General features: G+C 44.6%; 4 protein-coding genes across 6 annotated transcripts; 1 reads left to right on the top strand and 3 right to left on the bottom strand.

Annotated features, from left to right (window-relative positions):
• Positions 1-8,253: 8,253 nt before the first annotated feature.
• Positions 8,254-23,768, bottom strand: LOC149870002 (histone RNA hairpin-binding protein-like). Its single transcript, XM_090035390.1, has 8 exons — positions 23,648-23,768; positions 23,417-23,542; positions 18,470-18,571; positions 17,340-17,399; positions 16,999-17,130; positions 12,351-12,500; positions 10,307-10,391; positions 8,254-9,472 (listed from the first exon to the last, which is right to left on the bottom strand). The coding sequence occupies exons 1-8, from the start codon at positions 23,713-23,715 to the stop codon at positions 9,356-9,358; spliced, it is 840 nt and encodes a 279-aa protein (XP_089891516.1). The 5' UTR covers positions 23,716-23,768; the 3' UTR covers positions 8,254-9,355.
• Positions 23,769-31,446: 7,678 nt separating this feature from the next.
• LOC149870003 (uncharacterized) lies at positions 31,447-50,084 on the bottom strand. Of its 2 annotated transcripts, none has more exons than XM_090035391.1 (12): positions 49,956-50,084; positions 49,433-49,549; positions 46,867-46,974; positions 45,902-46,033; positions 43,186-43,335; positions 40,072-40,206; positions 39,218-39,331; positions 37,953-38,063; positions 37,476-37,580; positions 35,124-35,270; positions 33,303-33,494; positions 31,447-31,907 (listed from the first exon to the last, which is right to left on the bottom strand). In XM_090035391.1, exons 1-10 carry the CDS (start codon positions 50,048-50,050, stop codon positions 35,129-35,131), a joined length of 1,209 nt encoding a protein of 402 aa, XP_089891517.1. In that variant the 5' UTR covers positions 50,051-50,084; the 3' UTR covers positions 31,447-31,907; positions 33,303-33,494; positions 35,124-35,128. The 2 variants fall into 2 exon arrangements, with proteins under 2 accessions (XP_089891517.1, XP_089891518.1); XM_090035392.1 differs by having other exon boundaries at positions 35,093-35,270.
• A 445-nt stretch (positions 50,085-50,529) lies between these two features.
• On the bottom strand, positions 50,530-66,443 carry TMEM129 (transmembrane protein 129, E3 ubiquitin ligase). Its single transcript, XM_090035393.1, has 4 exons — positions 66,110-66,443; positions 64,335-64,809; positions 56,354-56,513; positions 50,530-54,727 (listed from the first exon to the last, which is right to left on the bottom strand). The coding sequence occupies exons 1-4, from the start codon at positions 66,312-66,314 to the stop codon at positions 54,479-54,481; spliced, it is 1,089 nt and encodes a 362-aa protein (XP_089891519.1). The 5' UTR covers positions 66,315-66,443; the 3' UTR covers positions 50,530-54,478.
• Positions 66,444-69,458: 3,015 nt separating this feature from the next.
• On the top strand, positions 69,459-99,506 carry TACC3 (transforming acidic coiled-coil containing protein 3). 2 transcript variants are annotated; one of them, XM_090035395.1, is made up of 16 exons: positions 69,459-69,573; positions 78,949-79,111; positions 79,234-79,379; positions 83,424-84,479; positions 86,209-86,287; positions 86,843-87,032; positions 88,543-88,595; positions 89,377-89,504; positions 89,602-89,716; positions 90,795-90,950; positions 91,858-91,934; positions 92,019-92,062; positions 95,238-95,398; positions 97,045-97,151; positions 97,809-97,929; positions 99,312-99,506. In XM_090035395.1, exons 2-16 carry the CDS (start codon positions 78,950-78,952, stop codon positions 99,378-99,380), a joined length of 2,664 nt encoding a protein of 887 aa, XP_089891521.1. In that variant the 5' UTR covers positions 69,459-69,573; position 78,949; the 3' UTR covers positions 99,381-99,506. The 2 variants fall into 2 exon arrangements, with proteins under 2 accessions (XP_089891521.1, XP_089891522.1); XM_090035396.1 differs by lacking the exons at positions 69,459-69,573; positions 79,234-79,379 and having other exon boundaries at positions 78,974-79,111.
• Positions 99,507-143,480: the final 43,974 nt, after the last annotated feature.

The raw sequence follows: 143,480 nt of genomic DNA on the forward strand, positions 1-143,480 counted from the left end.
AAGTCATCCTCCTGCTTGACTTGGCCTTGGTGAGGCCGCACCTGGAGTCCAATTCTGGACTCCACACTTTAGGAAGGATGTGGATAAGCTTGAGAGAGGCCAGAGGAGAGCCACATGCATGATTAGAGGTCAAGACAGAAGGCTTTATGAGGAGAGACTGAGAGGCATGGGACTCTTCAGCCTGGAGAAGTGAAGGCTCAGGGAGGACTTGGTGGCAGCCTGTAAGTACGTAAGGGGTGTGCATCAGGAACTGGGGGAACATCTGTTCACCAGGGCACTTCTCCCAAGGGAAGATGAGGTCTAATGGTGACAAACTGCTGGAAGACCATTTCTACTGGACATAAGGAAAAATTTCTTTACCATCTGAGTCTCCAGTCTGGAATAGACTCCCCACAGAAGTGGTGTGAGCACCTACTCTGGATACCTTTAAGAAATGCTTGGATGCTTATCTTGCTGGGGTCACCTGACCCCAGCTGACTTCCTACCCCTTGGGCAGGCAGCTGGACCTTCCAGCCCTAACATCTATGAAATCTAGTCTAAATCATTTCTTCTCATGTATATTACCTTTTGAATTAATTCATTTTGGATTTCACCTTGTCAATTGATTTGCCCAATTTGATTGGGTGCCTCTGAAGTTTCTTGCAGTCTTTTCCAGCCTTAACTAACCCAAATCACTTGTTATCATCTACAAATCTTGCCACTTCATACCCCACTGTCTTTTCTGTATAATTGAAAAGCAGCAGTTCCCACACGGAAGGTCCTGGTTGCCTCCATTTAACCTATTGTTGTGGTGAAAATGGTTAATTTATTTTTGCTTGATGTCTCCTATTCCTTAGGCTCCATCTACTTTGTGGGAGCTGCTGCTGCTGAAATTGTGGTGGCAACGTTAAGGCAGCCAAGCTTCCTGGTGTGTAGATAACTCTTGGTATGTAGACATCAGAAGGAATTTTTTCTGTCAGCAAAGCAGTACCAACTTCCATGGATGACAAGCTCTGCTAGGAGAAGCCAGCAGCCACACAGGGGAGTTTGCTGGCAAAGATATGCCAGCTGTGGGATCTTTTCACACTTCTGGCTCACATAGCAATGTCAACAAGGATTTCACCACCTTCTAGTGTATGATCCTGCTTTGCCTCTTACTGTGACTATTCATTTTCTTCAGCAGCTTCTTGTGAAGAAATTTCAAAAGCTTTTAATAAACTCCAGATGACTTTGGTCAATAGAGTTCTCCCTTATTTACTCTATTATGGGCATAATTATGCCTAGTAGCTTAATGAGGTGTGCATTTTTTTTTCCCCCATCATAGAAGCCACACTAGGGGGATCCCTTCTTTCATTCCAAAATATCACTGCAGACTTGGGAAGCAGTGCATCACCATTCATTCCTCTCCAGGATTTCCTCTTCCATCAAGCCCATCTTGGTCATGTCCTTGCATACAACATCCATCCTTTGAGGTGACGGTCAGCCTCTCAGTTGGAGCAACCCTGGCTGCATTGGTAGTCTCTGGTGTCCTGTCCTCTTGTCTTTTGTAGCATTTCCACCTTCATAATCTTCTTCCTCGTCGCCAATCTTGTGCCTAGTTGACCCTAAGCTATATTGTGAAAAAAAAAAAAAAAAAAGTTCAAAGGGCCGGTACCACCAAAAATAAACACAGAACGCACAGACAAACGTAGATACATTTTAATAGCAAATTGAATAATGAAATACCAAACAGTACAGATAAGGCATATCAAGCAAATGACTAAAATTCTAAAAAGTGCACATTCATCTAAAGAAATAACAATCTTGTTCATATTTGAGAGAATTTAAAGTTGTAAAAAGCCTCTAATAGGTAACCAGCCCATTAGAGAAAAAGACTTCTAACCTAGGCTTCAAATGAAGTTATAAAAGAGCTCTAATTAATATTCATATGCTTATTATTGTCCCCTATACAAGCTATATCTCGTCTAATATTAGTCTCATTTCAACCACTAAATGTACTTTGCATGACCTTTAGCGATAACGCTAATCTAGATTTTTTTTTTCCATTCCCTCTTTCTTGAATCATCAGAAAATGGCTCATACCATGTGCTGTCCTCTGGTCTCTCATTTCCTTTGCCTCTTCTTCTCTTACCAAAACTTTGGTCAAGGGAATGCAAGTAAATACTATACCATATCACCACTGAGGTGATACTTAAGGTGTACTATAGTTTACAACCTTGATGTCCTATTCTGCTCTCCTACTAACTTTTGCCTTTGTCCCAAGACCATTCAGCTTTACATCTGCCACCTTTTGAAGAACTGTGCTCTTTCTTGCTTCCAGCAATCTGATGTGCATTTCATTCAGCGCAGCTGCTTCTAATCCATGGAGTAAGACACTTAGTATGCTGTTTTGATAAATTACTAGCTACGATGGATGGAGAATACAGCTAAGAGAATACAGCTACCATCTGAAATTGCAGTCCTTCCTCTGACAATACTCATGTTTAAAGCAGCCCTCCAGAAGGCCCTGTTTTAGCTCTTGCCACCCATAAAGTAGGTTGTAATTTAATGAAATCATTGCTGTCAGGGAAGCTTCTGTAACAACCATCTGGGGGATATCATTTTAAACAGAATTATTTTTGGGTGTGCAAATTCCATTTACTTTTTGCTTAAAGAAACAAAATGCTCTGCAAAGTAATTACAGTAAGCCTTTTGAGATATTTCAAGTAAGTAGCAGGATGGATTTTACCGTGGAAAGGAACATGCACAGTTGTCAAGAAAATCTTGGTTTTCTCAGACCCCATTTTCCTTCTTTCCCTCTTCTTTTCTATTAAGTTACTATTATCCCCCTTCTATGCAATAATGGGCTTAAGATCAAGTGAAACTGGAAATGGAAAGAAAAGGGAAAGATGACAGACTTGAAGGGATTTTTTGGGGACTCTGGGTTGCTCTTAAGGTCAGAATCAGTAAGTATAATTAGATTCCTGGCATTTACAACAAATGTAAAGCAACTCTGAGGTTTCTTTTGTGTGCGCGTGCAATTAAACATGCACTTTTACTGCCCTCTGCAGTATTGTGAAGTTACTTTGATTCCAGCAGATGAAAGCTGGCTGAAAGAGCAGATGCAGACATTATATCCTCTATTTCTGTATTACACTCATATTTCTGGAAACAACGCATTTCTCAGAAGAAACGGAACAGAACACACAAGGGGACTTTGTATTTACTAATGAGTGTTTTTCAATACCCTTCAGGAATATGTTTCCATAGAGACTTCAGCAGATAGAAAGCTCCTAAAAATACAGTTAAACCCAAATTAACCTAGGAAGAAAGCTCAAAGTTTCAGCTTAAAGCTCAAGCGACACCTTGAGCAGCAGCTATTTGGTTAACTTATTTTCCTATTGAATCTGAACATGATTCAAGTATTAGAAGTATTATGTTCAAAGAACAAAGAAGTCAGCATCAACAATGCTAGAGCCAAATATATAATGATGGGTAAAAATGACAGATACTGTTATTGAAATGTATTGAAATATAATCCAAGAGTTAGGCATCTCCACAATGTTATGACAAGTGAATGCTGGATGGATCCAATGGACATTTCCCACGCACACTGCTGGCTTCTCCAACCAATTTCTCATTTGTAGTGCCCCCCCCCAACGATGACTATATTTATTCTTTACGAACAGGTAAAGTTAGCCTGTCCCTGCTCAAAATGATAACAAGCCTCTCCATTTGGACTTTTTGGGTCAGAACCAGATGTTTTCACAGGATAAACTCAGAAGCAAAAAGTCAGAAAGCTCATGAATGTCTGGACAAAACACATGGCTACCACACAAAAAGAAAAAGGAGCCATTCTGTTAGTACAGATATCCATCAAACAGTGCTCTATCATCCAGTAAAAATATTCTGATAATACATACTAGGACTTCCCAAAAGAACTCGCATGCACCTGCTTCAATGATGATCAACTCAAAACTTGCTTCTGGGACAATCTATCAAGATCTTCTATTCACATTAGCAACATGCCAAAGTTGGTGTTCTTCATGATTCTTTATCAGGTAAATGTATGTATCCCAACACCACCAGTGCAAGGGAGGGAGCTGTTATTACCACTGTTTTACATATAAGAAACTGTGCCATATAGAGAGACTAAAGAATTTGCTCAAGGTCACACGGGAAGTCTTTGAGGGAAGAGGGACTTAAACCTAGGCAAGACTTAGGGTAACGCCATAAAAGACTGGACCATCCCTGGTTCCGAGGGCTAAATACCTCTGAAAATCAAGCTCAAAATGTCCAAGGCAAAGCACACGAGGTTAATAGGCACTTTTGAAAAGAGCCCAGATAACTAGAGCACAGATAGTCCACAGAGCAAACGTAGCGGTCACTTGAGTTACCTGAAATGGGTCTCATCGGCCTGCCCAGCGGGACAGGAGTGCACGCGGCACGTGCTCAGAAGCGTCACCACGGCCATCACGATCACAGCCACTGGCCCTTATCACTCCTCTCCTTGCTCATGTGCAATGAAGACTGTAAGAGGAGCAGCAGACAGAAACCTCCTCACTTCCATCTCAGGTTAGTCCCTGGGCGCCAACTCTCCAATCAAGGCAAGCGCCAAAGGAAAAGACTTCAATGCAGAAACTTAGAAGTGATGCAGTTTAATAATTAGCCAATCAACTTTCTAAGCCCCGAGATGACTCCTACCAGCGCCATCTTTCTGAGGACACTGCAGTGCTTTACAGCGAATTACAGCTTCCAGTCAGGTAGCTACTATTGCCATTTTACTAAATGAGAGCTGCGTTGTTTTCTGTTTTAGTTTGCAAAACTTGGACAAAGATTAAAAATGTGCTGGAGATATTTATCTCGTGTGTGCCCCTTGTACACAGAAGCACACTATTTTGGCTAGCAGTGTGCACTGGTATAACATCCAGCATTTCACCTGAGGACATAAGGGGTGGAACTGCCCAAGAGTTCCTCATTCCCTTCACCAATATGATCCCAGAGAAAAGCTCCATTGAATACAAAAGGAGCATGAGTTTCTGGCCAGCAGATCTTGAAAACCTCCATTATGGTGAAGTGTCCGGGTACTATTACTACACATTTCTTTGAGTATTTAGAACATGGATCTTAGTGGATAAGATGCAGTTATCCATTTACCAGAGGTGGCTGCTAAGAATCCAGCTTCAACAAGGATGGTAGGATAGCTCTCCCAAAATGGGTATCATATCTGGAAGAGTCTAAGAAAGGCGTCTTGGAAAAGTGTACAGCAAACTGCACATATCCACCTTCCCAATTCTGGGGGATGACAATTCCCAATTTCAGCTGAAATTTTCAGAGCTCCAGTGGAAGGATCTCTAATATAGCTGGGGACATCTAACATAGCTCTCATAACCTATTTGTACAGAGTTGGAAACCTATTTTAATAAGCTCTGCAATGATATTACTTTACCAAACAAGGTGGATCTGTGCTCTAAGGCACTAGACTAAATCCTTTTTCTTAGATGTCTGGCTGGTGGGTCTCGCTTACACTCCCAAGATAATGTCAAAAGCCCTATCTAGGGAACAGAACAGTTTGACCATAATGTCATATTGACATGGACATTGAGCTTTTGGACATGTTATCCCCTCTGTGAAGGGTAGATCTGTTCACTTGTTGCAGGTTTCTAGACATATTTCACTTAATTTCCTGCTGTTCAAAAAGAGTTGCAGAGGCAATCCAGGGAAGTCAGAGCGCACTTTTAATTAGAGCAGCTCTCAGATCCGCTCTAATTAAAAGCACCCAGTGTCACACGTGGGCACTTTAAAGCTTGTCCAACGAGCTTTAGTTGAAGTGTCCCCATTGCCATTTTGAAACGGGAAGGGGGGGGGGATGCTGACATCTACACGACAGAGGCTGCTGGACTTGATTAATCAAGTCTGCTCTGACATGTGCTAATTAGAGAGGCCCTTCAGGTGTATAAGTGCCCAGTAGACCCATGGTGTATCAGGTAAATCTCTCTCTTCATTCCATGTCCCCCAAACAAGGTGCATGTCTTTCTTACTTACTTATTCATGAAAATTTGGTAGCCCACGAGACACAGGAAGCCAGATTAGAAACATCGATTGATTTGTTAGGGTCTAAAATTTTAAGACATTATCTCCAAAGTCATAAGCAGTTCAAGATATGTTCCTGGATGTTTTTCATCCCGCTAAGGTAATGTGATAGTGTTTTTTTATGACGTCAAGCATGTGAAGTTTCACTATGCCCCGAGGGTGGATGGACTTTGAGAAGGAAATCTGAAAGACGAATTGGTCCACACAGGATTCAGCATGAGCCTCAAGAGCAAAACACAGCGCTTCATAAAACTAGGAAAGGGGAAACCAACGTGAGAGCGTTCCTTCAAGCTGAGATAATTAAAAAGATAATCCTCATCAATCAACAGCTAAAAGGCCTCAGACAGTGTCTCACCAACACTGTTAACATTATTTTGAAGGTACCAAGAAGGGGCTCCTTAAAAAACTAAATAAATAAATCAAGAAGCAGGGGGAGAAGGGTAGGCAGAGAGGAGGGACATTATTTACACCCTTCAGTAATGTATCTACTGTGGAGTAAGGAAACAATGCACTCTTGGACAGAAGAGCCACCTGAAGTTATGGCTGCTAAATAAGTCCTGATGTAACTAATGGGTGCTAAGCAGGCAAATGACACAGCACCACAAACTAACAAACTGATCCAAGCCAGAGATCCCTCCAAGACCTTCAAGACTGATACACGAGAATTGACTTAAGAGACCTTTTCAAGTTATGCAACTGAAGGTGGACACCTCTGGCACCGACACACCAGCTCAAAAGTGCTTCAGTGATTAGAGTTGTGCAAATACAGACTTTTTGGGCAAAAAAACCCCAACACACCAACAGTTCAACTAAAATAGAAATGAACACTGGCCTTTTTCCCTTCCCTAGTAACAGAAGAAAAATTTGCTTTTCGTTAACTCAGAATGTTTGCTAGACTCCAGACCTGGTTGTGTTTCATGTTCAAGTTAAGAGACAAGAAGTTTAACAAGGTCAACTTTAAATAAAACGTTATGAAAATGTTAAAATATTTAGAAATGCTGGGACTGTTTAATTTAGGAAATGTCAAAACAATGTTTTAGCAGAGTTAAAATGTTGTCATAGCTCAGGAAATATGCAAGAAGCAAGGGCTTTTGCACTGAAAAAAAAAGAGCAAAAAGGAGAGTTAAGGTATATATATGGACAATCTTAATTCACACCAAGTGCATGTCTGCAGTATGACAGACTTACTTAGGTTATTTATGCATTTTCCCCCTACAGAATTCATACATCATATAGTGAACAGGATAGAATCTCATTCAATATTCTAATTTTACTTATTATTCAGTATATGGCAATCTTGCTTATTCACTGCACCATGTTTAGATTCTTTTGTAGTTTCATCACAGGCTTATGGTGCCTATCACTATAGTATCTGGATGGCTCAGAACTGTACAACACTAAAGAAAGAAGAGCAAGGGACCATCATCATTTCGTAAATGGCAAGTGGAAGCAGAACTAAGTGTCCATTAATTTTGTGTCTTTGATTTAAAGGCACCTATAACCCGATTTTTTCAGAACACTTAAGCATTAAATATAGTAACGTTCAAAGCACAGCTCCCAGTGATCAGCTGCAACTGTATATACGCAGGCCCATGGCTTCTGGTTGGCACCCAGAAAATGAGAACACCTAATTATCACCTGCCTATTTAAGTAATTCAACTTTCTTCACATCATAAAGGAACTCTGAAAGAGGATAGGACAGAATCCAGTACTCCAGGTTAACATTTAAGTCTCAGCTCCAAGATCATCCTTTCTTTCTGCAGCCATTAGCCTCATGAACAAAATCCAGCCACACACTATCCAGCTTCTGCAGGAAGTGTGATGGGAGTCCTATGGACAACTTCCTTCAGTACAGTACATAACCCCAATTCATCCTCCCGGCCAGATCACACGGCTCCACTGAATAAGACCAGGGTCCTGTAAAGAACTAATTATGCAGTGTCTCTACTAATACATATGTACAAGCCAGCCACATTCTGATATTACAACTACATTAGAGAGTCAAGAAAAAAAAACCAGACACTCAAACTTGCAGTTTCCTAGGTTAAAAAAACGAATTGAAACAACTTAAAAAAGGAGAAGTTATTATGTAGAATCATAATGACACACCTATGGGTCACGATGATCCAGCTTTGTCAAGAACCCAGGGGATGGGGGGGGAGGGGGGCGCGCGCCACGGCAGATAACAGGAAACTGAAGCATGAAATGAGAATTACAAGTCACAGGTTAAGTTACATGTACATTTATTTTTTTAAAAACACCATCTCATACAAAAAGCAATAGAAACATTAACTGCTTTCAGCAGAAAGTCTGTACAAAAAGGTATCATTTACAACAGCTTTACATTAAAGCAGTTAAAAAAAAAAAAAAAAGTCAAGCGCTTTCCCTAGATGTTTTTTTTCCTGCAGGTGTTAAACAAATTGAATATCCATGACTATTTACAAGTACCAAATGACTACTGTTTCTTAAAACACTACTGCCACAATTCCAGGATTTTGTTGTTGTTGTTGCTTCCTTGTTTCTTTCACTACACTAAAACCCCATTTATCTTGCACTATTTCCTTTCCCCATCTTTCCAAAGAGCATTTTAAGTGAATTTCTCTCATTTGTGAAAGTCAGGCAAAATGAAAACCTTTAGAACAAAACCATTTCCACAGGTCTGTCATTGATAGGATTATCAAGTAAAAAACATTAAGGACTAGGCAATGCTGCAAACTACCTCCAGACAGAACATTTCATAAGCTCGTTAATATAGGCCACTCTAGCTGCATTAAGTTTCAGTTTATCAACACTGATTGGCAGCATGATTCCAAGGCCATGGCTTCAAGAAGCACCTCAAAGGTAGGCCTTTGTGGTCAAGACAGTGCATGCAGCAGGGCAGTGCACAAATGCTCAAATATACTTGCATATCCTGATCCTTTTTCTGAGGATAAGACGTTGCTCTGCTGACTGCCAAAATAGCACAAACTATAAACTCACCTATGGACAGGAAAAACAACTTGATAGTTCACCCAGCTACTTAAGTTTGCTGAAGGGCAGCAGTCTGGCTGGTTTCTATTATAAAAAGTCTTATAAAAACAGCTCATATACATATATTAAAAAGACAAACTGGAAGTTACACAACTTAAGTTCTATTCTTTGACAAATTTGGTCCAGAAAAATAATTAAAATAAACCACAACTTTGGAAGCAACCCTTAAACTTTGTTCAAACTTCATTATCAACCAGTAGAGAGCACCTAGTTTGTTAATACGCCACCAAATCTTTAAAAAGAACGTGTGCAGACTCCTGGGAAAGAATGCTGTTTAGCTCACAGAACTGAAATCTTTAAGTGGCTCACTCAAACATGCCTCCAGGTCAAATTCACCTTCCACTTGATAGTCAACATGTCTAACCTTAGTGGGAGTGCCAGAATAGGTATCCTAAAACACAATTAGTGAATAAACAAGGTCAGAATGCAGCTCACATTTCACCATCAGGATTCATTATTTCTGCAACTTATTTAGAATACAGTTTTATTAATATATTACATTTTAGGTGTTAATAAGCCAAAGCTAGTTTAAAACTGAAAAGGTTTAAGTAAGTGTTTACAATATCACCATCTTTACAACTGCAAAGGCACAGTCTTGAAACTTAGGGATTGGTTAGATGCTCGGGTACAACATTACAGCACTACATGCATGCACTGCATCAGAGGAAGAAGCCTGGAAGCAGGACTAGGACAGTGCAACACACTTTCCTGTACTGCGGTTTATTGCTCACAGGGGGACAAAGTACTTGTGTTGTCATTCAGACTTTAGTGAGGAGTTCAGCTTTTGAAAGTTAGACCAATCATGCCTCACTAATTGATATGGTCTAGCCAAAATGAATTGTTCGACAGCAACCTCTCCTTTCTTGCATACTTTGGAGTGAAATATTTAATGTTAACATTTGAAGAATGCAATTAACAGCTACTCTTTATTATTTTCTGGAGCTCAGAAAATCATTGCTATATCAGTGATACTTTAATGCTTCCAAAATGTTTTCCTCTTCATCTCCCCCCTCCTTTTATTTATTTACTTTTTTGGTAGTAATTAACAGGCTAAAACTAAAATAAAAATCACAGACTCCAGAGAACAATTAAAAACTGTCTGTTCACACCCCTGGATAGATAGTCTGCTGGACAACTGACACTTAGGAAATGCTAGTTTTGATCAGTGCAGGTTTAAAAATGTGTAGTAATTTCAATTAATAGTTCAAAAGAAAATTATACTTACATCATTGCCCTGAGAACTTGCTTGAGACTCAGCAGAATTACTCGCTGTGGATTCTGTTTCCATCTCACCAAGATCAACAGGAGTCCTATAAAAAAAGGAAAGTTATAATATTATATTCTAAACACAAGTTTTAACTGTACCCGCTCTTTAAAGATCGCCAGCAGACTATTTGAGGGCTGTCAACAACCACCAGAGGAAATTTAGAGCAACACAGGAAGAGCAGATAGTGTTGCCCAAATTCTTTATCTGTCTCCCAGAAAGTTGCAGCAAAAAGAAAGTCCAATTCCTAAGCTGCCGGAAATTGGGGAATAAAAATAAAGCTCTCTCGCCTGTCTTTTTACAGCACTCCTAGTAACAGCATTTGTTTTCAATCTTTAGACATGACCCCTTCACCACCCCGTTTACTAAGGTAAAGTAGGCAACTAGGCTTCTCACAACAGCTTCCAAATCAAATGCTTTGATTTTTCTTAAAAGCAGTTTTGAACAGGCAATTCAGAAACTAAGCATTTACTGTGTTCAAATCAATAGTTTTGGATTTAAAAATTACTATACAGTTAAACCTTAACTACCTTCTGGTAAGGAAAGCAAGCTAGCCAGGCCACATTCTCTCTCTATGAGTGCCTTCAAAGTTGGCTCATAGACTGGGTAACCTCAAGCAGCAGCAGCAGCCCACTTCTACAAAGACAACCTTCTCTTCTCTAACTGCTGCTTGTGCTGCATACTTTCAGCATTTTAAAATGTACCACACCATTTCGTAAGATTTTCAAGTGCTCAGCTGTGAACAGCCAGAAATGGTAAAATTTAGGTTGCTCTTATAACCTTTGCTGCCCTTTCCTCCGTGTGTGTGCGCGTGTGTGCGCGCGCGCATTATTTGTCTTATTACACAGTAACTAAGCACATCTACACGTATATTACTAAACTTTAGTTAATACGCATTAAATCTAGCACCTCCACAGTGAGGTATTAAGAAAATGCGCATTAGCCTGTCTTCATGTGCAATAACTAAACAGCACAGTTTTTAAGTGATGCTTAATGTGCATTAGCCTATTTTAATGTGTATTAACTAAATAGCACTTTTATTAGTGATGCTTTAATATGCAAAATAGGCTAATGTGCATTAAAGCACATGTGTAGATACACCCATTGTGTTCCAAAGGATACTGCCTTATTCACTGCACAAGCTGCACCAGACTTCAAGAATTTAAATCAGTACTGTGTAGAAAAATTTGAACAAGGCAGGGAACTACAGGATGAAGTAGTAAAGACAAATGTCATACAGGGAAATTTAGTCTAATCCTTCCATTTACAGATTTTCCTATATGACGCTGAATTACATAAACCCACATTGAGGATTACTGTACTTTTGGAAAACAAAAATTGCAGTCTGAATGTACAAAATTCATTCTTAAACTATAGCTTAAGTTTCACACAATGAAATAATCATTTTAACTAAAATATCACAATATCAGCTTTTGAGTTAGGATCTCCTTCTGGCATTCTTTACAAACATTCTTAATATAAGCTGACATGAGCAGAAACTTCACAAACCTGTTTTAGGATTGCGATAGAGCACAATACCAGTATGTTTGAGGCAGACAAACAACAAATGTAAAGAAACAAAAATTTGCCTTGCGCCCTCCAGTTCTTCCATACCTTCATTAGCCTTTGTTACTGTTCTATGCCGTTGGGTTAAGGCTTCAGTTTTCTCGTTCTACATTCCTCAGTTTAAATAATTTGGATGAAATAAATGCGTAAGACTAAGTTTTATAGACAAGTCATATTGTAGTCAAACATTTTAAAGAAACTACAAACAAAAAACAAAACAGTCTCAGGCTCTGGAATGGGCTCTCCAGTGAGATGGTACTCTCTTACCTTGGGGGTCTTCAAGAGGAGGCTGGACAGATATTTGGATAGGGTGATATGAGCCCGGCACCCGTTCCTGCCTGGGGCAGGGCATCGGACTGGATGAAGTTTAGGTCTCTTCCGACCCTAAGCCCCAAGATACTATGAAACAGAAAAAACCTCTCCCATAATTGATACTTACATTGCTTGCAAGTCACATCCTTCTTCAGCAGGAGGGTCCCAAGAATGCAAAGCAACTTTCCACAGTCTAATCTGTTGGTCCCAGGATCTACGGCTGTATTTCTTAAATTTGTTTGGAGTCCTGGGATGGACCCCTGGTATTCGATGACACCTATTTATTTAGAAAATTGTCATGAGAACTTGAAAAAACGATGTTAAACCCATCTTTAAAACAATTCAGTTTGTCTAGCAGTGGAAGCCAATTAAGTCTCAGACTCAATGCCTTGGGTTGGTCTTTACTGGTTTAGCACACAATACAATTTGTTGTTTTCTCTGTCACAAGCATATGAAGTGCTATTCTCAACTGCTGTACAGCTTGGTAGTGCTGCTCTTAAACATGAACATGGAGAAAAGGATTATTTTAGTTTTTCCTTCCTCAATCCTGGGAGAAATCCAAATGATCAAATACTTCAGTGCAATATTAGGTTTTCAAGTTGGCAGCAAAATTTAAGACCCAAGAGAGAATTTTAATTCCACTATGGCTGGGTACAGCCATTCAGGGGGGCTAGACCAGTTAAAAATGGCCACCTGATGCAAGGTAAGTAGGAAGTGGCAGGGGGAAAGGGAGGGCTAGTGGGAAGGGGAAGTCAGCATCTGCAAGGAAGGAAGCTAACTTACAATTAACCTCCCCAAACATCTGTATGCACCCTATATAAAAACAGTACCTCCCTTAAAATGATACATATACAAAATCCATATATAAAAGTTAAGTTCCTACAGGTTTTTTTTTTAATGGAATAAACATTTAAATGTGTATTTTGCATTTAAGTTGAAAGCTAACTGCTATTTGATCCTAAGAGTCATCTAGATCCTTGTAGTGGCACTCAATATTAGTGCCACTAGGTATGCAAACATCTACACAATATCCAAGACAAACCCAGAAATTTCAAATATAAAAACATTCTAATCTTTTAGGGTCCAACTTGCAACAAAGAAATGCTCTATTACCATTTTGTTTCCATTTCTCTGGCGCCTCTTCCTCCCCGAATACAACACACTCCCCTGCCCCCCCACCCCCGAAAACCCCAAACAACTGCTGGGAATAGCACAAGAACAGTCTACTTTCATGTTTACTGGCAAGGGGCAGAAGAATTAGCACTCAACTCACAAGAAGCAGAACATTTGGATATTTGGCTCTGCTCCCTTACTGCTGTTGATTAAGTTATTACAAGGAAATATTTTTTCCTTTGCTCTGCTTTTTAAAAAACAAGGTTCATACTGTATTCTCAAAGTGTGTATGCAAGAAAATATGGTATTTGTCTGTAGTCAAACACACAAGAGATAAGAGCTGGCATATTCCAAGTGACCTTGACCACGACCTGTACTTCCAAGATAGGGCCTTGTTTTGATGAGACGGGCTACATTTCTCTCCAAGAGGTAAGAATCTGTTCTCTTACAGGTTGGCTGATCTCCTATGCAAGGCTTTAAATTAGATTTGTCGGGGGATGGGGATGTTGATGACAGGGTGAGGCCAGGAATGACAAACCATGAGCCAGGTGCTGGAACAGTCCAGGTAAGTACCAAGGGCCCTGATAAGCATCAAGATGGGGAAGTACTAAGGGTACCTAGTGGGGAGCTTAGATGTCTCTACCCTAATGCTAGGAGCAGGAGAAACAAGCAAGAAGAACTTGCACTCCTGCTTGCAAACAAAGAATTTGACCTGGTTGGGCTAACGAACTCGGTGGGACCCAACCCATGACTGGGCAGTGGGCATTGAGGCTGTACAGACAGGATAGAGTGGAGAAAAAAAGGGGCGGGGGTCATTGCTCTCTATGTTGAGGAGCAATATACATATTCTGTAGTTAAGCTGGGCCTAGAAGGGCCAACTGAGGTACTATGGGTCTAATTACAGGGGAGTTGGGAAAAGGGACTTGCTAGTGGGGGTCTATAACAGACCCCCACAACAGGGAGATGAGTCAGACCTAGAATTCTTGAGAAGGCTCTGAGAGGCAGTGTGCTCAAAGGACTTGGTTGTCATGGGTGACCTAAACTTCCCAGACGCCTGCTGGGAGAAACAGGCAGCCAGGTCTGCCCGTTCACGCATGTTTCTAACCTGCTTACAGTACCTTCACCCAACACAGGAGGTAAACGTCTCCAGTATCCCTTACCAGATTTGGTGCAGGGGAAGACTTAGGGGGGGATCTGCAGGTACAAGGTAACCTAGGGAATCATGACCACCTATTGATAGAGTTCACTGTCTGGCAAAAGGTGGAAAAGATAACTAGTAGGGTTGAAGTGCTAGACTTCAGGAAGGCCAACTTCAACAAGCTCAGGAGATTAGTTAGGGAAGGACCAACGGGCAAAAGCATCAGAGAGATGGGAGTCCAGGAAGGGTGGGCATTTCTCAAGGGACTGATCTCACAGAAACAGAAATGGAGCATCCCAGTACACAAAGTGGGGCCAAAGAGGAAAGAAACCCTCTTGGTTGAGCAGGAAAATCCAGGAGAGCCTGGAGGGGAAAAGAGAGGCCTATAGGTTGTGGAAGCAGCGGGCAGCCACAAAGGAGGAGTATACCTGCTTGGCTCGAGCTTACAGGGAAACAGTGAGGAGGCCCAAAGCAAAAAACAGAGTTTAGGCCAGCAGCAAAAGTTAAGGATAACAAAAAGTCATTCTTTAAATATATAGGAAACAAAATGAAAGTGCAGGGTAACATAGGGTCCCTTCAAGATGGACATGGGCATCTGGTAACAGATAGGATGGCCAAAGTGGAGCTCCTAAGTGATTTCTTTGCATCCATGTTCCTGGACATGGATACAAGCATGCATCCCAATGGGACTTTAGGTAAGCGCAAGATAGATACCAACTGCTCATGCTGACCTAGTAAAGGAGCACTTGGAGGGGTTGGATGTATTTAAGTCAACAGGCCTTGATGATCTTCATCCTAGGGTACTTAGGGAATTAGCTGAAATCATAGTGGAACCACTGGCACAACTGTTTGAGCCCCTGTGGCACTCAGGGCAGGTCCTGGAGGACTGGAAAAGGGCCAATGTGGTCCCTATTTTCAAAAAAGGGAAGAAGGAGGAACCAGGTCACTATAGGCCAGTTAGCCTCACCTCTATCCTTGGCAAGACCTTTGAGAAAATTGTTAAGGATAACATTTTTGGGGGAATCAGCGGGTAAAATAATGCTAAGGGCCAACCAGGATGGGTTCATAGCAGGCAGATCCTGCCTAACTAACCTGGGTTCTTTTTATGACCAGGTCACAAAGTGCTTGGATGAAGAAACAAAGGTAGATGTTATTTACTTAACTTTAAAAAGGCTTTTGACATAGGGTTGGACTCAATTCTTATAAATAAACTGAACAGTTGCATTGTAGGTTATTACAATCTTGTGAGTGGAAAATTGGCTTATGGGACACACCCAGAGAGTGGTGGTAGATGGACTGGTTTCTACCTGGAGAAATGTGGGCAGCAGAGTCCCCCACAAGGCTCTGTCCTGGGACCGGTACTGTTCAAAATCTTCATCAGTGACTTGGATGAGGGAGTAGAAAGCACCCTGTCCAAGTTTGCAGACGAGGTATAGGGTGAGGTAAACAAACTAGAGGGCAGGGAGCGAATCCAGGAAGATTTGGACAGGCTGGGGAAGTGGGCGGAACAGAATAGGATGCAATTTAACAAATATAAGTGCCATGTGTTGCACCTGAGGAGGAAGAATCATCAACACTCCTACAGCCTGAGAGGTACCACTCTAAGTAGCACAACTGCAGAAAGGGATTTTGGAGTTGTAGTCGATTCCAAAATGAACGCGAGTTGCCAAATGTGATTAAGCAATAAGTAAAGCTAGCTGTACTCTTTCTTGCATAAGTAGGTGCATCACAAAGAGGTCTAAGAAGGTGATACTTCACTTCTATGCAGCATTGGTCAGGCTGCAGCTGAAGTACTGCGTCCAGTTTTGGGCACTGCACTTCAAGAGGAATCTAGATATAACCTGGAAAAGGTTCAAAGGAGGGCCTACAGAAAAAAACCCTACAAGGACCGATTGAAGGACCTGAATCTCTTCAGCCTCTGCAAGAGAAGCCTGAGAGATGATCTTGTGGACATCTCAACTCGGGGGGGGGGGCGAGGAGAGGAGACACAACAGACAGGACAACAGGAAATAGGGGGATACGATGTTTACCAGGGCACCCATGAGGGTAACTAGAAACAAACAATGGTCACAAACTAAAGGAGAGCAAATTTAGATTGGACATCAGGAAAAAAACTTCTTTACAGGGAAGGTTGCCAAAATATGGAATACACTTTGAAGGGAGGTAGTGCTATCCCCTTCCTTAGAGGTATTTAAGAGGAGATTGGACAAACACCTGGATGGGATCATCTGACCCCAGCACTCTTTCCTGCCCAGGGCAGGGGGTCAGACTCAATGATCTAGTAGGTCCCTTCTACCCCTAAAACCTATGAAATCTATGGAAGTGGTATCTTGAGTCTAATGAGGTTGAGAACCACTGCCCTGGATTCTGGTTTCTTCTGGAAAAGTGAGTGACAACATACCATTTATATAGCTTTCAGTGAACCTAATCTGTCTGAAATCTGGCCTAAATGCAAATATAAGAGAAAGCCAGATGCTCACAAATTTTCACATAAGATTCCTCATTCCTCAAATAAAAAAGTTACCTTGGAACTTCCTTAATATATCTGTCATATGCTATTGTGTTCTTCCCATAATTTATCTGTTTTTGCCTTCTCGTTAGAACCACTTCATCCGTCTCAAGTTCAACTGCTACAGTAGACTCCTTTGAATCAGAACTAAAAAAAAGTGAATACAAAAATATGTTACAGTAGAAGTTATGTAAAACAATGTTTTTATAACAAACACTCAAGTTATAATATTCCAGTAAGTTTATGAAAACACGCTACATCAAGTGAGTGTTAAGGAATACCTAACATGCAAAGAATTCAAGCAAGCAATTACTGTAGAATATTTTTTAGGTTTCTAGAGATCAAATGATGCTTACCTTCCAGAAGAGGACCTCCTTTCTCTTGAAAATTCATTTATCAAAAGCTTTCTTCTATATCTAGAAAAGATTTTATACAATGCAACTTAATTAAGGTTACTTTCAAGTAGTTTCCAATGGAGTAGATTTCTCCAACATTCATGTTATTAATCTTTAGAGATTTTGTGATGTTTAACTCAAATGTATTAAACTTTTCTTGGCACTGAGGGGGGGAAAAAAAAAAAAAAAAAAAAAAAAAAACCTACAAGGAGATTTACCTTTCCCCCAAACTGGAGATTTATCTTTCCACCATTTTCACTCCAAAACCCTTAAAGCAATTACCTAGAAGACAAGCAAGTAAGGGATGGACTCTCTCTCAGGAAAAGAGAATTCGGAATTTGTTAAACAAATAATTGAAAACCTGCAGCCTACAGAGGCACTGGATTTGGCCTGTAGAGCTGGGGGGCGTTTCTGGCATTCTGGTAAAGGATGGGGAGAGGAAGGGGAAGTGATTCAGACAGAAGTGGCAGCGAGGATGAGAGCTTCACCAATGTGGCAGGGTCCAAGCGCTGGCCTGCCTCAGATCTGAACTGGGTTACTACAGCTCATCACTAACAAGAATTGCTGACCAATGTGCTACAGCATCAGAAACTCAGCAATATTAGTCACTATTTTATAGGAAGAGATTACATCACTTTTTACAATTCTGCTTAGACTAAACTGGCATGAGAACACAAAATCAGAGTTAGAGTCCCGTTATCACAGGTAAATGGCATTTCTTTGATTTTGCTGCTAAAATGCTGAAGTGCAAGAAAGTATCTATAAACGTCATACCTATTTTTACAAAGCAGGGGTTCCCAAACTGTGGTACACATACCCCTAGGGGTACTCAAGACATCTCTGGGGGGTTACATGGGAGAAACTGTGTAATGGCAGATATAATTTTCATTATAACAACTAGCATTTAAGGGGCTAAAATAGAAAATGTGTTAATAGGGGTACGCAGGCAGCTGGTAAATCTGGAAGGGGGTACACAGTAAGAAAAAGCCTGGGAACCTCTGCTATAGAGTATTATTATAATTTAATTCCCATACCACAAACCTGATTTTTTTCTTAGTAAGCCAACCAATAAACCCACTCACTCCCTTTACCTTGCAATTTCTTTATTAACATTGGTCTTCATTTCATCTTCAGCTGCAGCTCCCCAGTCTGAACACCTTGATAAAGGCCCAGGGCCCTCCGGTGTTGTAAAGCTAAAACAAACCAGCACACAGCCTGCATGAAAACTAGATCTTATAACAATTCTTCTGCCTGTAACCTTATTAAACATTTAAATAGTTAGTCATATTCATTGCAATCTCAAGAAGAGTTTTAAATTCTATTTTTTCAAGCAAACACCACAGAGGCAGTCAATCCCTTATGCAGTCCACTGAAATGTAAGACAGAGCTTAGGATACACCCAACTCCATGGTTTACTCTAGAAGGCTAGCAAGAACATTAAAGGTGCAGGTCTGCTTTTCACAACAGAACGATAGCGACAGATTGCAACATCTATTTTGCTTTGACTTTTGCTTACACTTATTAACTTTGTACTCTCAATGGCAACAGAGTTGCAGAGATGAAAATTTGCCTTGTAGATTAGTGGTCTTCATATTTTTTCCATTTGTGGACCCCTTTAGAGATTTTGAATGGAAGTGCAGATGCCTTTAGATTGTAAGTGGGGGTATTCACACACTTTTGATTGACCATAGTCATCTATTGTGGATCCCTTAGACAGAGTCTGCGAAAGCTCAGAGGTCTGCGGACTAGGTTGAAAACTACTGTTGTAGACAGTCCACACAATTTAACTTTCTACTGCTAAATTGAAATTACAACACCATATACTAACTAGGGATGTAAATATTTTTAAGTTAACCATTTAATTAAACCATATTTAATAATATCTGTTTTCCATTTAAACAAAACCATGACTTCACAACAGTTAAATATCTACTCCACCTATATCTGTTATGTATTGCAGTACCTACAAGAAAGGATAGGCCTAAGCGCATATACTCTTTCAATCTATTGCAACCTTCATCCCACTGAAAACTGATACATTCCTTTCAGCTTTACAAAGCATTTAAAGCATTAAGCCATTCCGTACACAAGAGCATGGGGCCTGGAAAACAAGCAGGAAGAACTGGAAGTCCTTGCACAGTCAAGGAACTATGACGTGATTGGAATAACAGAGACATGGTGGGAGCTCACATGGCTGGAGCACTGTCATGCATGGATATGAACTGTTCAGGAAAGACAGGCAGGGCAGAAGAGGAAGAAGAGCTGCACATTATGCATGATTGCTGAGAGCTCCAGTATGAAGCTGGGAGACAGGCCTGCTGAAAGTCTCTCTGGGCTAAGGTTAGAAGGGCGAGCAACAAGGGTGATGTTGTGGTGGCTGTGTGCTATAAGCCACCAGACCAGGAGGATGAGGTAGATGAGCCTTTCTTCAGACAATCAGAAGCAGTTTCCAGATCACAGGCTCGGATTCTCATGGGCGATTTTCATATCACCCTGATATCTGTTGGGAGGGCAATACAGCACTGGTTAGGCAATCCGAGAAGTTTTTGGAGAGTGCTGGAGATGAACCTTAGTGCAAGTGTTGGAGAGACCAACTAGGAGCCGTTCTAGTTTTGATCTACTGCTCACAAACAGGGAAGAATTGGTGGTGGTGGTGGGGGGGGGGGCGGTGTAGAAGCAGAGGGCAAGATAATTGACTTCTGGATCCTGACAAAAGGAAGGAAGGAGAGAAGCAATGTGGACCCTCGACTTCAGTTCCCTGAAGGAGTCAGATTTGGCTTTTCTGATGGGCAGGATCTCCTGGGAGACCAGTCTGGGAGAAAAGGAGTCCAAGAGACTCCTAGTTGTATTTTAAAAGAAACCTTACTGAGGGTACAGGAACAAACCCTGATGTGCAGGAAGAATAGTAAACATACAAGTGACCAGCTTGGCTGTGCAAAGAACTCTTTGGTGAGCTTAACCAAAGAAAGGAGGTTTACAAGTGGACACTTGGACAAACAACTTGAGAGGAGTATAAAAATGCTGCTCAGGCATGCAGGGATGAAGTCAGGAAGGCCAAAGCACAACTGGAGTTGCAGCTAACAAGGGATGTGAAGGGGAACAAGAAGGGTTTCTACAAGTATATTGGTAGCAAGAGGAAAGTCAGGGACAGTGTGAGCCTCCTACTGAATGGGGGAGGCAACCTAGTGACAAGTGAGGAGGAAAAGGCTGAAGTGCTCAATGCATTTCTTACCTCTGTCTTCACAGGCAAGGTCAGCTCCCAGACTACTGCACCAGGCATTGCAGCTTGGTGAGCAGCCCTCAGTGGTAAAACATGTTAGGGACTACTTAGAAAACCTGGATGTGTACAGCTCCATGGGGCCAAATGCAATGCATCTGAAGGTGTTGAGATAGTTGGCTTGTGTGATTGCTGGCCATTATCTTTGAAACCTCATGGCAAGTGGGGGAAGTCCTGGGTGATTGGAAAAAGGCAAATATAGTATTCATCTTTAAGAATGGGAAAGAAGAGGATCCAGGGAATTACATACCAGTCAACCTCAGCTCAGTCCCTAGAAAAATCATGGAGCAGGTCCTTAAAGAATCTACTTGGAGATGATTAGGAACAGTAAGCATGGAGTCAGCAAGGGCAAGGCATGCCTGACCAACCTGATCACTTTCTATGATGAAATAAGTGGCTCTATGGGTATGGGAAGAGCAACAGACATAATATATACCTTGACTTTAGCACAGCTCGTGATACAGCTTCCCACAACATTCTCGCAAGTAAGCTAAGGGAGTATAGGCTGGATGAATGGACTGTAAGGTGGATAGAAAACTGGCTAGAACTTTGGGCTTAGAAGGTAGCAATCAATGGCTCAACGTCTAGTTGGCAGCTGATATCAAGTGGAGTGGGTCAGTCCTGAGGCTGGTTTTGTTCAACATTTTCATTAACAATCTAGAAGAGGTGATAGATTGCACCTTCAGCCAGTTTGGAGATGACAGCATGCCGGGGGGAAGGAGGCACAGCAGTAGATACACTGGAGGTTAGGGCCAGGATTCAAAGTGACCTAGACAAATTGGAGGATTAAGCCAAAAGAAATCTCATGAGGTTCAACAAGGACAAATGCAAAGTCCTGTACTTAGGACAGAACGATCCCATGCACCGGTACAGGCTGGGGGCTGACTGGTTGGGCAGCAGCTCTGCAGAAAAGGACCTGGGGGTTACAGTGGACAAGCAGCTGAATATGAGCCAGCAGTGTGCCCTTGGTGCCAAGAAGGCTTATGGCATACTGGGCTGAATTGGTAGGAGAACTGCCAGCAGGTCAAGGGAAGTGATTATTCTGCTTATTCTGCACTGGTGAGGCCACATCTGGAGTACTGTATAGTTTTGGGCCCCCTACTACAAATAGGATGTGGAGAAGTTGGAAAGAGTCCAGCAGAGGGCAATGAAAATGGTTCGGGGGCTGGGATGCACGACTTATGATGAAACGCTAAGGGAACTGGGTTTATTTAGTGTTAGGAAAAGAAGACAGAGGGGATTTAATAGCAGCCTTAAACTCCCTGAAGGGTGTTTCCAAAAAGTATGGATCTAGACCCACTCCCAGTAGTGGCAGATGACAGGACAACAAGCAATGGCCTCAAGGTGCAACAAGGGAAGTTTAGGTTAGCTATTAAGAAAAGCTCTTTCACTAGGAGGGTTGTGAAACACTGGAACAAGTTACCTAGAGGTAGTCTTTGGAAGCTTTTAAGGCCCAGCACAACAAAGCCTTGGCTGGGATAATCTAGTTGGAGATGGTCCTACTTTGAGCAGGGGGTTGGACTAGATGACCTCCTGAGGTCCCTTCCAACTCTTTCTATGATTTATGATTATCTCAAGGATTATGGTGACCATCCGTTTTGTTTTTCCTAGGATGATCCCTGATTTTGGAGGCCAGTGTTGAGTGTGAAGCACAGATTAAAATGAGCATCTTAGGCACAGGGTGCAGTCCAGCAAGGGAGGGAAGTGGTGTGGTGGCCCTGCCTGCCTTTTACAGCATGCTGTTTCACCCCTCCCTACCAGCAGCACATCCCGTGCTGACTTGAACTTTATATAGATTTATAGGTTATAAGGCTGGAAAGGACCTTGGAAAAAATCATCGGGTGCAGCCCCCTGCACCAAGCAGGAAAAACAACTGGGGGTCAGGTGACCCCAGCAAGGTGACCATCTACTGCTAGGCCTCAGCATTATTAGGTGATTGGCCAGTTAATTGTATAAATTTAGACTGGCAATGTGTACAAAGTCACAATCGCATGATTAAAAGGCCTATTCCTGCTATTAAAATACAGAACAGCTCTACAGCTACTCAGCTTTAGCCTGAACGTGTAGCAGGCCCCTAGAGCAGTTTCTCAACCCATGTCTCAACCCAAAAGTTGGTGGCAAGAAGCTTAAAAAAAAAAACAAAGAAAACAAAGGATCAGCAAACTTTTAAAAATGTGTTCTCCTTTAAAAGGAAAAAAACCTTGGGAAACTGTGGGTTTCCCCTTGCAGGCTGGCCCAGTTCCAGCCTGCCAGGGGCTCCGTGCTGCACGCTGGGGGCAACAGGTCAGGACTATGGGGCACCAGGGTCACAACTGGCTCTTGATGTTTACAAGTGGATCCAAATACAAATGAAGTACAGGCCATCAGCCCTGCCAAACCAGCCCCTTTCTTTCCTTGGGTCACCTCCTGCAGGGCCTCCTGCTGAGCTCCTGGCCACAGGACTGCTCTCTCCTCCCACCATTTTATGCAGTCTCAGGTCCTCCTGGCCCTGGCGAGGCTGGTGAGATATCCGACCCCCTCCAGGCCCTGCGTACGCTAGCGACACATCCAACTGGGAGGCAGCTCTGGGCGGGAGAACTGCAAGGTCTTCTTGTCCCTCTGTTCACACCCCCGGTCCGTTTCACTAGACCCATCCCGTGTCTCCCTTGGATAAACAGGCCCCTCACTCCCGCCTGGTGGTGTTTCCTTTTGTGCTGTGCAGCCACCCACGCGACCCCCACTCCCCCGACCCCATCAGAGACCGGCCCCGAGGAGCACCCACCTCTCAGCGCGGTCGTCCGCCGGCCTGGCCCGGGGCTGGCCCTCGTCCTCGGGCCCGCTCGACTTCCGTTGCTTCCCGTCGGCTCCGCGCTTCCTGCCGTGGGCCCAGCGCGGCGGCGCCGGGGGGCTGCGGGGACGGGACAAGCGTCAGAGAGCCTGCACTCCCCACCCACATCTCCCACCTCCCCAACCGCCCCCCGCGGGAAGGGCCCGGCCGCTGCCTCCTCCCGACCTGCAGTCGCTGCCGCGCGCGCGGAAGGCCATGACGCAAGGAGAGCCGCTCGACCCCTCCATTCGCATCTCCCGCCGAGCGCCGACTGAGTAGTCCCGCGCCGCCTCACCCTCCTCCCCGCACCACGCATGCGCGGGTTGGCCCATGGAGCACGGGGGCGGGGGGAGTAGCGACTCGGAATGTTCCATTCCCCACCGGCGCCATTAGGGAGGACTAATGGTATGATGGAACATTCCTCTTCCCCCCCCCTCATGTGGCGGCTCATGGACTCGTCAGGCAGCTGGCGCGTCCTGTGCGCAGCGGCCCTGGCCTTAGGGGCGTGTTGGCGGGAGAATCCAAAGCGGCGCTGGGGTGGCTTCACCGCATGCGCGGGCCTTTGCTCAGCCCTGGAGGGAAAATTAGGAGCTTTGCTCACCTTAGGGTGCATCTCTGCAGGAAAGCAAACAAGGGTGGCAGTATTGGGGGGGGGGGAGAGATCGAGGAGATGATAATAAGCCATGAAGTCAACTGACTCTTTCAGCACTTCCTGAATAGAAATGCAGCTGTCCCTCCCAGGCAGTTGGTTTTAAACTTTGGTTGGAGCAGAAATCCATGGATCCACCCCTTGCTTGGGGCACTTGTGACCCATGCTGAGAGCACAAGCCAGGTGCAGCCCACAAGGATGTTCACCTCCACTTACTGAGCAAGATCATAGGAAAGGGGTGGAAGGGACCTCACAAGGTCATCTAGTCCAGCCCCTGCTCAAGGCAGGATCAGCCCTGACTAAGCCACCCCTGCCAAGTGTCTGACCAACATGCTCTTGAAAACTTCCGAGGGCGGAGGAGATTCCAGAGTTTCCCTAGGCAGCCTGTTCCAATGCTTGACCCCTTCATAGTCAGGCAGTTCCTCCCAGTCTCCAGCCTAAATATCCCCCTCCTGCAGCTTGAAGCTGTTGCTCTTAATCCTGTCCCTGACAGCCAAAGTCCATCTCCATCCTCTCTATAATCGCCCTGCAGGTATTTGAAGGCTGTTATCAAATCCCCTTTCTATCTTCCCTTCAGACTAGCTTTTTCAGCCTTTCCTTATAGGTCTCATCTCCCAAGCCCCTGATCGTTTCTGTTGGTCTGCACTAAACCTTTTCAATCTTTTTACATCCCTCTTGAAGCATGGGCCCAAAACTGGACACGATTCTTCAGGTGAAGCTTCACGAGTGTGGAATAGAGCATAGGAATCGCTTCCCTTGATTTGCAAGATAACACAGCCAGTTCTCTACCAGGGGTTCAAAGAGTACGATCCCTGCCCCTGCCTCCTAGGCGCTGCCGCGTATCTAGTATGGCGCAGCCCAGTGCACAGTGCAGTAGTAGTTCAGGGCATGTGAATCCCTGCTGTAATTGGGAACAAAAGGTTCCCAGAAATGAGTTGTTCTGTTATGCACCTGAAGCTAAGGAGCTGGAAGAGTGCAGATAACCCTATGTAACTCAGTTACATGATGTTTTTTAAAGGCTTAAAGCATCTGGAGAAGGGCTCAAATATTGTTAATTCCCTTGAAGCGGAATCAGAATAAGCAACCTGCACAGGCTGCTCTTGTAGTGACAAAAAAGGACATTGATTTACCACAGTTATAGCTATACCAATGTGGTAGAAACTGTATTTTAGAGAACAGCATGAGCCATTATGCTCTTCTTTTTAGTGGGCTGTTAATTGATCATTTAAATGCTCTCTTTTCTGCTTGTTTTAAATATAAGTAGAGCAGGGTAAGCAGAGATCCTAGATCAAGGAACTATTTATCTCCTTCCTAAAAAGAAAATAAACCTCTTACCCTGCCTGCAAGGATCAGAAAAAGAAATGCATCCCATTTGCACAGCTGCCTGTATGGCTTTGCAGGCAACATGTCTGCAGAAGTCCTCTCCCAGCCTGCCCAGCTTCTAAAAGCTCTGTTCAATGCCTTTTTTAAAAATAAAGATACATATTCTCTTACTTGTAGAGAAAGAATCCCTGTATGTTAAGGCCTTCACACTGCTACCACAGATGGATGGACATATGTGAATTTCAGGTCCTGTTTTTTTTCCAGTAGTAACAAGGCTAGAAGCACAGCATAATTCCTAGTTTCTACATACGGTAGTTCACATGCGGACACCTCATCCTCAGAGCTGCTAAAGCTAGAATCTTTTTTTCTGAAAAGGCAAAACTTCTACTGCAGTGTGCATAAGACGATAGCTCTCTAGACTTGTTGTTTTTTTATTGCATGTTGTGTTCTGCATAATATTTGCAAGGCTAGAAGTGAGGAATTATAGAAGAATGGAAACAGGAAGTAGAAACTGCTGATTCTGAGCAGTCTATTTCAAGGGCAATTACTAGCACCTACTGAGGTGCTGTACAGATGAGGAAGGCCTTAAAAGCGTCCTTTGACTGTGTGCCACAGCCAGTAATCTTATTTTTTAAGGTAAAGTACACAGCCAGGTTCTGAATTGTTTTGCACTTATGAATTTAGTATGGTGTTACTGAATCTGGGGTGGAGCTACAGTTCCACTGTGTTGGAAAAAATACAGGGTACATTTGAACCTCATAAACAAAATCAGATCTATATAGTGCAATTTTTTTGTAAGCCCAAACTCACTTCATTAGATGCTGTGATTGCTTAATCAACAACTGATCGAGTGAGCTTGGTTTTATGAAACCTTCTGTTATAGATCTCTGATTTAGTTGGTCTACGAGGTGCACGTATTCCTTGCCTTCTGCCTGATTTCAGACTAATATGGCTACCTACCTCTCTGCTCATGGAAACAAAACACTCATGGGTTTTCAGAAAATAGGACTTTAACATGACAAAGAAAAGCACAAGGTGCTGACTACTCTGGGTCGCATCACAGTTTTGTTTCCTGGGGTGGACAGCAGCTCTCCTTATCCACTGCATGAGAAACTATTGCAGGCCACAGAGGGGTCTGGAAGGGAAGTATGCACTCAGGCCAAAGGAGGAAGGAATCATCCACACAGCACAATGACTGCCAGAGCATAGGACTTCAGATACATTTTTCTGCATGGTCTGCAATTCAGTGCACCTTGTGGCCTTCCCACACTTTCTTTAGCATGCTTTTCTCTCCATTCCCTGGCCTCTAAATCCAAATTTCTTCAGTATCTCCAAGAACATACATCCTGTTCATTTTTCTTGACTCATTATCACAGTCAGTCTTTCAGCAGTATGGAAAGGGGGTCTGCAAAAAAGTATCCCAGCTTAAGCCACCGATATATCACCAAACAGCTGCTGTTAGCATTAATAGCATCCAGTGATCACTGTCAACTCTTTTTTATTATTTTTCCTTTAGATTTACACAAAAATGAACAGGGACAGACTCACTGCCCTTGGTGCACACCACTGGCATTGAAGGGGGTATTCCTGTAGTCATGTGGGAGCAGGCAAGGGCATCCTCAAGTGAGCCTAGTAAGGACTGATTACAGGCAATAGTAGTTTCTAGGAGCTTGTCTCATGCCTATCTCTTGGCACTGCATTGTCCATTCCCAATTCTACAATGAGCAAGTTATCACTGTGCAGTTCTTCCCTGTGTTAAATCAGTGGTTCCTACTCCCTTTAGCATTATATTTTAACTAGTAGCAGCGCCTCTGGTGAGAGCATGGGATGTTCTGCTGGTCTCCTTTGTCTCTTGGTAAAGTCTTCTAGATTTCCTTCTCCTGTGCCTGGCCTTGAACTCACCACTGTTGTACCTCAATTTCTGCCTCTCCTATGCATCTTCTACATAAAACTGGCTCAATTCCTTCAGAAATGCTGCATTTGTACTCATACTGCATCACCAAGGAAATTGAGACCTCCTTTTTGGACCGCTGTGTCCATCCACCAATGCTAACTTCAAGAATTACTAGGGTTGAGTGGAAGGACAGTAGGAAAGTGTTTGTCAAGAACTGTGTGATGGGGAGACTGCAAAACAGACACCTTCCAAGCATGAGTTTGGGCTGCAGCTATACCTGCAGGTTTGCCAAGATTACCTAGTAGGAACAGAATTGTTTCAAAACATGGTAGGCTATTCAAGTGGGGGACTATGCCTGTGTGGGGAGGGAGCTTCCAGTCACAGTGATCCCCACAAAGCAGAAGATGTAAAAAATTAAATGTTCAATTTTGTGGGAAGAGTTGGTTTCAGTATAGCTCCTAAGCATCTACAAAGGCATTACTGACACACTGCAGTGGGTATAAAGCACTTACGCAACTCTGGAAAGTGGTTTCACTTGCATGCCAAGCTGCCATATGTAGACTTTTACTGAGAGGACTTTGAAACCTAAAGCAGAAACCCTTGTTTTGATTACATCAGTGTCAGCCTTAGAAATGCAAATGGTCAGATGGATTTTGTGCAGGTGTGAATCCCTCACTTTGTCAGCTGGCAACAGGGTGTCTCAACACTGATAAAGAAAGGAGCATTAAGGACCTATCATAGGGGCAAAGAAAATGCAGCCCGCAGGCCAGATCTGGCCCATCGGGCCATTCTATCTGGTTTGCAGGGTTCCTCTAAAATATAGTAAATTATTACCTGCTGGTGGCTGCCTATCTAAAAGCTGATGAAGTGCCAGTGGTGGGCGGAAGGACCCAGCGGCAGGACCTAGCAGCAAGGCACATTCAGCACTCCCACACCCTGCCCTACCCTACTCCCAGCCCCCACCAGAAGCTTCTGCCTAGCAGAGACTTGTGGCCTGGGACCCTGTTGCTGTTCCCCCCGCTCTCCCTCAGTCCAAGAGTGGAAACTCAGGTAAGAACAGGGATGCACACACACATACCCTGCTGGTGATCGCTCTGCTGGATGGAGCTTGTAGGACTCTGGCTTTGTGCCTCCATGTGCCACTCCCAGCTACAAGTGTCAGGAGCACCACGTGGAGGCACAGAGCCAGCCCAGCCTGAGGGTGCAGGACTTACCATGGCTTTTGGCACTCTAATGTGATGCTGCATGCAGCCAGAGCCAGCCCAGCACATCCAGGACCTCAGGACGCAGAGGGAGTTAGCTAGGAACTGCAGGGGCTGGGCCAGGCTGGCTCCAGCACTATGTGGTGGCCAGGACTGTAGAATGGAGCAGAAGCCAGTCCGACCCCCTTGGTTCCCAGCTGCAAGGGCAGGACCGTAGAGCCTGGCATGGAGCCCGCCTGGCCGAGCTACTGCAGTTCCTGGCTGGCTTGTTGCATCCTGAGGTCTCGGACGTCACCATTTTCTTCTGCTCCTGTGCTGTGGGGCCCTTGTTGCTGTAACAGCCACCCATTTTCACTACTGCAAGCTAGATTTCTGCCCTGCGCCACTTGAGAGCACTGGCCAGTAGCACTGGGTGCAGGAAAAGAGTTGCAATCCCACAAGCAAACAGTCTCCTGTCTAAATTGCTGACCACAGCTGACCGTACAAACAGGGCTTGCACTGCAATGCTGTTCTAGTTTGTCCACACCACAGTGCTTCTAGTCTCTTTGCTCCTTTGCTCTCCAGATATTGGGAAGACAGTCCAGCCTTCCTTTGGACATCTACAAAACTCAACATCTGCAAAGCACTCTTTGTCCCGGGAAAGGCATGACGGAATATAAGTGTTCTGTACTGTTGTGGTTTAACTCCACTCCCACTGCTGCCTTTGCCACTTTTGCATCCCATAGGCTCCAACTGCTGCAGCTTCTTCAAACACAAACCCATCCCCCTGTTCCACTCACTGGAGACACCTGGTGAGAGATGAAGTACAGGGGCTGCAAGAAATCAATGGCTGGTACGGGAGCAATCGCTGATTGCAGCTGAGAGTCGCACGTGCTTCCCCCTAGGAACCATTTGCATCCCACCAAGGGGCAAGCCCCCCAGTTTTGGAAATGCTGACAGAGATGAGGGGCACAGGGCTGGTCTCAGTCTGCATTGGACTCAGACTGGCCCTGTGCACCAGAGCCAGCACACGAGGCCCATCCAGTGCAGACGGCTAATGCAATGCACATACCAGACCATCCCTGTGTGCTGAGTGCAGCACACACTGGAACAGGACACCAATCTGGAGGGGCACCAAAACCAGTGCTCAGGGCTGATGTAGTGCAGTGCCACATGCAGCATGCACCCTGGATCACGCGAGTAACGTCCATCCCAGCATGTTGCATGCAGCATATGCTGGCCCCGGTCACTCTGCAGGAGGCATGTAGGGCTGGCACTGGGCACATGGTGCCCATGCTGGACTGGTCCTGCATGCTGGCTCCAACACACAGGGAGGGCCTGATCCAGCTCCAGAGCTTGCATGCAGGGCCTGTCCAGCACAGGCACTGCATACAGTCTGCACCAGACTGACTCTGCATTGCATGCAGTGAGTGGGGCTAGGCCAGTGCATGCTGCTTGTGGTGCATGGGGTCAAAGACCCACAGGCTAGATTGTAGGGCCCCATGGGCCAGATCCAGCCTGCACGTTGTATCTTTGACACACCTGCTGTAACTGAATCAGTGCAAGTGAAACATTATGTTTATAGTCACCCTTAAGATATCAAGGAAGTCTTCAAAGCTGCCCATTTTGTACACACAAACACAGAATACTGCAGCTGAAAAAGCAAAGACCTAGCAAATGCATCAGAGTTTGCAGGGGGGTGGGGTAGGAAGTGGTGCGGGGAATGACATAGAAGTTAGGAGCTAGTCTATTAATTTTACCAGAGCACTTATTTTGGGCATTTAAACTGATGGTCAGAAATAGGCAGAACGGGAAAAACATAGATCTAATTTTTTTAGAGTCTTGTTTTTATCCATGTTCTATTTTCCCATTTCTCTGTTTCTGCCTCCTGCTTCTGATTTAGGTCTATCCTTACCTGCGCTCCTCCCTGTACTGTCCCTGTAGCATGCGGCACTCTTCCTGGACTAAACTAAAAAGTCCCAACCTCCTCTTTTAAAAATCCCTGAATCCCCACATATTTCCATAGGTTTTACCATATAGCTGACTTTTTTCTTTTACTCATTTATTCATCTTATGAATGCATGAGATGAGCTACATTTCATTGGGTTGTACCTTAGTCCTTCTAATTTGCTCTAATTATATCAAGGTTAGATCAATTCTCTTTTCTCTAGCCGCGACTGGCAGCTTGTTAGAAATTCCCATCCCCATCTTAATATGCCCTAAATTAGCTGGAAACCTCTCATCAAAGTTCTTATTTATTCTGTTTTACAAAGTACTCAGGATCTTTTTGGCAGACAAGGTGATTTGGGTAAATCTGATATCTTTTATTAGACTAACTCAAACACTTGGAAAAATTCTTCTTTGCGAGCTTTCCAGTACAAATACCCTTTGTCAGGCTGAGGAAGCATCTGCAGTTGGTGTGCACTCTTCCTGGATGGAATTAATGGTAAAGAAGCCAGTGGCTGGTATTCATTCCATCCAGGAAGAGCACACACCAACTGGGACGCTTCCTCGGCCTGATGAAGGGTATTTGTGCATGAAAGCTTGCAAAGAAGAATTTTTCCAACTATTTGAGTTGGTTTAATAAAAGATATCAAATTTACCCAACGAACCTTGCCTGCCTATGTCCTTAGACCAACACGGCTACATCCTATACCCCTATAACACAGAATGTTTTTGGCAAGTTTAATAAATGTGAAAAAACAATAGTCATAACTTGAACTCATTTATTCCCCTGAAATGAAAGATGACAGCCATATTATCATTATCATTAAGAGGCATTTAAAAAAATTGGAGAAGCTTGCCCAGATCATGGTCCTTATTTCCTTTTTTTTAAAACAAAGACACCATGCTACAAATTTTATTTTTCCTTCATTTACAAACATATATAAAACATATGGAAACACGCACAGTATAGTAACAAGATGGTAAATGCTACTTCTTCAAAATATACCATATTTATTTCTTAAACGTACATCTTTAATGCTAGTAACTGGAGGCTGTCAGATCTTACATATTCAAAGATGAGCTAAGTTCTAAGTACTTTGGGACTTGTTGACGACTACTTAGTATGTTCTACTTTTTCCTGGAGTCAATATGAGACTAATGTTCCAGAAGGTCATTAGCATACTACATGCAGCATGGTACTCCTGCTGATAACAGCAGGAACTGCATATAGAAATAGCCTTTAAAATGTCCCACATGTTACCTCATTACCTGTGTTGGCAGTCTCAAAAAGGCATACCACTTAAGTTTTAAGAAACTTCATCTTAGCACAAAGGTGAACTGATGAGGTGTGAACATATCAGATGTCAGTGAAGCTGTAGCACAACCACGGAAGGAGGGAGAGAGATAATAGCAGCAGCCTGTTATTGCTGTCCTTCAAAAACCTGGGAAAACCTAAACAAAACATAAATAAAATATCCTTTATAACCAGTTATGCAACTGAAATCATTGATATTTACATCCCAACAGATGTACAAAATCCATCTTTTCCTTAATTCTACAAGGAAGCACGGTGACAAAACAATTAAGGCAGATCCAGAGATCCAGAGTCTGACTCCTGTGGAGGGCTGCCTCCAGTTCATCCTGGCTGTATATGGGTACCTGGTCATTCAGCCAGATGTGATGCTAGCTACATCATGCCCTTCTGTGCCACTGGCTCCAGAAACTGGCATGCCTTTATCAAGCCAGCCTGCTGTACCTTCTAGCCTCAGATGGCAGCTATAGGTGGGAGCTAGCTGGAAATGAATATACTGTTTTGTTAACTCTAAATACAGAATAAAAGTTATTAGTAAGCCCATGTAGCCCATACTGCCATGACACTTTTTGAAGTAAGCAGCTTTCAGAAACCTGTTTTATAATAAATTATATCATTATAGGTGTGTCACAGAAATGAGGCAAAATACTTAAATTTTCCCTATCTTGAAACAGAAAGCTTTTTATTTTTCTATCTAAATATTAATCACAAAAGCATGGGACTGGAAGGGACCTCAAGTCATCTGATCCAACCCCCCAAATGAATGCAGGAATGCTACTCCCAAATCATCCCTATCTAATACCCAATTTCTCCCTGAAAACCTCCAATGAAGGAGATTCTACAACTTCCCTGGGCAGTTTATTCCACTTCCTCACTGTTCTAACAGCAAGGAAGTCCTTCTCAAGATCTAGTCTGATGTGAAGCCACTACTTTGCATTCTGCTCTCTGTAGCAAGGGAAGAACAGTTGCTTTCCCTTTTCCTTAGGTCAACCTTTCAGAAATTTAAACCAGCTATCAAGTTCCCCCTTAACTGCCCTTTCTCTAAGCTATACACTCAATTCTCTGTCTTTCCTTGTACAGCTTGCCTTTTAATCCCTTGATCATTTCTGTCATTCACCTATGGACCCTAACTTCTCCACATCTTTCTTAAAATGTGGAGCCCAGGACTGCACACACCACTCTAGATAAGGCCAAACTGGTGCTGAATAAAGTGGCCTTATCACCTTCCCTTGTCTTGCATGTAATATTCCTGTTGATCCAGCTCAAAATAGCATTTGCTTTTATTTATTTATTTTTTTTTAAGATGCTGCTTGATAAAATACATTTTTCTTTTTCCAGGAAACACTTGTCATATTAAAGTATTATTGTTACATCCCTTCAGTGGTTTTAAATGGCCGCAGCTTTTGGAATCACAAATAACTGGACTCCAAATATTTGTTTTTCTTCCCTTCCTGAAACTAAGGATTCAGTTACTGAACATTTATAAGATATTTTTAACTTTTGTTTTAAAAGTCAAAGCAAAAACAGTTCCTCACAGGGTTTCAGACAGGTTCCTGTGGGATGGTTTTCAAGAAACATTTAAATTCTTCAGGAGAGTCAAAAAAAAAATCTTTGGCCTTTGTAAATCAGATTTAAACACACTGGAAGCCAAACATCGCAGGGGAAACTTCTCTTTAAAAGTAGATCTTGATGTCTGAACAAATCCCAGTGTTGCTTCATAATTTCACCTTTTTAAAACACAGAAAGAGAAATAATGGTAAATGTACTTTTTGTATCTATATGTCCCATGAATTATCTTTCTATATAAACATTGGCCAAGAGAAGAATAACATTTATTTTTTATTCAGCCTATTTAGTTTACAGGAATGAAAGACTATCAGTGTATTTTCCACATGAACTATAAGTTGCAAAAGACTCAATTCACCACTGTCCTACACCTTGTGTTTCATTGTCTGCCTTTGTTTATACCTGTGTAACTTAATACAAATTTAAGGTAGTGGAGGAGCAGGCCCCAAATGTCTTGGATTTTTTTCCCTCTGCTAAACAGAGTTCCTCATGCTCTGCAATCTGTTCTCAACCCTCAGTGTTTTTTACCATGGGTCATTACAGCTTGTTGATTTTCTTTTTGGAATTCTTTAGATTGAACAAATAAGAGTCACTTGATTCCCCCTTCCTTCTTGCGGGGGAAAAGGTGCACTGGAAGTTTAAATTTAAAATGAAAGCCTCACTACATTAAAAATAAGTTACACTATCTTTTTTAAATGGAGACAAACACGTTTCTTTAATTTGAACGAATATAAGGAAGCCCAATTGTTGATATCGTACTGACACTTTGCTCTCTTGTACCTGTAAAATAATTTGGAGGCAGTGTGGTTTCTTTCATTTAGTTGAAAAAAAATCATACTTCTGCCACTACATATGCAGGGGGCTCACACTTTGACATTACAAATCAGAAAATGCATGTTAAAGCATTCAACAGAAAACTTGCCATCTCTTATGTAAATTTAGTTTTGCTTAAAGAAAATACCGTTGGGTTAATTCCCCCACAGGTCTTAGAATTCTATTTGGCTGGTTTTTGAATACTCAGAGAATGGAAGGATAAAAATATAATAGATTTTACAAGCTGGGAAAGCAGACAGCCATAGTCAGCACTGACCTAGGAAGTCACAGTCAAAATAAATAGGTAGGAACAAATGCAGCAACCCCTGCTCAGTGACCGAAACACTGCCAGAGACCTGGGAGATGGAAATTGGAAGCAGCTAGTAGACTCAATCTTCTGTGTAAAAGCAATGTTTAAAACCAGAGTTCTTTCATTAATTTCCCAAGAAAAATCTGCCATGACTCAGCTCTTCAGATTCAGACCACATGATATATAAGAAAGATATGCAATATCTTTCCTCCTTTCCCCACCTGGATCATTCTCCAGATGTGTACAACATTGAATGAAAATGATTCCTATCAACAAGTAACACATCCCATTCTGCAGCATTGTTCCAGCCCTCTACTGACAGGATTAGATGGTGCAGCACTCACCAGGAACAATGCACTTATTTTGCAAACAGGTAGAAAGCATGTATTCTGAACAATCTGCCTATTGAAAGCTAGGGACGTTACTAAAATACAGTGCTCTTTCAGCTGGTTTGTGACAATTTGGATGAGATGTGTCGTGCAGCATCACAATGGCTTGAAAGCAGATTCATGCAGTGTGACAGTTTCTTTGAGGTTTGACACTCTGATAAAACAAGATATTTAATAATTCAGCTAGTGAGAAGGCTAGAAAAAAAACTTTCCTTTTAACTTTAGCACAATGGCCTGATTCTTTCACCTGTGCAGTTTGGACTGTTAATCATACATACGCTTCTCATAAATCTGTTTCTTTTTCATTGTAGGAATCCTTGGAGTCCAGATTTGTCTTCCACAGTTTGATCTGCTGATCCCAGGATGTCAAGCTGCACTTACATTCATTTTGCATCCCTGAAGGAAGTCCTTCTTCTTTAATGCTTCTATTTATAAAGACATATTAGATGCTTTCAAACATTAAATTAGCACTTTTAAAAAACAGATCACATTTCCCAATTTCACTGTCAACTGGAAGCTTGTTCTTTCAAGGGTTCAGAGACCACTGAAATCATATGAAGAACTGTCACTGACATTAATGATTGATTCTTAATGATACACATCTAAACTCTTAAAACTGATGAACCAATCATAATACTGAAATACTAACTCAGCATTCTATTTTTAGTAGAGGTGCAATGATATATCAGTCTATGTCGGCATCAATAAATGGGAAATTGGCATTATTGCCAATCGGCCTTTTTTTGGCTGACGTGGCTGATAATGTTGCTGATAAATGCTGTGTGCATACATGCAGCCACAGCATGCACATGGCTAGCCAGCCCGGCACCTTGGACAGCAGCATCTGGCTGGTAAGTCTGTTGGGGGAGAAGAAGCAGAGAGCAGGGGGGAGATTAAGGCCCCTGCTGTGACAGAGGAGGGAGGCTGGGGCTGGGGCAGGTGCTACCCAGCTGTGGGCGGGGCATGACACAGAACGGAGCTGCAAGTGGTTCATCCGGGGGAGCACAGGAAGTGTGGGGGTGGCTCCCAGCACTCTGCGCACCCCTGGGGAAGGCATGGGGGTGTGTGTCCCCCAGATCCATGTGTGGGGTGAAGGCAGGTTGCCACTGTGGGCCAGGGCCAGGGGCAGCACTAGGCTCTTTCTGGCCGGGGGTGGGTTGAGCCTGGGCTGTGCTTGGGCTGGGCAGCAGTGGCACTGGGAGAGGAAGCTAAGTGGTGGGCTACAGTCCCCCTCCCAGCGCTGCCAATGCCTGCCCCAAGCACAGCCCTGGCCCAACCCCCCCACCAGGGAGAGACCAGTGCTGACCCCAGCTCACAGCGGCAGCCTGCCTTCACCCTGCACTTGGATCTGGAGGAGCACAGTCCCCCCATGCCTCCCAGGGGGTGCAAACAATGGCAAGAGCTGCCCCCCTTCTCCCCGCCCCTTGGACAAGCTGCTCATGGCTCCATCCTGTGCCCTGCCCTGGCTGGGCAGTGCCTGCCCCAGCCCCCCTCCTCCCCTACCATGGGGGCCTCAATCTGCCCCCCCACACACATACTTTCCCACCCCTTTCCCACCAGCAGACTTACCAGCCGAATGCTACTCTCCAAACTGCCAGGCTGCATATTGGCAATTGGATTGGTATCAGTCAATATGGCTCATTAATAATTAGCTACCAGTATTGGCCCAAAAAATATTTATCTGTGAACCCCTAAGTTTTAGTGGGCTGTAACACAGGATGCTAAGAGAGGACTATCAGGTGGTCATAGCTATCACAGTAAGATATTAGATTAATTAAGCTCTCAATTCATACCTTTTACGTACCAATTACAACTGCTGTACTCAAGGTGTTGTCTCCTCTATTTGATACTACAGTGAAGTGAAAATCTGTTAGAAATGTTTGTATTAGTCATTGCTGCAAATGCAGCATTGTGACTTCATTGCAGAATGAAGGGAAAACCATCACTCAGGAAAGCCATTACTGAAAACATATTTTCAAAGGAATAAAGAAAGATTGTTCTACTTATTAATAATAAAGGAAAAACAAAACAAAGGTAAAAATTACCTATGCATTCCCAATTCATAGTTGAATGGATTATAAAGGAAACTGGCATGTTAATCTATAGAACAGGAACAAAGTGGATTCAGCAAAAGTTAAAAGAGGTGCTGGCAGCATCATTCTGGCTATGTCCCATGAAAACAAGTTCTGCAGAAAACTTGTCAGACCTTCCTCAATAGTCCTGGCAGAGACTAAAGAAGGGAGATCCACACCCCACAATCCAGTGAGGCTGACTGCCCTACTGGAGGAAAGTGCTGCAGGAGGTTCCATTTATTATTCTTCAATTTTTTTTTAAATTCATCCTTAAATAATACACAAAAGGCTCTTGGCTTAGTGGTTTAAGAGCAGTACATTTTATCCCCATCCAGGAGACTGGCTCAAGAGGGACATCTGATTGAGGTCTTCTCTTGTCCACTGCTGAGGACTGACTGTGAGCATCATTTAACTGAAAAGGTCCGTGGTTAAAATCAAATGGATGCACAGTGAGTTGGGGAAAATACTGACCAAGGAAGAGACATAAATACAAATGATGGACCTTCCTCACAACAGACTAAATGTGTTAGAAAACATAAGAAGTTGTCATACACTTGCCTTGCTATTTCTTTAATCTTTTTCCTCATTATTTTATCTTCAGCACCCACGTTTCTCCAGTCAGAACACCTCGAAAGGGAGCTACAGTTTTCTGATAACATACACCTGAAAAGTTTAAACCGCCAAATAAAGCAGCAGCCTTTTATGCCTCACTTTCACCTCAACAGTAGCCAAAGATTAATGCATTTACTTTGGTTACTTAGCTAAATAACTTTACTAATGTGATAAAATGACACCTGTATCAAATCATAATTTACAGTTTATTCTCTGAAAGACTGTGTTCTGTCACATACATTGCACTTGCAGTGAAGCAGTGTATTAAGGACAGCCTTCATTCAAGCTGCATACATTTTAAAACCATCTTTAAGTATACTCAGTAGACATTGCAACCCAATTTGCAATTATGTCTTTAAAGACATCTTTACACCCAACTTAATACTTCCAAAAATGCTGCAGTGTATAGCATATGCTTTATACCTCTCCAGTGTCGAATCCGATTCTCTGCACTCTTCTCTGTCAAATACAAAGTCAGGTTCGTTCTGTATTTCATGGTTCCGCCCTTGAGGAGGCCTGGGTGGCAGCTGAAAACTGCAGAGAAGCAAACGCAAACATTAGATGTTAGGTACGTTACTGTGTCCAACAAGGCAAAAAGGTAGAAGCTTGTGACTGCTGCATTTAATAAGCAAAAAGCCAATTATTAGCAAGCCCAATTCTACAAAATGCAGAGTACCCTTCACTTTCCTTGAAGTCAGTGGGAACAAAAGGGGCCCAACACCTTTGCAGGATCAGATCCTGAGAGAAGGAAGTTTTAATAGCAAATAGACAGAAGCCAGGTTGGAAACAGTCACAGAACCAAGAATAGGCATCACATTTAAGGATCTTGGAGAAAAAAGGAGGGGCACAAGCCAAGAGAGAAACAGCTGGGAGACCAGAGATGGTATCTTAAGGAGAGAGCTCCACCAGGATAAAGGTGGAAAGAAAAGAACTGAATGAAACAGTGAAAGTGGGGATGGTTAAAAGTAAAATATATGGGAAGGGATTTGTAGCACGAGAAGATATGAATAGTACCATGGTATTTACTTGGTTACTTCTTTACTAAACTATTCTCATTTCACCATCTTCACCTGATGCTACCCAGTTTGAGCTCCCTGTAAGTGCCTCCTGACCTCCAAATTCAGTAAAATTAGAAAGAAATTGAAACAGTCTCAAAAAGAAACAAAGAATCAAGCTCACAACATCATTTAAGGGGCGTTTATCTTCTTCACCTAGGCGCACATTAGAGGAACAAACAGTGCATATAAGCATTGGCCACAATGATATAAATGTACACAGCACGATCAGTATATGTAGCATTATAAAATGTAAACAGTACTAAGTGGCTGGTTTCTGTTCCAATTTATAGTCTAAAACAGCAGTTCCCAACCTCGGGTTGCGACCCAAATGAGGACTGCGGGGACAATTGACTTATTTAGATTTAAGATACCTTCCATGCTTGCACTACCTGGCCTACAGCTAAAGCTAGTTCACTTTCACAGTGAAATGCACACACTGTTTTACATCGTGCTACACAATGGTTTGGACAAAGTTAAGAATACTTTTCCTATTAAAGTCACAGCTCACTTTAGATAAAATTGCAGCCATTAGGAATGTGTTTTATAGAAGCCCAGTCAATAAAGTAAGAAAACAAACAAACAGTTGAACATTTCAGTAAACTACGCCAACACGTCGGCTGGACTTTATACCTCTCCAGGCTGTTCTCTTGATGTCTATACAGATTTTTGCCATCAGACATGGGGGAATCAGGACCGTTCTGTTTTCTGCGCTTCCATACTGGAGAAGAATCTGGTGAATGACTGCTGCAAATGTAAGAAACAGGGATACAGCATTTATCTCGTTTGCTGGTTCCATTGGTCATAGATGGTGCCTCAGCTAGGTTTACTTTGTAGATTTTTTTATGGTTGTTTCCTACTATTACTGTATGATACGCAGAGGATAGCTGAAGAAAACAAAGATGTTTTGGATGCACGCCAACAACTGCTTTTGAACCAAGGCATTTGCTGTCCACCAAGGAAGTAGTTCTTGGTGCATAACTGTCCATCTCACAGAATGCAGTACTGCAGCAATGGATAGGGCTTAAAAGTGAAACCATACAACCCTACATGCAGTTCCTTTCAGCTCAGAGTGAAGACATGCCAGTGCGGCTACATGAAGAACCTTACTACCACTTTACGTGCTGTTCTAAGACAGCATGTTAGTTAGGGTTGTCAGTCTTGCTCTCAAAGGTGCTACATGTTCTACCTTTAGATTCAATGGCTAGAGATACTTTAGCATTCAACTACAAAAATATACAGCTAGCCCCAAATACTGCAATTCCTTTTTCTATAATTACAGCAATGGCTACTCCTAGTATTATGGCACATTCAGCATTTTCCACCACAAAAGCACTGACTGCAACATGATCAAGTACAGAGTTGCCAAACAGGGCAATTATGTCCTGGCTTCCTCTCTATATCAAGCAGCTTGTTAATGAAAATTGATTTTAGCAGCACATCATGCACTGTTCCAGTAATCCCAACAGGAAAGTTGTACTTCGTACCTCTCAGGCCCATAATCTGAATGCTCGCTTTGGTTTTCATATGAATTTCTGTTCTGCTTTTCAAACTCAGAGGAATCAGGGTCATTCCAGTCTCTGCAGTGCCGTTCCTGAGAACTGCCTGGAGGGTCTGTGTTACTGAAAAATGAAAACCAGCAGTTACTGAGGTATTAACTGCACTATGAGAACACAACTGGAGTTACAATAATAATAAGCACAAAGCTTTTAATTTCCAAAAAGTGGTAATGAAAAATGTAAATTGTTTTTGTTGTGTTGTAATGCAGTTGCTACATTGTTTCCTTCATTTGTGACATTAAAATGAATATTAAAAAGTTGATTTAATTGGGCAACACCTTATGCAGAAGCTCAACCTTAAAACGCACACAATGACCCTCATCCCAAGATATGCATCTAGCAGTCAACTTCAGTAATAGTTAACATTCTGTATTAACAGACTTGCACCAGCACTCTCTTTGGGCATCATTGCACATCACCTGGACAAGGGGGAAGACATTGATGTCATATATCTTGACTTTAAAAAAGCCTTTGATCTGGTATCCTATGATCACCTCTTGACAAAACTGGCTAACTGCGGCCTTGGCCTCACCATGATCCACTGGCTGGGGAACTGGCTCTGGGGTAGCACACAGTGGGTGGTGGCTGATGGAAGTCAATCATTGTGTTGTGCTGTGACCAGTGGAGTTCCTCAAGGCTCTGTCCTTGGGCCCATACTATTCAACGTCTTCATTAATGATGTGGACATTGGTATCAGAAGCGGACTGGCCAAGTTCGCCAACGACACCAAACTCTGGGGTAAAGCATCCACACCCGAGGACAAGAGGGTAATTCAGGCTGACCTTTACAAGCTCAGCAAATGGGTGGATGAGAACCTGATGGTGTTTAACACTGATAAATGCAAGGTTCTCCACCTTGGGAGGAAAAACCTGCAGCATCCTTACAGGCTCGGCAGTGCTACACTGGCTAGCACTACGAAAGAAAGAGACTTGGGAGTCATGATTGACCACAAGACGAACATGAGCCTCCAATGCAATGCTGCAGCTAGTAAAGCAAGCAAAATGCTGGCTTGCATCCATAGATGCTTCTCAAGCAAATCCCGGGACGTCATTCTCCCCTTGTACTCGGCTTTGGTGAGGCCGCAGCTGGAGTACTGCGTCCAGTTTTGGGCTCCACAATTCAAAAAGGATGTGGAGAAGCTTGAGAGAGTCCAGAGGAGAGCCACACGCATGATCAGAGGTCAGGAAAACAGACCTTATGATGACAGGCTGAGAGCCATGGGGCTTTTCAGCCTGGAAAAGCGTAGGCTCAGGGGTGATCTGACGGCCACCTACAAGTTTATCAGGGGTGCTCACTAGTATCTGGGGGAACGTCTGTTCACCAGAGTGCTCCAAGGGAAGACGAGGTCGAATGGTCACAAACTCCTCCATGACTGTTTCAGGCTGGACATAAGGAAGAACTTCCTTACTGTCTGAGACCCCAAGGTTTGGAATAGACTGCCACTGGAGGTGGTTCAAGCACCTACTTGAACTCCTTCAAAACACATTTGGATGTTTATCTTGCTGGGATCCTATGACTCTGCTGACTTCTTGCCCCTGGGGTAGGGGGCTGGACTCAATGATCTTCCAAGGTCCCTTCCAGCCTTAATGTCTATGAATCTGTGAACTTATGCTCCAGGATGGGGAAGCATTTTAATTAGAGTGGCCCCAGGGGACACAGTATACACAAGATGGTGCAGCACACTGGAGCGTTCTGATTAGAACGGTCCAGTAGACTTGATTAATCGAGTCTGCTCCAATGTGTTCTAATCTAAATGCGTTGGAGCATGTGTAAAAGTGCCCATCACCCCCTTAAATTCTCTAATAATATAAGGGGAGGCCTACGCAGTTTCTTCACTGTGATCCAGAAACTTTTACTGTATGACTCGCATAGGAAAGAGGGGAACACTACTATCACCAAAAAATGCAAGGTTCTCCACCTTGGGAGGAAAAACCTGCAGCTTCCTTATAGGCTCGGCAGTGCTACGTTGGATAGCACTACAGAAGAAAGAGACTTGGGGGTCATCATTGACCACAAGATGAACATGAGCCTGCAATGCGATGCTGTGGCTAATAAAGCGACCAAAACGCTGGCTTGCATCCATAGATGCTTCTCGAGCAAATCCCAGGACGTCAGTCTCCCCTTGTACTCGGCCTTGGTGAGGCCGCAGCTGGAGTACTGCGTCCAGTTTTGGGCTCCACAATTCAAAAAGGATGTGGAGAAGCTTGAGAGAGTCCAGAGGAGAGCCACACGCATGATCAGAGGTCAGGAAAACAGATCTTACGATGACAGGCTGAGAGCCATGGGACTCTTTAGCCTGGAAAAGCGCAGGCTCAGGGGTGATCTGATGGCCACCTATAAGTTTATCAGGGGTGACCACCAGGATCTGGGGGAACGTCTGTTCACCAGAGCGCCCCAAGGGATGACGAGGTCGAACGGTCACAAACCTCCTGCAAGACCGTTTCAGGCTGGACATAAGGAAGAATTTCTTTACTGACCGAGCCCCCAAGGTCTGGAACAGTCTGCCAGCGGAGGTGGTTCAAGCACCTACACTGAACACCTTCAAAGAGTAAATTGGATGCTTATCTTGCTGGGATCCTATGACCCCAGCTGACTTCCTGCCCCTGGGGCAGGGGGCTGGACTCGATGATCTCCCGAGGTCCCTTCCAGCCCTAATGTCTATGAAATCTATGAAATCAAGTCCAAATGCCAGTAAGAGCTATAGCAAAGCCTCAAGTTACCTGAAACTTCCTCAGACGAGTGCATTTCCTTTCTGCCCTTGGGGAAGAGATGGCTACCACAAGGGTTACCAAAAACTCCTTTCCCTACAGGATTATTTGGGGATATTTCTAGGCTAAACATTAGGAAAAATCTTTTAAATTATTTTGAGGAAAGTTAATATAATGAAACAGGATACAACTGGAGAGTGTGGTAAACCCCTACATGAGCCTGGGACAGATTCCCACCCAGCCCACCCCAATTTAGATAAGGCTTAAAGAAAACAAAATCAAGGCCATTAAGGAACAGGAATAGGAGACTGCAGGCTGCTTCATCCATACACACATTGGCTGCAGGTCCCAGCTTTCTTCAGTAGGGGGGTCCCAAGCATGAAGTGCTATCTTCCACAGCCTGATTTGCTGGTCCCAGGATCTGCGGCTGTACTTCTTAAATTTGTTGGGGGTTCTAGGGTGAACTCCTGGTATCCGTTGGTTCCTACACAAACAACCACGTCAACATGTCTGTATACTCAGTGTCCAATTCTACAACTGATACATCACGGACACAAACATACCAAACATGGGACTATGCGGTTAAGAGTTACTAATGCATAATACAGGAAGTTATTGTAACAGGTATTGTTATACTTCCTGTGCGGACTGTGGGGATTTCAAAAAAACTATCCAGAAGCTGTAGGCAGCGTTAGCAATTCAACAGGTGGTATGCTTTGAAAGAGTGAACACTGAACCAATGTTACTCCAAGTTGAGGTTAGGGGGGCACTGCGCAACTAGGGGCAACATCACTGTGTCTTGTACTCAAGATCCTGCCTGCTGATGATCTCTTGATCTTCTTTAACCACCAAGAAAAACATGCCTGTTTTTCTTGGTTCATTTTAGAGTAGATTTTCTGTGGAGTCAAGAAGGAATAAAAAGCAAGGAATTATACCTAGGCTAAAACATACTGTATTTTATCACATACAACACACACCTATTCCCCTGAAATTCAGCTGTTGGAAATTAGAGTGAGCATGATATTTGAGGAAATATGGTAACAGCAATTTCTGCAGCTTAACCCTCTTCCAGGAGACAGCGAAAGTTAAAAGTAAAGCTGTGTATGCTGCATTCAGGGCTTCTCAGGTGTTAGATCTGATGCTCCGACTGGGGACCACACAGGCCAGGGTGGAGGTTTAAACTAGGGATCCACCAATAGAGATTTTTTGGGCTGATACCAAGGGCCAATTTTTAAACAGCCATACTGGCCAATATCGATCTGATTGCTGATATGCAGAACAGCAGCTTGGAGAGCAGCATCCAGCTGGTAAGCCTGTTGTGGGGGAATGGGTAAAGGGAGATGGGTAGATCAAGGCCCCCACAGTGAAGGACGAAGTGTTGTTGAGGCTGGGGCTGCATAGCCAGAGTGGGGTGGGGTCGTCCAGGGGATGCTGGTGGGAGGGGAGTGGCTCTCACCATTGCACATAACCCAGGAGGGCGTGGGGGACACGTGCCCCCCAGATCTGTACACGAGGTGAGGGTGGGCTGCCACTGTGGGCTGAGGCTGGGGGTGGTGCCAGGCTCTTTCTGGCTGGGGGGTGGGGATAGGCCAGGGCTGTGCTCGGGGCAGGCAGTGGCACTGTGACTGGGGTTATGGTGAATTTGGGGGTTATTAGCCTCCCCTGTAACTCTCCACCTGGCCACCCACCTCGAGCGGAGCCCCAGTCCAGTCCCCACTCCAGGAAGAGCCTGGCACTGCCCCAGCCTGCAGCAGCAGCCTGCTTTCATCCTGTGCACAGATCCAGGGGGCACATGCCCCCCATGCCCTCCTGGGGTGCATACAGCAGCTGGAACCACCCCCCAGATGAACCGTGGCTCTGTCCCGCTCCCCGCCCCGTCATGCCCCAGCTGTGCAGCGCCTGCCCATGCTTCAGCTCCACTCCCACCCTGACCGCGGGGGCCTTGGTCTGCCCCCCAATGGCCTTTTCTTCCCCAAGGCCCCTTCCCTCATAACAAGCTTACCAGCTGGATGCTGCTTTTCATGCTGACATGCTGCAGTGGCTGCACATGGCATCTATCGGCAACATTATCAGCTGCATCAGGCAAAAAAAAATTATTTCTGATAATATCAACTTTCCTTATATTGGTGCCAATAGAATATGGGACCGATGTATCAGTGTACCTCTAGTTTAAACTGCTCCCCAGTCTTACTTAGCCTGCCCAGGCCTGGCCACAACCCCCACCCCTCTAGCTCAGCTTCCCTCCAGCCAAGGGCCCCCCAGCTTCTGGCCTGAGCCACCATAGGCATGTTTCATAGTTTCATAATATTTTGGGGATAAAAGGAACCTGAACAGATCATCTAGTCTAACCCCCCACCACTGGCTGGAGAACACGCTGGGATCACACAACCTCTTTTTGAATTTACCCAAGGTAGGAGTGAGGACCACTTCCCTAGGAAGTTGGTTCCAAATCCTAGCCACCCTAACAGTGAAATAGTGCCTCCTAATCTCTAACCTGAACCTATTCTCCAGGAGCTTCTGGCCATTGTTCCTCGTCACCCCAGGTGCTACTGGGGCAATAGGGCCCTTCCTATATGCTGCTGATCTCCCCTAACGAGTCTGTAGGCAGCCACCATATGGTAGGCCACTGTAGGCATTTCCAGAATCAAAAGTGAACATCTATTCACTTGCTTGCCAGTTCAATTTATGCAGGTTAGACTAACCTGCAAAGCTTTAACTGATTCAGGTTCAGGTTTTTTGAATGTCTGACTTAGTCTTTGTGGCAGGTTCACAAACAGAAAGAAATGCAAGGATAAGGGCTTTATGATGGATACCTACAGTGGAATCAATGCCTGTTTTTGCCTAGATATGCTTTCCTATTTGTTTGCTCAGATGTACAAAATCCCCATTTAAGTTGGCCTTGCAAAAAAAATAGTTGCTTTTATGCAAATCTGGCAGTTTCATTTTACGTTACTTGGATTTAAAACCCAGTCATGCAAGATCTGCACACACATCAGCTGTAAGTGGAAATTCAACAACAGGAATGTATAATGCACATAACTGCAACTTACTTTGGAACTTCTTTAATGTATCTATCATACGCAAGTGTGTTTTTCCCAAAATTGATCTGTTTTTGTCTTCTCCTCAGAACCACTTCATCCGTTTCCCTTTCCACTGGTTTGGTAGAGTCATTTGAAACAGAGCTAGGAAAAAACATATAGTTGAAATGCAAAGCTATAGCTTTTATACTATACACTAGGGCTACAGAAACTTAAAAGCATCCAGCATGATCCTCTCATTTTCACGTCTGTAAACAAAGGCAATTGACGTCACTGGGGTGAAACAGATGAAAAACTAGAACTAAGAGATGATGTAGGGTGTCCCCCCGATGAAGTAATTATTTTTGATTTAACATGCAAGTTAGCCCATGTCTGCAAACTATAGGAGTACCATACCGGGAACTGAAGGTTAGTTCTGAAACAAGGAAACCACTGCTAGCTGATGCTGATGTGCTCACATAACATCCTCCTATGGATTTAAGTTATAGGTCTCCATAAGGCAGAATGCAGGTGAAAATTTGGCCTGTGTTATAAGGAGGCCAGATTAAATCATTTTATGGCTTTCTCTGAAACTATGAAGTTACAAAGAGAAAAGGAAAATTCCTTATATACTGGAAGATATTTCAAGCGAAAACCTACTGTACCTTACGGATAAGCAATTTGCTGTTTAAAAGCAACAGACTTTGGGATGATGTTGCCAGTGATTTTTGAAGTAGTTCCAAAAAGAATTTCTCACTGCCTTTAAGTTTCATTTTGAATTGAGAGTTTGAGAATTTATTTGGGCCTAAAGGTTCAACTCAATATTGAGAAATTCAAGAGACATTGGGAAGAGAAGAGTCAAGATCCAGGATAATACTGACTTATTTCCTACCCATGTTTACAAAGCGTTTGATAATGTATGAAAAGTGCTCAGAGATCCCACAAGAAAGGCAGAAAAGATGCAAACTATTGTTATTAAATGATTATATGATACCTACTTTCCATTTTTTTTGTTGTCCAACCTCTTCATGGTTTTGCCTTCTTCAACTACGTTTCCCCTGTCTGAACAACTTGAAAGGGACCTAGAACCTTCTAATGATGGAAAGCTGAAAAATAATTAAGATACCATAAGCATCTCTTGCCAAATTTTTCCTTCTAATTTGTCATTAACTGACAGCACTTTAGGGTCTCTTTAATATCCCAGGTTTGTGGGACTGAAAAGTAATGTAAAATTTAAAATTACTTTAAGGAACACTGCCATCAGCAGCAAAGCAAGGACATAATTAGGAGGGAAATCCTCTGTAAGTAGTACGGGATCCCACAATAAGAGGAATTTAAAGATATTAATGTAATATTAACCATTTTTCTTTTGAGTTTCCCCAATGTTTTTCTTCTCTTAGGAAGCTGTACAATCTGACACCCAAAGCAGTTCCAATTCTATGAGTATCCTGCAACTTTGCAGGACATAAGAGGTAGAGTGAAGAGTTTCTCTCAACCAACTAAGTAGCGTTTAACTTTTCAGCCATACTTTGGCTCCCTGCCCACCTTTCTAATGGTAATCCCTTGTCCACTAAATCCACCTCTGTGTGCTGTCATACTATCCATCAATCATATCCTCTCTTGTTCTTGTTTTTCAGTACTTGATACCTGGTGCTGGTAATAACAAAGAGGTACTTGAGTTCTGTATAATGCAAAGATTGAGTGGATACATATTCCTCTTACACTACCAGAAATTGAAGGTGGTGTCACTATATGCACATTTGTGTCAAGGTCTCCACGCTACCCTCAAATAATTTAAGTATTTTTTCTGTGGAGACTATTCCTAAAGAAAGACTCAAGAATCTCTGCTAGTACATACTGTATTCTTCCTAACCTTTCTTCAGTTATAATCAAGAGAAGCATTTATCATTTTTCCATATTCCCTTTGATACCGTTTCTCCCATAACTTGTGCAACACAATACTCAAAACTCTACAAAATACTCTAGAAATGTGGTACTTAGAACTGGACAAAGGACATCAACAGATGAAACTTTTATGCTACTGTAAAAAGTTATATATATATATATATATATAAATGGACAGATACAAGCTCCTAAGTCTGGGTAACTTTGTCTAATCCAATGGAGAAGTATGCCTAAAGGAATCAGGGATAAAACTAGCCATATAAATTATACTGGTTTAGGTTCTGCCTTTCCACATTCTCTGTCCTCATCCAAAGTCTACCAGGAAGTTTGCTAGCCAGTGAGAACTCAATCTCTTCTAGCCTGTGTTCTATTCCATTCCCTTTGTGTTAACTGCCAAACATCAAGGGTTACATATTTATCTTCACCATTTCCCCTGCCATGCATCCAAAAATAAGCAAAATGGAGAACACGTGGAACAAAAGCCACCTCATCTCGCATCATTCTAAGTGGTGCCCCCATAAGGATATCAAGGAAATAAACTTTTACTTCCATATTATGGTGCCACTAAACAGTCAGCATATTAATAAAGTAAGTGACTGCCAATTTTATCTCATGGCTGTCCTCAATCACAGCAAAGGATATGACAACAACACACAAAAATGTACTGCTTCTTATAGAAATGTTCAACTACTACAGATGAAACTTCAAAGATACCAGCAAATAATGGTTTCAAATTACCACTTCACCAGGCATAAATTTCTCTCTTTCTTTGAGTAGAGTGCTTCCTGATGTTATTACACATATATAATAAATTAGGTAGACAGACTGAAAGCTCTCATATAAGAGGTGTTATCTATATATAGGAGAAGCAAGATTTATTTTGGTAAGATGTTTTGCTGGAACAACTCCAATGTTAAAAGAGGTGTTAGAAAAATGTTAGACAAGCTTGCAGGCGCAAAATGCTTTTATCTCTGGCCAGGGAAAGAAGCAGACCTGAAGAAGGGCATTTTGTGTCCAAAAGTTCATCTAACATCTCTCCCTACTATACAGTTTGGTAATGGTTTATTGACCAAACAAATCCTACTTCTTGCATATTCCTAGGCCACCTACAACAACAGCACAGTATTACAAAGATGTATTGTTTGCTGGTTTTATGCTACTTGTTTAAACATGATTTATTAAATGTAATAAAAAAGTCAAGTCCAAAAATTGTGTTTCTGGAGAAAAAAAAGAAGTGACAACTGCACTTCATTTGCAGGTGTTTTACTAAGTCAAGTAACTGAACCCCTAACAATCTTTTCACATCACAATCAGAAACACAGAAATTCAGGATGGAGTTTTACCCCATGATCACAGGGGTACAGATTTGCCTTCCTCTGCAAGCAGGGCCAGGGGTGGCCCTCTACCTGGGCTCTCTTGAGCCTATACTGACATTTCACAGAAGCAGGGCTGTTGGCTGCCGTGGTTCCCTGCTTTACCTGTGGCAGGTTAGGGTGCTATGTGTCAGGGTCGACGGTAGTCTCGTGTAGAGTTCAGATGACGGTTTGTATGGGATGGCTTGGATAGGGATGATCCCGCCTCAGGCAGGGGGCTGGAGCAGGTGACCTCTGGAAATCCCATCCTGCCCTACTTCTCTATGATTCAACCGACATGGCGCACCTCTCTACCCTGTCGTCCAAGCGTCCACCGCGACATTCATCCAAGGCAGGGGAACCCGAGTCATTCCAGCTCCTGCGTTTCTGTCCTTGGGCCCAGAGGGCTGAAGGTTGCGCAGCGCTAGAAAAGACGAATCTCTTTTAAGAGTCAAGCGGGATAAACTTATTGCGCTATCAACTTATTGGGCTGCAACAACGGCTGCTCTGCCCAAAACCCGGAGAGCCGGCTGGTGGGGTGCAAGATGCCCCCGCGAACATCACCGTGTCGGGCACCGAGCTGCTCCCCGCCATCGCTCTCCTCCAAAAGAGGAGGGAGGGGAGGAAAGAGATCAAGAGACACAAAGACTTGCACAGCCCCCAGGACCCTGGCAGCCCAGGGGGGTCTCAAGCCATGTTCTACCCCGGCAAGACCCGCCAGTGCTTGGGCATGGACCACCCACCCCGGCTGCCAGCTCTCCCTCCCCTGCCACCAATATAATATGCCTCCCCTTGCCCCGGACGAACGACCACAGAACTGCCCCCCCCACCTGCGCGGGCCGCCCGGGGCGCGCGGCTGCTGCCGGCGGAACATTGCGCGGCCGCAGCTGGAACAGCTGGGCTTCCCTGGAATGCTGGCACGCATGCGCCACCAGCGCTCCGCCGAGGAGACTGACAGCACCGCGCGCATGCGCTCCTGCTTTCCTCCGGGCCCATTGACGCGCACGCGCACTATTGGCATTAGTCGGACGCCCCCCCCCCGAGAGCGCGCGGCCACGGATGCCCGGAAGTCCGGGTCTTCCCCCATGCCCCTGAACTGGGGGGAGAGGTTCAACCCGGAAGTGCTCGTGGCCGGATGCATTTAAAGGCTTTCTGGCTGTGGGTGGCTCAGTGAAACCCCTACCCCACTAAACCACTGGCTGGAGGGCAGGCCTGTGCTCATTGCACCCAGAAAGCCCCTGAGCCTGGAGGACATAGGCAGCACTGACCCTGCAGTGAAGCGTGGCCCCGCCCTGCCCATGCGACACCAGGCCCCTGGCTCAGGCAGGTTATTCCCCTCCAAATCACCCCATTCCATCTCCAGCTGTGCTTCAGTTGGGAAGAAATAAAGTGAAACCAGGAACCTGAAAATCAAATCATCTTTTATTTGCCTCTGAAACAGTTTTAAGATGACCTACTTCAATGTCATTAAACCTCTCAAAGACCAATCCAATAAAGTGGTAGTGTTTTTAAAAGTATATAAACAATTTCAGTAAAAAAAAAAAAAAGCACCAAGTCTTTGGAAGAAAGTGTTTTGTAACATATGTGAAGAATTCCCACCAACTAAACTGATCCTCAATGGGCATTAGCCCCAAATACAGCTTAAAAAAATCAAACCCATGTCCAGCCTTGAGAAGTGGCACTGAGGACTTCATGGGAGGCAAGTCAGGTTTAACCTGGCTTTGAGGCACAGGCAACCCCCGCCTAGCACTCTTAACTGGTTCCTGAAAAACCAAGTGTTAAACGAAACTGAAAATATCTGATGACCCTAGATGGCAACTGCAACGTTTTTAATGACCCAAGATGATGACTATGAGCATTATAACAAAACTCACTAAGTACTAAGTAAAATCAGGTATCAATTTAAAATGAGCATTATAGTGAATTAATGCTAAGTGAAACAGCGTTAAGCAGGGGCTGCCTGTATACACAAAGATTTAATACAGCAAAAACATTCAAATCAGAAGTGACTGCATAACGGACCTCTGCCTTTGGACCATGTATTTTGGTTTCAAGTTATACAAAGCCTCATTATTGTCATTTCATTGTTAACACAGATTTAATACACAACACAAAAACAAAGAAGATCTAATACACGACAGAAAGACAGACCTGCTGAAAAGGGCTCTGGCAGAGCAGTACGTCTGGTTTGACAATAAGGAACGGGCAACACTCTTCACACCAAAATATCCTGGACTGTAGATGCTACAAGTCTAGCAATGATACCAAAAAGTGAAGCTAAAGCCTATGTTTCAGGGGTGCTGGTTGTAGTTGTGTTGGTCTAAGGACATAGGTAGACAAAGTTTTTTGGGTAAATCTCAGATCTTTTATTAGACCAGATAAAATAGTTGGAAAAATTCTTCTTTGCAAGTTTTTGGATACAAAAAAAAAAAAAAAGCTTGCAAAGAAGAATTTTTCCAACTATTTTATCTGGTCTAATAAAAGATACCAGATTTACCCAAAGAACCTTGTCTAGCTGAGGCCCACAGATTTTTAGAAATGCATGCCCAGCTTCAGAGAGAGTGGGAATTGGGAATCCCTGTGTACACATGGTTATGGATGTGCGGGAACATGTGCTTCTAGAAATTTGTCCATTGTAAATCCCAGTTTCAAAGTAATTATTATTTTGAAACAAATATTTTACACCACATCATGAAATGGGCTTGGCTAGTTTTTTAAAAGATGAGTCATGAAAACAATTCCCAAATACTGGTTTTATGCTTGGAGAGGTTATCAGGACATAGTGGGATGTGACTAGGGTAGCCATCACAGAGGACATTCTCATTTTCTGCTACTCTTGTCCTCCACTGATACAAAACCCAATACCTTCATACCCTCTATTTTTCTCTTCAAAGGGGCCCAGAGTTCAGTCTTTTACTTCAGCAACTCCTCCAAAAATCATACCCCCTCCAACTTCTGTTGTGCAAACTTGACTGAAATAAGAGGCATATTATCCTTATCTGCAAACATTACAGCAAAGTGGGGGCCAGAGATACATATCAGAAAGCAAAATTCAGCTCTGTATAATGGTGTACTGTAGGTTAGAATACTGCTAACACAATTTCAAAAGGACTTACCTCCCTATGAATCATTGGAGAATATTTTAAACTTTTGGTTAACACTTTGTATAATTTCAGACTAAGCACAAACCTATCTGAAGCTAAGCAATTTAATTTGATTCTATTAAAATAAAAATGGAAATGTCACTTATTTTTTTTGTGCAAGAGACTCAAACCCATCTGCCAGCCTCTATGTCAAATTTCTACTCCATATGATCTGCTATTGCTGAAATATAGGCCCCAGAAAAGAATTATTATTAACTAATGTATAGGAGAAATAATAGTGAGTATTGTATAATAAAAAGTGCGAGTGTAACAGTTATGATGCATGCTCAAGTTATGATGGTTGCCCAGAAAAGGATTATGATGCGTATCATAACAGTTGCATATGATGCATAACAGTTATGATGCATGCCCAGAAAATGATTATTATTATTTAATGTATGGGAGAAATAATAGCAAGTATTGCATAATAAAAAGTGTGAGTGTAACCGTTATGATGCCTGCTCAAGTGATTATCCTACTTAAAGGAAAGCAGTTTTGCCATTTACAAATATATAATAAAAAACTGGTTTATGTTGTGTGTTTTATGACTGAAATATCAACCTGTGTTTTCACAAGTCCTCTCCACAATGCAAACTTCAGGCACTTTTATTACCATTACTTGGTATGCCAGGCTCTAAGTAGTTTAAGTCTATACCCCATAAAGATTTTTAATTAAATCTCTCATTATTACAGCTCCCCTACTGGTACCATTTTTCAAACTACACTCTATACCAGTCCAAAGCAGTCCTATACGACACAGTGATTTAAGTGCTTCCTATTAATGACACTTTATTGATTATAGTACCTTTCCCATTGTAGGGTGGCACCAGTTGGAGGTATTAAGAAAGCTGGTTTGGACAAGGCAGTACAGAAAGACAGGCTAATACTTAGGTTTTGTCTGTAACAGGAAAAAAACCCACTCTATGTTTTTCTGCATTGGTGTCACTCCATTTGCAGCAGTAATGACAGAAGCAGTGGCATAAGCAGGACACAGGCAGCATAGCTGTGTTGTCTAATCTAGGCCCGTCTACACTCATTTCTGTTCTTGCTATCGATAGTTCAAAAACTGTTTACAAATTACTCTGATGGAGACCCATCCTAAGAACTGAGCAAAATTCTCTTAATTATTGTAAAACAGTGACACGTGCTTAGAACTAGGCTTGAAAATAATAAATAAAGTGCCAATCTGAAAAGCCATTTCAGTGCTGACAGACTTGAAACATCCAGCATGGATATATGTCCTTATCTTGTCCCAAAATCCTATTCAAGGTGAAGCCTGTTTCTTAGGCAAAGGCTACATGTTTGGAAGTAGCTGAACACTCCTTTGCATTATTAAAATAATGAAGGATGTTGCTGCTTTCCTTCCAAATATAGGTAAAAGTCATACTTAAATTCTATCAGCTGAAGAGGGTTGATTTACCAAGTAAAACAGCTCTGGGACATAAGTGTTTAATTACAAGATACTCTATGCAGAAACAATAGCAGTTCAGGTCAATGATCTATATATAACATAAGATACTAATAAACCTTTCTTGCATGTTAAAAATGTCTGTAAACACGAGGGCAGAGCAGAACAGAAGACAAAAGAAAAAAGAAGCACAGGTGATACATGTACTACAACAGATAAGAAAACTCAGGCCCCAAAGTTCTGAAGCCCTGTTCTGATGGGGGAATAGGAGAAAAAGAAATACAGTGTTGAGATATCTCTTTTAGTGAAAGCTCACAAAGGTTAACAATAGGCTTTGGAAATGAATTCAAGATAAAGAAAGGTAGAAGATTTTTAGCCTATTAGCCTTAACAATAGCAATTTGCTTAGGATAAGGAAAAAGCCCTTTGCTAAAAATACTTGTGCTTAAACCCTTTAACTAGACTAGCATTTAAAATAAAGTTAGAATTATCAGGATTTCATCCAAAATGAAAAGCAAATGGGTCACCACTCCTTTAAAGTGTGGTCCAAAAGAAATTAAGAATAACAAAAAAAAAATTCAACAATCTAGAATGTAAACTGGTGTTTTAGGAAACAAAAACTGAGGATAACTTTAGAAGCACAGTGAAAATAAAGATGGTAGGCTGACATTTTCAGGCCCTTTTTGAAGGGGAAACAACAGTTTCTACTTTTCCAGCAGAACAAGAAATCTAATAGGGCTTGTATCAAACCCTGCTGTGAAATGCATTCAGATTTTGAAAGGTAAACTATAACAAGACACTATTCATCGTATAATGCAAACATCTAAAATGCAAAATTTGGCTCTGCAGGTTGGACAAGGCACTTGGCTTGAAAGCCAGGTCTCTGGGTGCTGCTGATCTTGCCGGCTGGCAAACCATTTGCCCATGCAGGTCAGACACCACATTGGGCGACAGTAGCATTGTTGGCATTCTCCTTCATTTGGCTCTTGGCAGCTCTTTATAAGCTTGATGTTTGCATTAGTCTGCATACACCCGATGCATGGCTCCAACTCCTACAGAAATAAAAAAGGCCAAAAAATGTAACTTTTACAGGAAAATAGTAATGCTTTGCATTTCAACTGGGCTTTCTGCTTTCAAATCACCTCACACAGCCCAGCAGATAGGACAAGGCACAAGACTGGGAGAAAGAACACCTGGGTTCTGCCCTTGGCTCTATCAATGATTCGTACAGCCTTGGGCCAGTCACTTAACACTGTGCCTCAGTCTTCTCATCTCTGAAGTGGGCATGATTATAGCTGCTCTACTCTGTAAAGCAATTTAAGATCCATAAGTGGAAAGTATTGTGCAAGGGCCACATATTATTTATACTCAAATCATCCTAACACTTTCTGTGCCAATGAGTTATTTTCATTTTACAAGTGGGGAACACTGGGGCTCTGAACAGTTAGGTAACTTGCTTCAAATCACTCAAAGTTTCTGAGCCAGGGAAAAACCCTAGATTCTTCCTATTTCTGTGTCTATGCTTTAACCTCTAAAACAGAGGTGGGCAAAATGCCGCCTGACTCAGATGTGGCCCGCAAGGCCATTCTATCTGGCCCATGGGTCCCCTAAAAAATTTAGAAAATTCATACTCATCTGCCCCTGGCTGCCTGCCTTGTGGCCCTCAATGGCTTGCCAAAACTCAGTGAGCGGCCCTCCTCCTGAAATAACTGCCCACCCCTGCTCTAAAACCACTGTTTCTATTTTGTAATATAAATCATTGCTTACTTCATCAGGTATCAAACCAAAAGCCACAAGTCCAAATAGTTTACATTAAATTTTGTACAAGGTAAAAGGTCTGCAATAAAGTGACTCTCTCTTAGCGCAACAGTTATTTATGCACAACTTGAATCTGCAGACTTGTTTCTGTTGGTTATGTCAGCATTGCAGATGCATAATTGCAGCGTGTGCAGACACACCTAAGCTTGTTATGATCTTGCTGGTTTCGATACCAGTGATGGGAAGATGCAACAGCACACCTTGCACAAGCCTGTCCAGGCCCCTTGGTACTTACTCAGGCGGCTGAAGCTCATGCTATGACATCATCACTGCATTGCTACCAGAGCTAGCTAGATTACAACTAGCTTAGGTATATCTGCATTCCCTGCCAATGCACCTGTGCCTGAAGGGGAGACATACGCACTGAAACCTGGGCTTTGATTGTTGATGTGATTTTGAGTCCTAAGAAAGGAAGATCTAATTTAGAAGTCATGCCAAATATTAAAGAATAAAGTCTAAATGCAACCTAGTTCTCCTGAAAACTCAGCTGTAATGGTGCTAGACTGGCCAAAGCTAATTGTCATGCATATCAGTTTCAATTATTAATTAGAGTTCTGACTCTAGTTTGCTGGACACCACCTGCAAACACCATTTTCAAATTCCTCAGGTAGCACCTAATCAGGATATTACAATTAAAATAATGTTCCCTATCACAACATCTCCCAGCCTTTTCTATGCTTATGAGGCCTCTGGTTGAAAGAGCAAGAAAAGAAAAAAAACAGCTAGATTTTCATATGTTAGTTACTGAACTGTAAGGCTGTCATTATAATAAGTACACTAAATCACAAGTCTGACCATAGGAATATTGACCATGTCACAAACTATGATTATTACAATCTTAGCTTATTAAAAAGTCCCACCTGATTGCTGGGAGCAGGGTACGTCTGGTTCATTTCCACCAGCGATGTAAAGGTTTCCAGAAACAAGTCACTGAGACTTTGATGGATCACAACATTAGCCGCATTACGGATCGGAGCACGGAGTTTCTCCCGCAGCTCCCCATACTCTGTGGAATTCAGCCTGAAAAGAAAGAGTAGAACAGACTGTCATCTAATCAATCCACTCATGTTCTGCTTATTACTTTGAATGTTATCAAAAGAAGAGAACAGAAAAAAGTTATGTAGCTTGGTGTACATTGGTTCTTGGTCAGAATGTATACATTTTGGTCATTTCTGAGGGCAGAAGAGGGGGAGGTAAAAAATACTACAGTAAAAGGAAACTTTTACTTTTCTAAAGATCTAGAAAAGTCATGGAACCCCGAGGTTACATGTTTCTATTTCTGTGATGGGCAAATATGGGGCTTGTGATTTTAAGTGCCCAACCTGAGATGACTTTGAGTTGTTTTTGTCAGAAGTGCTGAGCACCATCACTGATTCCATATGAAGATGCAGGAGAACACCTCTAAGAACCAGAATCAAATGGTCTCAAGATGAGCTTTTAAAAGTTGGGTAACAAAAGCCACTTTTGAGAATGTTGGTCTAAACAATTTGAAAAGCAGAGCCTAACAGTCCTGTTAGAGTCAAGTCATTTCTTTATTTAGCCACGGGATATTTACAGTAGCTATTGGACAGTGCATGCTTCTCACCACTGGCCATCAATGCTTCCATCCAGGCTTCAAAGCACCCCTTGTAACACGGATCAAAGTGTAGTTCAAGCTTCCTGCCTATTTAGTCCCTGGCATCTCTGTTGAGCTGCCAATAAAGGGTGTGCAAGAAAGTAATTAAAATATTACCTAAAAACATTTTAAACCTTGTTATTAATAAGTATACCAAACTTATCCAATTTCTGCCTTATTTCATATATGTCTATAATATTGCTCAGCCCTCCCCCTGTTTGTTCTCATTCTTTTATATTGTACCTAAATTCTAGTCTATGTGCACCACAGGACAGACTGGTTTACCTATATTTGTCATATCAAACACAAACAACGTATCTAGCGGTAGCACAAACAAATATAACTGCAAACTGTTGTGCTCTTACAAAGTAAAATGATAGGTAATGATCGAGGTTTTAAATAGGCTACAATGAGCAGCCATTAGATGGTACCATTCCATATAGTACAGGACTGAAGCCAGCAACACTTACTGTTAGCAGGGAGGGTGATGAATAGAGCAGAGGCAGGCAAAGTCTGGCTTGCGGGCCGCATCGGGCCTGTCGCAAACTCCATTTCTTAGTAGCCCCTGCCTGTGTCATTGTGGCTGGTTTCCATGTAGACCCCAGGAGCAGTGGCACCATGACAGCATGTGGCCAGGGTTTACCTGCCTGTCATGGCCATGGTAGAAGCAGACTCCATGCAGTCTGCCTTCAAACTGCAAGCAATGTAGCCACAAGCTATCTGGGGCTACGCATGGGCTAACTGGCAATGTCATTCTGGGGCAAAGCAAACGCAGGTACATTGCTCCCAGTTCAGAGGCAGCCTACACAAACCAACAAGGTACCTCTGAATGCACTGCTTTGGGCATGGTACATTTGTGTGTAGGGCGAAAAACAGACGCTGGATTTCTCCCAAAACACATTCTTTTACCCTGGGATCCTATGGGGGATAAGCCCACTGTCCTCACATTAAGTATCTGTGAAGTATCCAAATTAACACCTTACTCTGGAACAACATCAGCTAATCATCTGAGCTGTACGTACAGGACTGCTCTGAAATTATCCCAAGCTTTGACTTGTTCAAAACAATCAGGGTCAGATTAAATTTAACCTCCATTTTTTCACTAAACTGTCAGAGGTGTGGCCCAGGTCAGGTCCAGGTGGGATACTCAGTCATGAAATACTAGTTTAGCTATGGCCTCTGCTTTTAACCGCTGCTTCATTTAGCTCTGCTCAGAGAAGGACAACGTAACACTGGGTAAACTTAGGGCCACTGGTGTCTTTCCTACCAATTACTTGCACAGCTTCTACCACTGGTGAAACTGTAAAAAGCTTTGGCTTAAATGCCCTAGTGCAGACACAAGCAGAGGGAAAAAAGTCTATGTGCTGCTGCTAAGTCCCTGCTATTACATTCTAGCCATGATTTTCGGTTTTAAACTTTCTCGTCCCCTATTTTGAGCCACCATAGTCCTACCGCACCAGTTGTATTCAGAATAAGTCACAGCAATCAACACACTCGGGTGCAACGTTTTCTTTAGCTATCGACAGCACACAAGAAAAACCAGGACATGCGAGGTAATTATGGTGTCTTTTTCTAGGAAATTGCAGTGTCTAACACAAAAGGCCACAAAAGTGGGAAAGTTGCATCAGAAACCTGTCAAAATTGTGGTTTTGTCACTGCAGCCAGCTGAGGCACAATTAACTGGTTGGTCCAGCCACAACCAGAATGGCTACAAAACAGTCTTTCAGGAATTACTTGAAAGAAATCTTCCAATGGAAAGGCTAACCTGATTTTAAAGAGTAAGGTGAAAAATGCTCGTCTGGAGTAGTTAATCACCTGCTGGTCAGCCTTCTTGAGATAACTTAAATACCGATTATATGAATCTGGAAACACTCCCATCATCTTTAACTACAGTTTCTGTAGCCTGAGAATCATGCTAATAAGAAAAATTACTGGACTTGAGTAAAACTATCCTATATGAGCAAAGTGAACATTACCGAGTTAAAGATTTTTCAGCTGTAGCCTCACAGGCTGTGGATGGAAAGGAAAGAAGCTGCAGATAACAGTGCAGGAAAGAGTAACTAGGAGCAACAGGAATTAAAGAAATTAGTGGATCCTGCACGTCTTGTGGAGAAAGGGCTACTACATTTCAAATGTAAGCTGTGCTCCTCAGAGCCAATGAATCTCAAGGAGGTTTTGAATTTTTTCTGCATTAATAATTTGCATTACAATAGCTCCAACAGGCACCAGCCAGACTGGGCCCCACTGTGCTAAGTCTGGACACTCACACAGTAAGACAGTCTCTGTCCTCACTCTGAATAGACAAGATTGACAAGGGGTGAGCAGGAAACAGAGGCACAGGGGGAGGGAAATACCTGGTCCAACACTGCACAACAGGCAGAGCTAGGAACAGAATCTAGGCCCTCCCATAGCCTATTCACTGCCTGCTAGTACTGTGCTGAATTAAGGCTATTGTGGCAGATTTGCTCCCAGCTTGTGTGAAAACACTGTGCAGCATTCTCTAAGTGTTCAGGGGGAGAATCAACAGCAGCTGGGAGAAGGCTGAGGAGGTCTGGGAGGGAAGACATGGCTGTTAAGGGTAGGATAAGGACAGGAAACAAGTGGTGGGCAGAGCAGCAGCTTGGAGCATCACAGCGGCTGGAGAAGCAACATAACAGGAGGAGCAGGGGAAGGCAAAGCTGTGGCTAGAGCAGCAGCTTTCAAACTTCCTAAACTCCAGAACCCCTTTCATATCACTTCTGCTGAGGAACCGCTACCCTAGCTCCACGTGAGCTGATGCACAGCCAGATAACCCAATCCGGCAGTAGCAGCGAAGTGCTTCCCAGCCACTCCACCGTTACCGGGATCTAAGTACAGACGTCCAAAAAGCCAGAGGTGGAATCAATCCAGTCTATGCGGGTTTCTCTAAGTGGTGTAGATTGGACCATTAATGAACAGAACTCATGTTCGCTCTTTGGTTGAGGAAAGCAGGCAGATGCCTGCACTGGCAAGTTCAGAAGGCGCGGGGCGCTGCCATACACCTCCCAACCTACCGGCCACTGTCCAGGGCAGCCGAGCCCAGCTTGCACAGCTTCTACCATCCCTGACAGCTGCCAAGAACATGACCCCAACCCCCTGCTGCCAGCTGCAGGGACGGGGCGAACCGGCACAGAATTTCTCCCCTGCTCCATGGCAGCATGGGGAGTGGGGGGAAATGGAGCCCCCACCCCTATCAGAGGAGCCCAGGGGGATGGGGCGGACGGAAAGCCCCTGTGGCATGTGGCTCTCCCCAGCTGGGCAGACCCTAGCTCAGGGAGGATCAGGGCCAGGTGGGGGAAAGCCCCTGCAGCATGGCCCCCTCAGCTGGGGGCAGACCCCAGCTGGGAGGCGAAGATCGAGACTAGGGCAGGGGTCAGATGCAGCAATTTGCTGGGGGTGGGACTGTGCAGCTCAAGGGGCAAACCCCTGTCATATGGAGCTCTCTCCAGCTGGGCAGACCCCAGCTTGATGGGAGATGGCTCTGTTCTCCTGCCTCCCCCCTACTGCCCCACTCAAATGCAGGCAGGTTTTGCCGCCTCAGCTCTGTGACAGCCTGGTGGGGTGGTCAGAGAAGAGGAGCACTGGAGAAGGCTAGCCCACCAGCCCTGCGAGGGGGGAGTTAGCAGAGTGAGGACACGCAAAGCATTTTGGGATACCAGGGGACTGCAACCTAACTTAAGTCAAAAGGGAATCTGGAAGGGAAGTTTAATAGACCAGTCTAACCTAAACTGATTAAATCTGAAACTACATTTATCCAGGTCAACCTTAAGCCAAGTTCTGCCATTTTTAAACAGGTCTACGTGCACTGAACTTCAGCTCTGTTACAAGCGTAGACCTGTTTCCAATCACGTATACTGGTCTGTGTGTAATTTCTGTACTAGCCCCAATCTCTTTGCAGAACGCCTAATGATCTGTCATGGAAACCCTGGGTTCTGTGAAATGGTTTGAAAACCACTGGACTAGAGCTACTGGTCAGTTGTGAGACAGCAGGAGCTGAAGTTGTCTTTAGGAGTGTGAGTCTAAAGAGCACATTTTAGAAAACCAGTCAGCTGCATGAGATAGGCAAGTTGCAACCCCTTGGTTTGGAGAATAGGTTGCACATTACAGGTGTACATTACAGGTGTTAAAGGGTCCTGTTGCTACATGCCAAGAGAGGAAGGAACTCTCTTCAGCATAAACGGTAGAAGACTGCACGTTTAAAACAGAAGGCATAGGATCTAAAACCTCACACTGAACACAGGTGAAGTCTGTGGCCTTGTCTACACGTGGGAATTTTTATAAGAAAAACTTTTCACTGTTGCTAATTCCAGTGCAGTTCAACCTCGATACATGCACCCATACTGTACACAGAGGGAGAGTGAATTTTCATCCCACTGCAACCTGCAGAGATGTAATTCTATATAAAGAGATGTTATATTTCTCCAAATTCTTACTACAAAGTCTCCATATTCTGACTACAAAGACTCTGGAAAACTCTTGCTGGTACTATTCAATTGACACTGTCGCTCTTTACAGAGCATGGTGTGTGCGTCAATGAGTTCTCTGATGGCTGCTGAGTCCAATGTGTGAGTGACAGTCCTGCTCACAGGTAGGGCACACCCATGCACTAGCAATGCTTTGAATCTGAGCAGCAGATCTTTCCTCCTCTGACGCCGGTTATCACACAGCTTGATCTAGTTTGCCTCGCAGCACCTCACTCCATCTGCAAGCTGACTCCGGCAACCCGGGAGGCGTTCTGCACTCCTTGCCCAATCATCCACAGAGATGCCAAAAGATGCCAAGTCACCTTGACAAGTATCTAGTAGCGAGCACTGCTGTATGGATGTATTAATCAGTTACCAAAAAAAAGCCACATCTTAGGAGAAAAAAAGTTATCATCATGTCTCACCATGGTCATAATCTTATTGCCACCTCAACAAAACACCACTGAAATAATTACATAGAATCAGCCTGTCATCATTTCCAAATCCCTACATATTTCTGCTTCAATACTCATACTCCTTTGTCAAGCTTTGTCTCACCCACCATCTCCTTCTGCTTCTTGCCAAAGCTTCTAGGCTCCATCCACCCCATCACCTTCTCACACAAATCATCTCCAGACCACTTTCCGTGCTTCCTATGGCCTCTTTAAACTCTGCTGCAAGGCCCCCAACTGGTTCACTTTTAAGCTTTGTTATGCTGCCTACAAGTTAATTTGTATATAAGTTGTCTACTGATGTTCTCCTAACTCCTGTCTACTTGTCTATCCTAAGACTGTAGGCTCCTTCCTGCGGAAGGCATCCTTTTTCACTATTTGGGAACTCTTAGTGAGCACTACTGTAAATATTGAAACTGATGGACCAATAGCTTAAAGGAGGTCTGAACATATTTGCTATTCATTTGCAAACTTTAATTTCTCTGACAGTGTAAGATTTACATACACTGCTATTCCTCTGGATGAAAAGTTTACAGATTTAGAGAGGCAAACAGACATGTCCAAATGTGCATATTTTAAAATGCCCTTACAGGAACATGTAATAATAAAAAAACTAAGAGACTACTGTTTGTTAGCTCCTTCAGAAGACAGCATTCATGGGACTGTCAGCACCAGTATTTATTAATTACATGTTGGCCAGAATATGTAGTTCCATCCAGCTCTTCCATAACCAGTGACTTGGAAAATAAAACCAGCAACAGAGCCCAGTGTTACAAAAACTAAAATGGGTTTTTACAATCCAGAGGACACGAACTAGCATAAAGATACAGATACTCCTCGCTTAACAACCTAGTTATGCTCTTGAAAAATGCCACTTGAAGCAAAACGATGTTAAGCAGATCCAATTACGTCACAGTTGTTGCTAGGGGTGCACTGATAGACATTTTGGGGGCTGATGCTGATAGCCAATTGTTAAAATGGCATATTGGCTGATACCAATCCAATTTCCAATACACAGCTCTTCAGCTTGAAGTGCTATGTCCAGCTGGTAAGTCTGATGTGATGGAAGGGGAGGGAAGGGGCGCTGGGGAGGCAGATCAAAGCCCCTACAGTGAGGGAGGGAATGGGGCTAGGGTTGACCAGCCGGGGCGGGGATGGGCACAGGACAGAGTTGCAAGCGACTTAATCAGGGAGTTGGGGGGGAAAGGGGGGCAGGGGGAGACATGTGTCCCCTGGATCTGCAAAGCGCAGGGCGGGCTGCAGCTGCGGGCGGGCAGAGGCACAGTTCCTCGGGGGTGGGTAGGGAAGGGGGGCAGCCCCACGGATAAGCTGTGCTTCTGTCCCACACCTGATTATCTGCACCCCCACACCCCTCCCTCCCTCCTTCCCCTTCTACCACACCAAACCTAAGGCTGCATGCAGCTCTCCACACTACTGGCTCTGCTTCTCACAGCCCAAGTGCTGCGCTGCGGCCGCGCACACGCACGGGCAGTTATCGGACAAATTAATTGGCTGCATTGGGCCGATAGCCGATACAGAAAATTTTCTTTATATCAGTGTTGATCCGATATTAGACCGATGTATCAGCGCACCTCTACTAGTTACCTACTAGCAGGCGGCGGCCAAAGAATGTTATAACTGCACACTGCGCGACTTTAAAGGAGTATGTTCTCTAATAGATCAGCAACGTAATAGCGAAACAACATTAACCGGAATGACGTCAAGTGAGGAGTACCTGTAATTTGAAGTCAGGTCAGTTTTGAGGCCTAAGCCATTTTCAAGAGTTCTCTTTAAATGAGTTTTGTTAGCAAAATGTCGGTGTGACACCTTCAGAGCAGCTATTATACGGTCGGGTTTTGGGCAGGATGGAAAGGGAAATCATCAGTAACTCAGAGCCTATATTGTTAAAATCATTCATTTTATCACTGTGTGTGACGGGAAGGAGATTTTCCTTTGACTCCTTTTCTCTCCCATTCCTCACCCAAAGCTCCTCCAGTTGCTTCTTTCCCCTCACCCAGGGTCTCTCTACTTCATTCTGCGAATAGAAAATTTGGTCCCTCTGCCCAACTTGCTTTTCTAGTGTAGGATCCCTCTAAACCATCTCTTCTTCGCTGCACTTCGATGGTAGGAACCAGAAGACAACGTCTTCTGTAGACTGGAAAGTTAGCAAAATGGAGCTGGAAAAATGCTAGCAGTCTTGGGATTTGTCAAGGAAGCACAGACAAGCTATACAAGGCAGGATCATCACTGCATAAGATACGTGACATAATAGGACAAGGGTCATTTATCTTACCGAATATCAAAAGCCTTCACGTATGGGTTAATGCTGGCAACATTGATGGTGAGGAACTGTACGGGCACGTTTGAATCTGGCGAGAGTTCATGCTGTCTCGAATCTGTCACTGTTAGATGAATGTCTTGCTGTTGGGCGACATGTAAACAGTATGTGGTCACTTTAATCACCCAGGTATCTGTGACAATCACCCTTGCTCCAGGGGCGCCAGTAGCAAACTTGTCAATCCTCCTGAATTCTGTATTGATGGAAGAAGCCACTGCCCTCCAACTGGACTGCGGGAGCGCGTGAACTGCGAGCGTCCGAGCTAAAGGATGATTATCCCAGCCGTTCCGTGACCAGTAATACGCCAGGATGCTGGTGATCGTTGGAAAAATAACAGCCAGAAAAAAGAATATTTTCCAGCCTTCTGGAGCCAGGTAAAAATAGCAAAGCTGTTTCTCAGGTGCTGCAAAACACATGCCAATGTAATAACCTGCAAGGAAAAACATTTGCTTTCAGAAGGCAATAAAATGCACGCTCACATATTCCCTAATCTTACAGTTCATTTGACAGGCAAGGTCTGTGCTGGGTAACTTGTTTTACTTACAAGCAGGGACTCTAACTCCAAGCCTCTGGACTCCAGTGGGTTTTTTTTTTAAATAAGACTTCACCTCTAGCAATATTTATTTTTTACCAAAATTAAATGGTGAAAGTGCAATCATTCTAGTTTGCTGAGTAAATAAACTTTCATATGGTTATGTACAGTAAAACACAGGCAACAGGGTTTACAGGGATTAAAGTTCAGAGGGAGAAGCACGGGATCAGCAAGCCCCAGAGACAGAATCAGCCCCACCTTTCAGTTTGATAGCTTACTCCTTGTAGAAATACGAATTTTCCATCTATCCACTCCTCTGTGATATCCTATGAAATATGGACTTTCATTTCTACCCAGGAGAACTTTTACAATCTTTTCTCCGATGCCTGATGAAGGGGGTTTGTGCCCGAAAGCTTGCAATTAAAGATTTGTTTTGCAAACATCCTGTTGGCCTAATAAAAGATATCATCTCTGCTACCAGTCCTGATTGCCTTTTCCTGTAGAACAATATGGCTACAGCCTGGATACCTGACACATGGAAGGTACTGAATTTTAGCCGGTTTTTTTAATGAAATCTTCATGTTTTCTCAAGCAGGAAGCAACTGCGACCATCTGAGATCCTGCTCCTGCCTTTTGTTTCAAGGTAATCTGCACCACCACAGGCCCTTGCAGGAGGTGAGCGGCTCCACACCAGCTATGAACTGCCTGCCCAGAGGAGTTTGACTCCTCTGTGAAATCTTATGAAATACGAATTTACCCAGAACTTCTACAATCTTTTCTCCGATGCCTGATGAAGGATGTGTATGCCCAAAAGCTTGCAATTCATTTTTTTTTGCAAAAATCTTGTGGATCTAATAAGAGATCATCTCTACTAAGAGACCCGATCGCCTTTTATTAAAACGCGGGGCTCTTAAGGGTGGTCTGCCTCCCCCTCCCTCCCCACGCTGCCCTTCCTTTCTCCCCTCGGCTCCGCACAACGCCGCCCGCCGCCAGTCGCGTCCCGGCGCAGCGCGCGCGTCTCGTCGCGGGAGCGCTACCCCAAGGCGCTACCGCAGTCGCGGCGTGTTACTGACCCAGCCCCACACAGCTGAGGCGGGGGGAGATTTATTGCCACGACGTTAGGTCGCAGCACGGGGGAACCAGCTCCCAAAGGCTGCCCCCCCCCGCCCCTCCCCCCGTCCCGGCGGGCGAGGCGCACCGAGCGGCAGCAGGGCGTGGGCGAGCAGGGTGCCGGTGCTGCGGCGCAGGTGGTGCTGCACGAAGGCCGCGTCCTCGCTGCCCAGCCAGGCGCCCAGCAGCCCCTGCACCGTCAGCCCGGCCGCGCGGAACTCGTGCGGCGGGAACACGAAGCACACGGACAGCACCACGTAGGCCAACGTGAAGGTCACCGCCGGGCTCTCCATGGCGCCGAGCCCCGAGCCCGGCGCCGCCCGCCGCGCGGCTGCATGGGAGCCGTAGTCCGGCACCGCCCCGAGCGGCCCCGCCCGCCGCGGGCCCCTGCCTGCACCAAGGCCCCGGGGGCCGGGGCGGGCGGGGTTTGCAGCGGTGCACGCGTGCGTGGATGTGCACACACATAGCCACATGCAGCCCCACGTTAGCATGCACATGCGCACGCACATAGCACGCATTAGCATGCACGCGCGCACATGCAGACACACGTAAGCATGCACGTGCGCACATACAGCACACATAACCACACACATGCAGACACTAGCATCCACACGCACACAGCATACACAGACATATTAGCATCCACGCACACATGCAGACATTAGCATGCACATGCAGACATACACATGTGCACACACAGCACACACAACCATGCACATGCACACACACAGAGCATACACAGGCACATTAGCATGCACATGCACACAGCACACATGCACACACACAAGCAGGCACATGCACACACATAGGACACAGACATATTAGCATGCACACACAGCACACATGCAGACACACACACAGGTACATGCACACAACATACATGCAGACATACAAGCCAGCATATGCACACATATGCAGGCACACAAAAGTATGCACATGCACACACACAACATACCAACACACATAAGCATGGACATGCACATGCATAGCACACGCGCACACACAAGCATGCACATACATGCACACATAAATGCACGTACACACAAACATGCACACAGACTTGCACAGATGCATGCACAAACACATACATTCATATACACACATATGTATCAACTGTGTATGAACTATGCACATATTTGTCACAAAAATGAAGGGGGGAAAGGATAGAAAAAAAAGGGGGGAAGGAAAAGGCAGGATAGGAGAAGAAAAGGGAAATGTGCCAGGACCATTTGGAGTCAGGAAAGAATTTAACCCCTGGTCAGGTGGGGACCAACTGGGGGGGTGGGAAGGGGGGCCCTCTACCCCCCTCTTGAAGTGCGGCGCCCAGAACTGGATGCAGTACTCCAGCTGCAGCCTGACCAGTGCTGCATAGAGGCAGAGGATCACCTCCCTGGACCTGCTCGAGATGCATCTGTGGATGCACGTCAAGGTGCGGTTGGCTTTCCTGACTGCATCCCCACACTGCCGGCCCATGTTCATCTTGGAGTCAATGATGACTTCAAGATCCTTTTCTGCCTCCGTGCTGGCAAGAGGGGAGTTCCCCAGCCTGTAGGTATGGTGCCGGTTGTTCCTTCCCAGGTGCATCACCTTGCACTTGTCTGTGTTGAAACCCATCCTATTCTCGACCACCCACCCTTGTAACCTGTCTAGGTCTGATTGTAGCCTGTTGCATCCTTTCAATGTGCCCAAGTCCCCCCACATCTTAGTGTCATCAGCAAATTTGAACAGGGTGCTTTTTACCCCCTCGTCCAAGATGCTGATGAAGACATTGAACAGCGCGGGCCCGAGGACTGAGCCCTGGGGGACCCCACTGCCCACGTCCTTCCAGGCTGAGAAGGACCCATCCACCACCACTCTCTGGGTGCAGCCCTCCAGCCAGTTGGTGACCCAATTGACTGTGTGGGTGTCGACACCACAGGCCCCCAGTTTCCTAATGAGATCAGGGTGAGAGACAGTGTCTAAGGCCTTCCGAAAGTACAGAAAGACTATGTCCACTGCTACCGCTGCATCTAATGATTTGGTGATCTGGTCCTAGAAGGCCACCAGGTTGGTCTGACAGGACCTGCCGCTGATGAACCCATGTTGGTTGCCCCTAAGCATGACCTCCCCTGCTGGCCCCTCGTGGATATGCGCCAGAATAATTTTCTCCAAAAGCTCGCCCAGGATCGAGGTAAGACGAACTGTCTGCTCCTGTTTCACCAACATCTTACAAGTTGAGGTTGTGGGTGTTTTTAGCACTCTGCCAAAAAACGGTGCCGACCCCTGGTTTAGATTATGGATTGCATGGGATGTTTGGATAGAGCTGATCCTGTCTCAGGAAGGGGGTTGCACTAGATGACCTCTGGACATCTCTTCCAGCCCTTGTTCCTTGCGTGGGGCTACTGGTCATAAAAATAACAGCAGAAATTAGGGGTTTTTTGTTTTCTACAACACTGGGCACACAGCCCGCACTTCAGGATAAACAGCCATAACCTCTAATACTTTCTATTAAAGAGGAAAACTGCATCACTCTAGAGAACAGAGCATCACAAGGGGCCCTAACTGGTCATGAATTAAAAATTAACGACAAATGGACAGAGTAAAACTACCAGCACTCTAGGGATCTGCATCTTGGCAGATGGCTGAAACACTGCAAATGGAGGACAGATTTCTTTGTACACTTTACCAACACATCATGTGCCTGTTTTTGCCAGTAAAATCATATTTAAACTAAAATAGCATGGTTCTTGCAAATGAGGTTGCAGCATTTCATTGTAGGGCACTTCAGCATAAGAGATTTAATTGTTTCTATAGTTGTAGCACTGTCTCTGGCTAATGCAGCCGCCTTCCTGACTCAAGAGTTGGAGCACAGCAGGTTTCACAGTAAAACTGTAATTAAAAACAGTTTAAGAGCAGCAGGTTTTTAACTTGTGATTTGCTTGCGGAGGTTATTAGGGAAGAATAATGACAGTGCAGCGATAGCATTGGAGTGATGAGTCTATAAAATAATACTTATAAGAGGCAAGATCATGACTTGGAAAATGACCTTAAACAATCTTTTGTATTGCATGAGACAGAAAGCCATGGGGTCCGTCCAGGACCCTATAGGAAACATTGCAGCATTTGTCTTTGTCAGAAAACACAAAAAATTATTTATATTAAATCAAGCAGGTTTTAGTCGTGTTTAATACTCTAGTAACGTTAGCCTCTCATTGCTTTTCCTGAAATCACACGGTTCACGGCCTGGTTCTCCTCCCCCCACGGTTAACTCTCACTCCAGGAAGAGCAGGGCACTGGCCTTAGCCCCGCGAACTACATTTCCCAGGGTTGCTTCCAGCACCCGGAACATCTTTTTTGGCTGGGTGCCCGGATGCGCCGCCCTCCTACTTTTTTCTGATTGGTCCGTTCAGACAGCCATCACCGTGACCTTTCGTAGCTCCTGCCCTTTCATTGGCGAAAGCGGCACCGTTGAAATTTGAAATCCGGAGGCGGCGGCGCGCGGGGCTGAGGTGGAGGCAGAGGCAGAGGCGGACTGTGGGCACGAGTACCCGGCCGGGTAGGGCCGCTGGGCAGGTAGGTGGGGCTGGGCTCTAGTGGTGCGGGGCCAGGGCTCGCACACACGGGCACGTCCCCCCTTGCACACGCGCTCTTGCACACTCGCACACAAAGCCACACGCACGCTCCCTCCCCCTTGCATACGCGCACACAAGGACACGCACACTCCCCTCCCTTGCACATACGCACACATGCACTCTCCCCCCTTGCACAGGCGCACGCAAGGACACACACAAAGATACACCCCCCCTTGCACACGCACTCTTTCACTCTCCCACACAAGGACACACACACTCCTGCCTCTTGCAGACACATGCTTGCACACTATCAACTATATATGAACTATGCACAGGTCTGTCACAAAAGTGAATACAGGGGGGAGAGGAGAGGAAAAAATGGGAGGCAGAGGCAAGCAGGAGGCGAAGAGGGAAGTGTGCCGGGGCTGTTTGTGGAGAGGAAGGGATCTTTCCCCCATGAGATGGGGACTGACTTGGGGTGGGGGGAGAAGGGGGCTTGCTTTCCTCTGTAACGGGGCTATGGACCTTTTGCCCCATCTCTTGAGCCTGTGCTGACAACATAGCATTAGAAGCAGGATGGAGGCTGCCGTGGCTCCCCTGCTTTACCTGTGGCAGGTTCGGGTGTTGCGTGGGTTGTGTCAGGGTCAATGGTTGTTTTGTGTGCAGTTTAGACTGGTGGTTCCCAATCGGTGGTACAGTTACCACCAGTGGTACTTGGGCAACCTGTCAGTTGCAGTATCAAGAAGTTGCTGGTGGTAGTTAAGGTTGTATCTTTAAATTGGTGATGAGCCATCTGTCATGGTTTGGGAACCGCTGGTTTAGATGATGGTTTGTTTGCTTGGGAGGGTTTGGATCGCTTATTTGATCCTACCTTGGGCAAGGGGCTAGACTAGATAACCTCTGGAGGTCCCTACCAGCCCGACTTCTCTCTGACTTCTATGACTAATATTTTAATTAGCAAAATAATCTAAGGGTTCTTTCTAAATTGCATAAACTTTTCAAAACGGTTAAGCCTGCTTGATGTGATTCCATAGGTGCTGACTGCTGCTTGTCCTACCAGATTTCCACCCTTGGGCTAGGAACAGAAGTTACACGTGAACTGGTTTAAGTCATCAGAAACTGGTTTAAACCTGCAACAGAACAGAAGTTCAGTGCACATCAACCAGTTTCAAAATGGCTGAAACTGGTTTAAGATAAACCGGGTTAAATGTAGTATCAGACTTGACTGGTTTGGGTCAAACCAGTTTATGAAACTTCTGTCCCAGGCCCCTGAGATGTCTTTCTCAACAGCTGTAGTAGAGGGGTGTATTTAGTCACCATGTTGGTCTGAGACAAAAAGAAATGCAAAAAAACTGGAGCTCTTGCTTCTGAGATGATACCTTTTATTAGACCAACTGAGAAATTGCAAAAAAAAAACCCTTTTTTTCTGCAAGCTTTTGGGCTCGTGTGCCCTTCATCAAGCTCAGGGGAAGTTAAAGATGGTAAAAAGTCCCCATGGGTAGGAAATAAACTTCATTTTTACAGAGGAGGCTGAAGCTGGAAATCTGCCCCCCTGGGTCCATGAGAGTGTCTTTGGGATGTGCTCTTTGTTGTGCAGATCACAACAAAGTAGAGGAATATCAGACATGTCCCGTGGGCCAGATAGCAATATTCCCCATTTCTTGCTTCAGTGGGACATATCCCTACAGTGACAGCCAAGGTGAGTGAGACCCCCAGCACAGCCCTGTGGCTTGTTCCTCCTTGCCCAGTGGCAGCCAAGCACCGAGGATGTTAAGCCCCTTCCTGCCAGGTCCCAGACCAGCAGGAGCAGGGGTCAGATCCATGTCTGGATCTGGCAAGGGGCGTGGGGATGGGGAAATGGGACTGATCCAGCCCTTGGGGCCAGAAAAATTTGATATCCCTGTTGTAATACAATCCTGTGTGTCACTAATAACCGAATCCTTGCAACAGGCCTTGAATTCATTGGGGATTTACAGACTGCACATTTGCCAAGGGTATCAGCGCTGCATTTGAAACTATGTTGGCTCTAGTTAGTTTTCTTTCCAAATACTAAGTTTTTCTATGCAAAATGTGATCTGAGTTGTATTGGACATCAAGTAATATTGGAAAAAACTCCTTATTTCACTCGTTTCCTGGACCATCCCAGCTACAGGACCACTCCAATGGTACTTTGAGACTTTCTGTGATGTTGTGCATGAGCCCTATGTCGCTCTCATTTGGTTTTAAGCATCTGTTAGCGTTTAGACTGCACACGCCTAAATGTCTAAACTTTGGTCACAAAGGCAGAGTAAGGCTAAAATGTCAGCAATATTTGTATGCTGTTTGTTGCCCAGATAACTGGGTTAGTAGTACTGGAGTACAATAATCCCATCTGTGTGTGCTGCAAACTCATTGCAAACCTTAAGCATTCAGGATTTGTGTGTGGCTTTGTTTGTTGTCTCCTAGACAGTCTCCTTAGTCTCGGGGCACCCATTGAAAAAGGCCAGCTCTTGGTTGTTACTTGGTTTTTGACTACAGGAAAATAATAGTCATTCTTTGGTTGTAAAGAAGTTGGAAAGACCACGACAGAAGAGAGTTCTTTTAATACTATGGATTCCTATTTGAAATCTATACTTCACCATTTGAATTAGGCTTGAGCCAAAGGATAGTTAAGTTTTGTATACAGAAAACTCAGAAAGGCTCTCACAGCCTTTTTCATAGACATTAGGTCTGGAAGGGACCTCAGAAGATCGAGTCCAGCCCCCTGCCCAAAGGGCAGGAAGTCAGCTGGGGTTATAGGATCACAGCAAGATAAGCATCCAATTTACTCTTGAAGGTGTTCAATGTAGGTACTTGAACCACTTCCAATGCACAGTAAAGGAGTTCTTCCTCATGTCCAGCCTGAAATGGTCTTGTAGTAGCCAGTTTCCCAGCCAGCGGATCGTGGTGGACCCAAGGCCGCTATTGGCTAGTTTTGCCAAGAGGTGATCATGGGGATACCAGATGGAAGGCTTTTTTGAAGTCAAGATATATGACATGAATCTCTTCTTCCTTGTCCAGGTGATAGGTCACCTGATCGTAGAAGGAAATGAAATTGGTCAAGCAAGACCTACCCACAACAAACCCGTGCTGGCTATCCCTTAGGATGTTGGTGTTGGCCAGTCCATTAAGGATGGCCTCTTTAATAAACTTTTCTAAGACCTTCCCCAGGATAGAAGTCAGGCTGATGGGCCTATAGTTAGCCGGATCCACTTTCCTCCCGTTCTTGAAGATAGGCACCACATTGGCCTTCTTCCAGTCTTTGAGCACTACACCAGAGCGCCAGGAGTTCTCAAAGATCTGTGTCAGAGGCTGAGCTATGACGCTTGCCAGCCCCTTGAGTACCCTGCGGTGTAGATTGTCAGGGCCGGCTGACTTGAAGGTATCCAGCTTCTCAAGATGTTCCTTCATGAGGGCAGGGGATCTACCTCACCCAGACCTCCCTGTCCTGTAGTGGGCATGGGTGTCCCATGGGACTGAAAGACCGACACAAAGTACCCATTTAATAAGTTGGCTTTTTCCTGGGCGTCAGCTGTCAGTTGCCCCATCTGGTTCAGTAGGGGTCTAATGTTGCCCTTGCTTTTCCTCCGGCTCCCCACATATCTGAGAGAGAACTTTTTATTGTCCTTGATGCTCAAAGCTATTTATTTTCCTTGATGCTGTGTCCCATTCTATACCTAATTATGCAGTAATATCACAAGTATAACAGGAGCATAAGATTTCATAGATTTCATAGACATTAGGGCTGGAAGGGACCTCGGGAGATCATCGAGTCCAGCCCCCTGCCCAAAGGGCAGGAAGTCAGCTGGGGTCATAGGATCCCAGCAAGATGAACACCTTCAAGAGTAAATTGGATGCTTAATGTAGGTGCTTGAACCACCTCCGCTGGCAGACTGTTCCAGACCTTGGGGGCTCGGACAGTAAAGAAATTCTTCCTTATGTCCAGCCTGAAACGGTCTTGCAGGAGTTTGTGACCGTTCGACCTCGTCATAGTTTCATAGTTTCATAGTAGCTAGAGTCGGAAGGGACCTAGGTAGATCATCTAGTCCGACCCCCTGCCTTAGCAGGAAAGAGCACCGGGGTCAGATGACCCCGGCAAGGTGCTCATCTAACTTCCTTTTAAAAATCCCCAGGCTAGGAGCCTGCACCACTTCCCCTGGAAGCTGGTTCCAGGCCCTAGCCGCCCTGACTGTGAAGTAGCGCCTCCTAATATCTAATCTAAACTTACCCTCCGCCAGTTTGTGACCGTTATTCCTGGTCACTCCTGACAGCGCACGGGGGAACAGGGACTCCCTCAATACCTGCTGATCCCCCCTGACCAGTTTGTAGCAGGCCACAAGGTCCCCCCTTAACCTTCTCTTGTGGAGGCTAAACAGGTTCAGGTCCCGTAGCCTCTCCTCATAAGGCCTGCCCTGCTGACCCCTGATCATACGAGTGGCCCTCCTCTGAACTCTTTCCATATTGTCCACGTCCCTCTTGAAGTGTGGCGCCCAGAACTGGACGCAGTACTCCAGCTGCGGCCTGACCAGTGCCGCATAGAGGGGGAGGATCACCTCCCTGGACCTGCTCGAGATGCATCTGTGGATGCATGACAGGGTACGATTGGCCTTCTTGACTGCCTCCCCACACTGCCGGCCCATGTTCATCATGGAGTCAATGACGACTCCAAGATCCTTTTCCGTCTCCGTGCTGGCAAGAGGGGAGTTCCCCAACCTGTAAGTGTGGTGCCGGTTCTTCCTCCCCATGTGCAACACCTTGCACTTATCAGTGTTAAACCCCATCCTATTCTCATCTGCCCACCGTTGCAACCTGTCAAGGTCAGCTTGTAGCCTATTGCACCCTTCTAGTGCGCCCACATCCCCCCACATCTTAGTGTCATCAGCAAACTTGAACAGGGTGCTTTCTACCCCCTCATCCAAGTCACTGATGAAGATGTTGAACAGTGCGGGCCCGAGGACCGAGCCCTGCGGAACCCCACTGCCCACATCCTTCCAGGTCGAGAAGAACCCATCCACTACCACCCTCTGGGTGCGGCCCTCCAACCAGTTGGCGACCCATTTGACCGTGTGGGCATCGACACCACAGTCTCCCAGCTTTTTGATGAGGACAGGGTGAGAGACAGTGTCGAAAGCCTTCCGGAAGTCCAAAAAGACTACATCCACAGCAACCCCTGCGTCTAATGATTTGGTGACCTGATCGTAGAAGGCCACCAGGTTGGTCTGACAAGACCTGCCACTGATGAACCCATGTTGGTTGCCCCTGAGCATGCATTCCCCCGCAAGGCCCTCCTGGATGTGTGCCAGGATAATTTTTTCAAAGAGCTTACCCGGGATTGAGGTCAGACTAACTGGCCTGTAATTTCCCGGGTCCTCTTTTTTTCCCTTTTTGAAGATAGGGACCACATTGGCCCTCTTCCAGTCCTCCGGCACCTCGCCAGAGCACCACGAGTGCTCACAGAGCCGCGCCAGGGGTCCCGCAATGACCTCGGCCAGTTCCTGTAGAACCCTAGGGTGAAGATCGTCCGGACCAGCGGACTTGAACACGTCCAGCCTCTCCAGAAGTACCCTAACTAACTCCTCGCTAACCCTTGGCCCAGGCGTGTCTCTCTCGGGGCCCAGCAGGGAGGTGGCTGAACTGGTCCCTACTTAGGAAGACAGAGGCAAAGAAATCGTTAAATATGTTAGCTTTGTCATCTGGCGTGATGACTAAGTTGCCCATCGTGTCCTGCAGGGGCCCCACATTACCCGGGACTCTCTTTTTACCCCCTATGTATTTGAAGAAGGACTTCTTATTGTCCTTAATCCGGGAAGCTAGTCCTATCTCCAACTCTGCCTTGGCCCTCCTGACTGCCCCCCTACATCCTCGGGCGACTGTAACGTAGTCCTTCTTGGTGATGACCCCATCTCTCCATTGGGTGTATGCCTCCCTTTTAGCAAGGAGACATTCCCGGATGCTCTTAGTGAGCCATGGGGGTTTATGTGTCCTCCTGCTCCCTTTGACCCTTGTTGGGATTACCTCCCTTTGGGCATGGAGGATCGTCTCCTTAAGGAGCAACCACTCACCTTCGACATCCGATTCCCTTCCCCTCTGGGTCCTCAGCGCTTCCCCAACGATCCTCCTTAGCTTGTTGAAGTCAGCCCTCCTAAAGTCTAGGGCTGTTGCCTTGCTGCAGCCCTTTGCCACCTTACGCTGGATGGTGAATTCCAGCAAGCGATGATCGCTGTCTCCCAGGTGGCCCATCACCCGCAGCCCCGTCATCAGGTCATCCCTTGGGGCGCTCTGGTGAACAGACATTCCCCCAGATCCTGGTGGTCACCCCTGATAAACTTATAGGTGGCCATCAGATCACCCCATAGCCTGCGCTTTTCCAGGCTAAAGAGTCCCGTGGCTCTCAGCCTGTCATCGTAAGATCTGTTTTCCTGACCTCTGATCATGTGCGTGGCTCTCCTCTGGACTCTCTCAAGCTTCTCCACATCCTTTTTGAATTGTGGAGCCCAAAACTGGACGCAGTACTCCAGCTGCGGCCTCACCAAGGCCAAGTACAAGGGGAGAATGATGTCCCGGGATTTGCTCGAGAAGCATCTATGGATGCAAGCCAGCGTTTTGGTCGCTTTACTAGCCGCAGCATCGCACTGCAGGCTCATGTTCATCTTGTGGTCAATGATGACCCCCAAGTCTCTTTCTTCTGTAGTGCTAACCAACGTAGCACTGCCGAGCCTATAAGGGTGCTGCAGGTTTTTCCTCCCAAGGTGGAGAACCTTGCATTTATCGGTGTTAAACATCATGAGGTTCTTGTCTGCCCATTTGCTGAGCTTGTGCAGGTCAGCCTGGATCACCCGCCTATCTTCTGGCGTGGATGCTTTGCCCCAAAGCTTGGTGTCATCGGCGAACTTGGCCAGTCCACTCCTGACTCCAGTGTCCACATCGTTAATGAATATGTTGAACAGTATGGGTCCCAGGACAGAGCCTTGAGGGACCCCACTGGTCACAGGGCACCACGATGAGTGAATGCCATCAATCACAACCCTCTGGGTCCGACCACAAAGCCAATTTCCCAGCCAGCGGATCGTGGTGGAGCCAAGGCCACAACTGGGCAGTTTGGCCAAGAGGTGATCATGGGATACCAGATCAAAAGATTTTTTGAAGTCAAGATATATGACATCAATCTCTTCTCCCTTGTCCAGGTGATAGGTCACCTGGTCAAAGAAGGAAATGAGATTGGTCAAACAAGACCTACCCGCAACAAACCCGTGCTGGCTATCCCTTAGGATGTTAGCCTGGGCCAGTCCATCAAGGATAGCCTCCTTAATAAACTTTTCTAGGATCTTCCCCAGGATAGAAGTCAGGCTAATGGGCCTGTAGTTAGCCGGATCCACTCTCCTCCCTTTCTTGAAGATCGGCACCACATTGGCCTTCTTCCAGTCTTCGGGCACTACACCAGAGCGCCAGGAGTTTTCAAAGATCCGTGCCAGAGCGCCAGGAGTTCTCAAAGATCTGTGTCAGAGGCTGGGCTAGTTATATATAACTGTATAAATAGACCATAGAATAACACTTACAGCCATTATCTAATGTATACAGGTAAAATCTTACTCAAATGTTGAATTAAAGCAATTTGCTATCTTCAGTGCTGCTGGAATTCCATTGACCATGTCTGTAATTCAGCTAGAGTTCCTCTGGAAAATTGAAAGGCCAATAGCAATTAAACTGTTATTTTAATGATTCAAAATGCAACCAAGGTGTCTGGTGAAGGGCTACAAAAGTGGTGAGTGGGATAGGCCACATGACTTATGAGGACATGCTGAGGGAACTGGGCTTATTTAGTTTAGAGAAGAGAAGACTGAGGTGGGGATTTAATTCCAGACTTCAACTACCTGGCGGGCAGTTTAAAAGAGGATGGAGCTGGACTGTTCTCCGTGGTGGCAGATGACAGAAGTTGGAGAAAGGAAGGTTTAGGTTAGCTAGTAGGAAGAATTTTATCACTAGGAGGGTAGTAAAACACTGGCACAGGTTACCCAGAGAGGTGTGGGAATCTCCGTCCGTGGAGGTTTTTAAGACCTAGCTAGACAAAGCCTTGGTGGGTTGATCTAGTTGGGATGGTCCTGCTTTGAGCAGAGGTTGGACTAGATGACCACCTGAGGTCCCTTCCAACCCTAATTTTCTATGCTTCCTATAAAATACCAACTTTAATAAGCATTGCAACTTTGCCATCTAATATAATGACTGTACCTACTTGGTAATTAGGGTTAAAAAGCATTTTATCAGAATACTTACTAGGGAGATTTTTTTTTGTCCCTTGCCGTTCCAATAGATCAACTCATGCTAGCCAGGAAATCTACCTCACTTGCCTCCGTCCCCGTAAATTTCTCATATTGGATCTATCCAAAATCTTCTAGATTTCACCATAACACCTCACTTTAGTCCAGCAATAGACAGTCTTAATGCCTGCCACACAGTCGCTTGTAAAGGATGTTGTTTAAGGCTTGCTTTCTCTTTGCTCTAAAGTAGTTTCCCTCAGTCTTACCCTTGGAACAAGTTGTAAAAGTCAGTGTACTAGAAATGATTACTTTGATTTTTTAAAACACTAATAAAACATTTCCATGGTAGAGGGATGTATGTAGTAGGTTTCTTTTAAAAAGGTAATACTGTAAGGAAGTTCATTGATTTTTATCTGTTTCTTATGCCAAAATGATATTCAAAATCGGAGCATACAGTCATATGTGCCTAACTGGAGTGAATCTTTTGGGTTTAATAACTAGCATTACTGAAAGCAGTGAAAACCTGCATGTGTTCAGTACCACTTCCCTAAACTGATATTAAGGACTCTGCTCAATAAGAGTATCAAAGAGCTCCCTCTATTTTGCACTTGTATAAGCTCATAACATGAGTAGCATACAGAAACTTTGCAGTCATTCTGCTCACTCACCATGCCTGTGCTTAGTCGTAATGTCATATGGCTGCTAGATGACTACGTAATGTTTTTTTTTGTTGTGTGGAGAGGAGGAAGTTGGGAAGGAACTGCTATTACCATGTTGTGGTTTACAGGCTGGACAAGCTGATCACAGGATTCTTGTTAATCGTGGAAGTATATTATGCACAGTGAATTCTCTTGAGTACTGTGAAAAGCAGAGGGGCTGTGGTAATGCAGTAATAATGACATCCTATAGTATACTGGAAAGCAGCCTCACCTGGATTTTGAATGATAGTAAAACTCAGGTTCGATGGCTGTTCTAGTCTTGCTTCTCCAGAGTGTGGCTGGCTGGCTGTTTTTAGAGTCCAACTATCTGGAAATGCAGCTGTCTGACCACACCCTGTCATTTACATGGCTTCCTAAATAGGTTTTTTTTTCCCTACTCCTTAGAATGAGTCTGCAGAATTTAAATGTTGAAAACATCAGCGATGAACTAACAGCAGAAAGCGGTGCCTTCCTTTTCGCACCACCAGACCTTACAGGGAGACCTTCTATTCTTCGTCCATCACAGAAAGAAAATCTGCCACCGAAAAATGTTGCAAAATCTATGAAGGTACGTATGTGTGGTTACTCTGGCTTCTTTCTGTGATCTTACTCGCCTGGTGTGTGGTATCTTGGAGTTGCAGAATATTCGAATCTCTTTTTTTTTTTTTTTTTTTAATTTTGTCCTCAAAGGTAACTTTTCACACTCCTCTTCGGGATCCTCAGACTCACAGAATCCTGAGTCCTACCATGGCAGACAAACCAGAGACCACTCTCATTCTCAAGGACTGTGCAGGAGTTATAGGGGATTTTCATCTAGCTGCAATCAGCACTGTTGAGTGAGTAGTGCAGATTATCTCTGAGGTTATCTGGGGGTGATCAGTATGTATAAAGGATGGCTGTCTCCCATTAGGAAGCTGCCTAAATCAGCTCTTGCATAACTTGTTCTAAACTGTCTAAGGGTAACCCCATGCTGTAGTTACATGTAAGCAGAGGAGCTTCCACACTTGACATCAAGAGATGCTGGAAACAAATAAAGTGAAGCAACATTTCAACTTCTGGGTTCAATGTCTAGCAGCTAGTGATGCTAAATGAATTGCTTGACCTCTCCCTGCCTCAGTTTAACCTAGTGTGAAATAATTAACGCTTCCTTACTGCCATGGAAGTAGACAGAACATTGTTTTTTTCTTAAGCATCTTGAGTTCACAAAGGCACCAAATGCAGACATGTAATATTAAGCTTTGCGTTTCTGTGGGTACGCTTGGGATTTTTTTGTTTGTTGTTTTCCTTGGGGCTTTAAAGATTGTAATAGAAATAGGAATTTACGACATTAGTCTGAAAGTTCTAGACCAGGGGTCTCAACAGAGCACCCATGAGCTAGGGAATTTGGGAGCATGGCTTGCAGAGGTCAGGATCCACCACAATCTTGGGGACCTCTTGGACATGGCTTTTGGTGGCAGGAGGGAGAGTGAGGGCTGTGCTGACATGGCCCCTCTCACACTGAGGCTGCTTACCCAGTGGATTCAGTCTGGAAGTAGCCCGAAAGCCAAGACCAAATCTGGACCATGGGGTGTGATTTGACATCCCTGAGATCAAAAACAGTTCATCGGGTGGCTAACAGAGGTTTGACTGGGGAAACTTTTTGAGAAGATTATCAAAGAGCACATCTGTGATGGGCCAGCAGCAGGGATGATGCTCAAGGGCACCCAGCACGGTTTCATTAGGGGCAGGTCATGTCAGACCAACCTGATTGCTTTCTATGGTCAAGTCACAAAAGCATTGGACACAGGTGTCACGGTGGATGTAGTCTTTCGGGACTTCAGCACGGCCTTTGACGCTGTCTCCCATCCCATTCTCATTAAAAAAAACTAGGTGACTGTGGCATTGATGCCTACACAGTCGGATGGGATTGCAAATTGGCTGAAGGGTTGCACTCAGAGGGTAGTGGTGGACAGGTCTTTTTTGACCTGGAGGGAAGTGGGCAGTCGAGTCCCCAGGGCTCGGTCCTTGGGCCCGCACTGTTCAATTTCTTTATTAGTGACTTGGACAATGTGGTGAGAAGTAGCCTGTTTAAATTTGCTGATGATACCAAGATTTGGGGTGAGGTGGGCACGCTAGTAGGGAAGGACAGATTACAGCAGGACCTGGACAGGTTACAGGGGTGGGCTAACAAAAATAGGATGGGTTTCAATAGTGACAAGTGCAGGGTGCTGCACTTGGGCAGTAGTAACCAGCAGCACACTTATAAGCTAGGAAGCTCTCTTCTCGAGAGCATGGTGGCAGAAAGAGATCTTGGAGTCATTATTGACTGCAAGATGAACATGGGCCGGCAAGGCAAGGTCACAGTCAGTAGGGCTAACTATACCTTGTTGTGCATCCACAGATGCATCTCAAGCAGGGCCAAGGAGGTGATCCTCCCCCTCTATGCAACGCTGGTCAGGCTGCAGCTAGAGTACTGTGTTCAGTTCTGGGCGTTGCACTTCAGGAGGGATGTGGACAGCGCTGAGAGGGTCCAGAGGAGGGCCACCTGCATGATCCGGGGACAGCAGGACAGACCCAACGAAGAGAGGCTACAGGACCTTAACCTGGTCAGCCTTTGCAAGAGAAGGCTGAGGGGGAACCTGGTGGCTGTCTATAAACTCACTAGGGGGGACCAGCAGGGTTTGGGAGAGACCTTGTTCCCCCTTGTGCCCCCCGTGGTGACAAGGAATAATGGCCACAAGTTGTTGGAGAGTAGATTTAGACTAGATGTCCGAAGGCACTACTTCACAGTCAGGGCGGCTAGGATCCGGAACCAACTTCCAAGGGAAGTGGTGGTGGCTCCTACTCTGGGGGTCTTTAAGAGGAAGCTTGATGTCTACCTGGCTGGAGTCATTTTAGCCCGGTTTTCTCTCCTGCCCAGGGCAGGGGTCGGACCTGATGATCTGCAAGGTCCCTTCCGACCCTACTTCTATGAATCTGACTGTCCAAGTCTGATGAGCTAAATGTTCCTTTATTTAATATCAGTCAGTGCTCCTCAGGTTGCTTTCTTAACTTAAGCTAGTGTAGTGTATGAATATTTTGGGTGAGAGTGGCTGAGGTTCAAAACATTCTGGTAGGACACAATGAGTAGATTATTAGTGCAGAACTGCATCTCCAGGAAATTGCTAACTCCGTTTCAGCAGTGCTCAGACTTCAACACATACCCCCAGAAGGCCTGGTCATCTGGAGTTTAAGAGAAGATACTATACAATGGGGTTAGAGGTGTGTGTGGAGTAGTAGTCTAACAAGGAAGGATGCTGAGGATGTAACTTGAGCTGATGCTACAGTGAAGACAAGCCCTTCGGCTATGGGGTTTGTTTGTTTTTTTCAGTACAGGAATGATCGAGTCTTCAGTACCGCTCATGTATACAGTTATCTGAAAACAAAGATTGGTAGAAATTTGTTGTCAAACTGAATGCAAAAGAACTGAACAATCTTTGAGCAGCAGGAAAAGTTTGGTGGTGGTTTTTTTTTGTTTTTTTTTTTGTTTTTTTTAACCCATGTAGCCCCTGTGGGTTTGACAGCATTTAGATCTAAATCTTCAGGTGTGAACAGTTGTAACTAAGTCATTACTTCTATGGCAACTGAACTATTTATGCCAGACGTCTTAAAAGTGTGGGTTTCTGACACCTGCTCTTAGGTCAAGGAACTTTTTGTAGTAATAAGCAGCTACTGATTGTAGGGTACAGTCGTAACCAAAGGCAAGTGTAACAGCAGTTCAGGAGAGATTGCCCTTGTACATGTTCTCTCTCCCTTCCCATTGTCAGAATGAGCCGTATATTACAGCACTATTTAATACAGTGATTTATCCTAGAACTAAGAAAAAGGAAGTACTACAGAGTCATAAAATAAATAAATAATGCTTTATATTGTCTAGCTTTGTAGCAGGCATTTATTGGGTTAAATACCGAAGGAGGATGGGAGGGGCCTTAACTACTTAGACAAGTCTCCGGTCTGAACTTCAAGGGAGAAGAGACTTCCGAACAGGGTGAGGAGATGTTAGTGGACTCTATCATTACTTTCAGTTGTTTCAGACTAGCATTTTAATGATCTTGTTCTTCTTCTGGTCATATACTGCTGTATATGATGCTTGAATGCCATACATAGAAATAATTATTCTTGCAACCCATTCAAAAGGGACACAACAATGGGAGGAAATCCTGTTTCAGGAAGTAATGTCTTAACTCTCTATAGTCTGAACTTAGCTTTGGGGAAACTCTTAACATGGAGAACATAATTTTAGAATTTGTAATGGGTACACAGAATGCTTCTGTGATCTGTTTGCTTGCTTAGAGAAGCCAGCCTTCTTGTCCAGTAATCTCAAGGTTTTTCTCTTTGCCTTCAACTTTGCTCTTCTGCTCTGTTATTCTAAACTATTAAAATCCAGTCTTTGAAATTCAACCAAAGCACAATGATCAGACAGAGCAGAGCATGAATGAGTCATGTTATAATTAGATACAGTACACTAATGTTCACAACTCTACACTTCTGTATGAATCATTTTCCAGGAAGGTGCACCACAAACTACTGGAATATAGGAGTTTGTTAACACCAATTGGCTTGTAAGTACTGCAGTACCTATTAAGTCTATATGCAGGCTTTTTTTAAAAGTTTGTACCTGGTAGTGCATCCCACAAAGGGGGAAGGATTTGTGGTAATTTGTACTTGCATAGAAACTGAGTTTATGGATATTAACCAAATGCCCTTTTCAGCCAGTCTTGTCAGCTTTTCCATAATGCATTTATAGCAACAGATATGTTGCCATGTGACACAAAAGCAAAGAAATTTGGGGCAATTTTTTTAAAATGGTGTCTTTACTATAACTGTATCATAAATTTTAATGCTGAGTTTTTCTGCTGCAGAAGTCAACAAGTAACTGAAGCTGAGGCAGGATCTACAAGAGTGGATACGCAAATGCAAGAGAAGGCCAGCTTTGCTCCTTATCCAGATGATGAAATGCCAGTGAAAAGCCAAGGTTCATACAACATTGACTTCGATAACCTGGACAACATCAACCCATTCCAGAGTTCTGCTCAGTTGCAGAAGTTTCCAGAGAGCATTAAGTCTCCCGTTCAGGTATCTACCAGCACTGAAAAAACCTGTGAGGAAAATGATAGCAATTCACTGTCACTGGATGATGCGGTTTTTACTTCCTCACTAACTGCTGCTGTGCCAGAGCCTTCAAGGCTAAATGAAGACACTACAAGCTGTATGGAAAAAGAGACAGTTTCTCTGGTGTTGGGTGATGAGCCTAAGGTGATTCCTTATGACTCTGAGCTGGATACAAAGCTTGCTTCTAGTGAAAACAACCAGACTGATCCTTCTGAGACATTGATGCAGCTAAAAAATATTCTACCACCTGCAGAAGTGTCCTACAACTTCGATCCAAACAGCACTGACATCATAAATCCTTTAAAAACTGGGAGTTCAGAGCTTCAGAATTCTCCAGCAGCAGGAGCAATTTCAGCAAAAGAATCAAAACCTGTGGAAGAACCTAGTATTGGCAAGGCAGAATCCATCAAATTGGAATTTGATTTTGATAATGTGGTTAGTAAAAAGCCACCTCCTAAGAAACTAGGCAAGAAATCTGGAATTAAACCTCCGCTCAAAAAAGTGGTGGGAATCAAAGGAAAAACATCAGAAAGCTCTGAAGCAAAAAGCCAAAGTAAAACAGACGAGGAAATTCCGGTTCCCAAAGCATCTTATACCTTTGACTGGGACAAGCTAGATGATCCCAACTTTAACCCTTTTGGAGGCGGTTCCAAAGTGTGTGGCTCACCCAAGTGCCCCAGCACAGAAAAAGCTAACCTGCCAGAGGAAGAAGATCATGCCTTTCCTGAAAGAGAACTTCCTCCTGCAGAGCAGGAAGACAGATTAGGTGATAACAAGACAGCCGAGAAAAATGGGTCTGCAAGTCAGTAAGTAAAATCTGCATACTTGAACTCTATAGAGCTGTCTCATGCCCTCTTTTTTGGTGGGCAGGTGACTTTAAATGTATCAATTTAGTGTCCTAGGCAAGTAGCTAGTAGCTGACTTGTAATCCCTTGCTTTCACAGCTGGTGCTGCTCTGAGGGTTGGTATCAATCTACAGGTTCCTAAATTGCTAGACTTGACATCTTGACTCTTCTTTGCCATCAGTCAACTAAGAGAAAGGCAAAGGAGACGGAAAGATGATAGACAAGTGTCTCTGTTTGTTCTCCTTTTCTGACTGCCTCTACTTCTCTGATATAAAGCATAAAGGGAAATGAAACAGATATTTATTACTTTATCTCAATGGCAGGTTCTGAAGCTTAGTGGGTATTCACTAAATAGTGGTTGGTTTCTGCATTTTGCTATTAATGGATAGCTTTTCTGTTGTACAGTCCTAGGGGGAAAAATCCTCAGTTGTCTCTTGTAACTAACTTCCCTTTCTACGGATACAAGACAAGTGCTAGCTTCGGGGTGTGGGGGCAATTTAAGACCCTCTACAGCAACATTCTCTAAGTGTTGCTGTCTTGCAGCTTACAGACTGGGCAATGGATATGCTGCACGTACATGTTTTGCCTTCAAGTTGCCCCATCAACTTTTGCTTTAACTCTTTAAAATTTCCTTTGCCAGAATAACATCAGGGGAATATGCCTGCAAGCCATGGGTTGGGAGCCACTGAACTATGCGTAGGCCCTACAAATTTTGGTTCTGAATACTTTTGTCAGGATAAATGTTCTCCATAGATCTAGAATCACATAATGAGGAGATGCAAGCTTTTCTCTGCCCCAGTTCATTTTAGGGTGGAAGAACAGTTTTAATTACTCAAATGCCAGCAACTTTACTGCTGGACACATTGGCTGCTTGTCCAGTGTAGAATCTCTTTCTAGATATATTCATTTGACAGAAATATGTTTGCTATCCTGGGCTCAATCCTTGAGGAATTTCTTAACTCTTCAGTTGATCAATTCACATCTCTTATAAGGAGGCTTTACGGACTGTTTCTAGAACATAGTCCAATGTTAGTAGTCAAGTTTTCCAATTTTTGGAGTGGTGAAGGGAGGGCATGGGTGGGGGTAGAAAAGTTCCCATAAGGGTTCAGTTGCAGGGGAGGAATCGAATGTACTGAACTGCTGAGGAAAGTGGAATGGTAGGCCATTCTATGGTGCCTTTATGTATTTCAGATTTGGCAGAAAAGATTGGAGGTATAAATTTACTGTGTCTTAACTGCAGACCATATTTTAAACATCACGTTTTTCATTTGACCGGAGTAATGTTGTTTCATAGATTTCATAGACATTTGGGCTGGAAGGGATCATTGAGTCCAGCCCCCTGCCCCAGGGGCAGGAAGTCAGCAGGGATCATAGGATCTCAACAAGATAAGCATCCAAATGTGTTTTGAAGGCGTTCAGAGTGGGTGCTTGAACCATCTCAGATGGCAGTCTATTCCAGACCTTGGGGGCTTGGACAGTGAAGAAGTTCTTTCTTATGTCCAGCCTGAACTGGTCACAGTGGAGTTTGTGACCATTCGATCTTGTCATCCCTTGTGGGGGCTCTGGTGTTAGTGATGGCCTAGTGCAGTCTCAGACAAGGTTTCTGTGCTGAAGTGATACCTGGGGCTATGCAAATCCTATATGTGAGTGAGTCGGCTGTGGTTGATTTTATCCATCTGTCTGTCTTCAGGGAAGCGATTAAGCAGATTGTAGCTGAAGACAAGCCTATGGATCAAGCAGAAGTAGAGTCCTCAGGAGAACTAGCTGTGGTAATGTATAAACTCAAGATTAGCCAGATCTTGGTTAAAACTGTATGCTGTTAAATAGAAAACTGCTCTGTTTTTCAGTGAAATTCTTATTCCCCTTCCTCTCCTCCTTCCTCCCTGATATGGTATGCTATATGCATGCCATATAGTTTCCACAGGCTGAGATTTCAGAAGCCTAGACGCTTGTTTTTCCTGAAATATAATGAACAGTCTCTCCTTTGAAAAGAGGGATTGGACTCTCTAATTGTACTACATTGTGAATAAAGTGACCAAATTGATGTTGTGGAACATCTCGTCAGCCAGGAGTGTAAAGTATACAGCCCTGAAAATTTTTAATTGAGGATGGGATCTTGCATATGTCATTCTTATCTGTAATGAGGATTTACATATCCTGTGTTGAACTGCATCCTGGAGCCACTAGAAGTCTTTTGTCCTGATGGACTCTGGGGTCTATTTTGGTAACAAACCAACCTGACCAGTACTTCTGTCCTTAAGGGTGATTATGGAACACTCAGAGGGACATTAGATCTAAAAAGTCTCTTCCCCCTCTTCCTGAAGGAAAAAACAAGTACAAGCCCACTGAATAGCTCACCAGTTGATGTCCCTGCTGCTTTAACTGGTAGTGGAAAATCCTTGGTAGCTGATGAAGAACTTGAATCCAGTAGCAAGACAACTGAAATAGCAGTAGACTTAAATGACCAGACTGCTGGCCCTGAAGCTGAAGAGTACTTCAGACCTTCTTCAGAAGGTAAGAGCAGTTTCTCCTTAATTGCTGAGACAAACTTAAAGGCATGTTTCCGTTTATTACGGGAACATATTTGGTTACTAATTTTAATTCTCTACATCTTATCCTGTTTGTTTTTAAAGTGACACTCCTCTAAAGTCAAACACATGATTGAACACAAGAGATATTTACAGGGAGGAAAAAACTGCGCTTGAACTGTACTGTACATTGGAAAACCTGCTTCGTGGTCTGTTTCCGTGAACAGTTAATAAGGTTCCTTCATTCACTTGTACCACACAGTAGCTTTCTTTGCTTTTTTTTAAAAAGGTTGTCGTGGCAGCTGGGGTAGGGTGGAGGCAAATGACTATAAAGCCACAGTAATTACATGGTGGGTACTAGAAGAAGGGGAAGTACCCAAAACTAGTTTGTTTTTGGAAACGATTGGATTTGAAGCCAACAGTGTCTGCAAACAGCAATTCCACAACTCCTTCCTAACTTCTAGCCCTTTTGCTTCTACTCTTTTCAACACTGTCCATTAACCGAAACAAAATGTCCATAGAACAGTTTCCTAAAAGGGCTCTGTGGAGGCTTCTAAAAGCTGTGCTCAAGCAACGAGAAGCACAGTGCACACGTCTTTTCGGTATGGTACAGACAGGGAAGATGGCTCACTTTTAATTTAGGTCCCTGATCTCAACAGTGACCCTGCATTGATGTAGACTTGACTTAAGTAACCAGAAATAAATTTAGATATAGTCCAAGCAATACCATCTGTGGAGTGAAAATCTTTTTTTTTTTTTTTAAATGGGTTTCATTGGCAGGTTGCAGCATTACAAAAGCACATGTGTTCACATTCAATTAATAAAAGCACTTAATAATAGTCTTAGGGCTACTCAAATGCAGACATACAGCTATAGTGATACAGATGCAGTTTTTCTGCCCTTTCTTATTAAATACAGTCTGGGTATGGGATTGTAATTTGAAAAAATATACTGTGTAGTGCTCAAAAGATCACGTTTAGTTGCAGTCTAGATGACTGCCTGTTGTGTTTTTTTTGTGTAAGTGTGACCAAATGAGCTTACTGTTTTCTGTCACTAAAACATCTTAATACCAAAGTGAAGCTGGTATATTGGAAAATGACTATGCTAACTTGACGTAGTATCTGGCTGCTTATCATTTAACTGTGTCAATTTGCAATATGCTAAAAATAACATTTGTACAAGAGCAGTGTCCACCTGAGCATGCTTCACAGCTTAAAGTAGGCTAACTAATTTTTCAAATGAACATAAAAGTTCTTGAATAACTACATGTATTTGACAGTAGAGAGAGGTTTTTTCCTTGTTTTTTTTCCCTATCCAGGCTGAAATTCGGTTGTCTTTCTGCTACAACTTAACCTCTTTAACAGGAACCGATGGACAGGGATTTTATCAGTTTCCTTTTGGTGTAATTTCTGAAGCTTTGTTGATAGTGTGCATAACAACAGTACTGCAATGTTTATATCTTCACTGTATTAGTAATTTCCTTTTTAACTTCCTAGTTTTAGGAGCAAGCATAGAAATAGACTACCTGGAACAGTTTGGAACTTCTTCTGTAAGTATGGTGCTTAAACTGTTGGGCTTCCTGAGTTAGGAGGGAGGGACAGGGAGAGAATAATAAGGTCTGTCAAACCTGAGATGTCTTGCAAACATTTCAGGTTTCAATTGTCTTAGTTTTAGGTGCTATTCTAACAATTTGTCTGGTTTCTTGGTCTGTCCCTTGATATATGCAGGGCTTTGGAACATCTCTTGTAAGCCAGGCCTTCCACATTACTAGACTTGGTCTGCCTGAAAAAAGGAGTACTCGTCTGCCTCACTCCACATGCAAAGTCCAGTGGCTACAGGCTGGAGATGACCATGCACTAGCAGTGATGAGATGGACAAATGTCCATTTTAATGCATACTTGCCAGGGGCGCCTTATTCCTGAAAAAAATTGTCAGTATGTTTGGGGCAAATTTCAATAAAGCGAAACTTCCTGTGAACTGGAAACCCTACTCTGTAGGCAAACTCCAGAGAACCCTTTTCCTACTAGGCTACAAATTTGAATCTGATCCAGCCAGTAGTAGACATGAACATACCATGTAATGGCTAAGTTGAGGCAGTGGGTTAAGACGAGTCCTGGTAATCCTACCATGATGGCTGTCATTGTTGGCAGTTAATCAAGGCTGAGGTTGACACATGAATGCAAATAAAACTAACTTTTCCATTTCATGTTGCTGTTGCAGACCAGTGATAAGGTGGTAGCAGAACATTTGTGTAAGGTTGCTCTTACACAAGAGAGAGCAGAGGGCTTTGAGTTCTGTGGTGGCTGACCTATCTCACTATTTTGTTGCAGTTCAAAGAGTCTGCTTTGAGGAAACAGTCACTGTATTTGAAATTTGACCCCCTGCTAAGAGACAGCCCCAAAAAGCTGGTTCCTGGTACCAATGAAAGAAACTTAATAAATGCACCACTTCAAAGTGGGTATGTATAGACTAAACCAAAGTAAATTGCCTAAACTCTGTTCTGAGTTTTCTGTTGTCTCTTTTTTTTTTTTAAATTGTCTGCCTACTTGTTTCAGGCCTATTGTTGAACTAAGTGAACTTCCTGGAGAAACCATAACGCCTTTAATTGAATCTTTTCAAAATGAAGAGAAACCTAAAGGACTGGATCTTCTGGGAACTTTCACAGCTCCAGTAAGAACATCTGAAGTGTTTGAAGCTGCTTGTTTGGGTTTCTGGAGGGACATCTGCAATGGGAGGATTAGACAGAGTTTATCAACCTCTTGTCTATTCTGCATTTTTGAACTGCTGTGGGTCAGAGTATTTCCAACTGTAACACCAGCACCTTCAAACCAGATGTGCATGGGTACAGTTGGTAGATCATGAGACTAACAGACTAGTAGTGTCCAGATATGTCAGATAGCTTAGTACACCTCTGCCTCTGAGCTGTAAAACTACAGAAACCTATTCAGTCTTTAGGTATTGATTCCTTTTACAAAAGTCCATAAGAATCTAGGTGTGTGAATCTCTGCATGGGCTTCAAATGAAAGTAGTATGCTTATAAACAACAAGCAATCATACCTGGAATGCTGCTTCAATATTTGGTAATCAAGTCATTAACATTAGGTGCAACATCAAGTGAATGTAATTCTCGATGTCAAAACAGTTCAAAGGAAGCCTTATTTAGAGACATTGCAATGTTAGATGGTGGTATTGTTAGACTGCCGCTTCTGTATGATGAACAGCTTCCGCTGAGGCAAATACAATCACATGCTCAAGATCTGTTTTCCACCCCTTTTGGAATCCTATTGCAAACCGGCATAGTTTTCAATTTACATACTGTCTTTCAGACCCTAAAGGTAGCATAGGCTCCCATTTTAGTAGTAACTTTGGGGGGGGGGGGGAGGGGCAGAACCTCTACTTCTAAAATAAAGTCCATATCATCTGTGCCAAATGCTACCTTTTTATATTTAATCACCTTTGTAAGAGTTCAGATTGGTATACACCTCTTTTGTCCTTGCACTCTATTCAATTTGCCAAGGGTAGCTGTTGTGTGTGATTAGACGAAGACCAAAATGCAGCATATTTTACCATAGCAGTTCTGCAACATAATTGCTAAACTAGAAAAATGATTAATCAAGTTAGACAAATACATTTTTCTTTTTTCTTTTGAAATTACTTTTAAGTTAAGTTGGTATCTTTAAAAATCTGAATGACCTATACGAAGTAGCTGTATTAGTCACTTAAACTCTTTTTTGCTCTCTTTATGCAGGATGCAGTTCTTCTAACTCTGGATATCCCAGACAGTAATGTTTCACAACTTGCTCCTTTTGCTGCACCTGCAAACACTCCAGTTGATGCTATTATAGATGTGCTGAAATATAGCCAAAAAGACCTGGATGCAGCAGTTGAAGTGGTTAAACAAGAGGTATGACATTCTTAAATAGGGAATAAGCATTTAAGGGTACCATAGCTCTCTGTTACAGAGAATAAAACCCTATTCCACTTAAGCTCTGAAGAAGAGTAGATCCACTCCCAATATCTGAGCACTTACTCTTGGAACACATTTCATTATTTGATGACTTGTGAGAGAACTTGTTGGTTAACTCTAATTTAAAAGGAGAATTTTAATAAACAAGAACTTGTCACACCTCTCTTGCCTCCTAAAAGTTCTCTACTCAAGTATTGTTTAGCTGCACACGCTGGCCAAGATCTGTATCTGATACAGGCCAGCTACCTACACAGACATGCTTACACACTTTGTTGTGTAAAAGAAACTCTCGGGTCTAAATTTTTTTACTGACTTTCCTGTTCATTGGATTCTCCCCTGGCTCTTGTAATGACAGTGAGTGAGTGCATCTGGACTGTCTCTGCCCTTCATTGACATGCTACCTATTTTTGGCTACCCCTTCCCCATATTATTTGTTTCATGAGGATCTTGCTTCACCATCATCTTCTGATATGGGGCAAGGAACAATGACCTGACATAGGAAAGATCTAGGCTATATACTCAGGAAATGCTTCCAAGTAAAGACTGCTTAGAAGTGGAACAAGTAAGAGTGAATGTGCTTCTGGCAAATCCTGTGGTCACACTAGGTTGGGTAAAACTGAACCCTGTGTTTTTTACAGCTAGGCCAGATGGTCTCTTTCCAAAAACTTAGTAAAGTTTTTGCCCTTTTGAGGAAGCCTACTCCTGGTGGTCTCAAAGGGACCAAGTCATTCTGATAAACATTGCCTTCTGTCAAGATCTGTCAATTTTATCTTTCATTTCTGTTTCAAAGGTCTTATGTTTGTATTGATTCCTGTAAAAGAAACCAAAGACTGTTTTATTTTAGGTTCTCGATAAGCAGATGGAAATTCTTGAGTGGAAGAAGAAACACAATATACTCCACTTGGAATACCTAGAAATGGGGTAAGTACCTGCTAATAGTCCAGCTTGGTTTTATTTCCTTCAGTTGAATTTTTTTCTCATTTTATTCTCAACATTCTTTTTTAGAAAAATTGTTGCAGAGTTTGAAGGGACAATAACTCAAATGCTGGGTAAGTATACTTCTTACCTATCATTGACAGAGAGAGGCCCTGGTTTCTACATAAGGGACACCATTAAGTACATATTTTTAGGTGTTTGTTTAAGTTATAAGGTTTCCTTATTGTAAGCTGCCCTGAGCTTTTTTTGGGAGAGGTGGTGTATGAATTGAATAAAAACTATATTTACTCAAATATAAGATGAGTTCCCCACCACATTCATTATTTGGGGAAGGAAGGGGAGGGACCTTTGTTTTAGAGTCAAATATTGGGGGAAGGGAGGGGAGCAGCAGGTGGCTATTGTGGCTTTCCCTGTGCTACCTCTGTCCTTTATGCCTGCCCTGCATTGCTCTGTCAGGTCTAATTGACCTTGTATGCACTGAGGCAGAATTTAAGCTTCAAACTTCTATTTAGGTGAAAAAATGCTATTTTAATCAGCCATGCCACAAAACTGATTCAGTGCTTATTACCTGTCTTGAAAATAAGGTTCAACACCTCCCACTCCCATTTAGATATGTTTCAAGGTGGCCTATCTGGATTGTTTTTGAGCATGCCCCATATATAGGTTTCCAGTTCCTTAGGCAGGAACAGGCCATGTTTAGTGGCTGATGTCTACATTCATCTAGCTGACAAATACATGAGCCTCAGTACAAAATGGTGGTGGGGATTCCCAACTTTTCTCCAGTACCTTAGTGGTAGGAGTCCTTCTAGAAGGCCATGTGTTTTTTAGGGCTGCTTCTGACTGATGTAATTCAAACTAATTTCTCCAAAGAGTGCCCTTGTGTTGAAACCGGCCAGCCAAGTGTTAATTTGTGGGGTCAGTAGGAGAGCAGGCAAGCATGACAGCATCCTTATTTGGATAAACTGAATTTTTTAAAAAAACAAACTCTAAAGCATTAATAGTCCAGGGAGCCAGCAAGCAGCAGTGTGACATTGTAGCCCAGTTGAGGCCTTCTGGGAGAGGAGACTCCTGGGTTCTTGTCCACGTTCCCAGGACTGCTAACACTTACTGCTGCTGGCAGGGTAGCATCCTGAGTCATCTGGATCTTGATGTGAAGGAAGCAACCTCCTTCACAGTCCTGGTTTGTCCGCTGAAACTGAGGTATAGTGTCTGCTGCTGGCTAGCTGAAGTACAAGGTGCTCTAGGTTCTGTTGCAAGGCTCCCAGGTCTCTCTGCTTGCTCTATAATAAACTTGATGGCCTAATCCTGTCTGTTGTGATAATTTGCTGGGGGCAAGGCACCAAAATTTTAGTGGTGCTTTAAATTCCTATTAGGATCAGACCTTAAATTCTTAAGAAAGACATGTTGCAAAGCTGGAGCTGCCTTTCCGGCTCCTTTAAAGGGAAGCTTAACAATGTGGCATAGTATTCAGGTAAACATTTCAAAGCAGTGATTCCTGGAGTATGCCAATATGGGGTGCTGTGAGATCCCTTTTAGGGGTGCTGTGCATCATTAACACTGTTGGGTGTGCAACCATCTACACATAGTTCACAAGATAAACCCAGAGAATTCAAACCAGAATCCATAATGTGAAAACGGTTCTGACCTGTTGTGGTCTTCTGGAGTTCTTTGTAACAGCACCATTGCTGTTTTTTTTTTGTAGTTTAAAAAAAAAAATTAACGAAAACTAAAACTTGGTATTTTCCAAGGGTTGTTTTGAGCTAAATCTAACATGCAATGCTTTGAGCCTAAACAGGTTAGCCACTGTTTCAAAACCTTATTGAGAATGTACTTCATTGAGGTATGCTGATATATCAGTCCATCTTGTATTAGCACAAATAAAAGGAAAACTGACATTATTGGCCATCAGCTTTTTTGGGCTGATTAATGTCATTGATAAATGCTGTGTGCATGTGCACAGCTGCAGCAAGCACATGGTGGGAATGCAGCCCGGCAGCTTGGAGGGCAGCCCCCTGCTGGGGCTGTGTGGGGGGAAGGAAAGGGTGTGTGTGGGGGGGATGCAGATCAAGGCCCCCACAGTGAAGGTAGGAGTGGGGCAGGAGCAGGCACTGCCCCACTGGGGTGGGGTGGGACAGTGTTCAGGATGGAGCTGCAGGTGGCTCATCTGGGAAGCAGGGGTGAGAGGACTGCCGCTGCTGTGCACACCCCTGGGGGAGGCATGAGGGGCATGTGTCCCCTGGATTTGTGTGTGGGCGAGGGGTCGGAGGCTGTGTCAGCCTCTTCCCAGCAGGGGTGCTGGCCTGGGTCTGCGCTTGGGAGGGGAGGGGTGGGCAGCAGCGGTGCTGGGAGTGGGGCTACGGGGTGGCTGCAGGCCCCCTGTAGTGGTGGCACTGGGACACCTGCAATTTTCCCAGTGTTGCCGCTGCCCACTCCGCCCCTGCTGCCCCAAACACAGCCCCAGACCACCCCCTCCACTGAGAAGAGGCTGCAGTGGGTAGCCTGCCCTTGCTTTGTGCACAAATCCAGGGGGCACGTACCCACTCGTGCCTCCCTGAGGGTGCGTACAGCAGTGGGAGCCCCCTTCCCTGCCCCCTGGATGAGCCACCTGTGGCTTCATCGAACACCATGATCCTCCCTGGCTGGGCAGTGCCTGCTCCAGCCCCACTGCCTCCCTTACTACAGGGGCTTTGATCTGCCTCCCTGCCCCTTCCCCCTCTGTGGACTTCCTGGTCAAATGCTGCTCTTCAAGCTGCCAGGCTGCATGTTGGCATTTGGATTGGTATCAGCTGATGTGGCTGGTTAATAATTGGCCATTGGTATGGACTAAAAATCTTTATCGGTGCGCTCCTAGTACTTGGCATACCAGCATCAGGCTGGCTGTCTCCTCGCCCCTCCCCTTACCTCTGATTTATCAGTACTTTCATGCATCTGTTGAAGCAGCACATGGCTTCTGCCCTTACTACCACATCTGGGTGTCAAAATGGTAAAATTTAACATGTAGCATTGGACCACCACTACAATAGAATGAGAGTAACTGATTTTTATAGTTAAATCCATTCAGTTTTGCACTCAAATTAGTAAATGCCTTGATTATATACATGCCTGGTTCCACTGTCTAACATATTTTGTGAGTAAATAAAGATTGGCTCCCTCCTAATCTGCCTGTCCTTTCAATCTGGCCCTTGACTCCTTTGTTGCCTGAACAGGGACATTCTACTTGTATGTTAATTTTTATTAAAGAGGATGAGAAGAATTTAAAGGGCAACCTTTCCTGTATTTCTGTTTCAGAGGATGCTCAAAAGCAGAAAGAGATTTCAAGGAAGGAAATCCAGAAGGTGCTGGAGGAGAAACAGCAAGTTGTGTGTGACCTGAACTCCATGGAGAAATCTTTCTCCGATCTCTTCAAGCGATTTGAAAAACAGAAAGAGGCACTGGAAGGTTATCACAAAGTAAGATAATGATAAGATGCGGATACGGTAATTGCAAGAAAGTGAGACTAGGTCTCTGTCTAGGCCTAGCCTGGGAAAAATGGCAGAATTCTAAGATACCTTGGAGAGTCAGGCTTTTGGCTGTGAATGTTGGGTAGTTGTTACCAATTGTAGGGGAAGTCTAGCTAATATATCTGAAAGATCTCCAACATTAGCTGTGAAGTGGTTTCATGGTTTCGTAGTTGGTAGGGTCGGAAGGGACCTGAGCAGATCATCGAGTCTGACCCCCTGCCATGGGCAGGAAAGGATGCTCTGGTCAAACGACTGTGGCTAGGTGATTGTCTAGCCTCGTTTTGAAGACCCCCAGGGTAGGGGTGAGCATCACTTCCCTTGGAAGTTGATTCCAGATCCTAGCCACCCTGACTGTGAAGTTGTGCCTCCTGATATCTAGCCTGAATCTACTCTGTCAACTTATGGCTGTTATTCCTCATTACTCCCAGTAGTGCTTGAGGGAACAGGGACTCTTTCACTGCCTTCTGGTCTCCCTTGGGAAGTTTATAGACAGCCACCAGATCCCCTCTCAGCCTTCTTTGTGGAGGGTGAACAGGTTCAGGTCCCATAGCCTCTTCTCATAGGGCCTACCCTGCTGGCCCTTGATCATGTGAGTGGCCTCCTCTGGACCCTCTCGATGCTATCCACATCCCTTTTAAAGTAAACTTTATTGCACCTTGCTAACTGGAAGTACTCCATACTTCATGTTTGGCTGCTTGTCTTAAAATTTGTATCAGAATGACTAGCGGAAGTTGTCTCCTTAATCAGTGTGGCTTGGGCAGAAAATAGTGCACAGGGTGTCCTCTTACTAGATTATATTGGCTTCAGGTTCAAGTGAGCTACCTATTCCAGTGTATTTGAAGGAGTGACTTGGTGCCAGAGTTTCTAGTGTACAATATTGGTTCAAAACTTGCATATCTTTGCTTGTTTCCTCTAATTCAAACTTGAAACTGGCTTGGTCATTTAGGGTCTGAATCCAAGAAAGGACTTCTTCCTGCCTATTTACTCGTATTTCTGTAGCAGTGTTTATCAGAATGCATCCAGGAACTGGGGTGGTTCATTCACTGCCAAAAGGGGATGTGGGAGGTCTGGTGACTCTTCACAGAGATCTCTGCTAGGTTCTGTTTTGGATAGTGGGGCACTTACTTGTCTCTCCTCCCCAGCCTTCCTGTTTTGATTTAGTAGCTTCTGCAGCACTGCAATATTTAATGCTTGTAGTAAAAAATATGATTCATTAGTCTGAATTTCTTGTGGGCTTGCATGCTTCCTGAGAGAGCCTGGATCTAGCTACTCCCCAACTCCTGTATTGATATAAGGAAAGAAAAACTGTACAGGGACACCTTTATTTTTGTCATTACCTTCCTAAAGAAACAAGCTCTTATGAAAATGGTTCTGAGATGCTGGCAATGATAAATAAGTCCAAAAGCAAGAGAACTCATTCCCCGTTGCTACCACTAACCAATATGTGATCCAGCAAGGGATTTTAATATCTGGTTTTAAACATGTGTGACATGAAGGGTCCTCATATAGGTAGAATAACTGCAAATGCAGACCTCACACTTTGAAGCTATGTACCCGTGCCTAAGAAGCTATTAACTGAACTTTTATTGGATTAGAATGAAGAGGCTCTGAAAAAATGTGCTGAAGATTACCTTGCAAGGATTAAAAAAGAAGAGCAGAGATACCAAGCACTGAAGAAACACGCTGAAGAAAAGCTATGCCAGTGAGTATGGAATTATAAGGCACTATCAGAGAGAACTTGTGGTTTATTTACTGTATGCATATATCAGTGAAATTATAGTAATTTAACCACAAAATGCCCATTTTTTATTTGCTATTTTCATTGTAACAAATGTCTGTTATCTGTATTCCAGTTGTATTGATGAAATGCTTAACTGCATAGGAATGCTTTAATCTTGCTGTGTACTTCACAAAAGAATTATACTCAGTTTTACTGTATAATTGATTAAACTGACTAGAATATGTCTGTTATAAATCTTCTAAAGCAGCCTTGAAATTAGTAACTCCTGTCACTTTTAAGGCTGCTATTAGAGACCTAAAGTGCTCTCAGAAGCAAGGTAACTAAGTTAATAAGGTAGGGGGAAGACAGTCCAGCTTGTACCTCCAGTTTACATGCATTGCTTGAATAAGTGCATATTCCACACAAAGGGTATAGACCCGAGATATGCACTTAAACAGCGTGATATACAGGGTGAATCTGTCTCTACTGAAATAAATCTCTACCAGGGTTATGATTTCACACTCTAGTTCCCAGAAGTTAAACTATTTTTAAAGTCCAAAAAACATATTTAACCTGATTTTAGCAGTTTGACCAGTTAGTTTGAAGTCTCATTTTAAACCCCAGTTGTTTTCATTCCAGAGCAAATGAAGAGATTGCCCAGGTACGAAGCAAAGCCAAATCGGAGACATTAGCACTGCAAGCCAGTTTGCGCAAAGAACAAATGAAGGTCCAGTCTTTAGAGAGGAGCCTCGAACAAAAGGTTAGTTTAAGTATTTTGCTATATACATATGGAATGGCAGATTCATTTTCTTAGCAGTAGCAGCGTTAAAAATGGACACGGGTGACAGCAGGCCACAAACTCAATGCAAGTCAATAATATGATACCATTTAAAAAAAATTGCATCAATGGAAGTGTTGTATGCAACATATTGGAAGTGCTGATACCACTCAGCTGGCATAACAGCATGTATTTTGTGTACAAAGAAACTAGAGACAGTCCAAAAGAAGGCAGTGAAGAAATCCTATTTTCCCATCCTAGAAGCAGGACCAAAATGTATGGGTTTAAATTGCAGCAAAACATCTAGATCGAATCTCAGGGGGCAACTTCCTAACTTGCTTTGAATAACAAATATAAATTTAATTTACCAGTTTTAAATATATTGTCAAGGTAATAGAATCAGCTTCCTAAATGGGCACCTGTAAACCATGAACAGTAACATTTATTGATTAGTCTTTTTCTTTCCTTAATAGCTTTGTATAATAAACGTATTACTTTGTGACTCTAGGATTTCATCCTTGTGTGTAAGTCATGTTGTCTTATCAGTCTGGCTCATTAAGGGGTTCTTTAGTTGTTCATATAAAGACTTTCCCTGTCATGAGGCAGCAGGAGCAGTGCTTAGCATTAGTTTTCCTCTTTACAATAGCCCTGTAATGAGAGTTAAGTGCAGAGTTGCAACTTTTTCTTCTGTGATACTACCAATTCAAAGGCATTTTTTTTCTTTTGGAGAAAAGTCCCATACTCAGCCCATCTTCCCCAAATTCACTTCTAAATTGTGCAGCCTCTTCCCATTTATGGCTACAAGTACTAGCTAGAGATACCACAGAGTAGCAGTTGAGGCGGAGCAGAGTGGTGGATTGGGCAGAGGAAGGAAATTGGAGTGGTCCTTGGGGAGGGAGGGGTGAGGCTTAATTGGTGGTGCTCCTTGCCGAAAAGGTTTGCCCCCACTGCTCTAACAGAATGACAGCATTGAGATTCAACATTGTTCCTACTGCAGTTACTGAAATGGGTCTGCCGCTTGGGGAACTTTTAAAAATAAGCAGCAGGAAGAAGAATTTGGAAGTAGTAGCAGAGACTTTCCAGGTATGCTGTCCTGCCCAGAAAGACTAGAATATACATTTCAAACATTGCCTAGAGGTTAAAGAAATATGTTGTTTGTTCACTTCAAAATGTGAAGAAGCCCAAAGAAGTTTTTCTTGAGAGAGGCCTGTTTTTATCTGCTATAAAAGAGTCCTACAATTCACCAGCATTTACAATGGAACATCTCCTCAAGGTAGTGCCGACTGATTTCTGACTCTGGTGACTGCAGTCACGTGTTTTAGGAGGTCGTGACTCGTTAACTTTTTTTTTTTGTCTTTTACCAGGCGAAAGAAAATGAGGAGCTAACAAAAATCTGTGATGACTTGATTTTAAAGATGGAAAGACTTGAATAGCTGAACTGTTTTTTGTACATATGTCTAGTCACTTTCAGTTTCTCTTTTCTGTCTTCTTTCGTTGTATGTTCAGTGATTTTTTTTTTTTTAATTGTGTGTAGAAAATAAAAATAATTTTCACTTGCATTTGTTCCTTCCTTAGTTTTTATAAGAATTAAGCAGGATCTAAGCCAGTGGTTTTCAACCTTTTTAGACTCGAAATAGCCCTCCATAACTTCTGTGAATTGAGTGACATGTTATTTCAAAAACTAATTCACGTATTAGTGCTTAAATCCTGGCAGAAAGACCTGGCAGTGGGGATGTGGGAACACCCAGGCAGAGACGAGCCTGAGCTTCCGTTCATCTCCCAACACCTACTTACCCCTCTCACATTTTGGGACCTTTCAAAAACAGCTGGTGGCACCCTGGGGTCACCCAGCACCTTGGCTGAGAATCGGTGGTCTAGGCAGTCAACCTTTAGTTGTAGTGGCTTGCCTTAAGTTGGGTTTACTCTAGTGAGCATGCAAGGTCATGTTGAGGGTCTACAGAGGGTCATTGTCAGTCAGAGCAAGTAGTCAATCCAGGCCAAGAGATGTAAGGCAGTAACAAACTTTAACTGGCATTGGAGCAAGAAGATTCTAAGCAGCTTCACCTAGTAATGCCATTCATAGATTGTAAGGCCGGAAAGGACCACAGAAGATCATCGGGTCCAGTCCCCTGTACCAGCAGGAAAGATAACGGGGTCAGGTGACCCCAGCAAGGTGACTGTCTAGTCTCCTTTTGAAGATTTGAGAGCTTGGACACCCTGACTGAAGTTTTTCCTAATGTTGAGCATGAATTGATTTTCCAGGTGTTTGTGGCCATTACTCCTGTTTTTTCCCCTCAGGTGGCCTGGTGAACAGCTTCTTATTGAGCCATTGATGTACTACCCTAGTGTAGCAGTAAGCTGCTACCAGGTCCCTTCTCAGCCTTCTTTTCTTGAGGCTGAAGAGTCCCAGATCCCTCAGCCTCTCCTCATATGGCTTGCTGTGTAAGACTTATCTCATATGGGTGGCTCTTCTCTGGACTCTCAAGCTTGTCCACATCCTTGTTAAAGTGCGGTGCCAAGAACTGGACGCAGTACTCCAGCTGTGGTCTCACCAGTGCTGAGTAGAGCGGAAGAAGAATCACCTTGGTCTTCCTGGAGATGCATTGATTGATGCATACCAGCGTGTTTGCACTACTGGCTACAGCATCGCACTGCTGGCTTATATTCATACTGTGGCCTATTATTACTCCCAGGTCCCTTTCATTTGTGGTGCTAGTTGGTTTGGCGCCGCCAAGCTTGTAGGTGTGTTCAGGGTTGCTCATCCCGAGGTGAGGCACTTTGTTTCTCAATATTGAACTTCACCAGGTTCTGATCTGCCCAACTTGCCAGCCTGTCTAGGTCTGCCTGTAACTGGCTTATCTTCAAGCCTGCCCACATTCCCCCATGACTTGGTGTCGTCCACGAACTTGGCCATTGATGGGACCAAGGGCCTGCAGGAAGCTAGAGTCTTCCAACCAGGGCTGTGGCTTCTGTTGCCGTGACCTGGTCTCCTGCTCTCCCACTAGAAACCTTGCAGGAGGACCCAGGTTGCTGGGGCTCAGATCTGGCCAGGTGCCTCATTGCACTACCTCATGGGCCTCTACCTGCAGGTGTGAAAAGTCTGGGTTCAAATCCAATCCATAACACTTGCAATAAATAAATTATTAGCCTTGTCTGGTAACATGGAATAAGTAGGTTTCAGATATCTAACTGGAGAATTCAATGGAATGAGACACTGGTGTACAGGTTCATTGGCTTTTTCTAAAATAATAAATATGCACAACTTGTGGCTGCCTAGTCCCTTACCCATAGTACTCCTGTGGCTGATGAGCTGTAGCTGATTATCTCAAAGTAGTTGAGCCAAGAATTGGAGTGCTGATACCCACCTGGTAACTGCCTGTTTCTGAGTTCTAGAGTTCGAGCAGATCAAATGGATGTAGGAGTACGGGTGATTTGAATGGTAAAAACCAGCAAGGCACAGACGCTCCTATGCAACTCAAAGTTCTTGCTAGTCTTCCCTATTTCATCAGGTGAGACTCCTACCTTGTGTGGACTTTATAGAAACTTTATACAGTCTCCAAGCATGATGCAGGATTCTCCTGGTGTTCTGCACCTCATGAAAGATTATAGAACCAAAAATACTGTTGCTATTTCTACAGTGGAGGAGGTGTACAGAAGCTTCCTGACTCACCTGAAGCTCCTCGAGCTCCTTGCACACTTCCATTTGGGGTAGCAAATGAAATGTTTTCATTGCACTTCGTGGACATTAACAGAGCTTGGGCTACTACTTCCATAGGACTAAGCTGTTCAGAAAGTCTCTGGATCTTCCAGTGGACAAGATCTGAAGGTGCAGCAATGTAAGGCCAAATATTGCCTACTGCAGCAGTTTACAACCTTTTTAGACTTGAGGCACCCCTCCATAGCTTCTGTGAATTGAGTGGCACCCAATTTCAAAACTATATATTACAGTGCTTACCTCCTTGCAGTGGGGCTGAGCAGTGGGAATAAGGACAGAGACAAGCATGAGCTTGCCCTTATCTACTCATTGGTCTGCTGTATTTTGGGCCATAGAAAACTTATGAGATGCTGAAGTGAATAAGGCCAAAACCCAAGCCATTTCCTTAGCATCCCTGTGTAATGTCCCCGTAAGTGACATCTGCAGGGAAGCCATCTGAAGCTCCATCTAGCCCTTCAAAAATGTGCCACTGTGGAAGCTGCTAGAGCAAGTACTACAACTGGCAGAGCAGTCCTATAATTCCTGTTTCCTTGATGGGACTGGAGGCATTTTTGGATGTGTAAATATTGCTCTGGAGTGACCCACAAGTAAGAATGTGAACATGGACAGTTATGCAGAAGAGCAAACATTTTGGATGTCCTTGAGAAGTATTGCACATTTGAGTCTCACCCTCCTTTTCCTCTTCACTGGAATCTAAATGGACTCGCATGCTGCAGTTGAGGGGGGCAGGGAATGAGATGGAAGAGTGTGCTGCCCTTTTATCCTGTTGGCATGATGAGGAGTGGAGCTAGTGTATACTCCAGTGGTCTTCAAAGTGGGGTGCGTGAGACGATCCCAGGGGGTACGCGAAGAAAATATTAGAACTTGTATTTTTTACTTATTTTTATCTAAAAAAAAAATAAGAAAGAAATTAAGCTTTACTAATATTTAATATACAGATTGGCACTGGTGCTCTCACTCAGTCCGTATGTCGGACGGTCACGTGTCACGTACGGTACGTGAGGTATCCTGAGGGAAGAAACGTTCGTTTGCTTTCAGCGTATTGTGATGTATTGAGTTTACGTGTGCCCAGTTAAAGGGATTTACAGATTATATTATCTAGTTTTAACTAAACTAACCCTTACAAAATAGACAAGTGGCTTAAAAAGATTCCTGCAAAGAAACCGCAGATTGCAGATAATACTAATAATGCAAGCACAAGCAAACAAGAAGAAAATGGCAGAGCTGACACTTCTACTCCTAGTACGAGCTCTTTGTCAGCCGCATTATGAGGTAGAAATTAAATCGTCATTGTTTTTATGTTTTGTGCATGTTTTATAATGTACATAATATATTAGTACAGTAGTACATGTATATAATTTATAAATAAATAAATATACATGTATTGGGGTGCATGCTCAAATTTTTTACTGATAGGGGTGCGCGATCAAAAAAGTTTGGAGACCACTGGTATACTCTGTGAGGTCCTGTTAATGCAAAATGTTTCCAGCCAAAGCTAAAGGAGACATGCATGTGGACAGTATATCTTGAGGAACTCCAGGTGCTGATAAGTAATTGTTTGTCATCAGCTGTGGGGTTTTGTTCGTTTTTTTTACCAAGGCTGATGCACAATCCAGGAATTTTAGACAAGATTACTTTTAAAAAAATGCTTAACCATATGGGGGTCTGCAGTTGTGCTGCCATTAATCTCTGTACCTCCCTGCTTCCCCCAGCCCTCTGAGTCTGTGGCTCTGTCCCAAATTCCACTGCGAGCTGCAGATTTAATTCCTACGGAGGAAGTGTTTTCTGAACAAAGGCGGTCGAGATTAGTTTTCTCCGTTTGCTCTTGTTTTGGACTATGGGCTTTCCCACCCCATTCAGCAACTAAGGCAGGAGCATGAACCGCTTGTGTACACAGCTCTGGGGGCTTCATGGATCTTCAGCTTCCATTGCAGAGGCTAGCACTGAACAGGCAGTATTTAAAGCTGTTGCAAGGCAATCTGTTCAGACTCCTTCACTATTAGTTTTGGTTTCCTTTTCTAAATGAATTCAAGGCCCTTGGACGTGCCAGGCTGATGGCATTAGCCAGCAAATTATCCACAGAAAGAGGACTTGGATACTTCAATTATTTAAGTTAAATATTCTCCAGGTATTAGCTACTGAGATGAATCTTACTACGCTTCACAGTTGGCTGGGACCAAAACTGCATTCCCACATGTTTCCACAAGATGTAGCTGCTGCCTTTCTTAACCATGCTGAAAATATTATCAGTAATAATTTAAGGAATCAACCTATTTAGTTCTTTCAACCTGTGCAATGCATTGATTCTCCCTCTATCTGTTCTTCAAACACTTATGTGTACTGGAAGATATATTAATATAGCTTTCTTGTTCTGATAAACCTTCCATAGGATGGGGAAAATGCTGCCGACAAAGACAAATGAACCTACTACTCATAAATGCAAGACTTCCTAGGTAGTAGATAATGTGACATGGTACACTTGGTACTCAAGATAACCTGTACCCCAGCTGCCTTGCACTGACATCCTGCTGGTTTTTTCCAGGTAAGCAGGAGGGTCTTGGACCAATATTTGAATAGAAATTTTACAAGAGACTAGATATGAAAGAAAACAGGGCTGGTGGATCAGTAGGTGGTGCCTAAATGAGTTGTAAAAGCCTGTTTTTTGAGATCATTAATAGCACCATGAAATTTAACATTAATAACCTAGGACAACATTTCAACAGTTCAGCATCTCTCCCAACTACATAGTTGCTCTAAAGATATTGCAAAAACCCCCTGCACCAGGCCCCTCTGCAGCTCAGGCAGGCTCCAGGGGAGATGGGAGGAGATGAGGCTCACTGCTTTTCTTGGGCAGAGCCTGCTTTCCCAGGCTGCTGCCAGGCTGCCTGCAGGGTTTCCTGCAGAGCCGCGGAGCTGCCTGGAGCCCAGTGCTTCACTCCGCGGCTGTAGGACAGCAAACTAAAACTCCGAGTTTTAGTTTGCTGCACCCCAGCTCATTTAAGGCACATTGTGCCACTGCATTTCCTACAACGGCTGGAGTTAATGTGCAATATGCCACTGAGGTATGCAAACACCAACACCGTTAAAGCGGTGCAAAAACATTTAGCCCACTTTTAAAGTGTCATGCACATGCGCCCCTCATTTTGTCTACACATGGCCAGAGACAAATCCGAGTAAATACTTTTAGTTTCTAATGGCATGGAAGCACTGGGCTTCAGCTCCTGGAAATCCACATAACACTGCTAGATGATTGGGAGAGATCTCCTTGCCCCCTTATGCTTACTGTCTCTAAGGATATCAGACAAAAGACTTCTGTTTCCACTGAGATTTTTACCAGGTACAACGATCAAGCGGTTTATGATGAGTGCTCTGCTTACAGTGTCATCTCCAGCATTGTGTACTGCCACAGCAGCTTGGCTTCCCTGCATTTCCCATAGCGCTACTTGATTTCTCTTTGCTGTGATGAAGTTTGGGAACTATACATATACTCTTTGCGTATCTCCCTTAAGCAATAGTACCTTGGAGACAATGTGTGTCATACACCTACGCCAAAAGTTACCACTGGGCACAAATGACCTCTGTAATAGAGCTATTTTATAACAAACACAGTAAGCCTGAGACCTGGACCTGTAAAGGTTGCATAGCCCTGTTTCCAACATAGGAAAGTCTCTGGCTAATGTGCCAAAGTTGCTGCCTCAGGAATTTGGCTAGTTTCATCTGAACTGATACCCTGCAAATTTTCCTTATCGGGGAACCTCCAGCCATAAACGCTCCTTTATTCTAGAGTTTGAAACAGGGGCTCAGATGTTATCAAAAATATTGGTTGGAGAAACTTGATTGAAATCTGGAACTTCTCCGGATTTCCAGGAGTGTAGTTTGATATCAGAGGACCAGATCCTGCCCCACGTGCTAGTTTGCTGCACTGCTGCAGTAGCAGAAAAGGACTGCAAAATTGCCCAAAGTGAGAGCTGTGGATCCCCTTGGGGTGGGGGAATTTCAGTGGAGATTTTTCAGAGGGAGAGATGGAGTGATGCAGTGGTGAGCCAAACTGTGACTTCAGTCTCAGACACAAAAAAGCAGGACATTTTTACACTTAGAGGCCACATCCAGATGAGCATGGCTGTGTGGTATGTGGTGCTGCAGACGCATACAAGAGAGCAGTATGGAGCAGGCTTCAGTCAAAAAAGTGGAGCTGCGCACACAATGGCAGCATGTACTGTGCCCCCCAAAACCAGAGCCTGGCCAACCGGAGTCGCATTCAGCTGCCAGGCAGGCTTTGCGCAGCAGGACCACCACTGCTGCAGCCCTGGGAAGTACCCTGGACTCCGGGTTGTCATGGAAATTTTTAAGTGTATGCTGCCAGTACAGAAGAGGTTAAACTGACATGCGCGGTTTGAAGCTGTGAGTGGAAATTTCCAAGGCTCACCCAGTCCTTGCCCCCTGGGTGACCTGCGGAGCTGTCAATCATTGCTGACCTACTTTCCCCACAGACGCATGCTCAGATTGTGTCAGCTCCTGACTGAGAGCATGCTCAGTCAGAACCTGACATGAGGTAATCGGACTAGAAATTTCTCTGCGGAGAGCACGCTGATTGGCTACTAAATTGATATAAAAGTTCTGTGAGCCCCTCCCTCGGGGTGGTGGTGTGTGGTGTGTGTGGTGGTGTGTGAGGGGAGATCGCGTGGACCAGAGACAGAGGCTGCTGCTGCAGGGACTGCTCTCTGAGTCAGGCTTCAGGGCCTATTGATCTCCTCCTTCGGTGGCTTATTGCTTATTGTACTACGGTTTTGACTACGTTCATCTGGCTTCCTGACTTACCTTTCGAACTGATTAACGGCTTACGATTTCGGATCACCCTCTGGACTTTGTTTAACCCGGTTCCGGACCATCGACCTCGGCTTTTCTTCACCAACTACGACTCTGCTCATCCCTCCAACTGACGTCTCCGCTGCATCACCTTCTGGCTACTGACCTCGGCTTTTCTCATACGACCACCCGATTCGTCCATTGCTGTGGACTGGCGTCACGCGGTTCAACATCACCGTGTTACAGTTCGTTTTATTGTTTGTTTCGTTGTTTGTGATCCCCATTTATGAGCTGTTGACCAGCCCTGGGACTAGGTCTTCGGACTGAACCTCGTGGGCCAACAGACCCCTTTGTTGTTAATTGTTTGTTTGTGTTCCAACTGTAACTGAAGACCTTTCTGCCTACGCCTGAAGCGTAAGTCAAATAAATTCACCTGTTTTCCTCAATCCGCTCCGAGTCCCTATCTCCAGACTCTACGCCGCTAATCCCACCTGTCCGTATCTGATTGCCACCCCGGCCCACCGTGACCTTGGGGCCCGATCCTTCGGTTTTCCCCGACACGGGTAAGGCTACTGGGGCCAGCTCTGAGCTGGCCCCAAACTCCCCTACCCCATCTGGGGTAACTTGCTGTGCACCAGTGCGTGTGTGGCACAGGAATGCCCGGGGACAACTAGCAACGGCACAAGGGGTGCCGCCTCTAGTTGTCTGTGAGGAACCAAAAGTCCATGCACATCTGGATGCAGCCTTAGGGCACATCTACATGTGCTATTATTACTATAAAAGCTTACTGCACAGTAAAATACTGTGCAGTAAGCCTTCCCTGGGAACATGGGTCATTTTCAACTTGGAGGGATGTGGGCAGTGGGATTCTGCAGGGCTTGGTCCTCGGGCCCGCGCTGTTCAACATCTTCATCAGTGACTTGGATAAGGGGGTAAATAGCACCCTGTTCAAATTTGCTGATGACACTAAGATGTGGGGGGATGTGGGTATGTTAGAAGGGAGGAATAAGCTGCAATCAGACCTAGACAGGTTACAAGGGTGGGCGGATGAGAATAGGATGGGATTCAACACCGACAAGTGCAAAGTGATGCACCTGGGGAGGAACAACCGGCACCATACCTACAGGCTGGGGAACTCCCTTCTCGTCAGTGCAGAGACAGAAAAAGATCTTGGAGTCATCATTGACTCCAAGATGAACATGGGCTGGCAGTGTGGGGAGGCAGTTAGGAAGGCCAACCGCACCTTGGCATGCATCCACAGATGCATCTTGAGCAGGTCCAAGGAGGTGATCCTCCCTCTCTATGCAGCACTGGTCAGGCCGCAGCTGGAGTACTGTGTCCAGTTCTGGGTGCCGCACTTCAAGAGGGATGTCGACAGCATGGAGAGGGTCCAGAAGAGGTCACTCGCATGATCAGGGGACAGCAGGTCAGGCCCTATGAGGAGAGGCTACGGGACCTGAACCTGTTCAGCCTCCACAAGAGAAGGCTGACAGGGATCTAGTGGCCTGTTACAAACAAGTCAGGGGTGATCAGCAGGCATTGGGGGAGTCCCTGTTCCCCCGAGCACTACCAGGAGTGACCAGGAATAATGGTCACGAGCTGGCAGAGGGTAGATTTAGGTTACTTCACGGTCAGAGCGGCTAGGATCTGGAACCAACTTCCAAGAGAAGTGGTGCTGGCTTCTACCCTGGGGGTGTTTAAGAGGAGGCTAGATGAACACCTTGCTGGGGTTGTTTGACCCCAGTACTCTTTCCTGCCATGGCAGGGGGTTGGACTTGATGATCTGCTCAGGTCCCTTCTGACCCTAGAAACTATGAAATTTTGTCTACGTGTGCTCCTTGTTGGGAGCAGCCCAATATAGGGCTACTCCTACCCTGCTCTGGCCCCCTGCAGCAGCTAGGGTGAGCTCCAGGATCTCCCAGGATGCTAGCTGGGGGTTAGGCAGGGAGCACGAGGGCTGGTCCTGGTGCGCATGGGACCAGAGGAGCTCTCCCACCTGCAGCGGCAGCTGTGTCTTGGCCCTATGCACATCAGAAGGGGTCTTACTGTGCATGAGGCCAGGAGACCGCTGCTGCTGTGGAGGTCTCCTGGCCCTGTGCACATGGCAACAAGCCCTGTGCCCAGTGGGGCTTCCTTGCACAACCAGGGTCTGGCCAGAAGCTGTCCCATTCCTGGAGCCGTTCCCAGCCTGCCCCCAGCTGCTTGGGAATTTCTGTGTGCTTGGCTTCCAGATCTGTAGAGAGCTGTGCAGAGTCCAGAGCAAGGTGGGGTGGGTTGGAGCAGAGAGCTAACCCATCATGACACTGCTCGGCTCCTGGGGGCATCCAGGAGCTGAGCCATGCTAAGATCAGGGAGTCCCATCGCCTGGGGCTCCCTGGTGTTGGGGCTGAGTATCCATGCATGTGCTACTGCACAGTATCTATTGAGCAGTTCATGTATTTACAGGTAGTAGCTAACGCTGCAGTAGACTAATTAACTGCACAGCAAACAGTGTGCACGTGCAGATGGTGAAATTTTAGCGTGCAGTTGATTAGTCTACTGTACAGTAAAGCATCTCATGTAGACACGCCCATAGTGTACATCTCGGGGGCAGATAGAACTTCATCCTTTTTTTTGCATCATGATAGATATTTTAAATTAAACTGGATTTAACTTGCAGTGTGTTTCTATTTTCCTTCCAGATCTGAGGAATGACTTTAAACTGGAATATATAAACCAGCACATTTTAAAATGGACAAGAACTGTGTGTTTGGAAGTTTTGTGTGTTTCTGTAATGGAAATACAGCATCAAGGACTTTTTCCCCTTAAATTCCCTGACTTTGGTTACTCTGGGAGCTCAATTTTTAGAAAGTAATTATATCATAACTATCCTCCCACCTCCTTTTGTTTTTTAAAGGTCCAAATTATTTTAATTTTGTAAAATGAACTACCCACAGGGCTGGTCCAAGGGTAACTGGCATCCTAGGCAAGGTGCGTACCTTGGCACCCCACCACTTCCAATATAGAGGAAAAGGTAGGAGTCATGATTCTAATGATCTTTCCTCTGAGATCTTTTCAGAGGTCTTTCTCCCCTTACCGAACCAAAGGTCGTATATCAAGATGGAGCCGTAGCCAGCCAGGGCTGTTATTTAGAATGATGTTCCTGTTATTTTGTTCTGCAAATAATTTTGGCACCCCCCAAATTTTGGTCCCCTAGGCGACCTCCTAGTTTGCCTAATGGTTGGACCGGCCCTGCCCACAGCAGAAACTTTCTTAAATATTTCCCTTGCTTTTCAGTGGGTCCAAGTGACCCAGATATTCCATCTCCCTAAATTAGAAGGTAATTTTTCATGCAGCTTTCATCCTTTCTGGTGCATTGCACCAATAAAATGAAATGTAGCAGTACAACTCATTAATATCTCCACTACTACATTAAGTCCTGGATTATGTCCACAGTTAGTTAGTGAGCAGTGCATGTTGTCATTCTTCTCCCAGTTCACTTGCAGACTCAAAGGCCCTTGACAGAAGTTCACTTTAAGATGTGATGGGATCTAATTCTTGATCCCAAGAATTGTGCATCCTGCCATGCCACATGCGCATCATAGGACATGCAACTGTTGGGATTGGATCCCAATCGTACCTTACTTGCTGGTACAGAGAGAACCCAGGCTCATGAACCTGGCCTCCCCCTGCATCAGCAAAATGAAACCAATCAGCTGATTGCTAGAAGCCAAACTGGTCCCTGGTCCCAACCCTCAATTATCTTGATGCATGGGGAGCTTTAAAACCACATGTGATGCCCAGCTGGGTGACACAGGTTTTATACAGTTCCATGTAAGGCATGATATAAAAGAGCCACAAAATTATTCCACATATAATGTAGCTTGTTCACTGCTTTATCATACCTTAAACTGACTTACACATGGGACTGGGTTGTTATTTAAGGTGCAGCTAACCTGTTAATTGCCTCTTAAATATAACGTGCGTCAGGGGCATGCGTATAAATGCCTGACAACATTAGCATGCAGGATCCTTGCTCCCTACTGGAAGTCAAAGCCACGGGTTAAGAATTTAAGTTCTCTAGGCAACACCTGATAAATGATACCTAAGACTAGGGGCCGCCAAAGGTATTATGAGTGGAGAGCTGCTTAGGGGAGATCCAGGGCTGTGTTTTTGCCACCCCCACAGCCATGACTGGGCTATTTTTATTTTATTCTCTCCACCCCCCACTACAAGTCGTAGACAGACAGCTTCCACCCTGCAGACCAGCAGCCCTCCCCAAGCCTGATAACGCCCTGGACACACCAAATCCCCCGTGCATCTGCTAGCCCCCACGAGCTCATCCACCCCACCCCTCACTCTGACTTAGGTTGTGTTCCTATCACAACTCCCAGCTCCAGCAACTGTCTGCACAAATGGGACCTGGTCTACAATCACACTGGGTAAAGTAAGCCATGTGACTGTAGCTCAGGTCCTGCAAACATGTAAATGTGCCGTATGAGTTTCTGGCTTAGTGGGAAGGGCACTCATGGGAAAGGAGAAGGGCTGTGTTTCAAGTGCTACTCTGATGCATGCATAATATGAAATACATTACTTTTGGTATGGAGTGGAATCCAGGCTTCCTCTCTTGTAGGTGAAAGCCGTAGCCCCGGCCATGTGGGTATGGATTCTTGCGCAATACGAAAGTTAGGCCACATGTAGTGAAATGACTTCACCGGGGGAAGAAAACCAGACACCAGAATGTCCCATAGCCTGCTGGTTTAGATCAGTCACCTCGGCAGAAGGTTCAGCAAGGGAACTGAATCCAGATGTCACATATCCAGACTCCTCTGGCTACCAGATGGAAAGGGGGATGTTAGCAGCACCACCTCCTCTGGTTGGGTTTTGGGCTCCAAGAACCCTGTCTGAAGACAAATAAAGGAATACCTAGTTTGTGGATCATGACAGAGCTTGGGCATGAGCTATGTGCTGGGTTGCGCATGTCTGTCAAGATTGAGATGATTCTAGATGTGTCCAAAAGCTGACCTGAAGGTGCTTACTGATAAAAGATGCATTGCTTTGAGCTTTAGGTGTCTCCATCCAGGGTTAGGCTGTAGCTGAGTTGGGATTTTGAGGTTCTCAGTTTTGGACTGATCTAACTACGTTGGTGGATATATGGAACTTAGGCATCTAAGTCTGTGTATTAGGCCCCCGTCTCTTTGCTTTGTGTCTACAGAGTATTTAACACAGAGAGCTCCTACACCATGACTGAGGATCTTGGGCACTACAGCAATAAGAAACACAACAATGCTAAAGGGCATCATCTTTAATCAAATTTGTCTCAGTTCTCATTTGGACAACATTTTCATCAGTCAATGGGAGTTCTGTCTGAGTCAAAATTAAGCAAGGGCTTCAGGCTTTGGTCCCATGCATTTAAATGTACGGCATAAATATTCATGTAAAAAGTGAGCTCGAATAGGCCTTTGTCTTTCAGACAACTATGGAAGTGCAAGATGGGACATGATGGCTCGGAGCCATCTAATCAGTCATTTAATCTTGCTGCCTTTTCTATCTCCTGCGCTGGCTGAGGGATACTGCATCCTGGAGCCTGGTTCGCTGCTCTCATTTTTGTTGCTTTTTTCCCGTTCTCTAACAGCTGAAAGAACAAACTCCAGCTTTTCATTGTCTGTTTTAACTTGGTCCCCAAAGAAACCCAGACCGTTTCTCCACAAAGCCAAGCACCTGCACACTCTGTGCGTAGTGCATAAAGAATGGTTTTCAAATCAAGAGCCCAATTCATAACAGTGCTTAAGCACTTCCCCTCCCTCCACAAGTAAACTGTGCACTTTTTGAATTCAATCAACCCATTTTTGTCTGTACAAAGTGACAACCTCTCCATTATCCTCGTGGGGGGATGCACAAGCCAAAGGAGAACAAAGTCAACAGAAAAAGAGGTAATTCCAACTCCAGCAAACAAACTGCCTGTATTCATTAGGGCAAACGGCCCACTCATCCACCCAGCACTGGTGGGTTTGTCAGGCCTTGTCAGTGAAAAAAAAATTGAATTTCTTCTGGACACCTGCATAGGCCACCTCTGTGACAGTGTCCCATTTCCCCCACCCCGCCTCCTGTTTAGGCAAACATGGATCAAGCAGCAAAATAAACCAACACGTGTCAACCATTAAAATTTATGAAGGAAGAAAACATTTTGAAACATGAAAACTACAGCCAGCCTGATATAGAAAGTTCCACTCATGTATCTTTCCTGCCCCCCTTCTTTTTTTAATCCCGGTCTTTATTTCCATTTACAAATCTCAGGAAGCCAGGTTCAAAATGTGCCCTGATCGCTGTGCTGAAGGGTAGCGTTGGAAATTCACACTTGACAGCTGCTTGTTTTGTTTATGACCGTGGTGTCATGAGTCAGCATTTCCATTTTAATACATCATTCATAATAAAAAGAACCATGTTTGGGTTGGGAGAGAGGTAAATTTAAGGCTAAACGTAGGACCACAACCCAGGCACTGGACTGTGTTTAGTGAAGCTCAGGAGCTGGGAATGGAATGGTGCATTTTTTCCCCCCTGTCTCTCCATTGCCATGAGCTAGAGACTCAAAGGCGATTGGACATGGTAGTAGCCACATTACTCCCTTGTGTGTTGTTGGCTACAAAAACTGATATATCTTCACCACATGGCCTGGTTAGGTATTAGGCTTGGGGTGAACTAAAGTCAGATACTGGAATAGCATCAGAAAGTAATGGGATTAGCTCTGAGATTGGGATTAGCTCTAATGGGATTAGCTCTGAGAAGCTATTGCAGTTACAAGGGACTGTCAAGGTGCACGGATTCTAAAGTTATGACCTTTTTCAAGATGAGATGAGATGTAGGCTATAGAAGGGCAGTATGGTTTAATGGACAGGGAGCTGAACTAGCAGTCCAGGGACAAAAGCTCATATATGCTATGAGATACTGTGAGTTTCATCTCCTCTCTGCCTCAGTTCCTCCAACTCTAAATTAGGAATAATTGTACTTACCTCTTTTGTTGCAAAGCACATTTTGATTTCTGGATTTTGTTGCAAAGCACATTTTGATTTGTGGATTCTAAAAGCTAGATGCAATTATAGATGCATTCCAGGCTTAAGGGGCAGTACGGAGCTAGCATTTCAAATCTTATCTGCCCGGATCTCGAGTTAAGAATTATGTCATTTTTCTAACCAGATTCATTAACAATGAAATGACACAGCTGGTAGAAAAGGACTCAGAAGTTTGAGCTCCAGTTTCTATGGGGATTTCTGTAAATAAATAAGCTATCACTACTTCAATCAGTAGTTTGTTTTCAAACAATGGAACAAATTGGACAGAAATTGTCTAAATCTGGATGCCAAATCTAAAGCCCTCAGCACTTTGTAGAAGTTGGAATCTGGCTCAACACTTACTAACAGTAGTATTGTAACAACATTATACCCCATTCTGTGGCCAAAAAATGTGCTGCAAAGTTAACCCTTTCATGCAGAAGCTATTACTTATGCTTGTAGCCCTTCTGGTTGTAAAATAAGCCTTCCCCATATAAACCTGGTTTAAACTTCTCCAGTACTCCTGTCCTGCAGACTGACACTAGAATGAGAGAAATCTACATTGCTTCAAATCATGTCAGGAGCCTTTATCACTGAAGCCTGACAGGAAACTAAATATCAGCCTCAGCATCTTCATAGCTGCCGATTTTTAGCACAGTGATGATGCTTAGTGCACAGCCCCATGGTGCCTTCTCTTCTGGAGAAGAAGGGTTGTTGTCACAGTGGTCTAGGGAGCAGGGTGCTGAACTGCAAGTCAGCTGTTCTCTACCATAAGCCTATTACTTTTATAAAAAATGGGGCCAGACCCTTCACAGGTATATGTCAGAGTAGCCCTGCTCTGAAGGAAGCTGTTCCCATTAACGCCAGCTGAGGATCTTCTACCACTATCAGTCACTTTCATTATCTAAAAGATAAGTTGGCTTATTCAAGATGACCTCAAAACATGGACAAGATGTTTGCATCCATGAGATAAAGAAGGGGAAGAACTGAACAGAGTTGAGACTTGCCCATAGAAATGCAAAGAGCGGAACTGATTTGTAATGAGCAAAATGTGCAACCTGGGGGAGCATGGAGCTTGTCATTAACAAAGTTTGGTCAAAGCCGGTTCCTGTTTACTGCAAAGTGCGTGCTCTTGAGGAAACTGCAAATGATCCGTGCTATTAGGATTAGAACATTTTAATAGGCTACTGCTAATACTTAGAACTTCCATCCCCTTGAAGAGTGTTTCACATACCCCGCTAGTCCACAGCTCGTTGCAGCTGGTGCTGTACAGTAAACTATTTGTTTACTTGGCACTGACATGCCCATTCCTCAAACCTTTGACGTTTCAATGCAATATGAACATGGGGTGTTATTAACTTCTTTCCGCTACTTTAAGTCCTTCCAGTGACAATTATGCACATAGGGATTTGGAGTCACTTTGTCTGCTTGAAATCTGTAGTACATTCCTGTGGTTTTTCATAAAGCTCCCATCATGTATAGGTCCTCCTACTGGAGATGCCCTGGGATGTATCATTTTGCTCAGTTATATACCATGCAAACCAAAACAATGTCATAGATGGGATATTAGTTAATGGTCCAGTAATGGATGATCATGGGATATATCATAGAAATCATGGAGGAGAATGGCTGGAAGGGACCTTCACAAGTCATTTAGTCCACCCCCCTGCCTGAGGCAGGATCATCCCAATCCAAGCCATCCTATACAATCCATAATCTAAATTCTTTGTAAAACCCTGACATAACACAAAACATAACACCTGAACGCACCATGCAGGGGAACCGTGATAGCCAGTGTCCTGCTTTTATGAAAGGTTGTTAGTATAGGCTCAAGAAATCCCAGGTAGAGGGCCATGCTCAGCACTACAGAGGAAGGCAAAACCCATCACAGTCTGTACCCATCTGACCATGGGTAAAATTCCTTCTGGATCCCAAATATAGCGATCAATCTGACCCTGAGCAGAGGGGCGAGACCCTCTAGCCAGGAATCTCCAAGTTTGTCCCAGCAGAAGCAATAGCACACCTTAGTGAAAATCCCCAGCCCTGGCTGTAGCCAACACCCAATGCCTCTCAGGGAAGCTTAAAAACTCCCTGATACATTTAGTAGAGAGTGGGAGGCAGGGAAAACAGCAAAGCCCAGAAGCATGGGAAAAACCTGTAGTAGAGCATAGGCATAGCTCTGCCTAGATCATGTCCAGCCAGTGACTGTTCAACCTCTTCTTGAATACCATCAGTGATAGCAAGTCCACAACTTCCCTAGGCAGTCTATTCCACTGCCTCACTATTCTATACTGACAAAGTTTTTCCTAATATCCAACGTAAACCTACTTTGCTGCAACTTAAAACTATTGGCCTACTTCCTACTCTCTGCAGCAAGAGAGAAAAAGTGCTTTTCCTCTTCTTTATGGCAGCCCTTTATGTATTTGAAAACTGCCATCATGTCTTCGCTTACGTGCCTTTTCTATAAGCTGAACATGCCTAGCTCCTTTAGCCCCTCCTTGTATGACTTGTCTCCTAAGCCCTTCATCATCCTCGTTGCCCAGCCTCTGGACCCTTTCTAATTTCTCTACATTCTTTTTAAAATGTGGAGCCCAGAACTGCACATAGTAATCCAGATAAGGCCTAACCAGTGCGAAGTAGAAAGGCACTATCATTTTCTGGGTGTATCTTCACAAGATGCTTTACTGAGCATTTTATCTGTGTGTGTGTGTGTGTGTGTGTGTGTTACAAATATAGGGGTTATATATATATAATATATATATATATTTTTTTAAATGTGTGTGTACGTATGTATGTATGTATATGAAAACCCCTATATTTGTAAGATGGGGGGAAGGGAAAGGGACGGGAGGGGAGGATTCACATGGCTTGTCATGGGGATCACCATGGGGTCGCTTACTGGGAGAGCAGCCTGAGCCTAGGCAGGTGCAAGTGGCATGGTTTTGGGGTGAACATGCCTGGGGGGGGAACACTTAGCAGGAGGCTCCCAGCAAGGGTGAGGGTGGGGACTGTGGAGGCTGGTTTACATGCGCCCCCTGCTATAATTCATTAGGAGAGACATTGGGGGGGGAGGGGCGGGTAGATTAGTATTTGGGTCCCCCTGCTGGAATTTATGGGGAATTATACACGGGACTTAAGTCACTTAAAAGAGCATGTCGTGCAAACACAAACACATCGCACCTAATTAACCTGGGTTAAAATTTTAAAGGTGCAGTTAATTAATGAGGACTAAACATCGTGTCGTGTACAAATGCCCATAGGTGATAAATGGTGGGGCAGGTGCCCATTAGACGATGTCACTGTTAAGATGTGATCCACACTGAACAAAGTGGAGAACTGCTGTGTTAGCAAACTAAGAGTCCTAACCGATTGACAGAAACACTTTTACAGGTTGTCACAACATGATTGATTGATTTTTCACCTGATTGGAAGAGGTTGAAGGGTAGTAAGTGGTGTAACTTCTCTAAGTGAAACAAGGCCTCTCTGAGATTTCTTGAGGTAAGTAGCAGCAGCAGCTACTTCTAGACTACTTCCAGGTAGTGGCGGCCACAACAGCAGCAGCTGATGCCTAGAAGTAGTCTTTATTAGAAAAACGAACCTAAGGAACCCATTTCAGAGAGTACTTTAGGCAGGAGAGGCTGGAGCTATAGCGTTGCCACCTACATCGGGGATAAATCCTGGTTTAATCGAAAGGTGTTACATGCGTTACTGCAAGCCTGAGTGCGGACATAGTAAATTGCTGGAAGTTGTGACTAAGCTTGGGTTGGTTAGGATGAATATTGTTATGAATTTGCCTGTCCACACTCTGGGTTTGCATAGGTAGTCGCACAGTGGCTGGCCATTGACAGCAGTGATTAGTTTAAATCTCAGAACTTGCCCAGTGATAGCCATGGCCTGGAGAGAATGGCATCACAGAAGACTTCCTGCTGCTGAAATAAATTCTCGTTGACTTGGAAAACATTTCTTGTAACTGTTGTTGCCCATTTCAAACAAGTCTCTAGTCCAGTGGTTCTCAACCTTTTTAAAGCTGAGGCATGTGTCGTTAGACTCAAGGGACCGCTTGGAAAATGCAACTCCTACCTTTTATGGGGGTAACTCAGCAGTTCCCAGAAATGCACAAAATCTATGCTGTGTTCCTAAATTACACCCAGGCAGGGATGCCAAACATAGTATTGCTAGCCCCAGGCACTCAAGACTCATAAGTCAGGCCCCAAAATCATGAAATATGAACAACAAAAGCCTTTTTTTATTATTTGGCTTTTGACCTTTTAGGAATATTTGCAAGGTTTGCTCTTCAGCTAAAAAATATCATTTATTTAAAAAGGTAAGCCTTTTGTAGTCACGTGACTTCAGATGCTGGGGCTTTACGCAGGCATCCAAATTAGCAAGCATTAGCCATATTGCATTCACAGCACAGAACCATTCTTGGGGACTTTCCTGTACAGCCATCTATCCATGCCCCAAAGAGTCCATCCTGGTCTTCCTAGTTAGCACAGAAGTCCCACTGCTACTACCAGAAGTTCAGTTTGGATTGTAGATGGGGCTCTGGCATTTTTATCTGCAAGTCACTTAGAGATCTGTCAAGGCTGACTCATTGGTAGAAGAGTTCTGCTAAAATTCCCATAGTGTAAATACAGCCCTGTGCTGTGGGCTGACGCAAAACGATCCCCTGACCAGGAAGAGTCAAGAGAGATCTCTGACTCAGGAAGCGCACCATTCTAGCATCTGACACAATGAGGATGCAGCAGATTAGCCATGCTTTCAGATGTCATCACATCATAGGAAACTAGGTTGGAAGGGACATCACAAGGTCATCCAATCTGCTCATGTCTGCTCAGACCCTGTCCTGTAGTTACTGAGCTCTATAGAGTACAGATGGGCAAAAGAATAAATTGATCCTTTCCAATGCTAACCTCTATTCTTACTGTTACTGTTATCACGGTGATGCACTTGGGAACCACAAGTGAGGATCAGGGCCCCATTGGTCCAAGCACTTTACTGATGACTACTGCTAGGGTCCGTCATGCTCACTGAATCCAGTCCTCTGCAATCGCAGACAACCATAAACTGTAAGGCCAAAAGGGCAAATCTACATGTTTCTTAATGTGCTATAATTATGGCGTAATTAGTACTTGTAATAATAGGTAGTAACTTAATATGCCGTAATCAGTGCTGCTGCACAGTAGTGCAGGCACATTTTTTTTTAGGTGATGCTAATGCACAGTAGACTAATTATACTGTGTATTAGCATGGCTTTTGCTGTGATGTGCTCATGTGCAGCAGAAATGGTCTACTGCGTTTCTAGCATCTCATGTAGATGTACCCAGAGGGTCCAGAAAAGCACCTGGTGCAGTGCTGCTGCATGCCACAAAGTGCATCTTAACACCCTCGCTCAAGCTTAGGATTTTAGTACAAAACAGGACTGTTAGTATGAAAAAGACGATGGCTCACTGAAGCAAGAGATGGATGAGACAGACAAATGGGGCAGGAGGATAATACTTACAATTGCCTGAATAGAATTGCCTCTGCCCCTCCCAGGTAGTTGGTTTTAAACTTCAGTTGGAGCAGGAATCAAAGCAGAGTGCAGCTCTACCACCGCACCACAACCTGGATCTTCCCTTGTCTACAGAAGCTCATGTTAATCTATGATAAGCAGTTAGACGCAACAAACTTTTGTCAGACCCAGAGTTAAATCAAATACCCTGAGAGGTAGTTTTAAATCCTGCCACAATGGAAACTCTAGAAAGTGGATGGCCAGAGTAGGTTGGTTTAAAAAGTTCTGTGTGTCAATTATGAGAAGCCACTGTTAACTGAAGCTGACCGTAACCCACTTAGTGCCTCTGTTAAAGGATCCTGGAAGACACAAAAATACAGACGTTGTTTTTCAGCTGCAAATGCATAATTTATAAACAAAACCCCGCATCTGTCTTGTCTCAAATAAAGTTGAGACCTGTAGACTGTGTTTACCAGAGCTACAGTCAAGATGAGACCTTGCAGGGTAACTGTGGCTACTAGCACAGGATAGCATAGTGCACATTCATTTAAGGGGAACTCTCAGTACAGGCAGTCCTCGGACTTATGATACAATTGGTTCCTGAAAACCGCATCTTAAGTTGAAACGTCGTAACTGGGAATTGATTATCCCATAGGAAACAATGTTATAACTGAGGGATTGGTTCCTGGACGAAGGCCCGATACCCTATTTTCACCAAAAATAACCCAGAATTTTGTACTCAATCAATTATAGATGGGTCATATAGCTACATTAACATATTTATACTGTAAATAGCAGTCATATTGATTTGGAAAGACTTCTTTGAGGTGACTTTGCTGGACTTTTTGAAGGGCTCTTGGCTGGAGTCTTTTCAGGAGCCTCGGCTGTAGGTTTTTCTGGTGTCTTGTCTACTTAAAGGCAGTGTCCAAGGACATTTGGACAGATATTCTCCAGGGAGATGGGCAACACAGCAAACTTGTTCGCTGGCATGGCGTGGTGTCAGATCAAGCATTGTAAAGTTGAAACTGCTGTCAGAAAGTTGAAACAGGGTGTCAATTTATAAATGTTGTAAGTGTGAAATGTTGTAAGTCGAAACATTGTAAGTCGAGGACTGCCTGTACTAGACAGAATGTTGCTGAAAGGTGCCAGAATAATATTCCTAGGGTATTACAGGAATAATATTTCAAAAAGATATATGAAGGTCACTTAGGGACTGAAAAAACTAGATGAGAAAAGCCAGCAATGTTTTATGGTGCTTTCCAGTGAACAACAGCACTGAAGAAGCTGCATATGCTAAAATTAAAGGCCTAATTCTAAGTCAAACACATGAGCCTATGCTGGTGGCATAGAAGAAACTGGTTCCCTGGAGCAAAGCAAACATAGATTTGCTTATGCTGGTTTAAAGAAAATAATTATGAGTTGCAAACTACTAGTCTTGCTTCCTTAAGATAGCCTTCCTAGAAAATATTACATCTAAACCCAATTTGACCCCAGTACTCTTTCCTGCCATGGCAGGGGGTCAGACTTGATCATCTGCTCAGGACCCTACCAACCCTAGAAACTATGAAACTATGATTTAACAGAGAAAGCTGAAATCCCAGCTCCACACCTGGCTAACTGGCTATTTTTCTCCCGTGTTTAAGGAATTCTATCCAGGGACATCAATTTTTGCTAAGACATTTTGTGTTTGAAGCACCACAAGAGGTCTCTCAGTCTCTCTTTGGCCATAACTGGCTGAAAGAGAGGCCCAAATGCGTATTTTGTTTCTTCTTTAATCCTGAGCATGCTTTCCTTTCTGCATTTTTGACAGAACGCTTTGCAGCAACAGTTGGTGAAGAAACAAGAAGCTCTTTCTCCCCTCTCTTGCAGCCGGGCTTTTTTATTTCGAGAGAGTTTCTTTTTTCCTCCATGCGTATTGTGACCCACGATTGTACATACCAGAAGATGACTGAACCTGCATAATAAACTGTTGATGCCCTGAAAAAAGGATACACTGTATTTTCTAGGGAGTTCAAAAACATATGCTACAAAATCTGTTTGTCTGTAGATTGTGACTGTATTTTCATTTGCCAAGGAACTGCATGTACACTTTTGCTATTTCAAAAGCATATTGTGTATGCTATTGACAAGAGGCAGCTTGGCTCCAAAGGACTGCCAAATATCGTTGCTCAACAGCGTAAGAAATTCTTTTTTCTTTCTTTCCTTTTTTTTCTCGCAAGCCTAACTACACAAGCGATGTGCATGCCACATAGGAATAACTTTAACAGTCCAGCCCCTTGTGTGAAGACTAATGACTCTGGTCCATTAGAGCTATAGTTCGTGAATCAAGGTTCTTTCTCACTTATTACTTAGTGCCCTATTTTCCTCAAAGCGTGGTTCCCATGTATATTTTAATCATGTTCTAGGATAGCTGTTTATGCTTGCTAATTACCAGTGGTGCTGGCACTTTACTCCTTCCTCTTGGAAGGAGTTTTCTGGGTGCTGTCAGCTGCCTGGTTGGTTTTTTTGGTGTTTTTTTTAAAGCTGCACATTGTGTTAATTTGGCTGTTGTGTGAACTTTGTTTTTCAATTTTCCACTAATGCTGCCTGATTTTTTTTTTCCAGCTTGTCAATAAAGATGGATGGCATCAGGGAGGAGGGAAGTGCCACTCTTGCTAGAGCAGCTACAGCAACCCCCATCCGTCCTGGGATAAGGTTGAGTTTCATGATCTTGCAGCTTTCTTCTTGGACATCTTGGTGAGGACAGAACCTGAGTTACTGTAGACAGAGATGTGTAATTGTTCCCCACGTGCTAGTGCACCTGAGTCAAAGATGTCCGAGAAACTCATTGTATGTAGATTTTAAAGGGAACATTACAGAGCTTCATATGGTAGGAAACTATAATGAGCCATAGGTGACTTGATGACCCTCTGTCAGTCGCTTAACTTCCATGTACATTGGCAAGTCTGTACTGCCTGATTCACTTCCATTCAATCCTGGTTGGAAGGTACCGGTATCATCTCTGGTACTGACATGTTCTAAGTCTTAGCCTATTTGGGGTTGGCTGGGCTAGAGCAGTTGTAAGGTGCCTGAGTAACTTGGTTTCTTTGAAAGGGAAAGCTCCGATCTCAGCAAGGGGACCTGCTGTTCTGTATTGGGTTTTGTCAACCATGAAGGGCTATTTTGAAAAGTGGTGATTCAAATATTCCTGAAAACTTCCTGGGTTTCTGGTTGGCCAAGTAGCCTGAACCCCACTGAGGCTGTTGGGGTGGGAGGTATCGTTCCACATTTTGTGTGTTCTCCTTTGTCTCTATGAAGCATCTTCCAATTCTGATTTTGCCATGCAGTTGGGGGGCAGGGGGACTTTGTACCAAGCAGAAGCAGGAACAGGGTGAAGGGGGAGGAATTCCTTGTCCATTATCGAGTGCCGAAAGTGTTGCTGCTGGTTTTGATTGGGCTGATCTGATGGTGCTTGGGAGGAAGGCTTTGTGTGCACCTGCTGCATATGACTGTTAGTGGCCCTTGAATGTCTACCGGACTTTGGCTGAACAAGTCATGGGCCCTCTTGTCACCTGATTTCTGGTGTAATACATCGGGATAGGAGTGTTGTAATAGTTTGAGATGTAAGACGGAGTTTTTCTCTGAGTTATAACAGAGTGATTTGTCTTTTGTGTTTGCTCCTACTGGAGGCTTGAGTTGTTGCTATGGGGCTGGTTTGGAGGCCACAGGGGGTTTGATCCAGGTGAGGGTCTGTGGATGGGTAGGCTGTGACAGAGGTGCAACAGCTCTATCAGGGCTAGGGATCCAAAAGGGAAAGAGATGATGAGAGAACAGTCTGCAAAGGCCAGAGGCCCAGGGGCTGGTGAGCTGCTTTAAACACGGGGCTATGGGACCTCGTGAATGAAAGATGAGTAATACCTGTGAGGCATGGGTATGGCTATGGGGGTGGCCAGAGGCCATGATTAAAGCTCTTAAGGCACAGTAAGGGTCAAGAAATCTGGCTTTGGGCCAGGGCAGCACAAGAGAGACAGTGACAGAGGGGCCAGAGCCTGAGAGACCATGTTAAGGAGTAGAAAAGACCCAAGTACTTTGTCAAGGAAAGAAAGCACCAAGAAAGAAGCTATTTTAGTCTCTAGGGGAAGCCTCCCCAGGTAATCACAAGCATCAAAGTGTGGCAGGCCAGAAGCAGGACATTAAGGGGGCTGGAGAGCCAAGCAAGCTAAGTGGGGGACTAAGAAATGCCATGGCTGGCCTCAAAGGTTAGGTCCTGTCACAGGGAGGTAGTGGGGAGTGGTTTGAGACTAGAAAGAGATGCTGATAATATAAAGGCTTAAAGAGGAAGGATTTGCAAAATTTTCTGAAGTTGTCCAGACACTGAATTCAGCTGATAACCCCTGGTAAGCCGTTTCGTGACTGGATCCCTTTGACAGAAGACACTTGATTTTGTCCCCTGCTCTTACATACTTTGGCCTTGGGCTTTCTGAATGGTATTTCCTGAGGCATGCAGTGTGGTTACAGTGGATTGTTGGACTAAAAAGCAGTCCTTGGTGTACCTAGGGACTCCACTCATTGGTTTAAAAATCAGCTCCAAGGCCTTAAGCTGGAATCAGAAGCTGATTTGGGCTACGTGGGGTGAGTGCCTTTAGCATAGGTATATGCTATATCCTCAGGGCAGCCTGAACAATGGAGAAGGTAGGCAGCCGCATCTTGTACCACTTGGAGCCTGGGCATCATCTTCACATTCAGCTACAGATGCTATGAGTTACAGTAATCCAGCCTGGAGGTAACAAACCTTTAGAATAAAATGACCAGTTTCTATTCTGGAGTACATACAGAGCAAAGGTTCTTAGGAAGCTAGAGATAAGAGCGGTTTTTTGAAAGTTGATGTTACTTGTCCTCCAATGCTAGTGAGGAGGCAAACAGGATTCCCAAGCTAGACACCACTATGATGAATATAGATTGTATGCCTGGAGTAGAAGATTAACACCCTCAATAGAAAATGTTCTCCATGTCTTGGACACCTTTGTTAAACATTTCCCCTTTTTTTACCAGATTTACTTAGGTCCAGCTTGAATCAGCTATTCTTGTTCCAGGAGCTAACTTCCTCTAAGCATTTATAGTTTCATAGTTTCTAGGGATGGAAGGGACCTGAGCAGATCATCAAGTCCGACCCCCTGCCATGGCAGGAAAGAGTACTGGGGTCAGACGACCCCAGCAAGGTGTTCATCCAGCCTCCTCTTAAAGACCCCCAGGGTAGGGGCCAGCACCACTTCTCTTGGAAGCTGGTTCCAGATCCTAGCCGCCCTGACTGTGAAGTAGCGCTTGTGACTGTTATTTCTTGTCACTCCTGGTAGTGCTCGGGGGAACAGGGACTCCCCCAATGCCTGCTGGTCTCCCTTGACTAGTTTGTAAATGGCCACTAGATCCCCCCTCAGCCTTCTCTTGTGGAGGCTGAACAGGTTCAGGTCCCGTAGCCTCTCCTCATAGGGCCTGCCCTGCTGCCCACTGATCATGCGAGTGGCCTCCTCTGGACCCTCTCCATGCTGTCCACATCCCTCCTGAAGTGCGGCGCCCAGAACTGGACGCAGTACTCCAGCTGCGGCCTGACCAGTGCCGCATAGAGGGGGAGGATCACCTCCCTGGTCCTGCTCGAGATGCATCTGTGGATGCACGACAAGGTGCGGTTGTCCTTCCTGACCATGTCCCCACACTGCCGGCCCATGTTCATCTTGGCATCAATGATGACTCCAAGATCCTTTTCTGCCTCTGCACTGACGAGAAGGGAGTTCCCCAGCCTGTAGGTATGGTGCCGGTTGTTCCTGCCCAGGTGCAGCACCTTGCATTTGTCAGTGTTGAATCCCATCCTGTTCTCATCCTCCCACCCCAGTAACCTGTCAAGGTCCGATTGCAGCCTATTCCTCCCTTTTAGCATGCCCACTTCTCCCCACATCTTAGTGTCATCAGCAAATTTGAACAGGGTACTTTTTACTCCCTTGTCCAAGTCACCGATGAAGATGTTGAACAGTGCGGGCCTGAGGACCGAGCCCTGGGGGACCCCACTGCCCACATCCCTCCAGGTGGAAAATGACCCATGCACCACCACTGTCTGGGTGTGCCCCTCCAGCCAACTAGTGACCCATTTGACTGTGTGGGTGTTGACGCCACAGTCCCCCAGTTTCTTAATGAGAACAGGGTGAGAGACAGTGTTGAAGGCCTTCCAAGAGTCCAGAAAGACTACGTCCACTGCTGCCTCTGCGTCCAGGGCTCTTGTGACCTGATCGTAGAAGGCCACTAGGTTGGTTTGACAGGACCTGCCTCTAATGAACCCGTGTTGGTTGCCCCTAAGCATAATCTCCCTCGCTGGCCCCTCACGGACATGCACCAGGATAACTCTCAAAAAGCTTACCCAGGACCAAGGTAAGACTAACTGGCCTATAGTTTCCTGGGTCCTCCTTCCTCCCTTTTTTGATGGAAAGGGTAGTTGCTTTGGCTGAGAATAAAGTATACAATTGAGTGTCACCAGCCTGCTGTTGACAGCTGAGCCCACAGCATCTCACTGTCTCTCCCAGAACTTTAATGGATATAAATGGGAGTATTTCAATTGACATCACTTGAGTATATCAGACGGACCATCTGGGAGCAGAAACCAAATGTGTAAATAAACGGAGCTGAGGTTGTACATTTAACAGTAGCCTTTACATTTCTGGATTTGCTAGTGGTAAAACAGCTGGAACTCCACAAACAGCCACTACTAAAATGGATGGTCCAGCAGACATCAGTGGTATTGTAGCATGAGTAAGGATTCCTTCTTTGAGTCATTAATTACAGAATTAGACCCTAATCCTTATTCAGCAGGGCCCTTATATTCATTGATGTCAATGAGGTTACTCGCAGTCTTGAAATTGGGCATATACAACATACACGTACATAATGATCTTGAATAAATTTTTGCATTTAAATTATTTATATGCATTGTTTTAAACAGTGCATTGAACCATACCTATTACTGAAGAAGGCAGGAAACCGGAGTCATTGTTTTGGCCAGGAAAGATTTAATACAAAATACAGATATTAACAGCCTCATGCCCCCTGGATTGTATGCCTATGGCTGTAACATGTTGATTCAGGAATGCCTATTAATACTGACTAATACACTTGGGCGACTCTTGTAAGAAGTAGACGGAATTAATTCCAAAGTACTGCAGAGGCAGCGCTTAATAAAGGAAACAAACAGTTGTAAGTTGTTTTTCTACCTATTTGCTTCCAAGGAACTTTAAATGAGTCCTCTTTGTTTGTCTGCAGTGAAGCAATATACCCAAAGAGTTTGGCAGAAAACCAGAAACTGGCAGAAGCCAGCCACCAGTAAAAGCTCACTGAGCAAGTGGGGGGGGCGGAGGGAGGAGAAAAGGGAGGAAAAATACGCAGATCATTTTTTAACTTTGATTTAAGTTTTGTGTTGGAGTTCACTGTTACTTCTTGAAGCAATTCAGTGGTCTTTTCCAGCCCTACTTTCCTACAATCCTATGAACCCCACCGATCAATCAGGCCTATAGACTGGGCATCGCTAACCTGACCAGCACTACAAATGAAAGGGATCTGTGGGTAACAATAGACCCCGGCATGAATATGAGCCGGCAATGCCACTAGGGCCCATAAAACACAGTAGCCACTAGGGTCTATAAAACTCTGGCATGCATCAACTGACGCATCTCCAGTAAATCCAAAGAAGTGATTCTTCCACTTTACTCAACATTGGTGGGAGCCGCACTTCAACAAGGACAAGCTAAAGCTCGAGAGGGTCCAGAGAAGGGCTACCCACATGATCAGGGACTTGCATGACAAGCCATACAAGGAGAGGCTGAGGGATCTTGGACTCTTCAGCCTAAAGAAAAGAAGGCTGAGAGGGGACCTGATTGCGGCTTACCGCTATATCAGACGCGTACATCAGGGGCCCAGTGGACAACTGTTCACCAGGGCACCCTGGGGGAAAGCAAGAAACTATGGCCACCAACTTGTGGAAGATAGCTTCGGGCTGAACATTAGGAATAACTTCTTTACAACTAGGGTGTCCAGACTATGGAACAAGTTCCCCCCAGAGGTGGTGCAATCATCTACCCTGAGGTCTTCAAGAGAAGACTGGATGGTCTCCTGGCTGGGGTTGTCTGACCCCAGATGTCTTTCATCCTCATGCAGGGGGCTGGACCCGATGATCCTTCGGGGTCCCTTCCAGCCCTATGATTCTATGATCCCTACTTTGGTGACCTATTTTAATGGAAGCATAGATCTACTCACGCAGTGTCCCTGCTTTCTACATAATATGGCCAATGGATCTGTGTTGTCCTTCAACAATTCATCAATTGGTAATATCATCAATTTCAAGCCCTGAATTGGTGGTATCACTGGGTCACATTTTGCAGGGTCTTTTCTTCCATGACTAGAAAACAAATATGTGACTAGACATAGAAAATCACATGGTGAAGTTGGCCTTTCCAAAGTCAACCTTGCCCCTCAGCCTCCTAAGTCATTCTCCAAAGAAGAATTTGTGTTGGACTTTGCCGTTTGCTTACCAGGGACCAGATAATGTCCATGAATCCTATCAGAGGTATGGGCATACCTCTGAATGCTGTTGTGGTTATGAATGTCCTGACAACAGTCAGTATAAGACACTATTACCCCAAACAGTAATCATAGAGAAGTGGGACAATGAAGGTTCCCATGAAAATAAGACCATATCTGAGGAGGTGAAAAAATGGGCTCTGGGATGAAACTATGAAGGTGTAGATCAGAAGTGACATTAGACCAGTAGGATTAGCTCAGAAGTGTCATTTGTAACCCATATCGGAGTGATCTCAAAGCGAGGTTCTGATCTGAAAACTGATTCAAGCAATATGTTGAATTAATGTCAGTGACTCCAGAAAGAGTGAGCACAGTTTATAAGTGCTGGTTCTGCTCTGGTATCTGAGTGTCAAGCTGGATCCTTCTGAATCTCGTACTCATCTGCACTAAGCCCTTTTACACAAACATGAGTAGTTAAGCTGCCAAAGCCCTGTAGAAGAGCCTAGCATAAATGAGAAATGGGGCCTCCTTCTCAGCTCTTTACCAGAAATAGATTTTTGCTGGCCAAACGAGGAAGTCAGCCATAGTCTAGAGCGCCGCCCCCTCCACTCCTTCAGATTATGTCCTCATTGGCAATGTAGTAAACAATTTGGTAGGTGATGTGCCAAGTGATTCAGAAGCCAGGTCACCCTGTCTTAGCTTGCAGGACAAACAAAAATAAAAAGAATATAAACTTATTTTAGTCACCCAAGTTAGCAGGTGTAAGTGAATACCCAGCAATCGGTCCCACTGGGTATCTTTACATGCATTTTCCAGCATATATATTTCAGGACCACATCAATTCTTTGTTTTAGTTCATGCTGTTTCAAGTTGCAGAGAAATCCTATGAGAAGCAGGAATTCAGTGACATTTGGAGCTGACATCAGACAGGATCAGATCCACACGCTGTCACTTTCCAGGACAAAATCCCTCTCTGATGCATACAGCATTGGTGTCACTGTGCTCCACAACAGAAAGAATAATAATAGTTTCACTGAAGTCAATAGGACAATCGGTCTGTTCATGCAAGTGAGGCTTGTGTTTTATGTATCACATGCTGGGTATTAATGTGAAAATAGCTCCAAGCTTGTAAAACTAACTGGTTGTTCATTAGGTGACCTATTTACAGAGATGCTGAAGTTAGTATTCAAGCCAGGTCACACACTGGCTTCCTGGTGCTTTTCCCAAACTCTTTCCACCTGTCATCTGTGTTCCACGTTTGGTGCAGGTTGCAGCATTTTTCCTTTTAACAACTGTTGTTTTTGCTGCTGGGTCTTTTTGCGCAGTTGCCAGTTTTCTGGGGTCAAAGGTTACTAATATACAGCCTCTTCCCCTCCCCTCCCCAAGGAAATGATCTTTGTCACTATTTCAGTGCAGCCTGATGGGCCTCATACTCTTTCAAATATTTCACTCTTTAAACAAATCTCCCTTGCTTGTGTTATCCCTCTTTTGGGGGAGGTTGAAGGTGGGAAGAAGACTGAGGACTTGCTTCTACTATGTTGCTGCCTGCATTGTTTTTTTGCAATGCTCACGCACCTAATTGCTACGGACTCTCTAGAAGCAAGAAACAGCTGATAGTTGAGGGTATTTCTATCTTCCTGGTCCTGGCCTGGATGCTTTCTGCTGTTACTTCGCAGGAGTCTTCAGTTTTACTTCCTCTGTTGTATATTACAATGCCTTTACTGAGAATGCACAATATGACGCTACATCGGTCAGTGCCATATACAAGGAAGAACCTCGCTGTCCTTCAGGGGTACGGGCAAAGAGAGAGCGGCCAAGTCTGTTCTGTTCAGGTACCTCACACATCTCAGCTCTGACACCCATCTCCGTTATGTGACCACCATTGGCCCTGCTATGAAGTCATCCATGCACGTGCGCTTCTAGCAACATGAACTGTATCAACCCTTTTAATAATATAGAACAACTCTTTGCCATAAACCGGCCTTCCCAACAGGCTGGCAATTTTCCAATAGCTGGCTTGTGAAGAGCACCTCTCTCAACTGCGACAGCAGTGCCTTTCAGTGGTGACCTGCTTGAGGCCTTTCAGCTCTGGGATAGTTTGGTTGTTGGTTGGGCCTATGGGATCTTGTCTGCTCTGTTGTAGCAGGCTGCTGGCTTAGTTTGGTGGTTTATTAACTACTTCTTTCTGTATGTTGTCTATTGGTCCTCTATTGCAGGGGTTCCCAACCCCTGGGCCGTGGAGTGACCATGGACCAGTAAACCGCAGACTGGCAAACTACGGACTGGAAGTGACTCGCATACTGTGGACCCACAGCCAACCCTGTTTTACACTGAGTATAAAAAAGAGTTGGCTGCCCTCCTGCAGTATGCTGGTCACTGCTGGTCTGCGGTTTGCTGGTCGACGACCACTTCCAGTCCGCAGTTTGCTGGTCCTCAGCATAAAATGCTTGGGAATCCCTGCAGTAGACTCCCCTTATGGAAGCAGATTCATGATGCTCTGTCAGTCTTTCTCCCAGGCTACTACCTGGTTTGTAGCAGGGTGTATTGAGATGGCCTAACAATGTTAGAATGGGATCTATCTCCTCCAGTCTACTTTGCATTTGCTTGCTGTCTTTCCTGTTGACTTTGCCTTGCCATTGCACTCTGGGTAACCAGAAGAGACTTCTGGTCCTAAAACAGCTTCCCAGTGCTGACTAATTTGAATTCTGGGACAGTGCATTGTGGTCCTGTGTCTGAGCCTAGCATGCTAGGCCAAAACCTTGCCATATGCCTCTCTGTTCCCTGACTGCATGTTTTGCCTGGTATGTCCAGACACACTATTCCAGAAAAGTAACCAATAACCAACCATTACTCTGTAGTTCCTGCCTGTAATAGCGAACACGTCTATTCTGACTTTTTCACTAAGTTGAACTGGGGTTTCATGAGCTGTAAACTCACCTGTCTGTTGTTCATCACTATGCTGTTTGCCTCCAATCCACACATAACTCTGCTTATGTGATCTGATCCATTGTGACAAACACTGCATACTCCTTACCTTCATATTCTCATTGGTAGGTGTGCTTGCAGAGCTGGGGGCTACATGTGCCTGTTTTGATATATATGGGTAAAACTATTAGAGTGTAAAAACCAGGGAGAGCCAGATTTTTGTGTCCATTGAACCTCCTGTCAGACTTGTAAAGTTTTTATAGGGATACAAAAGCTAGGAGAGAGAGAGCTGGCTGATGGTCCATGAGGGGACAGCACTCACCATCGCCTATTTAGGGGCCTTTGGATCTGGAACAAGGAAGGAGAGGGGTAGGGAAGACTCTGCCCTCCCAATTTGCTACTTCCTACTGGATTGGTTCCACAATTTTGCTGTGATTAGCTGCTTGGCAGGTGGAACGATTTATTTGCTTAGTCAGTACAGCAAAGATTCAGTGAGGTCTTCACTCACCCCCTGCCCTTGCTGATCACACACCAGACCGCTGACTGCCATTAGTTGCCTTTGAATTGCACTGTTCTGTAACAGTGACCCACTGTCATCGGCAACTCAGTTGTGCGGGGCAGACAGATACAGTGTACTGCTGTTTCTTCTCCACATCTTCCTTCCTCTAATCAACCAGAAAGCTGTTCTTGCTGAGGAGAAGCTGTTACTTCATCCTGAGTGCTTGACTGTCTGTCTCTCAATATTTGAGTATCTTTTGGATTATTGCTTAGCTAACCTTACTGCCGCATCTGACTCATCAGCAGGGATCTGGGTTTTCTGTTTCCCACAGAAAAATGGAGAAAAACATGGATTTCACCCTTTACCCAAGGAAAACATAGATTTCTCACTTTAATGGAGAAACCCATGGATTTTGCAGTTTTGCAAAGAGCTCTCTGCAGGATGGCAGTTCCAGCCTGCACGGGGCTGGGGCAGAGCAGGAGGAGGGTATTTGGAGGAGGAGGTGATTAGGCGATTAGGAGGTGATTAGGAACAGTCAGAAAGGATTCACCGGGGCAAGGCATGCCTGACCAACCTGATTGCCTTCTATGCCAAAGTGACTGGTTCTGTGGATATGGAGAGACTGGTGGATGTGGTGTACCTTGATTTTAGCAAGGCTTTTGATACGGTCTCCTACAGCAGTCTGCCAGGCAAGCTAAGGAAGTACGGGCTGGATGAATGGACTGAAAGGTGGATAGAAAACCGAGGGTTCAGAGGGTAATAATCAATGGCTCAATGTCTAGTTGGCAGCTGGTATCAAGTGGAGTGCCCCAGGGTTCAGTCCTGGGGCCAGTTTTGTTCAGTGTCTTCATCAGTGATCTGGAAGATGGCACAGAGGGCACCTTCAACAAGTCTGCAGATGACACCAAGTTGGGGGAAGTAGTAGATAGACTGGATGGTCGAACTAGTATTCAGACATAGACACAGTGGACTATTGGGCCAAAAGGAATCTCATGAGGTTCGACAAGGACAAGTGCAAAGTCCTGCACTTAGGAGAGAACAATCCCATGCACCGGTACAGGCTGGGGGCTGGCTGGCTCTGCAGAAAAGGACCTGGGGGTTACAGTGGACAATAAGCTAAATACATGCCAGCAGTGTGCCCTTGGTGCCAAGAAGGCTAATGGCATATCAGGCTGCATTGGTAGGTGTGTTGCCAGTAGGCCCAGGGAAGTGATTCTTCCCCTCTGTTCAGCACTGGTATGGCCACATCTGCAGTACTGTGTCCAGTTTTGGGCCCCCCCACTACAGAAAGGATGTGGACAAGTTGGAGAGAGTCCAGTGGAGGGCAACAAAAATGGTGACGGGCTGGGGGAGAGGACTTCTGAGGAGAGGCTGAGGGAACAGGGCTTATTTAGTTTCGAGAAGAGAAGACTGAGAGGGGATTTAATAGCAGCCTTCAGCTACCTGAAGAGGGGTTCAAAACAGGATGGAGCTGGACCCATTCTCAGTGGTGGCAGATGACAGGACAAGGAGCAAAACTACACAGTCAACCCTGATACAACCATAAGATATAGCACCCCACCTGCCACAGGTAAAGCATGGGGACAATAGTGGTCAATGTTCTTCTGCTTCAGGAGTTGTTAAAAAACATGGAAGAGATCCAAGGAAGAGGGCTGCACCCTCCACTATAGAATAAGGCACAACTTCCCACAGTCCATACCAGTCTGACCATAGGATACAACTCCTTTCTGACCCTAAATATGGTGATTGGTCTGACCCTGAGCAGAGGGGCAAGACCCTCTAGCCAGCAACTTCTGGGTTTATGTCCCAGCAGTATTGGTACACAGGGTTTGAATTACACTGACTCTTTGAGGGTGGGGGGGGTTAACACTAAGTTTAAACCGGTTCATTGATTAACAAGTCCACTCGGAGACCTCCCCCACCAGGTTATGATTTTCAAATGTTACAGGGGGGCTCTTGTCTCTTGTGGGGGGGGGGTCTCAGCTCCCCAAGCTCCCCTGTAATTCGGACCCTATTGGTACCCCCCCAGACAAAATCCCTAACCTTGGCTGTAGCCAACACCCAATACCTCTGAAGACTGTATAACGCTCCCACCCCCCTAAAAACCATGATACCTGCATCAACAGGAAGGAAAAAAGAAATCCTTCCCAGCCCCATGAAGCAACTAGCAAAGCCCAGAAGCATGGGAAATAATAATAGAGCATGGGCAATGTCATAGCTACTCCTAGAGCATCTCTGATCAATGCTTATCCAGCCTCGGTGTGAACCTCCAACCAGAGAGATTCCCCAGTTTCCCTAGGCAGTCTAGTCTGCTGCCTCACTGTTCTGACATTGGATATCAGGAAATAACTTCTTCAATCTACTTTGCAACTTTAAGCCATTGGTCTGTCTGCTGCTTTCTGCAGCTAGAGAGAAAAGGTGTTCCCCCTCATTTTACTGCACCCCTTCAGATATTTGACGACTGCTATCACGTGCCCTTTTCTGTAAACTGAACATATCCTTTTCCTTCAGCCCCTCGTCATATGACTTGCCTTCCAAACCCTTCATCACCTTTGTCACCTGTCTCTAGACCTTCTCTAACTTCTCCACGTCCTTTTTCAAATGTGGAGCCCCAAACTCTACACATTATTCTAGATGACTAAAGTGGCACTGTCACCTCTCATATCTGCTCCTATTGATGCAGCCCAAAACAACTTTTGCCGTCTGTGTGGCTGCATCACACCGCTGACTCGTATTGAATCTGTTCCATCAGGACACCTAGATCCTTTTCTGTAGTGTTGCCATCCAGGCACATGTCACCCATTTCATATTTGCTTTTTTGATTATTCTTCTCAAGCACCTTTTCCTGGACCATGTCCACTAGGTAGACAACTGCTTTTGGAGTGGGCCTTTTGACAGGTTGGAATAAGATGGTACAGCAGGCCTGGGGGGATCAGCAATGGCAGCAGAACTGCAGCACATCAAAAGCCCCGTCCTTAGACCACTGCACATAATTGTCCTCGGAGCGCAGCTTCCTCCATGAAAGCTCATCTCAGCGTGCGGAAGGACACAGGCATTGCTGCATTGCTGCAGCTGCTTGGAAGCTCACAACACCTGACTGCCTCTAGCCATTTGCTAACCAGAATGGTGATGGTAGGTAAATCACCAGGACAGATATAGTGAAGGTGTTCACTCTTCTGAAGAAGGGGCTGTCCCTTGGGTCAAAAGATTAAGCAACATGCAGGTAGTTATCAATGCTTTTACACTGTTTGGCTTTCTTACTTGCACCAGGATGCTAACTGGACTCATGTGCCTATTATTTTTTCCCTTCTCCCCTCTCCATCAGGCATTAGAGTTCATGGACAAAAAGAGTGCACCTTCAAATTGCTGCAAGGTTTAGTTGATCACTAGGGAAGTCTGCCTGTGTTTACATGTGGTTTCCTGGAAGTGACCAGAACATCAGGATCTCAAGAAGCTCTGATCTTTTTTCTGCAGTAACAGTGTAACTTGTGAACTCATTGCCCTTATGGACATCATGTGCATCCACCATGTCTCCCATCCTTTTGGAGAGGTTTAGTTTATCCTCTGTTCTTCTGGTTTCATGAGTCCTTTTACTGGATGCTCAAATGGCAGAAAGGACCTATAATGACAGCTACTTGTGCTGTGTACAGCCTTTGTAAGACCTAAGGAGAGAGCCTTGAAGATGCACAACCCTCTATTTACTTCTGAGCCATTTATTAAGTATTTATTGCATACTCACCTGGTTAAATCATAGACCTTTTAGTCAAGGAGCTTGGACTGTCCTCTGTTGACTATGCTCATAGGCATATCTGGTTCACTAGCAATCCTTAAGCAGTTTAGGGCTGTGGAAAGGAGTGGGTGGGATTGTGAGAAAAGGTTTGGGCTCTGCGACTGCAACAGACCCAGGGCCTCTAATAGCCTTGAATGAGAGACTGAGCTTGGTTTCTCAGCAGGTGGGACCTTTGAGTAGATTTTAAACACTGGAATGAATCTGCCAAAGCAGCAACATACAGACAGCTATCTAATCCTTCTCCCAGGTGCTGTCACCAGCTCCATGAGCTGAGTTCAAATAGCTGGGGTCCTGCTTAAAGGTGATACATACTACCTGACTTAAAACACTTCCCAGAATTTCTCACAGAATTTCTTCCCTAGACACTTCTCTGAGCAATGATTGCATTGTGTGAACTAGCAAAGGCGTGGGCCACATCCACACTGCTGTAAATCCATAGTTCAATGGACATCAAAAGATCTACAACGCCTGGCGTATGGCCCTTGGTATTTTGCTAATAACAAAGCCAGGATTTCAGCGAGCAGATTTTTGCACTCAGGCTGCAATGGGATAACTGAAGACTAAGAAACATTAAAAAGAGGAGAGTTTCTTTTTATCAGGAAATACATTTTTCATGTGAAATCAGCAGCAGCGTAGCAGGCTGTAACTGCACAGCATGCTTCCAGAACAGCTTTGTTAAGCATTGGAGATGAATGGCTGGAAAGTAACCGTGCCGCAGATTCAGGCCCTCAAGCCAATATCCCAGTCTTACGGTTCACTGTTCTTACAGCTCCCACTCTAAGAGAGAAGATTAGCACTCCATTTAGCCACCTTCTACATGTCAACACAACATAAATTAAATAAAAAGAGGAGGGGTGCACGTGTGTGCTCACACAGTCTCTGAAACTGCTTGTTAGCAAGACAGCCCGGATTTTTCTCCAGGCTTTTTCTCCAGCACCTGTGTGGTATCGAGTTATCTGGAGTTTGCCACAATCAAATCAACCGTTATGCCTTGACTCTAGGATTCAAGGTGGAAGCCGGCATTTTAGCTGCCCTTAATGCAGACACCCAAAGAAGAAAGAATTAGCTGAGTTGGGGAAACTAGGACAAGTTGTTTTTTTTTTTTATCAGACAAACTTTTCAAGGGCACCAAGGATATGAAAAGGGTAGAAAAAACACAGACACTACAAACGTCAAGCAATTGTGACTGTGCCCAAAGCCAGGGGCTAGATTCTGAGTGGCTTTGCATTACTGTCGTTTCTGGAGCAACTCCTGAGGGCTTCTCTAGACTTACATGGATGCAACTGAGATCAGACTCTTGTGAGCCAAGACATAAGATGTCATAAAGCTGGAAAGGAAACCGCATCCTGAAACCCCCCTCTCTGTATTCCCTCTCTTGCATCGGCAGCCACAGAGAAACCCATTCATGCAGCCAGTCAATCAGGAAAACTCCAGGCATCACCAGCAACATATTTTCCAGCACCCACATCCTTCCTGTGCCCCTTCAGTTTTTTAAGTGTGTAAAAACTGTCTTGTTTGTTAAACAAACAGCACGTTCCTCTAACCCGGAGAAGGCGTCACACCACTCTCTTGTGACAAGACGGGCTCGTGATGGAGGCATCTCCTGCGCAGTGTATTCTGTGCGACAATGATGTGAGTGTCCCGGTTGAGGCTGCAGGTGTGGGGATGGATTGATTTGGCTCCCGAATGGAAATGGTAAGCTCCCCAAGACAGCGTTGATGTGCAATACTGCCACTTTGCAAGGGAAGCCATTGTTGGAGACAAATGAGTCTGCCCTGTATCATGCTCTTCCCTGAAGAAAGGGTTTTGAGCTGTTTGCTTTTGATGCCTGGTTTTCCTTAACTTTCCTCTTCTCTTGTGAGATGGCAGCTCCAGTACAGGCTGCTGGCTGACAGGTTTGTTTGAAGTCTGCTGGCCAAGCTTTTGTCATTCAAGAAGGTAGTGCAGCTTTCCTCGAAGAAACCTTTTTCTGCCTACACCGCTATGGTGCCAGCAGCCCCATAAGGTAGCCAAACCCTAAGCCTCTAGACTCTATTTGCTTTACTGAAAAATACAAGCAGGGATGCTCATCTTCCTCATATAGTCTTTGAAGCTGATGGTCCTGATCCTCTGGTGCCCTGTGGGATGGCATGGGACTGTTCAGTAAGATGCCACCAAGCGTGTGTACAGGCAATACAGTTTGCCCATTACCATTTATACCCGGGCACAGGAGGTGCAACGTGAGAATGGCTGATGAGATTCAGGGGAGGTGAATTCAATTCCTAGCTCATCCACCAAACTGCCTTGAATTGCTGGGACAGGGCTAACATCATATGTACAGGTTTCCCTTGCTTTATGCAGGTTCTGTATGTGCGAATTCGCTCTTATGTGATGACTCTTTTTATACCAAAAATTCATTATATGCGAGGCGAATTCGCTCTTATGGGATCGGTGTGGCGGAAACCCACAGTCGGCTGCTTTGTGTGGTGCATTGCAGGAGTGACGCACAGAAAAATATAGTCTCCTGTGGGGATTTGTGCTCCTCGCTCATTGTCCGTGACGTGTTTCTGCAGTTGCCATCCCCATTATGGCTTCTAAGTGTCCTGCTAGCTTATGCTCTTGGTGAGTACCAAAATTGTCTTGTAAAAGTGGTAGAAATGGGTCTGGGGGGTCAGTACAGTTGAAATCTTGGAACCTATCTCTATTTGTTACATTGTAAAGTGGGTTTCCTTTATGTGAATTCGAGTCACGTGCCGTTTTCCAGGAACACATCCCACTTAAAGCGAGGGAAACCTGTATGTACCTAGGCTGAAATACAGCAGGACATCCTGGCCACAATGAAATTCAAGGGAGTTTTGTTACTGATGCCAAAAGATCCAGGGTTTCCCTGTCAGCTTGCAATGGTGCACTGCCTCTAAAAGGGGAAGGAAAGTGGAGTCTCAGGCCTGATAAGGACAATCAGGGGACAGGAGGATAAGAAATAAATGCTGGAAGCCCCTGTGCCTAGCCAGCCTTTCAGGATGGTACAGAGACCAGCTAGGCCTCCATGGCCAAGGGAGGGGCTGAGCTCTCCAACCCCTTTCCCCACAATGACATGAGGGCTGTTAAAAGTGTCAGGGAAGGTGGCTCTATTCCTTGGAGGTTAATGAAGAACATGATTAATGCAGTTAACAAACTGATACCCTGCTTCTGTGTTTGCAGTGCACAGGGTGAGTGTATTCTTCAGGGATCTACAGCTCAGATCATTTTAATTAAAAAAGATTCGTCCCAGAAAGGGCAATACATAAAGGATAAAAAATTCTTGGAGTAGGGGAAAGAGTGACCTTATATTCCCTCATTGACACCAGTGTAACCTTCCATGGTCCTGACACTGGCATAACCCGGCTTGATCCTGGCTCTGACCTTCTGATACCAGTCCTGTCTACTTTCACTAGCTCTTTTCCCATGGAGAACCACTCTGCACTGCTGCACCCTTAACTGAGGATCCATTGCCATGTTAGGGCTATTTTGTCACCCAGGCAAAGGCTGTTCACAGACTGGAGAACATAACCCAAAACGTACTGCTATGTCTCCTCCTATCAAGTCGGTATGTTGTTTATCCCTACTGTGCACCTGCATAGCCTGCTGATGGGCTGTGGATGAGCTGCCAGCCGCATATGAGCTGTGGGGTAGGAAGGGGATTCCTGACACCAGGGTGCATCCCAAGGGGATAAGCAGTATGATCACACTCCCTTCTGGTTGTGTTGCATGTGAGCTCCTGGTGCAGAGTGTGGCTGGAGCCCCTGCCTTCATGTGACCCCAGAGGGTGAGCACTGCCTGTCCTGCTCATCCCCTCATTTCTCCAATGATCAGCAAGGAGAAGGGTGAACAGCAGCCACGTTCACCCCTTGGGTCTCCCCATGATCAGCTGGTGACCTCAGAGCTTATGGCTCATGCGGAGTTCACTGTGCATGCATGGCGCAGCCAAAGTGTGTGTGTATGATGGGGAGCCCCCTCTCCCCACCTCCCTTACCCTGTTCCTGGATCCACTAATGTCCTGAGGCACAGGTGATCTGGAGCCACATGTTCACTCAGAAGCCTTGCACTTCTGCCCTGGGGCTTTATTGGGTTATGGGGAGAGGAATGGTGCAATACAGGCAAAGAAATGTCCCTCCATTTCACCAGTCCCTCCCTCTGGATTGGCCTTTTGGGAGGAAGAGGGGCCAGTTTATCCCATAGTGATGCATTTTAATTTACCTCTCCACAATAGACTCCTGGACTAATGGTGCAAGATTTAATCAGTTCCCACTGCTCATACCCCTTTACTCCATCTTGGAAATTCCTTTTAAAATGTACATTTTGGTCCAGAATATTTTTGCCCAGCAAGGACCGGGAATTTTGCATGTTGAGAAAGTATCAGAGTCTTTACTGGCAGCTCTTCATACAACCAGAGAATCACAGAGAAGGCAGATTGGAAGGGACCTCCAGAGGTCATCTACTCCAGCCCCTGCCTCAGGCAGGGTCATCCCTATCCAAACCATCCCATACAATCCATAATCTAAACTCTACATAAGATGACCATCAGCCCTGATACACAGATATAACACCCTAACCTGTCACAGATAAATCAGAGGAACCGTGGCAACCAACATCTTGCTTCTATGAAATGTCATTATGCTCAAGAGATCCTGGGTAGAAGCCACAACCCCTCTACAGAGGAAGGCAAAACCCCACACAGTCTGTACCCATCTGCCCATGGGGTAAAATTCCCTTCTGACTCCAAATCTGGCGATTGGTCTGATCCTGAACGAAGGGGCAAGACCCTGTAAGCCAGGAACCTCTGGCTTTGGTCCCAGCAGGAGCATTGGCACAGCCCGATCAAAGCCCCCAGCCTCGGCTGTAGCCAACACCCAATGCCCTGACACATGTAGCAGAGAGGGGGGAACAGGGGCAACCAGCAAAGCGCTCGTCTCTAGTGGGCTTTCTGCTTACAATGGTGACCAGTCTCTCTGCATTCTCCGCTCAGTCCCCTGCCAGGCAATATCTTGGTTTTAGGGGTTTGCAGATTACAAATCTACTTGATGACATCCCCATTAGTATGTCTCTCTTAGTGACAGTCACCAGAACCACTAGCACATCTGTCTACCAGGTTTGGATTTTTGCCATGTGCGAAGACAGTGATGGACACTCACTCTGAATGCCTTTTTTGTTGTGAGCAATGGAAAGAACAAGAACTAAGTCTCCATGAAGGAGGCCTGGGTCTCTCTCCGCTGAAGCATTCTGCAACCGCTGGTCTCCCAAGACGCTGGCTCAGGCAGATTCCTTGGACCTCAGGTAAAGGTGCAGCAGACAGAAAACCAAGTTGCAGAAGTAAGAGAATGGGTCCTCTTAGAGCTCTCCAGTGCAGATATCTCTGCAGTTTTTTGCTTACTTTAATAAGCCAGTCCCTGCACAGGGACATTCAAATGCCACTTACCTAACATTTTCACAGTGCACAGTCAGGAAGAAAAGGGAGCAGAAATGTATTTCTGTCTTTCTTATTTAACAACTCCCACTTTCCAGTACAGGAATGTATTTCTGTCTTTCTTTTTTAACAACGCCCACTTTCCAGTACAAGGCTAGATTGCGATCTTGGTCACTACAGTGAAGACAGTGGCGTTAGTCTGGATTTACACCCAGGCAAGTTGAATCCAGAATCCAGCCCTTCATCTTTTCTATGTCTTATCTAAGTTCCAAAGCCATTGATATGTGGATGGTTTTAAAAAGCAGGCTGGCTGATCTTTTAAAAGAACAGTTGCGCTAGTGAATTGTTCGGAGATGCTTTAAATTAGGCTGTAGAATTTATAATTAAAAGGAATGTGCAAATTTTAATCTGCACTGGATTCAGTTGCAATTAACATCTCTATTACTATGCTGATTTATTCTTGCATAGTCCCTTATTACCCCAAGAACAGGGGGGAAGGGGAGGGGGAAGAGAGAGAGAAATTGAGGGAGATCAAAGACACAAGAGTCCTGGCATTTCAGCATATCCTAAGCAATCTTTGCTCTTTCTTGCAGAATACTGCTATTTCTTTTAAAGGGGCCAGAGACTTTTTTCAGTTACTCTTATGGAAAGGAGATCAGTATGTCCCTCTCATCAAGGGATTTCAATGAACATTCCCTGTACTCATTATTATTATGATGATTATTTATTATTTGTATTAATCCAGCACAAGATCCCATGGTGGTAGGCATAATTTACAGACATGTAGGTAATCTGTCTCACAAAGGGTTAACGATCTCATTCACCTTTCATTTATTCATTTATACCCGTGTCATTTTATGGACTTTGATAGAATTATTGCTGCTTTCCTCTGGTGAAAGTGAGAGGACACTCAGATAAAGAAGCAAAGACTACCTTTCATTGCTTGTGTATCCATTGACTCTAGCAGAAATCATGTGTCAGGGCTGGAGGTCTGCTCTGACACATGTCAGTCTTAATTGTCTTTGCTTAATTAAACCTCACAGCACTTAAGTAGCACTTGGGAGCAGAGTTTTTGTTCGAGTCTTTTGCAGTGGAGACTGGGTATGATGGGAGCTCTTAGCCACTATTAGCAATAGTACTACTGCTACTAATATAATAGCATCGCCACTTTTCTCCACTATATGTATGAGTAATTTAAGGTAGATGGGAGACAAGTGATGTGGCCAAGGTTGCATAGTGACTCATTGACAGAACTGTAACTAGACTCCAGCAGTTCTCAGTGTAACTCTCCTCCTGCCTACCCCGGTTTATCTGCTGTGTGTCAGGATTTTTAAATTCATTTGTTATTTATTGAGATTTAAATGGTAAAGAAGACACCTACAAGGAGTGCCCTGACACATCCCAAGAAATACATTGTGATCCCAACAGCATTACAGCTTCTCTAACCTGCTCTAAGAACCTTCCCAGGATGGAGAATCCACAACTCCTCTAGGCAGAAATAAAACAGCAGCTGTGCTATATTTTGTAGTATACTGAATCTACGTCCTTCGTATGCTGCTTGCCACTTACAATTTCAGATCTCTCATTGGACAGCTGGTAAAAGGGATTTAGGGCCAGACTGATACATTGGGAGCTGAACTGGACCTTAGGTTGTGCTTTGCAATCTATTTGCAATCCAGCTCATACAGAGTAATCCAGATCCATTCTGCTTTAGTGGCCAGTGGATCTCCTTGGTGGCCGTGCATGGGAGGACAAAGATTCTCAGGTGCCTAAACGCAGGCTTCATTGCAAGTGTAGAAGCACTGCAGTCTGAGATGTTACATGCCTGGCTCCTGCCTGAGCTAGGGCAGTGCCTAAACTCCTTCATCGTCGGCAGAAGAGACCAGTTTGATAGGCATGCTCAACTGCACACCAGCTGCACTGAGTCCAGCAGAACTGGTGGGGGGACTTTCATTCAAAGTACGGGCTGGAAGAAGAGCTGCACATCTTTAATTAAATAGCCTGGGACTGAAAACAGTGGTCCGTGAAATGGGGAACCTGGGCTCAATTCCTCCTTCCGCTTGAAGAAATTCCTACCCACATTTCCCACTTCCCAGGAAAGCGCCTTAACCATTTGCCTGGGGGGGAGGTTGGGCTGGGTGTCCCCCACCCTGCTGAAGCTGGACCTCTGTGAAACTAAGAACACAAGCTTCCTGGGGCCAGAAGGGGAGCAAACAAGCAGCAGCCTGGCTTGTACTCAGCTGGTTCCAGGTCCTGCTCCCAGGTGGTTGTGTAGTTAATGATCCTTGAAGCAAGGACTGGATGCCAGGACTACCCCATCATCTAAAGGTCTGACGTCCAAGATGAGCCAGGGCTATATTGTCCCACCTAAAATCTAGCCATGTGAGGCCATAAGTGGAATTAAAGCTAGGAGTATCCATGCTTTGGACTGGCACGGCTCTTTGGGTAGACGTGATATCTTTTATTAGACCAAAAAAGTTCCAGCTACTTGGTGTAATAAAAGCTATCTCATCTACCCAAAGAACCTTGCCTGCCTGTGTCCTTAGACCTACATGACTACAACCAAAAACCCAGCATGCTTTGGAGTCACACTTACATGTCTTTGGCTCTGGATTCACAGGAGCCGGCTTGCTACTCAGGGAGTTGCACAGGCCAGTCAGTAGGAAGTGTCAAAAAGGGGAAGGCATTTGGATACCCCCTCTCTGCTGAATGTAGTCGGCATTTATGCTGTTCCCTGCAGTCCTGAGTTAGGCATTTCTGTTAATGGAGAATTCATAATTTAAGCCCTTTGCCTCAGTTTAATCACTTAAGTCTGTGATCTCATGAAATCACAACTAGACAGAAACAGACCACCTACCACCTTTTTCCTACTAATTTAAGTCAATTGCCTAGGAAGTGGGCAACATGGGTATAGGCCCACTTCAGCTTGTGGGGTTCAGAACCTGATTTCTCATCTCTGCAGAGAGGGCCTGCCACCAGGCCATGACGGGCTGGGCTGACAGGCCTCTGCACCTCTCCTGTTGCGGCTATTCTGAACAGCCAAGAGCGCAAGAGTCCTGGAGCCAGAAGAAGAACAAGCAAGAGGGAGCCTGATTCTGTAGCCTAATGCGGGTCTACAGTAGTTTGTTCAACCCATATTTCCCCTAAAAGTATGTCTACAGATAAGCCCTTGAACTCCTGCTGCCCTTAAAAAAACCTCACAGGAGAATCAAATAACAAAGGAGAGGACCCAAGGGCTTAACTGCACTAAAAATACTACAATAAAAACTGCACTGACTTGGCATTTTTACTGCATGCATAAAAATACTGCACGTACAAA

The sequence above is a fragment of the Crocodylus siamensis genome, chromosome 2 (genome assembly GCF_052110815.1).
Source record: "Crocodylus siamensis isolate JL-2025a chromosome 2, ASM5211081v1, whole genome shotgun sequence".
NCBI lineage: Eukaryota > Metazoa > Chordata > Crocodylia > Crocodylidae > Crocodylus > Crocodylus siamensis.

Coding starts and splice junctions, on each gene's coding strand:
- LOC149870002 (XM_090035390.1), bottom strand. CDS start 23,715: ATGCGAATGGAGGGGTCGAGCGGCTCTCCTTGCGTCATGGCCTTCCGC. Junction 17,131..17,339: donor AGGAGGTCCTCTTCTGGAAG/GTAAGCATCATT, acceptor ACTTTTTTTTAG/TTCTGATTCAAAGGAGTCTA. Junction 10,392..12,350: donor GGATGTGACTTGCAAGCAAT/GTAAGTATCAAT, acceptor CTTTTTTTATAG/GACTCCTGTTGATCTTGGTG.
- LOC149870003 (XM_090035391.1), bottom strand. CDS start 50,050: ATGCGTGCCAGCATTCCAGGGAAGCCCAGCTGTTCCAGCTGCGGCCGC. Junction 40,207..43,185: donor AGCTGGGACCTGCAGCCAAT/GTGTGTATGGAT, acceptor TTCATTTTTCAG/TAACACAGACCCTCCAGGCA. Junction 39,332..40,071: donor TCAGATTATGGGCCTGAGAG/GTACGAAGTACA, acceptor TTACATTTGCAG/CAGTCATTCACCAGATTCTT.
- TMEM129 (XM_090035393.1), bottom strand. CDS start 66,314: ATGGAGAGCCCGGCGGTGACCTTCACGTTGGCCTACGTGGTGCTGTCC. Junction 64,810..66,109: donor CCACGCCCTGCTGCCGCTCG/GTGCGCCTCGCC, acceptor TTTTCCTTGCAG/GTTATTACATTGGCATGTGT. Junction 54,728..56,353: donor ACCCTGCTCCCAGCAATCAG/GTGGGACTTTTT, acceptor TTATTTCTGTAG/GAGTTGGAGCCATGCATCGG.
- TACC3 (XM_090035395.1), top strand. CDS start 78,950: ATGAGTCTGCAGAATTTAAATGTTGAAAACATCAGCGATGAACTAACA. Junction 79,380..83,423: donor GCTGCAATCAGCACTGTTGA/GTGAGTAGTGCA, acceptor TTTCTGCTGCAG/AAGTCAACAAGTAACTGAAG. Junction 97,930..99,311: donor AGAGGAGCCTCGAACAAAAG/GTTAGTTTAAGT, acceptor GTCTTTTACCAG/GCGAAAGAAAATGAGGAGCT.